At 36.7% G+C, this 144,179-nt stretch overlaps 8 protein-coding genes and 2 long non-coding RNA genes across 11 annotated transcripts; 8 read left to right on the top strand and 2 right to left on the bottom strand.

The window, feature by feature from the left end:
- Nucleotides 1–23,801: 23,801 nt before the first annotated feature.
- On the top strand, nt 23,802–29,379 carry LOC102234792 (toll-like receptor 13). The gene is made up of 4 exons (XM_014471183.2): nt 23,802–23,889; nt 24,545–27,101; nt 28,330–28,447; nt 28,683–29,379. Exons 2-4 carry the CDS (start codon nt 24,593–24,595, stop codon nt 28,912–28,914), a joined length of 2,859 nt encoding a protein of 952 aa, XP_014326669.1. The 5' UTR covers nt 23,802–23,889; nt 24,545–24,592; the 3' UTR covers nt 28,915–29,379.
- A 5,248-nt stretch (nt 29,380–34,627) lies between these two features.
- On the top strand, nt 34,628–40,253 carry LOC106699579 (toll-like receptor 13). Its single transcript, XM_014471184.2, has 4 exons — nt 34,628–34,659; nt 35,819–38,335; nt 39,016–39,133; nt 39,404–40,253. The coding sequence occupies exons 2-4, from the start codon at nt 35,854–35,856 to the stop codon at nt 39,627–39,629; spliced, it is 2,826 nt and encodes a 941-aa protein (XP_014326670.1). The 5' UTR covers nt 34,628–34,659; nt 35,819–35,853; the 3' UTR covers nt 39,630–40,253.
- Nucleotides 40,254–42,013: 1,760 nt separating this feature from the next.
- LOC111610643 lies at nt 42,014–47,476 on the bottom strand. Its single transcript, XM_023345393.1, has 2 exons — nt 45,181–47,476; nt 42,014–42,322 (listed from the first exon to the last, which is right to left on the bottom strand). Exons 1-2 carry the CDS (start codon nt 47,027–47,029, stop codon nt 42,183–42,185), a joined length of 1,989 nt encoding a protein of 662 aa, XP_023201161.1. The 5' UTR covers nt 47,030–47,476; the 3' UTR covers nt 42,014–42,182.
- Nucleotides 47,477–47,987: 511 nt separating this feature from the next.
- On the top strand, nt 47,988–49,787 carry LOC102235058 (toll-like receptor 13). The gene is made up of 4 exons (XM_014471185.1): nt 47,988–47,998; nt 48,083–48,432; nt 49,183–49,300; nt 49,565–49,787. Exons 1-4 carry the CDS (start codon nt 47,988–47,990, stop codon nt 49,785–49,787), a joined length of 702 nt encoding a protein of 233 aa, XP_014326671.1.
- A 1,456-nt stretch (nt 49,788–51,243) lies between these two features.
- LOC102235321 lies at nt 51,244–65,423 on the top strand. The gene is made up of 8 exons (XM_014471197.2): nt 51,244–51,300; nt 52,550–55,093; nt 55,619–55,736; nt 56,657–56,893; nt 58,926–58,975; nt 59,743–62,190; nt 63,405–63,522; nt 64,329–65,423. Exons 2-8 carry the CDS (start codon nt 52,609–52,611, stop codon nt 64,567–64,569), a joined length of 5,697 nt encoding a protein of 1,898 aa, XP_014326683.2. The 5' UTR covers nt 51,244–51,300; nt 52,550–52,608; the 3' UTR covers nt 64,570–65,423.
- Nucleotides 65,424–66,842: 1,419 nt separating this feature from the next.
- LOC102235829 (toll-like receptor 13) lies at nt 66,843–73,336 on the top strand. The gene is made up of 5 exons (XM_023344549.1): nt 66,843–66,882; nt 67,191–67,253; nt 68,079–70,590; nt 71,819–71,936; nt 72,930–73,336. The coding sequence occupies exons 3-5, from the start codon at nt 68,124–68,126 to the stop codon at nt 73,153–73,155; spliced, it is 2,811 nt and encodes a 936-aa protein (XP_023200317.1). The 5' UTR covers nt 66,843–66,882; nt 67,191–67,253; nt 68,079–68,123; the 3' UTR covers nt 73,156–73,336.
- A 2,972-nt stretch (nt 73,337–76,308) lies between these two features.
- Nucleotides 76,309–82,643, top strand: LOC102236083 (toll-like receptor 13). The gene is made up of 4 exons (XM_023345302.1): nt 76,309–78,736; nt 79,829–79,946; nt 80,390–80,638; nt 81,328–82,643. Exons 1-3 carry the CDS (start codon nt 76,309–76,311, stop codon nt 80,622–80,624), a joined length of 2,781 nt encoding a protein of 926 aa, XP_023201070.1. The 3' UTR covers nt 80,625–80,638; nt 81,328–82,643.
- An 8,367-nt stretch (nt 82,644–91,010) lies between these two features.
- On the top strand, nt 91,011–121,990 carry LOC102228728 (cortexin-3-like). Of its 2 annotated transcripts, XM_023344573.1 has the most exons (3): nt 91,011–91,583; nt 117,448–117,494; nt 121,288–121,990. In XM_023344573.1, exon 3 carries the CDS (start codon nt 121,382–121,384, stop codon nt 121,634–121,636), a length of 255 nt encoding a protein of 84 aa, XP_023200341.1. In that variant the 5' UTR covers nt 91,011–91,583; nt 117,448–117,494; nt 121,288–121,381; the 3' UTR covers nt 121,637–121,990. The 2 variants fall into 2 exon arrangements, with proteins under 2 accessions (XP_023200341.1, XP_005805531.1); XM_005805474.3 differs by lacking the exon at nt 117,448–117,494.
- LOC111610410 lies at nt 109,970–120,051 on the bottom strand. Its single transcript, XR_002753650.1, has 3 exons — nt 119,935–120,051; nt 118,101–118,128; nt 109,970–110,536 (listed from the first exon to the last, which is right to left on the bottom strand). It is a non-coding gene; the product is annotated as an uncharacterized LOC111610410 (long non-coding RNA).
- A 281-nt stretch (nt 121,991–122,271) lies between the features above and the next one.
- On the top strand, nt 122,272–128,052 carry LOC111610397. Its single transcript, XR_002753644.1, has 3 exons — nt 122,272–123,553; nt 125,123–125,305; nt 125,923–128,052. It is a non-coding gene; the product is annotated as an uncharacterized LOC111610397 (long non-coding RNA).
- The last annotated feature ends 16,127 nt before the right edge of the window (nt 128,053–144,179 follow it).

Genomic DNA, 144,179 nt, shown 5'->3' with positions numbered 1-144,179 from the left:
GATATTTAAAATGTCTTCCAGTTCCAGTGTTAAATGTTTTTTAGAATTTAAAGTTTATTGATCTTTGAGATTGTACTCTTGCATTATTATCCCATTACCAAAATGGTCTCAAAACAATATTTTTGTTTATCGCAATAATTACTGGGACAATTAATGACCTTGCAAAGTTTGTTATTGTGACAGGCCTATGCAGATATGTTCATAACTGCAAGCTGTGATTAAATAAGATTTGGTTTAAGATTTTGATTTTCTCTCCTTAACTTGTTTGCCCTAGTCGCTTTACCCCTTCACCATTTGATAACGTTACCATTTAAGTCAAACTGTAACAGATATTTCAGAAATCAAAATGGGAAAGAAGTGTCTTCTTTAGGACACTTCACTGTTTTTCTTAAGCATAATTCCAAATTATTTGCAAAAATCTTCCTGTCCGCTATTTGTAGCGTTTGTAGTCCCTATCCTCTGAAAAAAGTTAGTTTTTTATGGAAATGAAACTGACAATTAGTCAAAATAGTCATTTTTGAAAAAGTTTACCTGTTTAAGTTATGATTTTATTTTAACAAATGGAATGGAAGCTCTCCTTTCCATTACCCTAATCTGTAGTTCCTTTCATTGATTCTCTAACAGATGCAAGTCAAGTCTCTCCAGAATGTTACTATTACTTCCAGTCATAAGAAATAAATCTGTAAAATAAAATAAAAAAATATTTAAACATAAATCAGCTAGGGGAATAAATATTTTTGTATACACATGTAGGGCTGAAGCTTTTAGACATATATGAAGGACAGATGATTATTTAAATAACCATAATCCAACTTTTTAGTACATTTTAAAGCCTGACTGTTTGATTGAATTTCCTGGAAATTGTTGATACTCCATAGTGAATAAAACATGCAGCAAAGCAGCGACTCTCTTATCGAACTCTAACGTATCGTATTGAAGGCTTCGTGCTGGAGCAGCAGTTCTGTCTGTGTGGAGTTTGCATGTTTTCTGTTTGCCTCTGGGTGCTTTCTCTGCTGCCACTCTGCAGCCAACATGCTGCTCTCTCAGTACAAGAGAAATCAGTAAACAAGATGTCAAACACCAGGTAATAGACATGCATGCATTTTTGACTTTTGTTTGCATTTGTCCAACTGAGATATCATTTTTTTTAAATCCCCATCTGGGCAGACTGGTTTGGTAAATGCTTTAGAGACCCAAGACAGACAGAACTGCTGTGTTAATTGGACGTAGACGTTTCTTTAATTAGGACGAATCCTTGATATAAGAGCACAGTGCATCAGTCAGACACTGACAAATAAAAGAACTCAGATCCAAGTTTATGTATTATTCCATAAGCCCTCCAGTGTTTCAGATGCCAGCTCTGAACTAGGATGGGCTGGAGGTCCCCTGGGTTTGACATCCTGTCACTCTCATTTACAGAAGCGCTGCAGATCTTTAATTGGCGCTGGAGTCCTTCATGGAGCCGCACTGGGCCTTCAGCACTTCAAGGAGACGTTAATGAGCCTTTTATCTCACTCCGCACTCGTTTCATCTTCACTCTGTTGGTGGTCAAATGCTATAGATACAAGAGCAGCCTCTGTTTTCTCCAGCTTGTTTTTATTTCAACATCAATGCTCAATCTGTCTCTTTTCATTCTTTGATTTAGTTCTGGTTGCTGATTGATCGTCTTGTTTTTTATTGAAACTCTGGAGAGGACAGATGGAGCAGCTTCAGACTCATGGACGACAACCAGCTGAAATAAAGTGTCACTTCAATGACGAGGCCTACGGGTAAAAACAGATGCCAATTTATTTAGAGCAAGAACCCCAATGACGAGCAGAATAACTGAGGACTTGTTGTCTTTCATGGCTCTCAGTTTTGAGAATAATTTTTCTTATTTTCAAATGTATTCAGTAATTTAAATTGTGTAGACTACAATTGTCATATCATAAATGATATCTCCCTTGTTGCGTCTCCTTTTACAAATGACTTCTTAACTTTTTTAAAACATCAGCCTGCAAAATGTAGTTTTAATCTTTACTTTCTTTATCACCATCTGTTTTTAAAGGTGGCCTTTATGCCTCCTTGAACAAGTTAGGATGGATTTATGGTCAATAAAAAACGTGTTCACTACATTTTTTGACACAAAATCATTCTTATTGAGATTTTATTCTGCTCAGTTCTGCCTATTTTGAGCTCCTTTGAAAGTTAGTCGTTCTTGGCCCTCTTGTCACTTTAAATCCAAATAAGCTGCTGCAGACTGATGTGAAATTATACACCCATAGATCTTTGAAAAGCAGAAGTAGAGCTTCCCGCACAATCAACAAGAATCTAACAGGTGATTTCCTTATGGTAAGTCAACAACAAAACACTTGTCTTTTCCTGCAGCCATTGTACAGCACATACAGCGGTAAAACCAGCTGACCAAACGTTCTGGAACTCCAATTGGGTTGCTAGCTGATGGGCTGGGCTTTGCTGGGGTTGCTAGATAATGGATTGAGCTTCTCTGGGGTTGCTTGCTGAGGGTCAGTTCCTGCTGAACAATTTCTCTACAGATGAAACATTTAAATAAATGATAGTAATGTAAATCCTGAATTAAACTTAATTTGACAACTTTTTTGCTAGGATAGCACATAATTATGAGTAACTAATCTGGTAAATGTGAAGGTGAAGTTTGCATCTTGGGCATAATCAGTTTTTTCTCTTTTTAAGTATTGTTACATAATACAGAAGAAGAATTTATAGGTGTACATTGGCAAGGAGTTGATAATTATTCTGATGCTGTATGTCCAGTTGTTATTTACAATTGTCATTGTTACTATTATTAATATCCGTAGATTTTCTTGTCTTGGTATGAAAGTTACTTTGTAATCATTTTGTCTATGTAATGCAATTTATTTTTTGGCTCTTTAGCACATTATATTGAACAGGCAGATGAAAATTATAACATGGTTTTAATTACAAGTTTTTCGATAAGTAGTGCGTCGGTAAGTAATAAATTTCATTAATTTGAGATAAGGGTTAGGATTAAATAAGTTTTTCTCACTCCTTTTCAAACAGAAAAGCACTGGTATGCTAATTACTCTGTTCTTGGTTATGTATGCACAAGCGTTTTCTGTTCTACTGGTTGCTTGTTTTCTTGTTTTTAAAAAATAGTTTCAAATATATAAATCAAATCAAATAATGATACCTTATTGATCAGCTCACAATGAAAACGTCTCAATGATCTGTCTGAAAATGCATTAATAATTAAATTGTGTTTTACATATACACATTAATTGCAACCATTTCTTCATCCTCTCCTCCTGTACTGATTTCCTTTTTGTGATATTCTCGTTCATTTTCTTGTAAATAGTTTCTCATGGCCTCCATCCTTATTCTGTTCTGCTGACTGGAAGCTATTTCAAGTTCAAAGTCAAGGACACGGAGCGGAGGGGATCATGCGATGAGCGGAGGGGCTTCTGGACAGTTTAAACCTCCCAGGGTGAAAGGGAAAGAGAAGAGGAAGGAAAAGCTGCCACACAGTGGGACGCCAACACACAGGAGAAGATGATGGTATTTGAAAATCACACATAATGTCAGGTTCCTATTGTTCAAAATGGAAGCATTTTAGACACTGATGCTGCTGTAGATTGAAGCTCAGCAATAAAAACTATATTTACCTCCTGAACTTCGTTGGTGGTGAATTGAGATTGCAGGTAAACAAACTTTCCAGAGATTGAGGGTTGAGGGCCGGCTGTCAACATAAATCCTCATTTACATGTTTATAAAATTACATATTTTTGTGGAATCCTTAAGTTTACTGACAGGTGTTACAGAAAAACACCTGCAGTCTCTGGCCTGTCCTGTTTACGGCTGCAGATCATCTGCAGTCAGCAGATTTTAGTGCATCAAACCCCAGGCAGTAGAAACGATGTGGGAGGTGTGTGTGGTTGGGGTGGGGGGCGGGAATGTGGTTCCAGTCCCGTTTCCAAACGTGGCAGAAGGACGTAGCACCAGTAACTCAGACATGTGAGCAAATATGTCAGAAACAGCAAGAGGGCCTTAAGTAAGCAGCAGTAAAATCACACTTCCTCTGAGCAAACAGGAAAAAAGTTTCAGAATTTGAATTTAATTTGAACTGAATCCTAACTTGTTGCTCCTGTTTAAGCAGCACAGATAGTCTTTGCAGGTAGTATGAAAAGTACCATTTTACAATAGCTGAAATTCTTTCAAATGAATTTAATTTTGTCCATATGTCAAAAATATAAGGTTAAATTTGTTGTGAGGCTGTACACACTGGGCATGCCTTGAGATTTTCTTTGAAGTGAAAAAATAAAAAATTGTTATTGGATTTTTTTTTATCTAACTTTCCTTATTATAAACAAAATTCTGGAGAGAAAAAAAGGTGTTTTGGGTCAAAACATCTTGTTCGTAGCCAACGTCTGTGTGAGTCTGTGGGGGTGGATGCGTGTTCGTCCTGAACCTAAATCTTATTGGTCTGTTTACTTTTGTGGGCAGCTTGATGCTCTTTCTATAAGCCAAATGTGACTATGCAGTGAAGCTAGTTAAAAATTAATAAGCGGAGTTTGATCCCTCCCGTAGTTCTAACAATGGTAGGGTGAACCATACCTGAGCTTTTTACCATGTGTGCGGTTCTGGCGGGGTCACCGGTTTATTTATTTTTTCACAAGCTGAAGAGCTGACAGGTCACCCGGTTGGCCGACCGTGACATCTACCACGCTATTCCTAGCAGGGACTGCAGGAGGGTTAAACAGTTAAATTTAGTTGAAACTTTGCTAAAAGAGTAGAAATCTAGCAAACATTGTTCCTTCACCTTCTCCTCTAGAAGTCTGGCACATCATCTGAACCTGGACATCTCCATCCTCCATCATTGGGTCGCACAGGTAGACTTTGCCTTTCTGTCTTTATTATTTACCATAATTTTTAAAAGAAAAAATATAAATAAAAAGCAGATGTGGCTCTTGTGGGTCAGGTGCAGTTATAGAATTGTGCCTACCCTCCAATAACATCCTGCAGGCACCTCTGGTTGTGAGTGTATTTAGATGTTTTCAATAGATATTAATGTTTTTTGGTGGTTATAGACAGCAAAACAAAAGAATCATCTAGGAATAAGTAATACAATGTAAATCAGTCAACTACATGGCTGCATCTCAATGCATTTTTCACCTCTAAACATTGAGATAATGGCTTGATAAAGTTTAAACAAAAACGCCAGAATGTAGAAAAAAGACGATTGAAGTGACTTTGAACATGACATGGTTCTCTGTGCCAGATGGACCCGTCTAAATATTTCAGAAACTGTTCATCTTCAGGGATTCAGGCAAAAATTAATTATGCAGTAAAAAACTGTTGTGTTAACAATCTAAGTGATTTTCCCAAATTTTTAATTTAGTTTGCTGCTGGGCAAAAACGGGAGAAAAACAAAGCTTTGATAAATCAACATGCAAAAACAAGCACAGAAGTCATTTTCCATCAAAACAGACCATCAAAGAGATGAAATGGCTCATTGATGCACAAATACAAACAAATTTGTATCAGTTGGAAGATTTTAAATATGCAAGAGTTTAAAATTAATCAGAAAAGTAGCAGTGTTGTATAAAATCATCAAATAATGTGAATTTCTTATATATTTGCTGTAGAGCAAGCAGAATGTTTTTATCCAACATCCGCCTCCAATGACGTCGAACATCTGCAAATGGTCTAATGCTGCGTATTTTCTCTCCTTTTCTTTTCTTTCAGTTTTCTCAGAGGCTCAGGATTTCACACTGAGTTAAGCTGAAAGGGATTTCCGCTATTTACTCAAAGAGCGTTTTGCTGAAGGTTTGACAGCTACAAAAAAACATTATTTCAGACCATGAACTTTCTAAGATGTTCTTGTAGCAGCCCTCAGTTATTGCTCGTTTTGCTGCTGCCGAACGGTTTTGACGTCTTAACAGAAACTCCAGGCAGGGACACAAACGGCTTCAAACGCTGAAGAACCGAGTTAATTTGGTAGCAGAATCAGACGGGTTTCTACCACTTTCAGACCAACTATCTTTGTGTCTCAGTATCTTTTCCATCAGCAAGAAAAGCAGTTTATTGCAACAGAAATCGGGGCAGTTTAAGGTTGTTATCAGTACGTTTTAGGGCCCCTTAAACCGGAGCTGTAGTGTTGATTTGTAGTGTTGAATGGAAATGCATTCCGAGGTTCATCAAGGACACAGTGTGTTTCCCATTAAAAGTCATACATTGTTTTAGGGATGCATGAAACTCCCATAGTGACATCATGGCGGTTCATTATCATGCGAGCAGCATCAAGGTTGTGCATGCTGCGTGAAGGAACCAACTAGCAGCAACAACTGCGGATCCAGGGGTGGCCCAATGTGGATTAGTTATCAGAGAATATAAAGCAGGACTAGCTTAACGTCAATGCTCCAACCCAACTGGGCTCAGATTGTTGGCCTTGCTTTCCGCTTTGGGACGTCTCACTGCTGCAACAAGAATGACCTCAACAAGCAGCTGAAATAAAAAAATATCTACACACAAACAGTGCCAAGAAGTGATGCTTGTTTGTTGGTGGTGGAGAATCGGCAACTCCAATCAATTAAAAACAGAAGCACCGTCTTTCTATGAAACCACAAAGCAATTTAGAAGAAAAGCCAAAAACCTTCAGAGCCTCAAAATAATGAGGTAACGATGCACCTGGTTGAAAGTATTTAGGAAAAAGACCTCAAATATGGCATTATCTAAGAGTAATTACTGCATGAGTTTTTAATGTTAAGCATTAGAAATCATAGATTCATAAAAGAAAAGGTTCAGAAACATGTCCGCTAACAAACTTTCAATTTAAAGACAAAATAAGAATATTGTTGTCTAAGCTAAATGTATTACCTTCAATAACACACAATAACTCAGTTTGTACTATTATTCCTTTACATTTGTTGGGTCTGTTTGTGTTTTTCTGGTCTCCTTCCATATTTTCATTTGATTTCATTTTAGTCATTCTCCTAATTGTTCTTTGTTGACTTCCAGTCTCCTGTTTTCCCATTTGTTCTTTTTTTTATCTAATTTCCTGCTCATTTAGGATTGTTTTTCCCATCTTAATTCGCCTTTAAAAGGATCTTCTTGTGTAATTGGAAGACCAATGTACACTGATGTGAAATTAGGGCCATTGTAGAGATAGAAAAACGGGGAGTAAATTTCCACCAAAAAAGAATAAAATAGTTTTAAAAGTTGCTAATTTTCAACTTTTCAAACAAAAATGTTCTTTTTCAATCTTTTTCAAATTTCAATCTATAATGGCCCCAATGTGCCGCCTGAATAGACGTGATGCTGCAGGTGAAGTTGTGTAGAAAAACTGTACAGCTGCAAACATCTGCTGTTGCTTTTTGCATACTGGTTTTCTATTAAATGCTTCAGTTTGTGAGTGATTGGTGAAGTATGAAAATGTTAAAGTTGGTGAAATATTTTTATAAAAATATCATCTGTTGCTCTCATTGAGTAAAAATTGCATTAGCTGTAACGAAAGTTTCTGTTTTCTCTTAATTTAAAGCTGTGCTCTTCTGCCTTTGTTCTGCTTGTAACTTTAAGCTCCAACATCAATTTCACTCTGTATTTCCATGAATTTAATGAGTTCAGGGAGTCTTTGTGTCTCAGTTTCAGCCTCCCAGCTCAGCGATCACCTGCTTAGGATCAATAAAAAGGTCTATTTGCTTTTACTGAGGACTTCCTGCTCTCCATCTTTTACAGATCCTCTCCTGCTCTCCGCTCTGATTTTTTTTGTGCAGCTGTCTGCAGGATTTTATTGGATTATTCAGTAGCAGAAGGCTCCTTCCCTCTCTCACTCCTTTTCTCTCTTTCTCTCTCCAGTAAAGTCTAAAAACCCAGGCTGCTGTCACCTCATTCGCAGCTTTTGGGCTAACGCTGCAAAAAGAAGTCTGAAAAATGTGTTGCACGAACCAAAACAGGACAAAATAGTTGCACTTAGAAAGTAGTGTTATTCTAGTTGGTTAATCTGATGCTTTCTTGTGTGATTTTTCTTTCACACCCACAAAGTCAAATCTCAGTTATTTGCAGTCCCATTTCTTTCGAGAGTTTCTCCACTCCTCGTTCAGGTGAGGACAAGCAGCGGCAAGACTCTTAAAAATCATTTTCTCCAGGAACTAATCAGCGCCATTCAGATTCCCGAGCACACCTCCACATTTCCATCCTGCGTCTCATAAAGGATTTGTGATTAGCCGCTGCTGTTGCTGAAGAATGAGGCTCAGGTGTGCAGAGACGAACCCAAAGCCTTTAATCTTCACCTCTGATGAAGCTGCAGGAATCTGGATTGAGGACGCTGATGGATCACAGCTCCATACATATTCATGACCAAATTACTGATGTTTCAACATGTTACTGCCATAGCAATGTTTGAACAAACCACTGGAAAGCGAAGATCAATTGCAACAAAGAATGTTAATTTAAAAGTAAGCGGCGCACAATGATCCACAGTTGGCAACAGATCAGCAGAAAAAATGTGTTGAGGTATGAAGGATGAATTTAAAACATCTGCTAGCTGATTGGATTTTGATGGAAGAGTTACGAGAAGAATGGAGGAGGGCAGCAAAAATGGAGTCTGCAGACTGGGACCTTCGATGAAGGAAAGAGAATAAAAGAGATTTAAAGAACAGACACCTGACTGGTGGAGAGGGACACACCTGGTGGAAAAAGCAGATGATTTTTCAACTAAATGTAGACCCAAAGCTTTAGCATATAGACTGTATGACTGGATTTATCCTTTGATAAAACCACCCAGTATATTAATTTACGTTTCTGATGTGTAAACATAATTCTGCTCAGCTGCATCACAGTGAAACATGTCATGTTGCTGTTGATGTATCAACTTTCCATACCTCTCAGGTTCTGCACAGCAGAACCATACTCCATGTTTGGTTCTGGTTATGCTGAACCAGAACCAAACATGGAGAAGCAGCATTCAGCTTCTATGCACCACAGTTCTGGAAAAAACTTCCAGGAAACTACAAAACAGCCAAAACCCTGACTTCCTTTAAATCTGGACTAAACCCCGACTGTTAAGAGTCGCTCTTTGAGCCACAATAAATGGAACATTGACCAACAGATCTGATGTGTATTTATGATTGTGATGACGGCATTTGATAAAATGCTTGTTGAGTGCGTTTAATTTTGTGTTTTTAAGATGTAAAGCACTTTGAACTGCCATGTTGCTGAAACATAAACAAACTCGATTGAATGATAAACTACAGTAACGAGAACAACAGAAGTGAATGTTCTTTAAGTCTAGTCTAAAATCCGACTGTTTAGCGTCGCTTTTTAAACCATAATAAATGGAATATTGACCAACAAATTTTCACGTGTATTGGTGATTTAATTGATAACATGTTTTAAAATGTAACGTCTGTTCGTGGTTTCACAATTGTTGACTGTATGATGTGTTTATGGTGTTTTCTTGTTTTATGGTGTAAAGCACTTTGTTTCTGAAATGTGATGTACAAATAAAGTTGATAGATTTATGTGTAACATTTTTGAATAAGAAGTAGAAGAATAAACACGATGCTTCCTTACTATGCGAGACCTATGCTTCTGTGGAAAAGTATTTCCTGTTTCTGCATTTTTCAGTCCCGGATTTCGTTAAATCCAGGAACAGCAGCTGAAACAGAGAAGTCCATACTTTTTTCTCCTCAGAAAGTAAGACCAGCACTTCCAGGGAAATGAGATCAATCCATCTGAAAAGGGTTAAAAAGTCATTTATGAAGCTATGGGACACCAACGACCAACTGGGAACCATTAATGGAGAAACATGGAGAACCTTCCCAGGAGAAAATGAAACATGTGGGAAACCGGAGGGTTTAAGTCCAGTTAGATCTGGATGAAACTGTCACAGCATTTTAGCAAAATAAAAACAGAATACAGACAAACATATTATTGCTAATGAGATGACTTTACTTCCTTCTTGAGGAGCTAAACAACCTTCCACCACCAGGTGGCGCTCTTCAGCTCAAGTGTACTATAGGTAAAGGAATAAGGCGGCTTTCTAAAGCACAACGTATTTACTTCAAAATGAATAAAACAAATAAATGTACATTTTGTACTTAAATCTGACTGAGTTGCTGTAATCTGGACTATAATCTGGCTGTTCCTGTTTGAAAACCACGAGTTAATCAATCCTGTCTGTAAGATTATGAAATTTTTCCACCAAAATGGAAAAACCTCATTAATGGTTATTACAAATCACCAAGTGTGGCTCAACCTGTTATTACGCTTCCAGGGAAATTCCTTTTTTACATTAGCTCAAGTTGGTTTGGACATTTTTTGTACTTAATTAAATAATCTGAATCTCAGATTATCTATGATTTACATTAAAAATTGTTTTATAATCTGCAACATTTGTTACCCAAATAAAAAGGGAGAAAGACAGAACATTTCAGTGAGCAACACTTCTTTAAAAACAATTAAATTAGTTAATAAGTATTATACTCCAACAAATCTTACTACAGTAGATGTTGATGGTAATTAATGTTTTATAGTTTTTACCTACAAAAACAAAACTATCAAACTACAACTACTTTTTTTACTACTACAAAATCAGGGATGCTCATAAAACCCAAACAGCATAAAATTGATAATAAAGGGGGCACTGACTTCAAATATAACTATGAAATATTTACACTTTACATGCTGCAAATTCAGCCTACATGAGTATTTAAAAAAACTATAATTGGTTCAAATCAAACATTTATTTAAATTTAAGCTGTTAAGTTTTCAAATCACGTTGGACGACGAGTGTGACTGAAGAGAAAAATCACATGAGCCAAAATCCCTGTAAGGTCATCGTTGTTTTTCTGCTCACCTCATTGAAATTAACCTGCTGGACGACCTCCCAAAAGTTGCAGATTTCTGCTTCTTGAATAGGTCATGAAGATTTTACTGCAGATGGCCTCATAAATCTGAAGGAAAGAGCAGAAGATCCAGTGACCCCATACATCACAGAAAGGTCGGCGGCTTGACGCAGAGGAAGCAATCTGTCTTTCTGGGAGGAGGAGCCGAAAATCTACAGAGGTGTTTGGAGAATCCCAACAGAAACGCCCAGAAAATAAAAGAGGTGCATCGGTATGGAGGAGGAGGGAGCGACGACCTTTATTGACAAAGGTTAGTGTAGGTACAAAGCAGCCGCAGCAGGAAAGTCAAAGGTCTTCAAAAGTTTCAAAAAGATCCACATAAGTTTTAATAAAACGACTGATGGGGTGGGGGGAAAGTAATGCTACAGTTTTTTTTATAATTATAACTATGTGATAACAACAGAATTAGAGGGATTATCAGTCGACGTCGACAGCCAGAAGGCAGGCTAGAATACATTATTCTAACTATTTACAGTTAATAAAATAATTTACAACTCTCCACCAGCGAAGATCACTTCTCCTCGCCTGACGCAGCTTTGCGGCGTCTGCAGTGAGGTTTTATTCTTTAGTACAACTCCGAACCTCGCACTGATCCCGTTCAAACCCGCTGCAGTTTTGATTCCTGATGGGCTAGCTTATCACCTACCGTGATGGATGCCGGTGCATCCGCAGCTACCGGTTTGTTTTCCTGCTAACTGTGACCAAAATAGGAAGAAATTATTCTATTTCATCCGTCCTTTGCACCAAAATATGAATAAAATTTTTAATGAAAGCTTTTTAAAAATGTTTGAAAGATATTCCAGTGCCCTTGTTCACAATGGATATATTGTGTTATTTAGAGAGACTTGACATTTCTCGCTGAGCGCTGATGATCTTACCGTGAACAAATTGCTTCAGTATCGCTAGTAGTAATGTCCAACGTTTGGGTCATTTATCGACTCACCTGACTCTAATGCTCATGAGTCTCATGAGTCCCATCTCATTCACTAATGCCAATTTGGCAGAATAACTTATTTTATCACGCTACGATAAACAGTTGTAGTAGCCGACAACATGCTAGCTAATGCTGAAACAGCAAGATAAATGCGGGTAACCATGGTAACCGGTGAGTTGCACGTGCATTCGCGGCGTTAAACAAATAATCCCTCTAGACAAAAGGCCTGAGGGCAGGAAGTCAAAGCCTGGAACTAGACTGTTCAGAATTGCTAACAGTATTAGCAACGCCTAGAAACACAGTCTGAACTGGGAAACCAACCAGCTTAAATTAACTGGTTTAAACTGGTTTGACCGGTTAACTGGTCAGCTGGATTTTCAGTAAATAAAATCCAGCCAGAAAATATGATGAACAACAAGCATGTGGCTGAGTTGCAACTTTCCAAGAGACATTTGGTGAGATTATATGCATCTATTTATGTAGTTCTAGATCATGCCAATAGTTGGGGTGAAAAACTACACAACCTGTGTTTAGTTCGCAATTATTTTCCATCTACAAGATGTTAGATTCGAACTGGAAGCACACAGAAAGAAACAAGAAGGACACAAGTTAAAAATAATAATAAACTCTTGTCCTGTTTGTGTTTTCAGTATCTTGAGAAATATGCACCAGCTCTATTTGTTCAAGCTAGTTGAGTTTTTAAAAAAGTACTGATAGATAGGATAGCATACACTGTTAAAGAGAAGAAGAAAGAAAGACCAAAGCTAAATCAATGGATCAAACTATTGGAAAAACTGATGTATAGCAAAGGGAAGATATTCGGTTAGCCTTCCTACATCTTATCACAGATGACATGTAAACTTTATTTTTGTGCGGACGCAGTGAGCACTGAGTTTTTGAAGGGATTGTCAAGTATGTCTTTTATTTTTATATGTTTTTGGTATAACAAGAAAATTCTAATAAAAACATTTTTGAATAAAAGAAGACGTAATATTCAGTGAGCCATGCTGTGATGTGTGGAGGAGGAAGATCATTTTTTTTGAATAACTTTGCATTTATAAGTGCACATATGAATATCTCAGCTGCAGCCAATCGGTCACTTTTTATAGGAAAATGTTCTTTTGTTTAAATTGAAGTCTCTGGTTTATAATTATGCCACTGAATTCATGCATAGTAATCATTTTCTTTTAGCTGCAATTTATTTGCCACTATTCCTTTAGGTTAATCATGACCGCTTTAATTAAAGACGGAAGGAAAAAGGAAAAAAGGTTATGGAGATTTTTTAATTTTAAATATTAATCAGCAGGAAGTTAAGCCTAAATTACCAGCTTTGGATTCAGCATTAATTGTCAGTTTTCAGATAAAATATAAACTAGCAGCTTGACTACTGATTAAAGAAATTAAGAATTTGTTTGAAGGCCCATAATGTTCAGCTTTGAACCTAAAAAACAAGAGAGTTTCTGCCAAAAGATGCAATAAAAACATAAATGAAATAAAATTAACCAAAAAGTTTCATATCTGTAGTTAGCTGTAGCTCCGTTTTTTTCCCGGTTTGTCAAAATATCTGTGATCATTCTTAGATGGCTTTCAAGTATTTCTTTTCATCTTAAAATGAATGTTTAGCTGCAGCACCAACATCAGAGATGTTACTTCATGCAGCCACTATGAACAGATCCAGAACAAAACATCAGAGAAAAACTAACAAAAGAACTGGAAGAGCAGCTCTCATTGTTAACCATGTGCACAGATTTATGTAAACTGTATTCCCTGATGGCCACGGCGCCTTCTGCCAAGATAACCCACCCTACCAAAACCAAACTGACTTTAGAGCCACAACGAGTCTCTGATTTCCTTAGATCTTGTAGCTAAATATTTGTGGGATGTGTTGGACCAACTCCAACCATGCAGGTCACACGTCACGACTTACAGGAATATCTGCTGCGAATGCAAATGTCTTGGTGCAAAACACAATAGGACTCTTTGATTGTCCACACCACAGGGGTTTGGGGTTGTTTTTGGAGAAAATGGGGGAAATTATTCAATGGACATTAATAATGTCCATTATTAATGTACACAAAACAATTGTGCAATTGTGCAATTGTGAAACGCAATTAAGATGTGAATAAGTTTGTTGATGCAATGACATTTAAAAAAAAGATCTTTCTACCACTTCCTGTCTTCTTTGTCTTTTACGCCAGTAACATCTGGTTGTTGATCACATGACTCGTGATGCAGACAAAGTAAAGAAAAGAAGAAAAAAAACATGTTTTTTTTCCCAAAACTGGGGTTTCTAATAAGCAAATTTATTCTCATAACTCCAGTTTGTATGGTCAATAGAGCAGAGCTGGTCTTACGTAACCGGTCATAATGTCATCATCATTATGGGAGGCTTTAATTATGGGAGGCTTTATCAACCTAATTTTGAACATGTGTCCAGTCACTTTCCACCTTAAAATTATAAAATCCTGCACTTGGTTTTTCTGTCATTCCACAAATTATTTTTGTTTTCTTAGCTTTAATAAAAATCATTTAATTAAAGCTAACGGATCAAAGTTTTTAATTCATAACACAAAAGCATCACGTTTCCCCAAACGTCTCACCTCATTTTCCTACTTCAACATTTCTTGTTTTCAGTCAGATGCTGTGGTTTGTTTTATTGGACAGTCTGAGTGCAGTTATTTTGACTTGCTAAACGATGTTTATTTTATTTTTGTTCCTGCTGTAACAGAAGTGAGCACAATGCGTCCAACATGTTTGTGTTTTTGGAAGAAATGTTACTCCCAGCAGTTTGTCCACTGCAGACAGAAAATCTCCCAATTCGTTTTCAAGCTTCCCTGCTGCTGCTTCTAAAATACCAATCTAATTGGTTTCCATTTTCAAAACCTTTTAGACTGTAAAAGTACTGTTTTGTCACTTTGTGGTTTCTTTTTGACATCTTTACAATCATTTCTTGCTTCTTTCAGTGATCCAACATACTTCCAACCGAGCAGCTCAGTGCTTCACGACGCCCGAGCCTCAGAAAATCCCAACCAACTCTTTCTGCTCCGTCCTTTGTGAGAGCCTAATGCTTTCTGAAGACCAGTAAGAAAAGGAGAACCTTAAAATCTTGTGGGAATGGATCAAACAGTTTGCAGACGGCTCTGGAAGGAGACCGCATGCCCATTGGCTACCCCCGCCGAATTTTTGGGGCACGAATAAAGGAAACGTTTTTTCCTCTGAGAGCCACATAGATGCTTGTTGTGAATTGAGTCGCACCAGTTAGTCTTTTCTGTATGATGCAACGAGACGCTAGGTTTACTTTTATCATTAAATCCTTCATAAACACAAACCTGTGTAGGTATTTGATGGTTTTACTTCTGTGTAGCCGTTTGAAGAGATAATATCAATGTCAGGATTACAATCAGCTTTTAATTTGGTTTTCAAAAAAGTGAAAGTAGAGAAAGTCCAGAGGAGGCTACAGCACCCAAAAATTATATTCAAGAAAGAGTAGCACATATTTTTACTCAAATAAAAGCAAAAAATAGCCGTCCAAGAAATGACTCGGGTAAGAGTAACAAACTGTGTCTGTGTCTGGTGAATATTTGATTAAAACATGTTTGTTTTTCATTCAGAACTTTTACTCAAGTAAGTGCAGAAATACTTCACAATAAAATTACTAAAGCAAAAGTTAAAAGTACAGCATAGTAAAATATTCTTAAAAGTCTGGTTTTCCAAAAAGTGACTTAAGTAAATGTAGCTACACTGGAACCGAGTTGACTAGTGGAAAAACATGGAACAGACGTGGAAACTAGAAAAACAGGTAAGATGACCTGAGGCTAAAAGCAGCTAGAACCAAAAAGAGAAACAGGCCTGAGAATAATTTAAAAATATAAATATACAACAAATATTCCACTAAGAAACAAAACATAAAGAAATAAACTAATGTTGGTTTTCTTCCATGCATCTTTCTGCATGTAGTTTACAAATTTTGACGGATTTTTGATAACTTTTCTATTTCTGAAAAATCAAATTTGAGCTTTTTCTGGATTTTCAGAGAAAGTTCAGATTTGCAAAGCTATTCGTCCTGTTGTCAACAAAATCTCCCACCAGAGGTCCTCCATGTTTTGTTAGCTTTGCAGCTGTGCCTTTGTCTTCCTTCTGATATTGTTTTTACTCTAAACCATGAATCCTTTTCCTCCCACTTCACAGTTTCTGCATGAGCTACATTGTGTTGGTTTAACACATAAAGTCCCAGAAGAATAAACTGAAGTTTGTGCGATCGCTGTGCAACAAACTGTGAAAACTTCAGGGAATGTGTATACCTTCAGTGCAGGACGAATATGTGGGCTGAGCTCGGCCTGCCTGAACTGAGCGGTCGTCTCAAACACTTGAGGAGAGGAGAGCGAGTCCCGCATCGTCTCTGAGGTCCTCCGTCTGCTCCGGCCTCTGCTGTCCATCATGATTAATGCTGAAATCAAAGGGGACCAGAATCAAAGGCAGAAACAAGATGAATAAGAAATGAAAGCACAGGCCAGGAGGATGAAAACAGAAAATGAGGCATGATACATGCAGGAAGTGAAGTGGAAACAGAGACTCTTTTTCTGCGAGAGAGAGTTGGACCAGTTCTGCTATTCAGCCTGGAACCAGTGAAGAGAATAATACTGATGATTAAGTTTCAGTTTGGAAACCTTACGCCCGACGTTCCCTTGGTTACCAGCAGAAAACAACAACGGGAAATATTCACCTGTTCATTCTCTTGAGTTGGGCTCAAGTGGAGCTGGGGTGTTCTGTTATGTGCTGTGTTTAGTAGGGGGGGGGAAGAAGAGAGACAAGGGGGCGAAAACAGGAATGGGGAATGGTTAGAGTGAGGTTCTGGAGGGGGGAATGGTTAGAGTGAGGTTCTGGAGGGGGGATGGTTAGAGTGAGGTTCTGGAGGGGGGAATGGTTAGAGTGAGGTTCTGGAGGGGGGATGGTTAGAGTGAGGTTCTGGAGGGGGGATGGTTAGAGTGAGGTTCTGGAGGGGGGAATGGTTAGAGTGAGGTTCTGGAGGGGGGATGGTTAGAGTGAGGTTCTGGAGGGGGAATGGTTAGAGTGAGGTTCTGGAGGGGGGGATGGTTAGAGTGAGGTTCTGGAGGGGGGAATGGTTAGAGTGAGGTTCTGGAGGGGGGAATGGTTAGAGTGAGGTTCTGGAGGGGGGATGGTTAGAGTGAGGTTCTGGAGGGGGGAATGGATAGGGTTAGAGTAAAGTGTAGGTGAAGGGTTATAGTGGTTCTGTGTGGCAAGGGAGGTTTTCGGGGAGGGGTGGATTAGGATTACGGCTACATGAGGGAAATGGTAAGGGTGAGGGAAAGGTGGGTGGAGGTAAAAGATAGTTTGTAGCAGGGGTACAGTATAGGGGGGGGGGAGTTATGACAATTATAAAGGCCCCTGACAAACAGGGGGCCCTCCACAATTTATTTATTTTTTTTTATCATAGAAATTTAAAAAAAAAATTAAATTTTGTTAATCTGATTAACAAAATTAATCAGATTGTATTTTTGTATTTTTTAGCAGTAAAAATATGATGTTCCCACACTGAAAGAAAAAAGTTGTTCAATTTACTTGATTTTATTGTGTACATCCGTCCCACACAATGCAAATAAGTAGAACAGACACATTTTCAGTTTCAAATCAACATAATTTATTTACATAAGACTACTTGAAATTACAAACATTTTATCTGTTACCATAATGTAAATATATTATGTATTATCAATAACTTTTTTTATGTCTTAGCAACAATATTGTAATGAATAACACCAGCTTATTTTTAATTGCCAGTATTACTCAATGGAATTGTGTTATGTAAAGACGATGCTCTCATGTTAATGGAACATGTTACAGCTTTAAATTCTACTTAATTTTTTCAAGTTATCTACCTTTCTAATGTAAAAAAATGAAATCAAAAGAAACTGATCTTTGACAAGAAAGGCAAAGAATGCAAGCGCTGCTGAACAATTAAGTTTTATTTAAATGAACATTCCTAAATCACACCATTTTGTATTATTTTACATTTAAGACACATAACATTTTTAAATTGAGTCTTACCTGAAATGCAATTTTTATGAACAAACATGTTTAACAAGATGTTTAACAATATTTTTGAACATGTATGACATTAAAGCTGCAGTATGTAACTTTTATAGAAAAATGTTTATTACATATTTGTCAATATCATGTCAGTGGAAGACAGAGCTGGATTTTTTTCCCCACAGATCATATGTCTCTTGCTTTACTGTAATGACTAAGGAAAGCTTAAACAAATGGTTTTAAAGAACGTAATTTTTATAAGTTACATACTGCAGATTTAAAGGTTAATCTGGAACATATTTTTTCAAAAGATATACAAGATTATGTAGAAAAGTATGTCAGATTTCAATAACACTTTATTTGACGGGGTGCACATAAGACTGACATGACATAATATGTAAAATAAATTTGTTATCAAAATTACATTTGGCAGCATGTACATGTTACATGTTTAAAAAAGTTGATTAAAATCTAACTTGCTAGAAGTACTAGTAAATAAAATGTTAAAATTCGATGTTTTGCTCAAACATTACTTGTAAGATAGTTTTATCTTATTCCAAGTGCACAGAGATATTTGCACTATATAGACTAGACAAAAATATTTGGTAGGATTTTGTGTTTTTTTCATCGTATAAAATATAAAAAGACAGAAGAAACGCGTTTCAGGAACAGATCTGATTTCTCCTTTTTCTAAATTCAAAATGAAAATAATGTATATTCTAAGAATACAAAAAGAAAACGGTATCAATCAGGCTATAAGTGGAGTCAGTGATGTATTGAGCCAGTAGATTATGTATGAAATGTTGGTGAGGAAAAAAGCCTGTAACCCAATCAGCTTCTCTCTGGTTTCTGTGCAGCACTCATGAATTTGCGCTGCAAGAGTCGAAGAGGATTTGAGTAAAATGGTTTTATTAGTGTCAGCAGGCTGGCAGCAGACTGCTGACAAGGTGAGGATGTTGAAATGTGCTCCTCATTGATAACTGATAACCAGGGACACACAAGAAATGTGGGCCAAGACGGAAGATGACTCCATGACAGAGCGAAGGGGGAGAGCAGATCCTGCTCTATTTCTGAGGGAGATTATGAGGAAGAGGTCTGAAAAAAGGAGATTAAGGCCAAAGAAGATTTAATGTTGAGAGAATATCTGTCTGGGTAGACTGATATGCACCCAAAGTTCAATTAAATTCCGTTCGGATCAGAGGAGGATGACTCCATCCTTGGCCTAACCTTGAGCAGAAGGCGGCCTGTGTGGCCGCAGCGTCCTGCTGCTTTACTGCATGTAAATGGAAAACGGACAAATCGTGTATTTCCAACATGAAGTGAATGTTTCACCAGGGTGGTTAATCTTTTAATCCTTCAAGTCTTTGCTGTTTAATGAATCTGGGACACCTTACAATCAAACTGAACGCCTTAGTGTTTAATAAATTTAAAGTATTTCAGAAATTATCAAATCTGTGATTCAGTTATTGGAGAAAGAACCTTAAAAAACTAAATGTATTATTTCTGCTGAACAGACGCTGCAAATTAACAATGTTTATAATAATGGATTTTGTTAAACATATGCCAGATGTTATAAAACTGTTTTCTTATTGTTGTTTGGGATGTCTTTAAACTATGTATATACACATATAAACATATCTCTGTAGATTGGAAAGTTAGCATAATATCATGGAAAAGTTTTTTTAATTCAAAATCTGGAAGTAGTTTTGTTGTTACACTATTACGTATGCTAACTACCAAATGTTTAAGGTTCAAGGAAATAATTAGAAGTATTTGCATTTTGTGTTGGTGGATCATCATCAAGTTATAAACTCAGACTAAAAATTAAAATAAAATAAATATGAACTCCAAAACGTATGAAACCCTTCAAAACCTTTAAACGTACAATGTTCAATTCGTACGGAAGAACATTAGGGCCATTTAAAAAAGTACGAAATAATTCTGATTTTAATCTCAATTTTTTTTTATCTCAGAAGATTAAAGTCAAATTCTGAGAAAAAAAAATCTGAATTTTAAACTTTTTTTAAAGATTTTTTTTTAAATTTATGGGCAAAGAAAACCCGCTGATGGATTGTGCTCTGGTTGCCATGCGTTCCTGTGAGTAAAACTAAAGTTGTTGAAGCTAATTTTAGATTTTTCTGCAGCTTTAGACATCAGAGAGAACAAATTATTGCTTTAATTTAACAAGATCATTTAAGAAATGCTATACAATATTTGGGGGGGGGAAGACATTTGCCGCATGTCTTCCCCCCTCTCCTTCCCCGTTTCCTGTCAGCCTACAGTCATATAAGGGACACTAGAGCCCACAAAAAGACCCCGTGGAGGGGTAAAAAAAAAAAAAAGTTTCCATTCCATTCAAACATATTCTACTGCTTTGGATTAAATTCATTTAATCCCTTTAAATCAAAACTCTCTTCAGTGTTTACCAACTTCTCATAAAAGTGTGACAGAACCGCGGTTAAACACTTCAGTTCGATTAAAGTGAAACTGAAACAATAAATGCTAAAGGTTGCATATCGAACTGCACACCAGCATTATGGAGCAAATATTCAGCAGTTGCTACTGATAATGCTGTTTATTATGTCTCTAAGGTGTTTTCTCCACCACCTGTTCTGACTGCCGGTGCTGCACTGATCAACCCATGATGATGTAAAGTTCTGCCTCCTGGTGCTTCTTAAACACGCAGCAGTTCGTAAAAAGACTTCGGTAAACTTCACTGGTCTCCCTGTGAACCAAACTGAAGACAAATCAGACGATTCCTTCAGAATCCAAACTTTATAATTTGGCCAGTGTCAGTATTTAAGGGGAGGTATTAGGTAAAAATTTACTTTTTTGAGGGTTATGTTATGTCTGGTTTGTTGATTCGAGTCCTTTGAGAAGTTATGAAGGAACTAAAATACCAAATGTTCATAAACAAATTCAACTTGAAGCCTTGTTTTTATAGAAAGCAAATTCTTGCCTATTGTCAGCATGTAAAAACAGTCTTTTATTGCTCAGAAGTGTTGCGTGTCCATGGAAACTTTCACAAAGACCTGAAAACCCTTTTATACTTCAAGCGGCTCTTAAATATCTTAAGCGATGTGATTCTGCTGCGGTGAAGGACCCTCCATTCTTTGTTTTGCATTTCAAGCATTTTGTGGCAGGTCAAGGACGCTACAGCTCGAATATCTGTGGCTCCGTCATCACAGAATCAACCATTTGTTTACAGTCATTCAGGGTCTTCACTTTAAAACATTCTTCCTGTTTTGCTGCTTATAAAATTGGCAATTTTCTGAAGAGTTTTTTGTTTGAGTGAAAAACAAGATAATCAGACAAAGTACTAAAAAAAGGCAATTGTCATCAGAAATCAGCAGACTTTGAAGTGGATGTTTCATGGTAAAATACCTCTATGGTAGTCTTTGTCAAACTGTGGTCCCCTGGTGGTCCGTGGGCGCCCACTAGTGGCCCGCTAGGAACTACATGTAAACAACCATTTATTTGCCGTGATGTTAGCTACTGTTAACTTAGCAAAGCATTGTGTTTAAAAATAATAACAGACAAATGGCTTAAGACTAAAAACAAAGCCTGAAGATACTGGTGGAAAGTTGCATAACTTTTGTTTTTGAACATGATTAAGATACGCAGCATGCCACATGCATGCAGAGCTAGGTCTGCTGTGAGCAGTACTGCACCCCACGCTGACTAACTGCATCTTAACACCTAAAATAAAACTATGTCAGGCCAAAAGAACATGTTTTGTTTTTGTCAACGCAACTCATGTTTTAATTTTATTATGCTTCTAAAGCATTATTAGTTCACAAAACACTTGTAGTGAATAACTTTTTTTGATCTCCATGTGTTTTCTATTGTGGAATGAAATAATTATTCACGTCGTTATTACTTTTACTAACCAGTTTATTCATCCAATTATTACATTTTATCATATGTGTCTTACTTATTAAAGTTGAAGTTGTTCTCCTGTTCAGAGCTGCACCTGCCTCTTCCTGTTACAGGAAATCTTGTTTGACAGGAAGCCCCAATCATAAGGCTGCAGTTTGCTGCTAAACCAATCTGAGGTGTCAAAGCATTTCTCCCCAGAGACTGATTTTGAGACAGGCACCTGGCTGCTGACAAAGAAATAGTATTCACACCCCTGTGGCTTAAGCTATTGAACTTATTTGTGCCGACTACTCTGTACAAGGGTGATTTGTGGTTAGTACAATGTCATGATGTCCCGCCTAAAATGTTTGTTTGACCGAAACTTCACCTACTGCCTCTTTCTTCTGAGAGGGTGTTGATTTTTTAGCTTCCAGGAATTGTCTTGCTCCACCTATGGAACGATGTGAATAAAGTCTGACATTCTGTGTGATGTAATCAAAGTTCCTCTGACAGTGCTACTGATCAGTGCTCTCTCCGCTTGAAGGCGCAATAAAGCTGTTTTTTGTTCTCTAACTTTGACTCTTGGTTTTCCAGAAATTCCCAGATTCCACACTATCATTTGAAAGCTCAGAATCCATACCTTCAGAATCTGTAAGTTACTCAAAATGCCCTGAGTTATGCATGATTTTATTGTGGCCTGACACATTTACAAAACAGCACCACCCTTCGCATTAGGAGGAACAATGAGTTAAGACACTAATGTTTTCATTTCAGGTTGTACATATTGAGAGGGCAATTTCATGTTAGGTCGCCCGTGAGTGGATGTCAGTTAACCTATTGACCTCTTCGGATGTTTAGTTTTAAAAGAGTTAACATTATGTACCGCTGCTGAAGCTGTTTTGAACATTAGAACAAATTGTATTCAACATTCCAAAAACAGAACTTCCTCCATGTCTACTTTCACACCGTGTTTGCTGAACCTAAATCACAACTTTATATATAATTTCTTGTTATAAATATAAATGCTTTTAACATCTCCAAGTCAGTTTTGACCCTTTTACTTCCCCATCTGTTAAACCTCGGATAAGAAACTTAATAATATATTCAGACTTAGAGTGTAGCTGCAGAAGGTTTCACGCCCAGAAATTACAATGCAACAAGCAGAGGAATGTAAGAGGTTCCTCAAGGCTCCATTCTTGGGACAATTTTCTTTAATATGTACAAATCCACCAGTCATAAATTACAGAGTTTGAAGCTTTCTTTGTTTCTTCCTCCTTTTGATTTTTTGCACCATTTTTTGTAAAGTCTCCTATCAAAACTTCACATCATTTCTTGTCAGTAGTACAAATGTATTAATACCAGTAGTGAAAGAGGAGGCAGCATTTTGTTTTATGCTTCTTAGTTTTGCGACAAACTCCCTGAAAACCTGAGAAATGCAAAAACTGAAAAGCTAAAAATCTATTGGGCAGAATGAAAACATTACCGTTAACCACAACTTTCCACAGATGTTGAATATATTTCAAATATCTCTTAATAATTTGTTTTAAATTGATCCTTTATAGTTTCTTTAAATAGAATGCTTAAATGTTACCTTTTTATATGTATTTTTCTTTTTTTCTTTTGCTTTTTAAAGTACTTTACAAATCGCACCCTACAAATAAAATTGCATTGACTTGTCACAAGTTTTGTTTCTAAGATGATGATGCTGTCAGGAAGTCATAATTATCACCCTGGACCGATAGCTATAATTAAACAAGAGTGCCTTTGTGCATGTTTATTATATTTAAACTCCACCCATTTTCAAGATGCTTAAATTTGCCTTTCCAATTATTTACTAGCTCCGATTTCAGATTACTGTTATTATCACGTTTAATATAACATGCACAGTAAAAATGCTAATTATTTAAAGAGCCAAAGAGCTAAAATGAATATTTGTAATTTTATCGAATAAAAATGGTCTCCATTTCCAGGCAGTACATCAGTCAGTGGGGTTTTGAATTACTGGAAGTTGTAGTGTAACTACGGTGCTTCCTTTTGTCCTCTGAGTATTTAAAGCTGTGAATATGAACCTAACAGTTTGTCTCTCTTGGGGTTTAAAAAGGGAACTGAAACACAGTTCACTGTTCAGACCCAAAAGGCGAACCAAGAACTGCTCATCATAGACGGCAAGTATGAGAAATTAATATTTAACAAACGATACATTCTTTTGTTTACGCATCAATATGGGATATATGTGTGTATGTATATATAGATATATATATTGATATATATCTACAGTATATATACTGTATATGCAAAATAATGTCAGATCATGAACTACACATGCTTGTTTTTTAAGCAAAGAAGGAAAACAAGTTTCTAACTTGTAGGAGAAGTTGCTCTCTACCAAAAACTCTTGACAGAGAAATGTAAAGAGGGGGTGAGCCTGTCTGTGTGTGACCAGTTGTATATGGGAATCCTTTTCTAAAACATTGCATTTCTAGTTTTGTGATTGCTTTCCATCTATTAGTGTCCTTTTTTTCAAAATTTTCCTCACTGTTGGTTTTGTACCAATTTTCTCTCTGTAGTTGATTTATCCATTTAAGTAAATAATAAATTTGTAGGTTATAGAGTGACGAAATATGTTGTGATCCACCATATTAGACAACCATGACTAAATTTGTCCCCTTCCTCAATATGAATGTTTTATGTGTTTATTTTTTTCAGAGACATCAGATTAATTAAACTCAAAAAGAATCCCTCAAATAGATTTTCCTAATACTTTTTAAACCATGTAAAAACCCTGACTAACTATTGTTGGTGTGTGTATCTATTTCTTTTGCAGAATACCACTTATGAAAAGCAATAACAGGCTCACAATCACCATAAAAGCATGACTGCTGCAGGAAGTTTCCATTCACATCCGATTCTGCACCTTCTTTTTCTTCTGCTTTATATTAACCCTTTGTTGGCTTTTTTGCTGAAAAGTTGCACTATTCTCTATCAGAAGATTCCCTGTGATGATGTTTTTTTGGACTGTGCATCCAGGGAACTTGTGGTTATTCCTAATGACATTCCCAAAGATTCTGCCGTCGTAAAACTCAACAGCAACCAGCTGAAGAAGATTAACATAGATGATTTTTGCAATTTGTCAAAGCTGAAAATTCTGGATCTGGGAGACAATCAAATTTCTGATGTGGACGATGGTTCTTTTAAGGATTTAGTTACTCTAAAAACACTTAAATTAACCCAGAATACCCTCACCACCCTGACTAATAACATATTTCAGGGTCTGTCCAACCTTACTGTGCTCGACCTGAGTAACAACAACATTCACTTCATTCAGCCCTTCGCTTTCAAAGACTTAACAAACCTACAAAATCTGGATTTAGGTCGCAATAAGATCCAACAAGTTAGTGACATTCAACAGATCTTCCAGCTACCGCAAATACAGATGGTTAACCTTACACACAATCTGTTCTCCTCCTTCGAGACCAAACACTTGCTTCACAATTTTACCTCAAATCTAGAAGAGCTAATTATTTCCTCACCTAACATGAAAACTTTCAGCATCTCAACACCAATATTTCCAAATCTCACAAAATTAGATCTTGCTGTGTCTAGAAATTGTACCTTCCTGAACTGGGACATACCTGACAAAACTTTACTCAGGAACATAACACATTTATACACCAGTCAACCTTGTCTTTCCTTCAAAAGTTTTCAAAAAGTCCTGCGAAGTCTTGACTCACTGAATCACCTGAGACTAAATAACATGGACAGATTCATTAAGAAGGAGCTTCTATCTACAGTTTGCATAATACCAACGTTGAGGAAACTGGATTTATTTTACAACTATCTGAATAATTTGACGTTAAAGCTTGCACTTTGCTCCCAGCTCACAGAGCTTGACCTCGGAGAAACACACATAAAAGAACTATCAAAAGGTTCAATAAAGTCGATGACGATTCTACAAACGCTGAGTGTGAGAGCCAATCAGCTGTCAGAAGTGCCGTATGACATAAGGAACCTTCCCACGCTTAGAATCCTAAATATCGAACTTAATCAAATCACCAAACTGAGCTGTAACAATTTTGTAAATACCACCCACCTTACAGAGCTTTACCTGCAGAATAACTACATTACCAAGCTGAAAAGGTGCGTGTTTGGAAACCTGATAAACCTGAAGATTTTAAATCTGAGCAAAAATAACCTGCGAAAACTTGAAAATGTATTTAAATTAACCCTTCATAGGCTTGAGGTCTTGAATATAAGTGACAACAAAGTGACGGACTTAGAAACGGGTGTTTTTCAAGGTTTACAATCTATAAAACATTTAAATGTGGCATCAAGGTCTATTGAAAGAGTGAAACTTGCAACATTTAAAGGAATAAACAATGTCCAAGCCCTTACTGTGTCACTTACACACAGGTATGAACCAGATTTCAGAGGATTAAAGCGCTTAGAAAATTTAACAATCTACCTAGAGAGGGTCCCCTTGTTAAGAACTGATGAGTTAATGAATTACGGCACTTTTTCAAAGACTGTGCTAAAGTCTTTGAAAAGCATCGCTGTCATCTGCACACACAATCACCAAGATTTTCCTCTGAATGTACCCATTTCATTGCTCCAGTCTATGAAACATCTGGAGGATTTTACAGCTGAAAATGTCTATGTAAATGCTCCATTTGCAGACATTTTTCAGTTCAACCCACAACTCAAGAGTGTGACATTTCTAAAGACTGATTTGTCCAATTTGGATCCAAATCTCTTTCAAAAAATCCCAAACCTGCAGGCTCTTGATCTCTCTAACTGTAAGATCAAGGCTTTGGATTTTATGGTGCAGGCAAATCTTTCTGCTCTCAGATATCTGAAACTGGCTGAGAATGAAATCAGTGTTATTAACGAAACAGTCTTCCACTCTCTCCCCTTCCTAACGTACCTGGACCTGAGCAAGAACCCGTTCACCTGCGACTGTTCAAACGCAGGTTTTATCCTATGGGCAAAGTATCAAAAGCAAACACAAGTGGCAAACACCCATCAGTATATCTGCTTCTTTCCTGCGGACAAACGAGGAAGCTTGCTGTTTGACTACGACACCCTGTCCTGTTGGGACGATTCCAGCTTCTTCTGCTTCGTTTCCAGCTCTTGTCTGGTTGTTCTAACTCTAATTACATCTTTTGTCTATAACTTCCTGAGGTGGCAACTAGGCTACACCTTCCACCTCTTCCGAGCCTTTCTCTACGACAGCAGGAAAAGGAAAGAGGGAGAAGATTATCAGTTTGACGCCTTTGTGTCCTATAATGTCCATGATGAGGGCTGGGTTTACAGAGAGATGCTTCCGATGTTGGAGGAGAAACAGGGCTGGAAACTCTGTCTGCACCACAGAGACTTCCAACCAGGTAAACGCTGGATGGTCTTATGACAAGAATGCTCAATAGTATGAGAAACTGGTTGGATGGAAGACTCCAGTTCCATTTACTGATATTTATTAACACCGTAGAACTAAAGTGCACAAAATAAACACAGGCTGGTACATTAGTAAAGAAAATCACAACAGGGTATTAGGGCTATTGAAGGTAGAGAAAAAAAAAGACTAGTAAATTTCCACAAAAAAAATAAAAAAATCTGAAATTTTTTAATTAATTTCAGAAATTTTCTAAAAAAAAATTTTTTTAAACTCTGAAATTTCTGAATTTCAAAAGCCAAAAATGTGCTAGAAGAACATAGAAATTTCATGATTAATCTCAGAAGTTTCCTAGAAAATTTTGGGAAATTTCTGAATTTCTAAGGTTGAAAATGTGGTAGAAGAATCTAGAAGTGTTGAGATTAATCTAAAAAATTTTCTTTAAAAAAAAACTTTAAAATTTCTGAATTTCAAAAGTTGAAAATTTGCTAGAAAAATCTAGAAATTTTTAGATTAATCTCAGAAGTTGTCTAGAAAATCTTGGGAAATTTCTGAATTTTTAAAGTTGAAAATGAGCTAAAAGAATCTAGAGATGTTGAGATTAATCTCCAAAATTTTCTAGAAAAATGTAAATTGCAAAATTTCAAAAGTCAAACATTTTTGACTTTTGAAACTCAAAGATTTCCAAGGTGTTTTCTGGCAAGAATTTATTCCTTTTTCTACTATCTACAATGGCCATAATTCACCAAAGTATTATGGCGTATTATTATCTTAGTATATTTTATACTAAGATAAAATATCTTAGTATATAGAATTCTAGAATTATATAGTACTGAAGATAACAAAATCTTCAATACCCATGTTGTTTAGACAAAAGTGTCTTGAGAGTAGCATGCAAATAGCTTTACTATAAAGCAAGGAATACCAGCATAAAAACAACTGGATTAGTAGCAAGTGTTTGTATTCTTCCTCTGCGGAGCAAAACAAAAACTATTCCTGGTTTTATCATGTCAAAATAAAAGCACACATATCAAAATAAGATAACAGAACAGAGACAATTACAACTGGTCTCAAGGCAACTCTAATGGGAGTTCAGTCTATAAACATGGAAAATTCTTCAGTGAATAAAACACTTTGGGATTAATTATGTGTTGGAGTTCATGTTCACCCTTTTCAAGTTTGTAGAATAAGATACTGATAAAACACACCTATCGTATTCACAGGTAAGCCCATCATAGAGAACATCACTGATGCCATCTATGGAAGCAGGAAAACCATCTGTGTGATCAGCCGCAGCTACCTGCAGAGCGAGTGGTGCTCCAGAGAGATCCAGATGGCCAGGTGGGGCTGAACTTTTTTATTATGTTGATTTTTTTTTTTTTTAATGGAAAACCTTTTATTGATCCTTCATCAATGATGCTGAAATAGTCACTATGCTCTTTCATCTGACTAGTTTCTTGGATCAAACTCATTCTCAACCAAATATGATGGTTTGATGCTGTTAACATTTTTTTAAAGTTTTTATTTGCTTTTGACTACTCTTAGCTTAGTTTTTTAAATTATTATTATTTTGCAGCTTTCGTCTGTTTGACGAGAAGAAGGATGTGCTGATTCTGCTGTTTTTGGAGGAGATCTCCGCTCATCATCTTTCTCCATATTACCGTATGAGGAAGATGCTGAAGAAGCGCACCTACCTGAGCTGGTCTGCACAGCATCCAGGAGTTTTCTGGCAGAACGTCCAGAGAGCTCTGCAGGCAGGAGACGCTCCTGAAAACTCAGACATGCTGACGGGACCAACAGGACGCTGAGAAAAGTCACAGAATTGTAAAAACATTACCTTTGTAGATGCAAAACTTGTTTTACAATACTCATCCATTGATGCACAAAATTACAACATGGGCTACATTCAAATAGCAGGGAAAAGTGACCCAAATCTGCTTTGTTTTCCCACATGTGACCTACAGTATATCTGAATGTTTCACTGCAGTCTTAACACGAATCCTTACCAAGTAACTTTGGTCTAATTAGTGAAAATATCTTAGTACACTTGAAATTAAATTAACTTACAACTAACTTTTCAGCAAGGTACAGCAGCTTGTTTTAAGTCAAGAGTGCAGAAAAAGTACAAGTTCTATTGGCAGCTCATTTTACTTGTAACAAGACATTTTTGCCATGTTATAAGTGAAATAATCTGCTGGAACTAGTACTTTTTCAACAATATTAAGAATTTATCGACTTAAAACCAGCTCATATATCTTGCTGAAAAGTTATTTATAAGTTAGTTTTGTCTTATTTTATTTGTAATAATTTATTTGCACCAGAAACTAGACCAAAAATACTTGGTAGGATTTTGTGTTTTTTTTAGTGCACAGCAGGTTTTGATGCTCAATTCTGATTTATTACTTAATTTTTTTTTTTTCCTGTGTGATCATTCATACTACAAATTAAACCCGACCGCAGTGAGACTTCTGTACAACCTGCAGATGCGGAACAGGAATATAGACTTCACTGTTTATGGATCAATTTTAAAGTTTATTCAGCAGTATCCTCACAAGATGAAAGAAGATGGTACAAAGAAAGCATAAATAATAGAAATGGCTTTTTGTGGAGCATTGACTGGAACCTCTGTAGAGAAGTCTGTTTAGCTGCGTAGTCAAAGCACAGAGTGGAGGGATTGTGAGATGATGCATTTCCCCAATAAGACTTCTCTCATGAGTTCATAACTTTTAGTCACTGTTTTTGTCCAGTTTTATCGCATCTGGCTTTTTCTGTTACAGAATTATGACGATGTCTCACGTTAATGACATAAAAGTCGACTAAAATGACCGTTCAGACTGCAGACACTTTGAAAACCATCGTATGCAAATTAGTTATACATGTGGAAGTGGCACAGATCTGATTTTTTGGGTGAAAAGATCTGAATCGGGCTGTTCAGACTGCTGTGAAGAAGTTGGATGTAAGTTGCGTATGTAGCCTTTCTGGCTCATTGGCTCCCATTGATGAATAAACGGCGCCATCCATTATGGCTTTTATAAACACTGCTATGTGATGTCAAAGTTCTTCTTCTGCACACGCAGTTATCATTTATAACTGAAAATTGGGAAAAACAAAAATTAAATCAATTACCACCTAATTGTGAAATTATTTTATCTAGTTTCTTTTCAGTTATTTAAAAGCTTAAACCAACTATAAAAAATGTAAAAATTGAAAGTGAATTTCCATGTTTTGATGTTAAAGAGAGAGTGCTACAAAGAGAATGTGCGGCCTTTTTCTGCATCTGAAATCAGCCTTTCCCTGCTCACTCGAGTGTTGTCTGTGGAGTGACTGTGGAAACTTTCACACAGAGCTGAAGATCTTTTTTTTATTCTCAAGCAGCAGCACTTATATATTTCAAGTGGCGCAGTCCTGATGAATTCAAGGATCCTCTATTCTTCCAGTTTTGCATTTCTAGCAACTTTTCAAGTTGTTTACAAGTGAGTGACATAAGGACTCTTCACAGAGATCTCAACATATTCTGGCTCCCTCATCTAAAAATTGAATTTTTTCTTATAGGTTTAAAAAGCTAACACATTGGTGTACAACCAAAAACATAAAGCTTTAATGTTGGCATTTGAAGGACTATTGGTTCTCTAGAGGATTGCTGGAAGTCAGTTAAGCTAGCGAGACATTTTTTAACACAACCTGCCTACTTCTCATTTCATGCTTTCCTTTAAGATGACAACAAGCACTATTTAAAGACCATTGACAAAAGCCCATATCATGAGCCTAAACCGGACATGCACTGGTCTCAAAAAACATAGTTTGTCCAAAGGGGTTGACTTCATGAGCTGATATCTATGACTCGACTACTGCTTTGGAATTCATTGAAGGTGCGCCTTATAATGTGGTGCGCCTAATAGTGCGGAAAATACGGTACTTAAATGTTAACTGAAATTTTAAAGAACATTAAAAACATAAAACACAAATATCACATAAACAAAGCAGTATAAAGTATATACGAATAATACATTCACAACAAAATGTAAATAATTGTGAACTAAAAGTAACTTTAAAAAATGTTTTAACTCATTGTCCATTTTCAGCAGCTCACAGTACCAAGAATAAAAATGAGGTCAGAAAAAGTGTTGATTAATCTTAATGTTGAGTCACAATAAATAATCTTGAGAAAAATAAATAAATGCTCTCACAAAACATGCATGTTTATGTTTTGTAAATGCAAAGCATAAATAATTTATATTTGCATAAATGGTGCTTCATTTATGCAAAACAGGTTGCTGAATGGAAAGGTCTAGTACTGAAGGTCTTCAAGATTATAACTATGTTATGAATATAATGAAAACAGTGATATCTGTTATTATTACTCTCTCGTTAAATAGCTATTTTCTGTTCTCCAAATATGCATAAATGGAAAAACACCAGTTATTTCCCTTAAGAATGATGCACTGGTTCTCACCGTTTTAGGAACAGGGGCCTTATTGTTCCTCTTGTTTGCTTCCTGCCACAGCTGGGTGACACAGCTGAGTGGAGCAGAGAAAGCAGAACCAAACATGAAGTTTATATCTGTCAAATGTCACGTTTTACTCTTTTTACTCATTGTTTCAATTTAAACATTTTGCACTTGACAGATTTAAAAGTGCTTTACCAGTTGCCATTTTATTAGCTTAATTTTAAGGCAAACAATTAAGCTCAAGTAATTATTAATTACACATTATAATAAAGTAAGTAACACCACTTTTAAATCATTGTTGGTGGTACAAGTGAGTCTTAGCATCACAGTTTTATACATGTTTGGAAACAGTAAAAACAGCAACAGCAAAATGGACTGGTTTCTTTTTACTGGTTTGGAAGAGAAAATTAAAAACAAATAATCTGAATCTGCTGCTAAAAAGTAAATTGAAAATACTGAAAATGAAATATTGGCCTACAGACCCAAGAAAAATATTAAATTATCAGGCTACAGTTACTTCATTTATTGTGAGAAGATAAAATAAACTAAAATAGTAAACAATATGTAGTAACGTTTTAAATATGTTTTTTGTTCATTCTTTTTTTACTTCACTCTTTTGGTTCTTTAGGTATTGATTTAGTCACTTATTTTACATTCATCGATTCTTTACTTTTTATCAGTCGCTTTGAAGTAGAGGCTTTAACTTATCATAAAATTTTATTACTAATTTTTTTGTTATGGTCTATGATTTTAGTTAAGTTGACTGTACCTTGCCTTTTTTTCTTTTCTTTTTTTAAAAGATTTAGTTTCGCTTCACTGGTGTTCCTGAAATGCTCATGCTTTATGCTCCATTAGCCTCATTCCTTTTCTTTTTATAAAACCACTCTCTTTTTCATGTATTTCTCTAGTGCTCGCTGAGTTCTGTAACTGAGAACCGGAACCAGGTCTTTATTTTGGTGGTTAGATAAATTCCATTATCATGTTGCACCATCCAGTTCTTCTTTAGATTTTTTTTTATCCGACATGTTCCTCAATAACCTTTTGATAAACATCGTGGATTCTATGATGGTGAGCTAGCTAGGTCCTGCAGCAGCAAAGATGATCCACAAAATAAAAACTAATACTGTCGTCTCCATGTTTCAAAGTTTGCATGAGGTTTTTGTTCCCCCAGAATAAATTTGATCCATGCCAAACAGGTCCAGGAGAAATGATGAAACGGGAAGCAGCATGTTCTAGGTTGATGCCGCCTTGCTTCATTGTGTCTTTAATTTCAAATTTGTATTCAAAAATATATTTCAATTCACATTTCTGTTATACATAAATAAAATATTATGTTTATATGTTTAAAATAAATTTCTATTCTCCTTATAATTACCTTTTAAAACACAATCTATTTCTATATGCCTGTTCTTTATCTTTAAACATATTACCTGAAAATAGTGCTTTCATTTGGATGAATCTGTAGCTTTCCACACAATGGACTTTACCAAGCTCCGCCCACAACCGACCTACAAAATCCCAAGTGGCCACAAGTCTCACAAACAAAGCCTCCCAAGTTGTTTCTATGTAAACATGGCGTCTTCCACTTCGACTGATTCTCTGCCGTGTATTTCTGACTGAATTAGTGCATCATTTCTACCGGATTTTCACACTATATCAGCTACTACAATGGACAGAAGAACTAAGAAGTTCATGTCATCTTTTTAGGATGAGATCAAGGTGTTTGAGTCACGCGATGCCTCCAACATTGTGCACCTCACAGCAAAATGCTTTCGCTTGATGAGGAAAACGGCAGATCCACACACCCTCTACATCAATATAGCTGGATTCCCTTCCCACTGAAACATATTTTAACCAAATATTCACCAGATCCAGAGATACCTGCAGTTTTTGCACAAGTTTCAAAAGTCTTTTTTGTTTTTGAAAGAAATTGATTTGGAAAATTTTTCTTTTGCGTTATTTTTTGTTACTTATATGAATTATTGTCATTTACGTCTTTAAATACAAAAAAATTCCACTTAACTTTATATTTTTGCTCCTTATCTAGAGTATGTAATTTTAAAATAGTAAATGATTGACAATTTGATCAGATACTCAGTTCTTGAGTAGACTTTTTACCAAATATTTTACTTTTACTCGTGAATTTCTTTGGATGGCAACTTTTTACTTTTACTTGAGTAAAAAATATGTTGAAGTAGTGCCGCTCTTACTTGGGTACAATTTTGGAGTACTCTGCCAATCCCTGGTCTTTCTCACTCCTAGCACACTTCCCCACCATGAAAAAGAGATGGAGTGCCAACGTTAAAAAAAAAAAGTTAATGTAATTGAATTAAGTGTGTCAAACTTACTTTATTTACATTTCTTTAACATACCAACTTAATAAATTGACTTGGATTTATTATTTAATTTAATGTGTGAATAATTAAATCCATGCAATTAAAAACACAGAAATTGTGTTTTAATGATTAAAAGCTTCCAACATATCTTTTGTCCAATTTTTGTGCTTGATTATATTACTTCCTCACAGCAGTACCACAGGTTTACCTCCTCTGGCCACACTTTTTACTCTATTTTTATTCTGTTATATTGCCACACCCCTCTTTCACTTCAGTAAACTTTTTTTGTGAAAGGACAACAGTGCATCTGAAAGAAGGAACTAAATTGACACACAATAAGGAAAAGGTCAAAATCCAGATGGGGATTGTTTTGTGCATGTTACCACTAAAGGAAATTAACAACCTCACCTCAACTTATCCTGAAGACATTTTAAATATCTGTAGTTTGACATCTAATAATGTACAGCATGATAAATCCTTCCAAATATTAGAATTTTAAAAGAAATCTGCATTATTCGTAAAATCATCTATATTTAAATCTATATTTAATTCTTAATGACAAATCATTTAAATTAAATATAACAACATGGCTTGATGCTATTTGGACACATTCAGTGTTTAAAGCATTTTAATGAAGTCAAAATGTATCACATGCCTGTGTTTTCTTTTTTAATTTAAGGAAGTCTCAAGTGAGATATTGAACAGCCCTTTCAGTCCTCATTTCTCTATTTTAGGTCTAGAGATTGAACATGAACATCTGAGGACAATCAGTGAGTATCAATTACATTTATTAATCTCTGACTAACTGATAAATATGAAAAAAGTTTAACTTTAAATGTTTTCATGAAAATAAAACATTTATCTTTTAATGAAATTCAAGTTTGCCGTTTAGATATGTGCAGGATCATTGTATCATTGTGTACTCTGAACAATGAAAGATATTTACTGTTAGTAGGAAAACTCTTCGACAATGAGATCATCAGATATTTATTTTGGACATATGTGTCACAAAATGTTTAAACATGCCTATTAAAGTCATAAAATTGCCCATAAAATTTGATAAACATTTTTTTAACCTCCAGGCTTTGCTAACTTCTGTAAATGATTATACTATACAAGCTTCACGATGTTAAAAAACAGGAAAACATATTCACATTTCTAAATTTAAAGTTAAATAAAATTTCTCTAGGTTAATTCCAGTCTTTCACATCAGCCCTGTTTAATCCGCTTCTATTAAAGTTTAGTTCTTTGCCTATAAAGTCCAGTTCTTAGGCAAATTTATCATGATAAATTTCATTTTGACAAATGGTTCTCATGATAAAATCCAATTAATGATGTCTTTTGAAAAAAATCATATCGTTTGTATTGTCAGGATTATTATTTTTGTTTTGTTTTTTTACCATTTTGTTGGCATTAATAAATAAATACATTATAAAAATGTGATAAAATGGCTTTTAAAAAAGGAAAAAAAGAGAAAGTCTAGTTTATTAGATTGCGCAATCAAACTTTGATGCGGACAAAAAACAAACAAACTCTGGCCCGCCTAAAAATCTAAATCTCAAAGGCATATGGACACAAGTGGGTCTGAGACCGCTCCAAAAGCAGGAAAAACACTGTAGCGCAGGGCATTATGGGTAAATACAACCAAGTCAAACATAGAGGGAGAAATGACTGTTGGTCTTTTACCAAAGATAAAATATAAATCCTACAACCTCTAAAATCTGACGCTATTCTGTTGTTGTTTAAATTTTGTAAAAGAGGAAGTTGCGTTCAGTGTCTTCTACACAGGTTTACATGTTGTTTCCTTCAGTGTCTTGTGGAGCAGCGCCACCACAGGCAAGGAGGGGAGCAGATTTTTCAATTACTTTGGTTCGCTTTACTTAGTGCACTGTGAAAGAGAACCAATGTATTGCTTATTGTGCTTCACAGATGATCTCCATAACAAACTCATCAACTGAACAAGCATGGCTTTGCTTTCAAATTTCATCCTGAGACTTTTCTGTCTCTTTCTTCATATTAATCCATGTCTGACTTATTCACTGAAAAAATGTTCAATACTTTATGAGGACAACCCGTCCGCTGGTGTTTCTGTGGACTGTGCAAACAGGGACCTTGTTTCCATCCCTGATGACATTCCCAAAGAGGCTGTTTCTATTGAGCTCAGGGGCAACAACATTCAGACAATTAAAGATGATTTCTGTGGCATGTCTAGGCTGAGATACTTGGGGCTGAGAAAAAGTGGCATCACTTCTGTGGATGATGGATGTTTCAATGATTTGGTTTCATTGGAAACACTTATGATGAGAAACAACCACCTCTTCGCCCTGACTGCAAACATGTTCCAGGGTCTGTCTAATCTCACCACGCTTGATTTAAGCCATAGTGGTATTTGTTTCATTCATGGCGCCGCCTTTAGGTTCCTGATAAGCTTAAAAGTTTTGAACTTGGATTATAATACGTTAAAAAACACAGCCGACATTCAGCCCATCTTTCAGCTACCACAGATACAGACGCTCAGCCTTAGATGTAACAAACTGTCGTCCTTTGAGAGCAAAAACTTCCTGCTGAACAAATCCTCAAGTTTACAGCAGCTGTTTATTTCTGGTGGCTCCCTGAGAAAGTTCAGCATCACAACACCTATCTTCCCTTACCTTCAGGTGGTAGAACTTTCAACATGTTTACCAGTAACCAAACTAAAATGGGACATAGACAAAACGTTACTAGAGAACATAACGCAGTTTTATGTTGATGAGAATGCACTTTCCTTTAAAGGAGTGCAAAACGTCATGCAGAATCTCATCTCACTGAGACATTTGAAAGTAAATATGTTGGTCAGTTGGATAAAGAGAGGACTGTTATCTGCTGTCTGCAAAATTCAATCACTGAGGAGGCTGGATTTCTTCTACAACAATATGAACAACAAGACTTTGAAACTTGCACCTTGCTCTCAGCTCGCAGAGCTTTACCTCCAGGAAACTAATTTAAATGAACTGACGAATGGCTCAATACAATCAATGAAGATGCTGCAGGTCCTAAATATGAGTGACAACAAGCTCACTAGAGTTTCAAACGACATTAGGAGCCTCGCCTTCCTTAAGATCTTGCACTTGGATAACAATTTTATCTCAAAGTTGGACTGTGAGGATTTTGAGAACACAACCCGTCTCGTGGAGCTTAATCTGAACACAAACCAGATTCCAAGTCTGGAGAGATGCGTTTTAGAGCATCTTACTGATCTAAAGCATTTAGATCTGGGTTACAATAAGCTGAGAGCATTTGGAGACACATTTAAAGTCGCTCTGCATAAGCTTGAGTTCTTGGACATGAGTGAAAACGATATAGATATATTATCTTCAAATACTTTGGGGGGTTTACAGTCCCTAAAACATTTAAAGATGGCAAGTGATGATATAATGTTGATGGAAAATGAAACATTTCCTGAATTGAGGAACCTGGTGGACCTAAATGTCTCATTTCCAAATGGGTACAAACCTGAACTTCAAGGATTGCAGCGCTTGGAAAATCTTATCGTTTACTTTGGAAAAGGCTTTACTTTTAAAAATCTTTATCAAAACAAACATGGTGGCTTAAGCGATTTAAAATTGTTAAAATCTCTCACAGTGATCGGCTGCACAGACCTCACCTTTCATCTTAAGAACCTAAAGGAAATGCTTCAAGCTATGGGACATCTGGAAGCTTTCGAAGCTGTGGATGTGTTTGAGGAAGCTCCAGATGTAGATACATTTCAGTTCAACCCCCATCTCAGCAGCCTGACATTAACAAACACTAACATGTCCGATCTGAAACCTGAACTGTTTCGACCAATCCCAAACCTGCAGAGACTCGATCTTACCAACTCGATGCTGAGATCTATGGACTTTTTGCTGCAGGCCAACCTTTCTGCACTCAAATATCTGAAACTGACAGGCAATAAAATTATTATGATCAATGAGGCTGTTTGGGAAGCTCTCCCGTCTCTAACCTACTTAGACCTGAGCTACAACCTGTTCACCTGTGAATGCTCAAATGCAGGTTTCATCCAGTGGGTGAAGACCAACAAGCAGACACAGATAGTAGATGCTCATCGATATGAATGTTCCTTTCCTGTCAGCAAAGAAGGAACCTTGCTACTAGATTTCCACACACAGCCCTGCTTTAACGACGCCAGCTTTCTCTGCTTCATTTCCACCACTTGTTTAGTAGTTCTAGTTCTCTTTACATCCTTGATTTACCACTTCCTACGGCAGCATCTAGTCTATGCATTCTACCTCTTCCTGGCCTTTCTCTACGACAGCAAAAGGAAGAAGAAGAACGATGGTCATCAGTTTGACGCCTTTGTGTCCTATAACGTCTGTGATGAGGGCTGGGTTTACAGAGAGATGCTTCCAGTGTTGGAGGGACAGCAAGGATGGAGACTCTGTCTGCACCACAGAGACTTCCAACCAGGTAAAATCAGCTCTTCTTCAGTTTGTGTTACAAACCTCCGAGATGTAATGCAGAAGATTTAAACCTGGAGTATGTATGATACTGTAACATAAGATAAATAATCTGAAAAAAATCTGTGCTAACTACTCAAATACAAAGCTTGGTCAGAACAACCAATCAGAGCCAGGAGGAGGGTCTCAGTGCTGTCAATCACCCATGTATATGCACTGCTAACATAAAATAAGTTCAGACAAGAAAATAATTTATTGATCCTCAAAAGGGGGAAATTTGTTTGCCCCAGCATAGCACACAACAATAAAAAAATTAAAATAATAATAAAAATATATAGATAGTATTGTATGATGTATGCACAAGCTAATATGCTGTCAGAAAATGTAGTATGTGTTCATTCTATGTAAAGATAACTCTTTTTAAAGCCCATTGTACTCCACTATACGAAAACAAAAAACATTTGTTATCTGTCTCATGTTATACTCTCACCACACAATGACAGTTTTAACAAATAAGTAAATTTTCATTTAAAAAATGCTTTAATTTAAAATAAAACTGACATGTTTCTTACAGTTGGGTAGCTTGAAAACATTTAAATTAATATTTAAATCACTACTTAAACAAACAGCCCTTTTTAGGCGCGTGTCTCTTCAAAGGAAGGCTGGTTTACTGCAGTTTCGTGTCCGCAGGTAAACCCATCATAGAGAACATCACTGACGCCATTTACGGCAGCAGGAAAACCATCTGTGTGATCAGCCGCAGCTACCTGCAGAGCGAGTGGTGCTCAAACGAGTTTCAAATGGCCAGGTGAGGATAAGTGTCTAGATATTATTCAGACAGGTAGAGAAAAAAAATAAGCATTGCATTTTGGGTCATATTTCTGGAACGGTTGCCATGTTATAACTTCTGAGCAAAGTTTTTGTTTACAAAAAGAACGAGGTGAACTTTAAAATATCTGTAGCATGTATTTTGTTTGCAGGTCTTACATTATAAGAAAGCATAAAAGCTGAATCAAGTTCTCCGTTGAGTGAATAACTTAATTGTCTTCGGGGTTTTTTTTTGTCTGATTTCTTGCAGCTTTCGCCTGTTTGATGAGAAGAAGGATGTTCTGATTCTGCTCTTTCTGGAGGAGATTCCTGCTCATCACCTGTCTCCATTTTACCGCATGAGGAAGCTGGTGAAGAAACGCACCTACCTGAGCTGGCCTCAGGCTGCACAACATCCGGGAGTTTTCTGGCAGAACGTCCAGAGAGCTCTGCAGGCAGGGGGCGCTGTCGCTGAACCGGTACCGGCAGGACACTGAAAGAAGCAGCAAAATGGAAGCTTATTGTGAAAGTTTGCAGCATAAAATCAAGAAAAGAGGAAAGTCACTTTGCTTGGGGAGGCTTTGTATGAAAAAGCCACAAGTTAAAATTAATATTCAAGTAAAAAAAACTTTCTGATTTAATCTAAACTCCAACTGGGAAATGGCAAGTTTTACTTAAATCTACTTTGTCTTTCTGATAAAGAATCTTCAGACTATCATTAATTTAACACAGAATACTTAGTTTAATGTCACTGCACACTCGTAAAATATTAAATTTGTAGTTATTCAAAACTATTTTCACCCGGATCTATCAGTTAATTATAAGAATCCTTTTTCTTTATCACAATACCTTTAAGAGCTTTGTCAGTATGTTAATGTTTTACTTACATTAAGTTTCAGAAATGATGTGTTTTTCAATAAAGGTAATTTTGATTGTGTACGGTAGAAATAAAGGTAGACAGATTATTGTCTGCTACTAGATAAACAGCCTTTAGTACATTTTAATAAATGATTTGGGTCACGGATATTTATGAAGTAATTCACATAAACCACAGACAATAAAGTACGCTTCTGTAAAAAGTCATTTTTATTAAACAAAATTCATTTTGAAAGGAATGCTGTTAAATTTAAATAAAATTATAATGCATAAAAAATATTAATTTGTCTTTTCTTACTTGTTCCTGAAGGTTCAACAGCGCCCTCTAGTGTCTGGTTTATTTACTGCAATGTAAATATGTGAACAGTTCACTCGACATTTTCAGGGAAATTAAATAGAGAATGTGAATTATTTCTACTGTCCGCCTGTTACTTTCATTTTAAAGGCCACAATCAGATATTTTTAATTGTTTTATAGCTTTTTATATATTATCTGATGTGGGATTTCAAAATAGGGAGGTTTGTCCCCAAAACGTTGTAAGACAACAAATCACCCATTTTCAAAGCTCCAGATGTCTCCTTTTGTGTAAAGTTTATTTTGGACTAAGATGGGTAAATATGTGCATTTCATCTTTATTACTTTTTATACAAACCCGATAGGTAGGAAGTTTGAATTTTTACCTCATTCATGTGAAGAGGAACAAATACAATAAACAGAAAACCGCAGGGAAAACAATGAAGTTCACAGGATTTGCATTTTAATGTTTTAAATTCAAAACACTTTTCTGACAGTCCTGACAGATGTCTAAGAGAAATCCTGATCGCTGAGAAAAGAAGAGAAAATTAACTCTGTTACACAACAATATGTGTGAAACAAAATGTGACCCTTCTGTTTTATTTACAGTGTAAGGAGATAAACATTTTCCAAACTTTAGAAATTTAAAGTCATGGAAGAAGCCCAGACTGTCACACTTGTCACAACTAATAAAAGGTTTATTTATTTAGCTAATTTGTGGTTAAACTTTGCAATATTTACACTCATGGAGAAGCGGTATGAAGTACTGCCACCTGCAGGTAGGAGCTAGCATCAGTCAAACCAGACATTTTCCAAATTTTTCATAGAAAATGCAGTGAACTGACAGTAATCCATCAGTGCGAAAGAAAAATGTAAATATCTGTGGATTTATGTAAATTTTCATGTTTGTGGAATCACAAAAACTGGAGGATTTGGCAGTAAGAAGATAAAAACTTCTCTAATATTAAGGCACAGAACTGTTGGGGCCACATAAGATGCTGCGTTGGGCCAGATTTGGCCCCAGGCCTCGAGTTTGACATCCAGGACGGGTACTGAACAGAACCTGGGTTCACTCTTTAAACAGATGTGTTAATATCAACACAAATTGTGTCAAAAACCACATTAATGTGCATACATAACAACACATTTTCTTTACTAATAATTCAAGAGTTATTGTGTTAAAAATTATTTAACACAATAACTGTTTCTTACACAGTCATTGTTAAATAATTTTAATACATCAGTTGTGTTAAACTGTTAGCACTCTAAATGTGTGGAATTTAACACAAACTGTGGTAATTTAGCTGAAAATATTTAACCAAATATAACATTTATTGTGTTATTCTGATGTCATAAGGTTGATGCAAAGCATCTTTTACAAGTTTTTTAACAGATACTGAATTATTTTTTTCTTTGTGTTAAAATATTGGTGAAACTCCATCTGAAGCTCTAACATGTTGCTTCTCCTTCTAATATGAAGAAATAAATGACAGGCAAACGCCGGCAGGACAGAAAAAACAATGAATAATACTCTTTAATCTTCAAAGTGGTTCCTGATTTTACCAGTCAGATGAACGCATTGATCACAGCTCTTCCCTCGCTGACGTTCCAGATACACTGCAGTGCTTTGTTTGGGTTATTTGGTGGGTATTAAATAAAGGAAAGCACTTTTAACCAAATGTGATGGTCATTGTCAATTTCAGGTGTTACGACCCGGCTCGTGAGCCGCAACAAAAAGCCAGAGAGGCACGGCCCTCAATAAAAGAATACAGTCTTTATTGTACAATCCAAGCAAATAAACAGGACCAGCATCGACAAGCGGGTGCCCCTCCCCCCCGTGTGGTCGGTGTCATTGCTCCACGGATAAGCCCTCTGTAGAATCAAGCTGGGTGGAGAAGCCGGCTCAGCTCCAAGCCAGATTCAGCTCCTGTCCTCTCTTCTCCACGCGCTGAAGCAGGCTGCTTATATCCCGAGGACGCGCTGGGCCTGGCAAATCCTGGTCCCGCCCCTTCTGCTCCGCCTCAGGACAAAACACAATAACTGACGGACGTCACACCCCCACCCACAAAACATGGGTTCCCACAAGGGAATCCCAAGTAAAAAAAAAATAATAATAATAATAATAATAATAAATAAATAAATAAATAAATAAAAATCATCCAGATCTAAGATGCATTGTCGTTTACAATACAGGGGCACGAGAAAGCGCATCAGCAACTACATTATCTCGTCCTTTTATGTACCGTATATCCAAAGAAAAAGACTGCAAAAAGAGCAACCAACGAACCAAACGTTGATTAGGACATTTTAACGTCGTCAAAAATGTAAGCGGATTATGATCCGTATATACAACAATAGGAGCACCACCCCCCAAGTAAACATCAAAGTGCTGCAAAGCCAGGATTAAAGCAAGTGTCTCCTTTTCGATCACAGAGTAATTTAATTGATGTTTGTTAAATTTTTTTGAAAAATAACTGACTGGCTTGCAATTTCCCTGGTCATCTATTTGTGTCAAAACTGCACCTGCACCCACATAACTGGCATCCACATGGAGCTGAAAAGGAACACTCAAGCGTGGGGCAGCCAAAACCGGAGCACAACAGAGAAGCTGCTTTACCTGCTCAAACGCATGCTGACAAGAAGGAGACCAGTCAAACTTGGCATCCTTAGAAAGCAAGTTGGTTAACGGGGCTACTACCGAAGAAAAGTTTTTACAGAAACAACGATAATAACTGACCAGACCAAGAAAACGCATGAGATCCTTTTTTGTAACAGGAACAGGAAAGTTCTGTACTGCTTGCACCTTGGCTGCGACTGGGCGCACTTGACCCTGCCCAACTACATGGCCGAGGTATGTCACGGTTGCTTTCGCAAACTCACACTTAGCAAGATTAATTGTAAGTCCTGCCACCGACAAGCGAGTAAACAAGTCGTGAATGCGCTCCATGTGTTGTTCCCAAGTATCAGAATAAATCACTACGTCATCTAAATACACCGCGCAACCTGGCATATCTCCCACCACATAATTCATTAATCGTTGAAAAGTAGCGGGTGCATTCCGAAGTCCAAACGGCATAACTGTGTATGAATACAACCCAGAAGGAGTAACAAACGCAGCTAACTCCTGCGCACGTTTTGTCAGAGGAACTTGCCAGTACCCTTTAAGCAAGTCAAACCTGCTAACGAATTTAGCCGAACCAACTTGATCCACACAATCATCCATTCTAGGAAGTGGAAATGAATCGGGCTTTGTGACAGCATTTAATTTTCTATAGTCTGAACAAAAACGGAAGGTATTATCCGGTTTAGGAACCAAAATGCAGGGAGATGCCCAACTAGACGAAGATGGCTCAGCTATCCCATTATCCAACATATATTTCACTTCTGCATCAAGACATTTTCGTTTCTCCATGTTTACCCGATAAAAATGTTGTTTTATGGGACTCGCCTGACCCACATCAATATCATGTTCCAACCAAGTTGTACGCCCAGGAGTATCAGAAAACAAACCCGGGAAGCTATAAATCAGCTCACTCAACTGTTTTGAATGATGTTCAGAAAGATGTGATAATAACACATCCAATTTCTGCAGCGACTCCGAGTTGGAAAGACGCCCGTGCGTCATGGCGCTGTCCAAGGTACCAGTCTCCTCGTTAGAACAAGTGGCCATACAAACCTCATTAACCGCACAAACTGGGTGTATGTCCTCGGGAGATTTTCTTACCTGATCTCGCGCATAGTATGGTTTTAGCAAATTCACGTGGCACAACTGCGTGGTTTTTCTGCGCTCAGGCGTTGCAATGAGGTAGTTCTGATCAGAGAGCCGCTTTAACACTGTATACGGGCCGGAAAACTTCGCTTGAAAAGGAGATGAAATAATGGGACACAGTGCCAAAACCTGATCCCCGGGCAAAAACGAGCGTTCCACTGCTCGACGATCAAACAAAGATTTCATTTTATGTTGGCTAACAGACAATTTTTCTTTAGCCAAATTCCGCGCTGCATACAGTCTATGCCTAAAGCCGTTCACATAGTCAATGAGATTTTGGGGTGGTTCTGGTTCTTTCCACTCCGCTGCCACAGCTGCTAAGGGACCCTTAACGGTGTGTCCAAACACCAACTCATTTGGGCTAAAGCCTATGCTCTCCTGAGTAACCTCCCGAGCAGCCAACATCAACCATGGCAACCCATCCTCCCAATCCTTCCCCAGTTCTATACAATAAGCACGGAGCAATGACTTTAAAGTTTGATGAAAACGCTCCAACGCTCCTTGACTTTCTGCATGGTAAGCCGTAGATCTGTTGTGTTTAACACGTAGCTGTTTTAGTACCTGGCCAAAAAGACGTGAAGAGAAATTTGTACCTTGATCCGACTGAATAGTCTGTGGAATGCCAAATACAGAGATGAACTGAGAAAGAGCACGCACCACAGATTTTGCTGTTATCGTGCGTAACGGGTAAGCCGCCGGATATCGAGTACTTTGGCACATAACAGTTAACAAATAGCAAGCCCCAGATCGCGACCTTGGCAAGGGACCCACACAATCAATGATTAGGTGCTCAAACGGTTCTGTTGCAACAGGGATGGGTAATAAAGGAGTGGGTTTCAAAGGTTGGTTAGGCTTTGCAGTTAGCTGACAGACATGACATGTCCTAACATAGGAGGAAATATCCCTCTTCAAACGAGGCCAAAAAAAATGTCTAAGGACTCGGTCATATGTTTTTTTTACACCAGCATGTCCAGAATCATCATGTGCTACTTTCAACAGTGCCTCACGATATTTAGAGGGAACTACCACTTGAAACACCGCATGTTCCACAGAACCAAAATATGGCACCCATCTTCTCATTAGTACAGAGTTTCGAAGAAAATACGCACCTTCGTGGTCTGACACAGCCCCCTCCGGACGAACCTGTTGAAATAATTCTTTTAATGAGGAATCTGCACGTTGGTCAGTTATCAAATCAGTACTAGTGACAGGAAATGGAAAATCAGCAAGAGGCAAAAAGGACTTGTAGTCTTTATTTTCCTCTTGTGCGTCCTTGTCACCGTTCACTTGAGAGCGCGACATAGCTCGAGTCACAGCACAAGCAGTGAAAACGTTCGACAATTCACGCTCATTCTCCTCTTGTCGATCCAAGTTTTGAGACTCCGGCTCACTGCCGACTGCGGGTGTGGGTGATTCATCTGTCCACATACTGGAACCCGCTAGATCATTACCCAAAATGACCGAGACCCCGTCAATAGGTAACGCAGGTCGCACCGCCAACAAAGCCTCTCCACAAAAAAGCTGGCACTCCAAAAACACCCTGTGGAGAGGAACCAACAAAATATTCAAACCCATATCCCTCACCGGAATACAGTTGTCCGTCTCTGTGTGCTCAGGGAGAGGCAATACATCCGCCTGAATAAAAGAATTAAACGCACCAGTGTCTCTAAGTACTTTCACAGGTATTTTCTTTTCACCTTTTTCCAATGATACATAACCATCTCTTATAAATGGTAAATATGATTCCACAGACTCCACGAGCGGCGATTCCTTTCGTTTCTCTACACCTGTAAACACAGGTGCCGCTAAACCCGCCCCCTCTGGTCTAGACTGAAATGTTGGAGTTCTAGACTTAAATAGATGGCAATCCGCCTTCCAATGACCACGCTTATGGCAGTAGTTACAACGATCATTACTGTCAAAAGAACCAGGAGGTTTAACTTCCACCTTACGCAAACCAGCAGGACGGCGAGAACTATCGCTTCGCCCAATGTCCCCCCTGAAACCACTTGCTGCCGGAAACTGGGATTTATGGGTCAAAACGTAATCATCCGCGAGCGCCGCGGCTGCAGCTGCCGTCTGAGCTTTCTGTTCACAAATATAAGTAGCAACCACCTCAGGAACTGAGTTTTTAAGTTGTTCCAAAACAACAAGTTCACCTAGCTGCTCAAAGGTTTTAACTTCTGCTGCCGCGCACCACCGCATAAAATGCATTTTAATATCTCTGGCAAATTCCAGGTAACTCTGCTCAGAGTTTTTTCTGCAACTCCGAAACCTCTGCCTATATGCCTCAGGCACCAACTCATAAGTTTTTAAAACAGCAGCTTTCACCTTAGCATAGTCATGGCAATCAGAGTCAGACAACGCAGAAAAAACTTCTTGAGCACGCCCCACAAGCACACACTGCAACAACAGCACACGTGCAGAATCAGACCAGCTGCGCGCCTCAGCCACACGCTCAAAAATGACGAAAAAAGAATCTGGATCAAGTTCATTAAATTTAGGCAATAAACGTAAATTCCCAATGACATCAAACTCCATATCAACTGCCTCAGAAGCGACGGAAGAAGAACGAGAGACTCCAGACGCAACACTCTGTTTAGCCAAATCTAACCGTGTCCGTTCGATCTCCAACCTAGTGTGCTCTGCTTCCAGTTGTACTTTCATTTTGAACTTATCGTGTTCAAACTGTAACAACAGCAATTCCCTATGCTGCTCAAATGTTAAACCAGGAGGTAAAACAGTGGGTTTAGCTGTAATCTGACCAACTGAGCTGTGCAAAATGTCCTTCTCAACTAAATTTGCGACCAAAATGGACTTCACATTCTCTTTAGACCGTCGGCCATCAATTTCCACACCGTAATGTTTTCCAATCTCGAATAATTGCTCTTTTGAGCAACCTTCCAAAAACTCCTCTGAGGGAGAATCAAAAAATTCAGAGAGAGAAGTCATGATCATTTATAACAAAACGCAAACAGTAACCAGGGAAAAGTGCCAAGTCGTGTACCCAAAAGGCAGACTGAGAAACCCCACTATTCTTACCTATATACAAAAACTTACCTAACAGCTGATCCCTAGTCTTCACGCTTTTCGGCGGCGGGTTGTTACGCACCTTAAACCAGCGGGCCAGAAAGGAAATCTATACAGATTCCCTGCCTAGAATCCCACGGACGTGCTCCCGAGATAACTGTAAACAGTTAACACTAACCACCTAGAAGCGACACTACCAAGACAACGATCAGATGAAGCCCAAAGGAGCCACACCTCTACCGCCTATCAGGGGACCAAAGCTGCAAACAGGTGTACACGATGAACACTCACCCACTGATTACAGAGGAAGAAAAAAATAAAAATAAACGAAACGCCACACCCGGAGAAAACAAACAAACAAAACAAACCACGCCATCCAACAACCACAAAAAAAAAAATAAATAAATAAAAATCCAGAAACCAAATCTTAACCAAAAACAACAAATTATCCAAACGCAACCAGGTTCAACTAACGACGAGCCCCCATTTTGTTACGACCCGGCTCGTGAGCCGCAACAAAAAGCCAGAGAGGCACGGCCCTCAATAAAAGAATACAGTCTTTATTGTACAATCCAAGCAAATAAACAGGACCAGCATCGACAAGCGGGTGCCCCTCCCCCCCGTGTGGTCGGTGTCATTGCTCCACGGATAAGCCCTCTGTAGAATCAAGCTGGGTGGAGAAGCCGGCTCAGCTCCAAGCCAGATTCAGCTCCTGTCCTCTCTTCTCCACGCGCTGAAGCAGGCTGCTTATATCCCGAGGACGCGCTGGGCCTGGCAAATCCTGGTCCCGCCCCTTCTGCTCCGCCTCAGGACAAAACACAATAACTGACGGACGTCACACAGGTATAAAACAGGAAACGTATCCAAGATCAACCTGACATGAAAGATGAACATCGGGTCATAAACTGTGAGTATCAGAGCCATTTATGCATCTTTTATTTAATATAACATTCACTTTTTGAATGACCGCATTAATTTTAGTGTAACGCCGGTGCACAAGCAGGGAACCTTGTTGCTAGACTTTGATATCCAGTCCTGTTGGGACGAAGGCAACTTTTTCTTCTTCGTTTCCAGCTCTAGTTTGGTTGTTCTCACTCCCCTCACATCCTTCGTCTACCACTTCCTGAAGTGGCATCTCATCTACATGTTGCACCTCTTCCTGGCATTTCTCTATAACAGCAGGAAAGGGAAGAAGGCAGACTCCCATCAGTTTGACGCCTTTGTGTCCTATAACTCCCAAGATGAGGATTGGGTTTACCGCGAAATGCTTCCTGTACTGGAGGAAGAGCAAGGATGGAGACTCTGTCTGGATCACAGAGACTTCCAACCAGGTAAAGAATGGATTTTACTCGGTTACTCTTTGTGTCTGTCTATATTTCAACATATTTTACTCAAGTTAAAGTAAAAAGTTGCCATCCAAGAAATTATTCAAGTAACAGTAAAAAGTTAACTGGGAAAAAAATCTACTCAAGTACTGAGTAACTGATCAAATTATCAATCATTTAAAATTTCTGGATTTTCTACCCACTGAATGAAAAACAAAAATTTTTACCTCTATATTCACCAGACACAGACACAAACCTGCAGTTTTTGTTAAAGTTTCATAAGTTTCTTATTGAAAGAAACTGATTTGAAAAAATTGTACTTTGCCTGATTTGGTTATTTTTTGCTAACTATATGAATTATTGTCATTTTGGTCCTTAAAATATCAAAATTTCCACAGAACTTTATATTTTTTTCCAGCTGATGGTGTAAATCTGAAATACTAAATGATTGATAATTTGATCAGTCACTCAGTACTTCAGTAGACAATTTACCAAATACTTTTTTACTCTTACTTCAGTAATTTCTTGGAAGGCTACTCTTTACTTTTACTTGAGTAATAATATGCTGAAGAAGTGCTACTCCTACTTGAGTACAACTTTTGGGTACTCTGCCCACCTCTGCTCATAGTTTAATTGTACCTGTAATATTAAAGCAAAACCTTTTGCTGCTCTCTTAATGTCATGTTACCTGGTGAAGTTTCTTAAAGACATGGCTGATACACCAAATATGTTGCACCACATATGTGGTATCCACAGGTAAACCCATCATAGAGAACATCACTGATGCCATCTATGGCAGCAGGAAAACCATCTGTGTGATCAGCCGCAGCTACCTGCAGAGCGAATGGTGCTCCAGAGAGATCCAGATGGCCAGGTATCTCCATTTAATGAGAAAATAAGAATATGGATGCTTCATAAAACAATTTCAACCTTTCCAACTACCAATTGCAGAATCAGAAACTCCCAGAGGTACTAATGGTAAAACACGCAAAACCTTATTTGACCTCACTGATTAAAAAATGAGAACATTAGTTCAAGATTTACATTTTTTGTTATGACAGACAACAAGCGAGGATTTTGTGAGTTGAATAGGAATTTCTGCATAGATCTAATTCCTTTTTCACCTGACCTCTTGCAGTTTCCGCCTGTTTGATGAGAAGAAAGACGTGCTGATTCTGTTGTTTTTGAAGGACATCCCTCCTCAGCATCTGTCTCCTTACCACCGCATGAGAAAGCTGCTGAAGAAATGCACCTACTTAAGCTGGTCTAAGGCTGAAAAACATGCAGGAGTTTTCTGGCAAAACGTCCGGAAAGCTCTGCAGACAAAGAACGATACCCCTGAAAACCCAGGAAAATCCTAACTGGACCAACACAATGCTGAGAGAAGTGAAAGAGTGTAATCCCATTGACAGGCTCCCACTAAAGATTTCTGAACAGGGAAATCCTAAACAGCATAATTACTGTATTGACCCTTTGCAACTACATCACTTAATCATTCCCGGCGCCATGATGGACGTCGGAAGTGAGGGACGGGAGTACTGGGCAAAGCGACTGAAATTGTTTTCCAAAGTAGTTTTTGCCAGTTTATTCATGGTTTCTTCTTGTTCGAGTCAAACTAATTTGTCTGTGTACGTAACACACCTGGTTGGGGCTCACAGACGGCACATTTACAAAAGTTGCAAACAGCTAGCTTAGAAACCGACCCATACCTCCTCCCTCCTGACGTGTTGATCAAATTACCGACTTTGCCTGAATTCACGCCACATGATTTACGTCACCGTGTCATAAACAGCGTTTCTCCTCACACCGGAGGAGCCTTTAAAACGTAAAGACGACGAGATGCTAACCAGTTTTTCTCCATACATGCTAGGCTACATGACGGTGTGGCATTGTCTCCATGGTTACCAATGGTTAGACACGTACCTTCTCCATAACGCGATATTTGATATCTTTCTAATTACACTTACTTTTAAAGTATATGAACGTTAATCTTCTTACCTTGTAAAAAGTGTTCGCTGCAAATCCGCCATTGCACCGAGGGCTGCCAGTCATTGTGATTAACGGCTGCTATCCATCGCCACCGCCATCTTTGCTCATTAAAAGTTATACAATAAGATGACAAGATTAGTTTCTATCCTTGTCTGATTATGCTGCCGACCGCGCAGCATCCTATCACCATTTTTAAAGTGAAATCAACTAAATAAAAGCGATTTTTGGTTACCGGCTGCCTGTTGCTTTACAGGCTTTAAATTAGAGCAACGGTTGTTTCCGTCCATCATGGCGGAGTGGGCGGAGTTCTGAAGAGCGTGACGTCACGGGCAAAAGGTCAATAACTTTAAACTCGCAGCCTGTAAGCACGGAACTATTTATGTTATAAGACTGCATAAGTCAAGCTTTATGTTCAATGTTCAGTCCAACATCTGGAATTATGAAGAGTACAAGATAAATGCAAACACAAATAGTATTAAAAATATCTGTTTATCCAAAGTACAATTTAATTTAGGATGTTATTAAATATGTATCGGTAGCTGAAGGAGGCTTGAATTGGTGTATCTTACCTGCGTAAAACCACTACACATGTAAGAACCTCACTGGTGTTAGGGTATACCCTGATGTATGTAAATGTTTTGTCTGCGCAACAATTAAACAATTATTTCTTAATGTATTTAAAAGAATCTCAGTGAAGACAACACAACAGTGAAACAGTGATCACACCAGTGGTCAGGGTTGTATCTTCCTGTTTTCCATATTCAGTAACTGAACATCAGAAGTGGCAGTGAGTCTGTAGGTGTTGGCTTGTGTCTTTCAAAGAAATAAGGAGGAAGTCTAACAACGCAAACATTTGATGCTTCGCTTGACACAAGCAGCTTCACTGTGAGTATCAGAAACTTCACTGATTCAATCAGTCACTGGAAATTCCTACATTTAAGGAATATTTTGTTAATTAAAAGTTGCTCCTATTCTGTGAGAAAGAACACTTTATGTGTAACTGTTTCTAAGCTAATGCAGGAAAAAATAGTGATTACATAAAGATGCTGCAAGTTAAATAATGTCTATTCTTAACAAACTAAAACATAAGTATTCCAGTTTAGTTTTTGCAAGAAATTACAATCTTGGATACATTTTTGACTGTTATTTAGGTAGATGCTGTGAATCTGTTTGCTTAGTTTGTTTTTGTGCTCATTTTTTTTGTCCAGCTGTAGTTGTTTTATCCCATTTTCAACAAAAACATCTTAAAGTGTTGTTCAAAGTTTCTGTCACTTATGCCAAAATTGTCATGTTTATGAATGGAGCTCGTAAAATGATTAAAAAAAAACACATAATTTAAAACACAAAATGTTTTGGTGATATGCATTTTTATCAGCTTGACTACAAACGTTTAGAAGAAACTAAGTATATTTTCATGGAAAGATGATCTATATATCATTGTTGAACATAAATGTAGAATTTAAATAATAAAAGAAAAGCACTGATTAAAAAAATATGCAGTGTCAATGTTGGTTTATTTTCTTGGTAAAGAAACATTTCTTATTGTTGGCAGAAGGAAAGAAAGACGAATCACTCTTTCTTCAAAAACATTCAGCAAAATTACCGAATGACTACACCCAGTTCTGCTTTCAGTAAAAGTTTAAAAATGTATGTGGTGCAGTTTGCTCAGGACCTCCTCTAACCTTGCAAACATATTGCTATTATTTTTTAAATCTTGTAAACCACAGGGCAGCAAAGAGTGACAAATGTAAATCAGATTTTTTTTTAAAAAGAACCAAAACAGTCATTCATTCGTTTTTCTTTTGGACATTGCTTCAATTATGTGTTTTATCTCTCCCCAGATTTGTTTCTTAGCCAGCCTAACAGTTCAGTAGGTATTTTCTGTGACTTTGTTGCTTAGTTTTCTGCCTTAATAATCTACTAGTTCAACTGAATTTTGCACAGGAGGAACAAATTATTGAAACATCTCAAGGATTCAGTAGAAACCAGATGCATCATAGTTAAGGATGGGAATATCTTTGTCAAATATGTTCAAATGTTTCACTTTTTTTTGTCTGAAAACGTGATATTTTCCAGAAGAAAGCTTTGTCATTAACTAAGGAAGTTGCACTAAGTGTTTTTTCTCTGTTTTCAGGTTTTCTGCAGACAACCATCATGGAACAACACTGACAAAAATCCTGACCTAAAGCAAGCATGGCTGCAAGAGGGTGTGTGCTTTCACATTTCACACTCAAGCTTCTCTGCCTCTTGCTTCAGATCAACTTTTCGCTGCCTTACTCATTGAAAAACTGCACAATACCTCATGAGGAAAGTTCCTCTGCTGAAGTTTCGCTGGACTGTGCAAACAGGAAGCTTGTGACTATCCCTGACGACATCCTGAAAGATGCTGTTTCAGTAAAACTTGGACACAATTTCATTCAGAGAGTTCGCCAAAGAGATTTTTGTGGTATGTCTAAGATGAAAATTCTGGATCTTGAGTACAATCAAGTCGTTCAGGTGGATGATGGCTCTTTCACCGATCTGGTGTCACTGAAAGCTCTCTACATGAGTAAAAACCAACTTACCAACCTGACGAGCAACGTCTTTCAGGGCCTGTCCAGCCTCACCGTGCTCGACCTGTCTCAGAACCAAATCCAGTTCATCCATGAATCAGCGTTTCGGGTTCTGACCAGCTTAGAAACTGTGAACTTCCAGGAAAATATGCTCCAACGAATTGTTGACATTCAGCCCATCCTACAACTACCACAAATTCACACCATCGACCTTATTCACAATCTATTCTACTTTTTTGAAACAAAAGATCTCCATCTGAATTTTTCTTCAGGTCTTAAAGAGTTGTCTGTTTATAGTCCTAACCTCATAAAATTTGGTATCACAACACCAGTTTTTCCTCATCTCCATAAATTAGAGCTTTCTATGTCTTTGGAAAATACTTCACGATGGGATTTACCAGACAAACCACTGCTAAAGAATGTGACACATCTGTGTTTTGAAAGGCTTCCACTTTCCAATGAGGAGATTCAAAAAGCCCTGCAGACTTTTGACTCAGTTTATCACCTACGTCTAAATTTTATATACATCCGGATTAGGGATGGACTGTTAGCCATTGCCTGCAAAATACCAACATTGAGAAAGTTGGATTTGTCTATAATCGATTTCAGTAATTATACTCTTGAACTTGCACAATGCTCTCAGCTCACATATCTTGATCTGTCCATTTGTCTAATAAGTGAACTTCCACAAGGATCAATGGACTCAATGAGGCAAATGAGGTTTTTTAACGTGAGCTACAACAAGCTAAAAAAGATCCCGCATGACATCAGGAGCCTCTCCTCCCTTGAGATCTTGATTATGAATGATAATATCATTTCCAACTTAGGCTGTGAGGATTTTGTGAACACCACACATCTTACAGAACTACACCTAAATGGTAACAGGATTGCCAAGCTGCAGAGATGCGTCCTGGAAAGTCTTACTAACCTAAAGCTTTTAAATTTGAGCGACAATTTGCTCGTGACGTTCAAAGCCTCCACCAAAGTTGGCCTACAGAAGCTTGAGATCTTGGATTTAAGTCAAAACTTTATAAAACATCTTAATAATTATGATTTCCGAGGCTTACGGTCCTTGAAACATTTGAATGTGACATCGTACTTTTTAGAAAATCTAAAATATTATACATTTTTGGGACTAAAAAGCCTAAAATCGTTTTCTGGATCATTTCCACTATATTTAGTAAATTTGAGAACTTTGCCACAGTTGGAAAAGATTCAACTCAACTTCAATTACAATGGACCTTTCAGAACTCCTTGTTCAAAAACCTATGAAGACTCCATCAGGATAAAATCATTAAAAAGTGTCTCGATGGCTCACCAGGGTCTGCTCTACTACCTGACAAAAAGAGTCCTTCACAACCTGAAACATCTGGAATATTTTAAAGCTGAGAATATTTATTTGAGTGCTCCATACTCAGACACGTTTCAGTTCAATCAGAAGCTGAGAAGTCTGATATTTACGAAGACGGATTTGTCAGAGTTGCAACCTGAACTGTTTCTTCCAATCCCAAACCTGGAGAGTCTCGATCTCTCCGAGTCTCAGCTGAAGTCTTTGGATTTCCTGGTACACGCTAATCTTTCTGCTCTCAGATATCTGAAACTGACCGGCAACGAGTTGAATGTGATTAACAAGACAGTTTTCCAGTCTCTACCCTCTCTAACGTTCTTGGACCTGGACAAAAATCCATTCACCTGTGAATGCTCAAACGCAGATTTCATCCAGTGGGCAAAGAGCAACACGCAGACCCAGGTGGTAAACGCTCATCAGTACGTATGCTCCTTTCCTGTGTCCAGACGGGGGAGCTTGTTGCTGGACTTTAATGTCCAGCCCTGTTTGGATGATGGCGGGTTTCTCTGCTTCGTTTCCAGCTCTTGTCTGGTTGTTCTAACTCTCCTCTCATCCTTCGTCTACCACTTCCTGAGGTGGCATCTCACCTACACCTTCCACCTCCTCCTGGCCTTTCTCTACGAGAGCAGGAAGGGGAGGAAAAGAGACCTTCACCAGTTTGATGCCTTTGTGTCGTATAACGTCCATGATGAGGGCTGGGTTTACAGAGAGATGCTTCCTGTGTTGGAGGGTCAGCAGGGCTGGAGACTCTGTCTGCACCACAGAGACTTTCAGCCAGGTGACCTCTGGTTTTATCTGAGCTATTTTAATCATGTTTCAGATCAAATCAAGAGAAGACGTTTTACATATATAGTTTTTCCCCGATGGTTTTCTTGAGAAGAATTAATTTCCTGATAGTTTTTCCAAGATAGCGAGTTACTTTCCTGAAAAAGATTTTCTGCATAATCTTTTTCCCAATAGTTAATTTACCATTTTAAACATATTTTATTCCCATGTATTTCTGGAGATAAGTTAATTTACTGTTTTCCACATTTTTTTCCAATATTTCTTTTATTTTTAAACAATGAGTTAATTTCTCGTTTTGCATATATATTTTATTCCGACTGTTTTCTCAAAATAAGTTAATTTCTTCATGTTTTTTTTAATAACGGGAAGATTAAGCCTGAATGACTCATTTAATCAGCATAATAACATCAATAGTTTTATCATTATCTGTGTTTTGTTAGACCAACTATTTCATTGTTTATTTTTGAATCAGATTTTAAACTGTTGCTGTTTTTATCATAACCCTCTCATATCGCAGGTAAACCCATCATAGAGAACATCACTGATGCCATCTATGGCAGCAGGAAAACCATCTGTGTCATCAGCCGCAGCTACCTGCAGAGCGAGTGGTGCTCCAGAGAGATCCAGATGGCCAGGTGGGGGCGCTGTCTTTAAACAGTCAATCTCAAGAATAAAGCTCTTAAATATAAACATATCAGCTGCTTAGACTCTGTTTTATTGACCAAAGTTAAACTGTAAAGCAACATTTTATCTATTATATCCATTTTATTATTCAGAATGTTTATTATGTGAAGCCTATGAATTTTCTACCTATAGGGGGCGATGTCTCTCCATAAATCATTTTATCTTTTAACAAAATATACGTTTTTACTCTATATAAGTCATTATCACTGACAGATAAGTGTAATAAAATTACTTCTCAGGAACATGTGCAACTTCACTCTTCAAAATAGGAAACACGAGAGAACATGTCATTCATTTAAATTAATAATATTAATACAAGTTTAAAATAACTGGAGCTGGGACAGGAAACGCTAGACGAAGATGTTAAAGAACGTAAAAGGTTTCATGTGTGGTAATCCTATATTAACAAACTGATTAATTTGTCTTAGTGGACAGAACACAAACAATGCCAAAAATGTAGCACGAGTTCTCTGATGCTCAAAAACAAACACAAGAAGAAAAATTTGTTGGTGTTTCCCCTTATTCTGTCCAGACATAAAAACATATAGAAAACATAACTTGCTCACAGTTTAGCTAAATGTGTTCGTCCTGCTCTCACATGAATGCATAAGGGCCGCATGCTGCTCAGTATATAAATAGATTGATAAAATAAGGTGTTGCAATATTTAATATTATGTTGCATATCAGAAATACTGATTAGTTTGCATTTGAAATCCTTTCAGATATACTTTACTTAGGATTTATGTCTTAGATCAAATGTTTCGATATCTTTCAATATCTTGAATTAGGCGATATTTCTTGGAAAGTGTTCTGCAACTGTAAATCAGTGTTTGATAACTGTACAATTTTTCTTTTGCCTGATTTCTTGCAGCTTTCGCCTATTTGATGAGAAGAAGGATGTTCTGATTCTGCTGTTCCTGGAGGAGATTCCTGCTCGTCATCTGTCTCCATATTACCGCATGAGGAAGCTGGTGAAGAAACGCACCTACCTGAGCTGGCCTCAGGCTGCACAACATCCGGGAGTTTTCTGGCAGAACGTGCAGAGAGCTCTGCAGACAGGGGGCGCTGTCGCTGAAAACACGGACCTGCTGGCCGGACCGGCAGGACGATGAGGCGTCACAGATCTCTAAGAAACAAAAGATAATCGAGGAAAACATGTAAATCTTGATCTGTAAAACCATCACACTTATTTCTTTTTATAATAATTTCAATGCTTAAAAAAACTGAACATCGTATTTCTTTTAAAATACGATTAAAAATCACAACGCTAAACATGCCAACAGTTTATCAGTGAGTTGCATTCATTCACGAACTCCTCTGGATGAAACAAAAGTATAAACAGAAATATCAGAAGAAAACTGATGTGTTTTCTATTATTTATTTTATTTTTTAGTGATGTGAATCTTTACTATAAAACATTTGAGCTGCACTTAGTTGTGTCTTTTACTCTTTGAGGCAAATAAATTTTGCCAGTTTTAGATTTTGAACCTAAATGTAACTTTGCGAAAGACAAACCTACAGCAGTAAGTTGTGTTAGCTTTTTATTACTTTTGTAAAACCTCAAAAAGTTGAATAAACTAGAGATTTTAAGTTAACACTTTAAAAAACTGAGAGAAGAAAATGACAGTAGGAGCTATTTCCCAGAATGCTTAGCAGCATTTTTTTTGTATCCTGAGATGGTAGTGCGTTACATTGATCTGACTCTTGTTTTATTAAGAGTCAGCAGCATGAACATGCAGCAAATGTTCATTTTAATGTCCTGTTCACACTAAATGTTTCTGAGCTGAATTCATTTGGGATATTTTACAAAACTCATTTTCAGATCAGAAATGTTGTTCATGCCACTTAAAACAAGAATTTTAATTATTCAAAATAAAATAAGCATTTATCTTATAGTATAAAAGGCTCTGATATTTTTTGTATTCTAACTCAGTTGAACCTGTTCAGCCTTCGTAGGTTTACCTTAAATCCCATTGTTTGTAACTGCATTTCGGCTGCATCTGTTATTGCTTTCCATTGAGTTATTGCGGCAGATATAGTCATTAAGGGCATGCGCTGCCAGCTGCCGCCATTGTGTAGTGATTTTATCTGGCCACATGATGGCGCCAAAGTGCCTCTTATGCTAAACTGAGCCGACGGGCTGTCTGTGTTCGTGTTTTCACCGAGGCTGCGCCTAATGATGTAACCTTTACGTAAATTGAGTTATTTGTGTATGTTGTGGATTTACATGCAAATGTGGATGGTTGAGTTTATTTCTCATTAGATATTTTTGTTTGAGTTTGTATTAGTTGAACCTCTATTCCTGTAATATGTTAGCCTAATGGCAATTTATTTGTTATTACAGACTGCTGGCAACACTGAGCATCAAGACAAATAAACCAGCTCACATCTGAAGTTAAAGTTTTGATCTCATGTCCTCCTTCCTGTATCCTGACCGATACACCATCCTGTTTGCTGCAAATAACTGAGAACCTAACCTAATTAACGCTTAACTTTATATTGTGAGTAGAAATAATAGAGAAATGTGGTTCTTTAATTGGGTGAGAGCAGGTTTTTTTCTTGCATGTTGTGAAATAATTATTTGGCTTAAATTGCAGCATTAAGTTTAAACTCATAATTTAAGATTAATGAGTTATCAGAAATAATTTAAAAAAACAATAAGAAACAGTCGTTTCTTGTTACATCAACTTCATAAACTTTAATTTCTGAGTTAAAACCAAAGCAATTTTCTTGTTGACTTGAATTGAATTTTCAAGACAACAGGTGGACTTTCATTTTCCAGTTAAACCACCTCCAGTATGTTTTACAGTGTTGCTGAATGACTGTTTGGTCATGCAGGCGTTTTACTTGTCTACTTTCCTATGTCCACTAGGTGTCACTGTCGTACAGCTTCTCATCAGGCTAATGGACGGTTAACGTGTGTTCATCACACACTTAAACATTATTACTCCTATTTAAATTTATAAGAGCGCATCATCAAACTGCTTTAATGGCAGAATATAATGTCTCTACTTCTTATTAACTAAATTTATCAAACATTTGATGCATTAAAATGAAACTAAAGTACTAAAATGCTGTTAGAGGAAATCATTGAACAGTACATGTAGGAAGAGTGTAGCTTCCTTTCTGTTGGTGTTAAGAAGTGAAGCAACTCCTCGGTTCAGACATTTACAGCTTTGGGCATCAAACTGTGAGTACAAAAATGTGTTCTTGTCCTAATTTTATCCAACATTGAAGCATCTAATTTTGGTTTTCGTTTGGTGTATCAAAAGCTGTTTGGATATGGCAGGCTAGATTTTTAGGAAGCGATGGCTTTATCTCAGCAATTTCCACAACAATAAACCGATCAGTTGGAATAAACAGTCAACACCCATGAAATGTCGACTGAACCTCTCAGGTGAAATGTGAAAGGTCATTAACTGAACCTGTTTAGTCCCAGTTTATTTCCTGCAAAATAAGTGCATTCATGTCGACCCTTGGACCTCCTTAATGTGTAATATTTATGCACTGTTACATTAATAATGCATAAATTACATTACATTTTATGTTGGTTATGCTATAATTGTTGCCATGCTTACATTTACTCGTTTTTGATACATGCAGGGATAAAATTCTCACTATGCATCAGTAGAAGATTCTTTAAAGAATACATATACAAGATATTTTAGTTTTATTTGTTTTTGTATTTTACTGACTTCCTCTTATACAGACATTCACTTTCTGTGTAAAGACAGGAAGTAAAGAGGTTTAGTTATGTGACCATTCATACCTACATTAAATTGATATTGCTTATAGAGTATACAACCTATTTTGTTTTATAACTTCAATTATCAGCCAAAAAACACTTTTAGACCTTCAACAAGTTACAAAAAATGTCTGACACCAATTGTTGCCAATGGGATTAAATGGGTAATCCTAACCAAAGTGTTATTCTTCCACTACATTTTTCTTTTGCAGGTGATTATCTTCAAATAATAATCATGGCCTCTGTAAATACTTTATCTTTATACTTTATTCTTAATCTTTTCTTTCTGCTGCTTCCTGTTAACCCTTTGCTGGCGTTTTCATTGAAAAACTGTACAATACTTTACAAGGAGAACGTCTCTGCTGATGTTTCTGTGGACTGTACAAACATGAACTTTGTGACTGTCCCTGATTACATCCCTAAAAATACTGTGTCAATACAACTTGGACACAATCAACTCTTAAATATTAATATAAAAGACTTTTGCGGCATGTCAAAGCTGAAAAATCTGAATTTAACAGTGAATAAAATTGCTTACGTTGAACAAGGGTCATTTATCGACTTGGTTTTATTGGAGACACTTGATATGGGAAATAACAAACTTACCAGTCTGACAGCCAACATGTTTAAAGGCCTGTCCAACCTCACATTTCTGGTCCTCAGCAAAAACAAGATCCAGCATATTCATGAATCTGCCTTCCAGTGTTTGACCAGCTTGCAAACTCTTGATATTGCCTCTATTCCACTTACGAAAGTTGCAGAAATTCTACCAGTCTTCCATCTCCCACATTTACTTGCACTTAACTTAAAATACATCGGATTTACTACTTTTGACACCAAAGATCTCCCTTTGAATCTCTCCTTGAGTCTTGAAGTGTTGGAAATTTTTAGTTCTAACTTGAAAATCTTGAGCATCATAGGGCCAATTTCCCCTTACCTCCAGACAATAGACTTCTTACTCACAGATAGTGTAAAACAAGTGTTACTTGACAAAAGCTTACTAAAGAACATAACTAACTTGGATGTTGCCGCAACATCGGATTCCTTTGAAGGAATCCACGAAGTTCTGGGAAGTCTTGAAAGACTGGGAGATATAACGTTTGAATATGTGGATACTTGGTTTCCAAATGGTCTGCTACCTGCAGTCTGCAAGGTACAAACACTCAGGAAGCTTACTATTTCCCGAAGCCATTTTGATAATTTTACTACTGACCTTGCATTGTGCTCCCAGCTCAGAGAACTTAACCTGGAAGATACTTTCATGCATAAACTGTCAAAAGGTTCATTGCAATCAATGAAACAACTGCGATTCTTAAATCTGGGTTACAACATGCTCACCGAAGTTCCAGATGACATAAGGAGCCTCTCTACTCTTGAGATCCTGATTATGGGTGAAAATGACATCTCTGGGTTGAAATGCGATGATTTTTCCAAAACCACACGTCTGAAAGAACTTTACCTGAACGCAAACCGCATAACCAAACTGGAAAGGTGTATTACTGAAAACCTCGTCAATCTAAAGGTTTTGGATATGAGTAACAATCTGCTGAAGACATTCGGAGACTCTTTCAAAGTTTCCCTGCAGAAACTTGAGGCCTTAGATATCAGCCGCAACCCCATAAAGTATCTGGACACAGATGTTTTTCAACATATGAAGGCTCTCAAAGAACTGAAGGTGGAAACCTATCATTTTGTAGACGTACCTTATTTCAGTGGCTTAGAGAACATTGAAAATGTAACAATCTACGTACATACAGACAGTACTTTCCAAAGTCTGCAATCAAACAATGATAAACCCTTTAGTGATGTTAAGACAATGAAGCAGCTAACTTTAATCGGAAGCAGCAATACCCAATGGATGCCCTTCCGTACAATTAGGGAAATGCTCAGAGCTTATGGAGATTTGGGAACTGTTACGGTTTTGAATATCTATATAAATTACTACGAAGTGGAAACATTTGAGCTGAACCTCCAGCTAAAAAGTCTGACATTATCATTGACGGATTTGTCCTCCATAGGCTCTAAATTCTTCCTACCACTTCCAAACCTGCAGAACCTGGATCTCTCAAACTCTAAACTCAGATCTTTGGACTTTCTGGTCCAGGCCAACCTTTCTGCTCTCAGATATTTGAACCTAACTGACAATGAGATCAATGTTATTAGCGAGACAGTCTTCCAGTCTCTACCCTCTCTGAGATTCTTGGATCTAGACAACAACCCGTTCTCATGTGAATGCTCCAACGCAGGCTTCATCCACTGGGTAGTGACCAACCCCCAAACCCAGGTGGTAAACGCTCATCAGTATAAATGTTTCTTTCCTGTGGACAAACAAGAAGGCTTGTTACTAGAATTTGATGTTCAGTCATGTCGAGACGATGGCAGGTTTCTATACTTCATTTCCAGCTCTTTTCTGGTTGCTCTGACTCTCCTCTCATCCTTCATCTACCGCTTCCTGAGGTGGCATCTCACCTACACCTTCCACCTCTTCCGAGCCTTTCTCTACGACAGCAGGAAGGGGAGAAAAAAAGACCCACATCGGTTTGATGCCTTTGTGTCCTATAACGTCCATGATGAGGACTGGGTTTACAGAGAGATGCTTCCAGTGTTGGAGGGACAGCAGGGCTGGAGACTCTGTCTGCACCATAGAGACTTCCAGCCAGGTAACCTCTTTATTTACCCTTTGCACGTGACGTCACACTCTCCATAACTACGCCCCTCCACCATGACGGACGTCAAAACAACCAATGTGGTCCTGTAAAGCCAGTCTAAAAACAGACATCTGTAACCTAATATTGCTTCTATTTAGTTGATTTCATACTAAAAATGGTCATAGGATGCTGCACGGTCGGCTGCACAAACAAATAGGGATAGAAACCAAACTTGTCATTTTATTGTTTAACCATTAATGAGGAAAGAAGGGGCAGCGATCAATAGCAGCCATTAACAGTGACTGGCAGCCCTTGGTGTAATCACGGATTTGCAGCGAACACTTTTTACAAGGTAAGAATAGTAATATTCATCTACTTTATAAGTAGATGAAAGATATCAAATATGGCATTATGGAGAAGGTAGGCGTCTAACCATTGGTAACTATGGAGACAATGCCACACCGTCATGCAGCCTAGCATGTATGGAAAAATTGGTTAGCATCTCATCTTTTATCTGTTTTTAAGGCTACTCCGGTGTGAGGATAAATGTTGTTTATGATAGTGATATAAATCATGTGGTGTGAATTCAGACAAAGCCGGTAATTTGATCAACACGTCAGGAGGTATGGGTCGGTTTCTAAGCTAGCTGTTTCCAACTTTTGTCAATATCGCCATCTTTGAGCTCCAACCAGGAGTGTTACGTTCACAGACAAATTAGTTTGACTCAAACAAGAAGATGCCATGAATAAACTGGCAAAAACAATTTTGGAAAACAAAGTTGACGGATTTGTCTGAATTGAACAGTCGCTCTGTTCAATTCTCCCAGCCCTCACTTCAGACGTCCATCATGACCCTCCATGCGTTTGTCGAGTATCAATGATGTTCAGGTCGGATGAACACAACCTGATTCCTCCATGGAAAAGTCTGTGAAAAGATCAGATGCCTATTGGATATCCAAGTGGCCTGGGTCGCATTAGAAGAAATCCGATCTGTGTTGTTCAGACTGTCATGAAAAGATCAGATACAGGTCGCCATAAGGCAATAAGTTGGAATTGGGTCACTTCAAGCTGCAATGAGAATGCAGCCTTAAGTGACAAATATCTTGTATAAAAGTTACATACTGCAGCTTTAAACACAACCATTTTCTCATTTACATTTTGGTATTTTTTTCCATTTCCTGCCATGAAAAACTCCAATCAAATAGCAACTAATGCATCTGTAAACAGGTAAACCCATCATAGAGAACATCACTGATGCCATCTACGGCAGCAGGAAAACCATCTGTGTGATCAGCCGCAGCTACCTGCAGAGCGAGTGGTGCTCCAGAGAGATCCAGATGGCCAGGTGGGGGCGCTATCTTTCCGAATAATGAAAGTATAACAATTCTGTCTTCAAGAAAAGATTATAGAATTTTTGAGAAAAAACGTGGAAAAAAACTCATTTCATGCAGTTATTTATGGATTATCTCAAATTGTAAATGTCTGCAAAGGATAGGTAAAGACAAAAACATGCTGTGCACCGTTGCACATGCAGGCCGTTTTTGCGTGATTACATTTCTACAGCTGCAGTTCACTGGCGACACTTGGAAAACCTGAAATGTGTTTTTTGAGAAAACTTTCAGCCAAATTATTATCATTTTAGCTTGAATTTAAATTTATCTTTGTTTCCACTACTGCCACCTGCTGACACAGTGTAGGTATTACAGTACTTTTCATTGTTATTGGGCCAGATGAAATAATAGTCTACTGAAGGAGGGAGCAAATTAGCAATGTTCCTCGTCACAGACACAAACTAATGAAGTGTGATACTATTCAAATCAAATTTTATTTTATTTTTATACCACATTTCAGCAACAAGGCAATTCAAAGTTCTTTACATCATAAAGAGACACTAAAAAAATCAACAATTTTGTTGATTACATTTTTACATTTACTTTTTTACAGCACATTTTCCCAAATGCTGTCCAACATCAAAATGTTGGTTAGTGTTTCATTCATAACATTTCAAAAGCAACTCTAAACAGTCAGATTCTTAGTCTAGACTTAAAGGCACTCAGTGTTTCAGCTGTTTTACAATTTTATGGAAGTTTGTTCAAGAACACTGAATGGTCTGGAAGGTAGATTTTTACGTTTTAATTTTTTGTTTTGCAGCTTTCGCCTGTTTGATGAGAAGAAGGACGTTCTGATTCTGCTGTTTTTAGAAAACATTCCTGCTCGTCATCTGTCTCCATATTACCGCATGAGGAAGCTGGTGAAGAAACGCACCTACCTGAGCTGGCCTCAGGCTGCACAACATCCGGGAGTTTTCTGGCAGAACGTGCAGAGAGCTCTGCAGACAGGGGGCGCTCTCACTGAAAACACGGACCTGCTGACCGGACCGGCAGGAATTTGAGAAATGTACAATGGCTGTTAATGTAACTTAAACATTAAGAATAAAAAAAAAGTACAAATCAAATTATACAATCATGTTACACATCATGTCATCATAATATTTAAAAGCAAAAATGGAGAATAGCTGAAATTAATTCTTCGTACCGCAAATAAAAGTTAGATTAGAGCATGAATTAATGTACAGATTGGCTGTAAACAGTGGGTTGAGCATTGTTTTATGTTTATGGCATCATTATTTTTCCTTTTTCCAGATTGAATCAGTCATTTCTTGCTATTGTTAACCTAATTTTTGGGTTTACATCAGGTTTGTGGTGTATCTTCATTTCTTCTAATATATTGTGACCATTTCCGCTTGCAGTGAAAGAATGAATGCTTACATCACATGTGCCAAACTCAAGGCCCAGGGGCCAAATCCGGCTCGCCATAGCTTTTTGTGTGGCCCTTCAGACTCTAAATTGACACTTAATTAGAACAGTCAAGATAACAGTGTGCTTAAATATGACTTTATCAATCAATTTAACACAGTTTTTCTTTGTGTATTGCCAAATTGCATCAATTAGGTCCTCCAATGTCTTGTGAGTTATCGTAAAAATTCACAAAAAATAAACAAATCCCTGCACTTTTTCACGGTAATGCATAATTGTGAGTATATTGCAAATTTTCCAGAAAATTTGTGAAAACATTGCATCTCAGTGACGGTTTACTCCCACCTGCAAGTGGCAGTATTTCTGACTTCCACTGAATATCTGCCTCACTTAAAGTTACAATGCATAGCGACACGGCAAGTAGTGTTATTATCATACGTAAGTGCAAATATTTATAAATTATTAACACAAACACTTTTTTATTGCAAAAAAAAATCACAAAATCCTTGAATGATTGAAAAGATGTTCAATATTATGTAATTTGAAGAACGTATTTATATTTTAACAGTTTAACTTGTTTCATCAATACATTCTGGGACAACTGGCCCTTTAAGAACATTCATGATCCTGACTTTTTGACCCTCTGGTTTACATAATTATTACTTAAAGCTTCTGATGACAGTTTTAATGTTTTTGCATTAACTATTTTTATATTTTTGACTTGTATTTAGTACAATTTTCCATAAATTTTCTAATAGGAAACAAAACAATAAATAAAAAAGCAATGAAAAGGTTAGTGGTCTTTGCATAAATATATGTGGTAACTTAAGTTTTATTTACAGATTCATTCTTCCTCCTTTTATATAAGGAACTGAGTAAAAATAAGTAAGAATGAAAATTCTGTCTACAGCACCATTTTTAGCAACGACTTCTTGAAAAACTTTACTTTGCTGTGTGGTGTTTGTTGCCCAGTACTCATTCTTCTGTTGATTATACTTTTAAGTCTGAGATAAATGTAAATAAATGACATAAATTTAAAACAAATATCTTTGAAAATGACAAGACTGAAAAATTTGTCCTGTAATATCAAAGGATTGTTTTAGAAAATGAATTTTGGTGAATTTCTGGGAAGTACCAGGCGTGAAATTTCCTCTCTACTAAATTTTCTAGTCAACTATTCAGTGGTTTTAGTTGCGTTTCCATTACAAATGTGCGCAAAACGTTGACAATATTCTGCTAACGTCAAAAAATATATAAAATCAAACAAATATCAAAAAATCCCCAGTTTGAAGCAGAAAATTACATTTATTTCAGGCTGCACTAAGGCGCCGGTCATGTTGCAGCAGTTGAATCCAAATGTAAACTGAAAAAGAGGCTGAAGGTAGCAGTTAGTTATTTTAACCAAAAAGATAATAAACTTACAAATTTATAGAGACGGACGGCATAGGGTTGCAAGTAGAAGCAAACGCTAACGGGGAGAAGGGAAAACATAAATCTAACCATAAAAAAGGAGAATTAAACACTAGAAATAAATAATAAACAACTAAGAACAAACTGAAATAATCAAAGAAATATACAGAAAAATATCAAATGATCAAAGGGTTGTTTTTATGAACGCAGAAAACCATAAAAACCCATGAACCTGACAGTGCCACTTTGTTAGCAACACCTCTATACTATATTCTACATTTGTTTTTATGTTAACTTTGTTAAAATGTCGTCCAAATATTCACACTGATAACTAAACATAGATTCAACTTGAAATACTGTCCACAGTGAGTTGGCCTTCAGTTGAGGGTTTCAGCGAAAGAAAAGAAGTTAAACAGAGTGAGCATACGACAAGACTTGTAGCTTCCTGTTTGTGTATTTAAAGAACCGAGACATGACACAAATCTCCAAAAGAAGAACCTCCAGTGCCAGATCAGAATAATGCAACGCAGACATCAAATGTGAGTAGCAGAAACAGTTACTCTTCTTTTCATTATCAACAACAATAATGGCCATTTAGATGCTAAACTAAAGTTCTTTCAGATGAGGTTGTCGTTCTTGTTAAGAGAATATACCTAAGCTGGAAACGACATTAAGTAAAAACGAACAACAAAAATAAAAAATAGTTACATTTTGAACAATTTTCAGCAACAGAAATAGTGAAAAAGATCCTCTTAAGAGTTGAAAGAGGTTATTGTTGTTGATAAATGGTTGGAGATAAACCAACCATTTATCTCTTGATAATTTTTGTTCACCATGTTGTTTACAGTTAAGATGACGAGTCTGGCATGGAGCAGCTTTTCCTCTAATCCTCAGCATTTCAGTATATTCTGTAAGTTTATATGGCTAACACTATTTTCATAAATACAGACATTCTGGTGCTCTGGGGGTCTTCTGATTTGTTCAAGTAACTTTAGCAATTTTTATAGTTCGCATGATTTTTATGATGTTATTAATACATTTAACGTCTCTGAACACGGTGCTGGATCACAAAACTGCTCAAATTATGTGTCACTATTTTGGGGATTTTTCACCAGTTCTATATTTTGTCTTTCACATAAATGTGTAAAGATTATGAAATTATGTGTAGCTTTTTAACAATTTTATATTTTGGATGGAGTTCCTTCAGGATGTGGTAGTTTCCTATCCCTATTTATTTTCTGTTTCATGAGTTTTATTCACTTTTCAAAAATAAATGTGATGTTTTGTGCTAATAATGAGCCAGGTAAATCTGGACTAATTCATAATTTTGTATTTATTATGAAATATTGCTACGGTTACTTGAGTAAAATTTCTGGATTCTCTGCCCACTTGTTTTAGCTAAACAAGTAAATTTAATCAGAAATTCACCAGACAGAAACACGGCTGCAGATTTTGTTAAAGTTTCAGAAGTTTTATAGTTTTTTTTGCCTGATACTGTTATTTTTTGTTACTGATATGACTTATTGTCTTTTTCATCCTTAAAATACCAAAATTTCCATAGAACTTCATATTTTGGTCTGGATGATAGGGTAATGATTGATATTTTGATCAGTTACTCAGTACTTGAGTAGACTTTTTACCAAATATTTGTTTTACTTTTACTGAGTAAAAATATGTTGAAGTAGTGCTACTCTACCTTTCTCTGATCTTACATTTGTGTATCTTTTGCATGCAGGTAATTATTCTTGAATGACATTGTCAACTACCTCAAACTAAAGAAATGGCCACTGCTAGACATCCGTCTTCATGCTTCGTTCTGGGGATTCTCCTTCTTGTTGTTTATTTCAATCTTTCACTTCCTTACGTGCTGAAAAAATGCACAATACGTTACCAGGAGAATCCCTCTGCTCATATGGCTTTGGACTGTGCAAACAGGAAAATCGAAAAAATCCCCAAAGACATCCCCACAGATGCAGTTTCACTGAACCTGAACAACAACTGGATGCAGAAAATTAATGAAGGAGATTTTTCTGGCATGTCAAAGTTGAGAACTCTGGATTTAACATCAAATCAAATTGCTCATGTTGATCAAGGGTCTTTTATTGATCTGATGTTTCTACAAACTCTCTGCATGGGAAATAACAAACTTAATGTCCTGACAAGCAACATGTTTCAGGGTCTGCACAACCTTACTGTTCTTTTACTCAACAACAACGGTATTCAGGTCATTCATACAAGAGCTTTCCAGTTCCTCACTAGCTTACAAACTCTAGATTTAGGAAACAACAGGCTTCGACAGATCACCGACATTCAGCCTGTCCTACAGTTACCTCAAATCACGATGCTTGGACTTAAATGCAATGGGTTTTCTTCCTTTGAGACCAAAGACCTGCTGCTGAATCAGACGTCAAATCTTAAAGAGTTGGATATTTCCGGTGATTCCCTGACAATTTTCAGCATCTCTACACCCGTCTTTCCTTACCTCCAGAAAATAGAGATCTCCATGTGTTTTTGTTATAAAGACCTGCAATGGGAAATCCCTGACAAAGAGTTACTGAGGAACATATCGTTTTTATATCTCGGGAGGTCTATTCTTTCTTTCGAAGGGATCACAAAAGTCCTGGAGAGTCTTGACTCTTTAAGCCATCTAAGTCTAGAAGCCCTGAAGATGCATCTTTACGAAGGATTATTATCTACAATTTGCAAAATACCAACACTGAGGAGGCTGGATTTGTTTAACAGTCATATCAACAATTTGCCTATTAAACTTGAAGTCTGTTCTCAACTCACAGAGCTTGACATGAGAAAAAGTGATGTAGACGAACTGCCTGAAGGGTCACTGGGGTCAATGAAGCATCTCAGATCACTAAACGTTTGTGACAATCAGCTAACCCAAGTTCCACATGATGCGAGAAGTTTCAGCTCCCTTGAGATCTTTAATCTGAATTACAATTACATATTAGAGTTGACCTGTGAGGACTTTGTGAACACAACACAACTGAGAGAGCTTTACCTGAAGAGAAATCGCATTAGCCAAGTGGATTACTGTGTTTTTCTAAACCTTGAAAACCTAAAGCTTTTGGATCTGAGTTCTAATCAACTGATGACATTTGAAAACAACATTTTTTTGCCAAAGCTTGAAATTTTAAACATAAACCACAATGAAATAGCTTTCCTAAAGATGCTTGATTTTCTTGGTTTCCAATCCCTGAAACAGTTGGATCTAGGAACAGTTTTCTTTGATGGGATGACACAAAGATCATTTCATAAAGTCAATAAACTGGACAATATTATTTCATCTCGAGACAAAATATGGAAATTAAAACTCTTGGAAAATCTAACAGTAGAATTGAACCCTCAAAACCAAAATCTTCAAACAAACTATTCTAGAGATATCATGGTCTTTAAATCAATGAAAAGATACACAGTAATCTGCAACATTTTTTGCTTTCCATATCAATTAGCAGATATACTCTCGTCTATGAGATATTTGGAGAATTTTACAGCTGTCAAAATCTTTATTGGAGCTCCTCCTTTAGGCATGTTTTGGTCCAATCCCTATCTCAAGAGTGTGACTTTCACAGAGACTGATTTTTCAGACGTGGGTCCAGAACTCTTCCTTCTGATCCCAAACCTGCACAGTCTTGAGCTTTCCAAATGCAACATCAGCTCTTTGGATTTTCTGGTGAAGGCCAACCTTTCAGCACTCAGATACCTGAAACTGACCGACAATGAACTTGATATGATTAATGACACTGTGTTCAAGTCTTTCCCCTCTCTAACGTACTTGGACCTGGACAACAACCCCTTCACCTGTAACTGCTCAAATGCAGGCTTTATCCAATGGGTGAAGGACAACAAGAAGACACAGGTGGTAAATGCTCATCAATATAAATGTTCCACACCTGTGGATAAACGAGAAAGTTTGTTACTGGAATTTGACGTTCATTTGTGCTGGGATGATGGCAGATTTTTCTACTTCATTTCCAGCTCTTGTCTGGTTGTTCTGACTCTTCTCACATCGTTCATCTATAACTTCCTGTGGTGGCATCTCACCTACACCTTCCACCTCTTCCTAGCCTATTTCTATGACAATCAGAGAAGGAGAAAGGAAGTCCTTCATCGGTTTGACGCCTTTGTGTCCTACAACGTCCATGATGAGGGCTGGGTTTACAGGGAAATGCTCCCAGTGTTGGAGGGACAGCAGGGCTGGAGACTCTGTCTGCACCACAGAGACTTCCAACCAGGTAAATAAAGTCTTTTAACTTTTTATTTTCATGACGATACTGTTGAATGACTGACGTGGTGCTGCAATAGACTGGCGACCTGTCCAGGGTGTACCCTGCGTCTCGCACGAAACGTTCGTTGGAGATAGGCACCAGCACCCCTCCCAACGCCACTAGGGACAAGGGTGTTAGAAAATGGATGGATGGATAGATGGACGGACGGACAGACGGACGTGGTAGATTGAGAAATTTTGGTGAAATTTTTATAGTAACTTTCTTTAATCTGGACATTTTATGAAAAAAATCACATGCTGCATATTTTTTCTACTTCCACTTTTATCTCTACTGCTTTTAAAAACCACCCAGCTTGGTTTCAGCTGTAACTTAATGTTTTGTAATGTGTGGAAAATTACCCGTTTCAAAACTCTTCGGAATGTAACGTCAGAAACCAGCAGGCACTGGACTAGTGACCCCAGAGAAGTCCACCCCGTTACCTAGCAACCTCAGGGAAAGCCCACCCCGTCACCTAGCAACGCAATCTGAGTTCCAATCATGTGCTGTACTATATCTCCCGGAAAAGACAAGTGAAATGTTTTGTTTTATTTTCCTTGCTCACCATTCAGAAAGCATTTGATGGATTCTTGTTTTTTGTGCAGGTGACTTTTCTTCTGCTTTTCAAAGATGTACGGTTGTATAACTGCACATCTGTTCGCAGCCATTTTTAATTATGGCTTTAAGATCGAAAACTGCTGCTAGGTGGTCACAAATTTACTCGTAAACTTCAGCCAATAAGTGAAGGAAAGTTTTGCACCAGAAAACGTTTTTGTTTCAGTTTAATAGCGCCCTTTAGAAAATAAAATTATTTCTTTCTTTTTTATCTAAGTTAACATTCTTGGTGGTTGTTGTGATATTTTCCTCGCTAAGCAAAAATAATTTAAAAAAACAAACAATGACTACAGTATATATTAAGCATAAATCTTTCAACAGGTAATTTAACTTATATGCCGGTAATGTCATAAATTCATTACATTATCAGTGAAAGGTTCTAATGACAATAACATCAAAAAATAATCCATTAATTGTTTTTACTTGTCAATTTGAGTTGTTTATAGTTTTTTGTTTGTTTGCTGAATTAAAAAATAAGTTTAGCAATTCTCTTTGTGTTTGTTAATATCCTGTTGTTTTGTTTTTTTTACTTTAATCAGAAATGATAAAACATACACTTAATGCACCACATGTGTGTCCGCAGGTAAACCCATCATAGAGAACATCACTGATGCCATATATGGCAGCAGGAAAACCATCTGTGTCATCAGCCGCAGCTACCTGCAGAGCGAGTGGTGCTCCAGAGAGATACAGATGGCCAGGTGGGGGCGCTGTCTCTTTTTATAAACAACAAAAATAAAACTTTATGGAGTTTTATATACATCACCAACTAAATAAATCCAGCTTTTCAAATTGTAATGTGAGAACTTAATAGAAGAGGATAGAAGATGCTTTTAACATATATGAAATAATTTGTGGGCATCTTGGTGAAAAACCTTTCAAAATTAAAAACAATGCATTTTTTACTTACAGAATTATATGCTCTAAATCAGTCCAAAGTTTTGTTCCTGGACCCAAGACTGGCTAATTTAAACAACTCGTGGGCCACGAAAATCATTAAATTAAAAATGAAAAAAATTGTTTGTGATTTTCCTTCTTTAGTTTCACCTGCTCAATAATAAGCAACATTTTAATGAAAACTATAAACCCTTAAAGATCCAAAACATTAAAACGGCTTTGGACTGTTGCCTTTATTAAAAGAAAAACACAATTTCAAAATATTTGGAGTCATCAGTTGATTTCTGGTTTGTCGGCCAAATTTTTACAATTCTTGACTTTTAGTCGGGGGGCTGATCGAAATCCTTTCAAGGACCACAAATGGCCCCTGCTCTAAGTGATTCTATCTCTTTATTGTGACAATCAGGGTTTACAGCTCAGGAAAATTAAATATATAATAAATATACATAGATACTGAGATTTATTGAAGTGGAGCATCTCATCAATGATTGATGTGGAATACATGCTTTGTAATTTAGTTTTTTCTTAAGGCCTTTTTTTTGGCAAAACTGTTATAGCAAAAACGTGTCAAATTTGTAATAATTTTTGCATTAGTTTTTCATCAAATTAGCAATAATTCATAATCAGACATTGTCACTTAATACAGGAACAACTCTTGTTCACATTTAGGCAATAATATTGCCCTTTAAGATTAAAAGTGCACTAATTAAGCTGAATGGATTAAAGCTAGCTTTAGAACTAATCAATATTCACAAATATTGACAAATGATATCTCTCTTTCACCTGACTTCTTTTAGCTTTCGCCTGTTTGATGAGAAGAAGGATGTGTTGGTCCTGTTGTTTTTAGAAAACATTCCTTCTCGTCATCTGTCTCCATTTTACCGCATGAGGAAGCTGGTGAAGAAACGCACCTACCTGAGCTGGCCTCAGGCTGCACAACATCCAGAAGTTTTCTGGCAGAACGTCCAGAGAGCTCTGCAGACAGGGGGCGCTCTCACTGAAAACGTGGACCCGCTGACCTGAGAAAATGTAAAGAGTTGTGAGATCACAGTTGAAATTAACCATTCATTAACTCTATTTCAAGGTGTTAAAGGGGCAATGCGATGCAAAATGAATTTTTCGTGCTTCACACCATTTTATGTAATCAAAAACAAACCTGGAGTTTTGTCTTGATTCTTTTATGCATGCGTAAGAAATCCTTTAATCTCCATGGCAACCATTCAGTCGTGCAAAACGCCTGGGTGGACCTAGCTCCGCCCTCAGGGTGCAGCTCCTCCTTGGAGCTTCTCGCGACTCTCCCACTCGGCTCCTTCATGCTTCTTTTTGTTAATTCACTAATTAGTGCACACAGAACAAACATTGGTGTGTGCAAAATAACTGGATAAGAGAACGAATAACAGCAACAAAAATAAACAAAACAAAAAGGACTTATGCATTAAGATGGATACAGCTCCTTCAGACTAGCCAGCAGCTTTCTGACTGGTCTAATGGAGAAACAGTATCGCTGATGGTTTGGCATAAATGTAAATAAATGTCCAACCCACAAGACTATCCTTCAAACACACATTCATGCAACTCCCATAGCATTACTTAGTTAAGAAAAAGCTTGCGAGACAAAGTTGTTAGATTTGCAAATAAAGGTTTTTCTTCATGTGTGATTATGAAGCATAACTTTGCACTGCCATCGTGAAAAACCTGCAGGCTCTGTCTTCCAATGTGCAACAAGTTGCTGCTCATTAAGCAGCATACTGTAGTTCCGTTTTTTCAGATGCAAAGAGTAGTTGAGTTTTGCCGTCAGAGGAACTGAAAGCTGTTACTTGTCGCCTCTTTTATGACTCAGTTTCTTGCAGACAGAATTAGACTGCAATGCATCTGTGCAAACTGGAGGTCACACATCTCATCAGCTTTCTGCGATGTTCTGCTTTCTGATTGTGAGGAGGATTTCTACTGAAGTTAAACCCATTAAATTTAAGAGACAAAAGCAGCTCAGACTCAACCTGCCGCTACACATGGAAAAAATGGCAGTTTTTTTTCTCATGCAAACACTGTAAATCTTTGAAACTTTAGAGCACTATTGTGTTGACATGTGAAAGAACAACATATAATGCAACTCTAAGCAAAATTTTTAAATTATTTTATTTTCTGTGCCATCTGTTCAGTTATATCTAGTGTTTTTTTTTCAATGTCTTGTTCCCATTATGTAATTTTAGCCTTTGTCTTATTTTACTACTTTATTCTTTTGTTTAAAATAAAATATTAAATTTTCTGTTTTCAACCTGCAGGAATTTGTTCCTGAAGTTTGTTCTCTTTCTGTATAAAAGTGTGAAAATGACCAACAAATGGTTTATTATACAAATAATATCATGTTGTACTCATGTTATATCCTACATAATCATGGGGAAGACTGTTGAGTTCTTATTGGTAAACTACAGAAACTAGAGAAGTTGGTTGGTGACAAATTGCTGTATTCAAGAATATTATTGGAAAGTTTGGTGCAGGAAAAGAGTCTATAGTAGAAAAAGGAGAATGTTAACCTTGTACCTAAGTACAAGGTTAACATTCTCCTTTCTGCACACTGTTCCATGTATGGACATACTTTTCGATAGCACTTTTTTTTTTAAGAAAAAAAAAATAAAAGTGGCACATCCACTTTTATAAGTGCGCATCCACTTTTATAAGTGGATGTGTGAAAACAATTGTTTTCACACATCGTCTCTCTTAAAGTGACTGACAGTATGAAAGAAGAGCTTCAGTTCGGTCAGATCTACACAAGCTGCTGCGGATCAAACGTGAGTACTGGAAACACTGTATATTACTGTATATTACTATACTATTATTATTTACAAAACTAATTCTAACTATGACACATTCAATTTACTTAAAAGTTGGATTGTGTTTTTTAATCTAAAATAATAACACATTTTGATTTGTTTAGATGCCTTTTTGGAAAATTTGGAAGAATTTATGATTTCTGTGGATCAGATACCAGATAAAAAACTCAACGGCAAGTTTAGGAGAAATTCCAAAACACCGTTAACTTTCTAAGAAATAGTGTCTTTAGGGTTGTTGTTTTTTTGTTTGTTTCTCTCGGCCGGAGGCGTCATCAGCTTTTGACACAGTTACTGTTCACCCATGGAGACAGACAGCCGCTATAACTGGATTTCCAGCAGTTCTTCTTGTTACTGCTCATAATTATAAGTAATTCCAAAGAATGATTTTGAATATTTTAGTCAACTCTGTGTTAAACTGAATAGGTTAAGTAGTACAGCACAAGACAATGCTATCTACCACTGTTTTTGTTGTTAATTGCCTATGAAAGTGTAGACAAAAATGCTGCACCTATGCGTTCTTCGTACGTGCAGAATACGTCACACCTCCACAGGACGTATTGCTGAAAAGTCCCGCTCTGACACCTGGTTTTAAAAAATACTACAACCAGAGAATTGCCAGAAACATGTAAATGGGCAGCAGGATCACAACAACAATGTTACATTCCTAAAGGTTTTAAAGTGTGAAAGCTAGACCTGGCAAATTTTGAAAAATTCCACCAAAGTGGGTGGAGACAAAAAACATGGCGGAGTATGATGATGGATGGGGATGGTGGGGGGTCAAGATGAAAGAAGCACTGTCCTCATCTTACAGAGGTGGATGGAGTACCCAAAATTTATACTCAAGTAAGAGCAGTACTACTTCAACATATTTTTACTCAAGTAAAAATAAAAAGTAGCCTTCCAAGAAATTACTAAAGTAAGAGTAAAGAAGTATTTGGATAAAAAGTCTACCCAAGTGCTGAGTAACTGATCAAATTACCAATCACTTAATATTTAAAAATTACATAATCAGAAGGACAAAAATATAAAGTGAAGTGGAAATTTTGGTATTTTAAGGACGGAAATTTAAATAATTTATAATTCATAAATTATAAATTATGAGCAATATTTCACCTAAACTGAGGCAGTTTAGGTGAAATATTGCAAAACTAAAAAACAAAATCACATCATGAAAATGTGAAAATATACATTTACAACCTTAACCTATTTAGACGATTGATTTGGGGGTTAGTTACACCTTTTAATAAGTTTAATGTTCAAAGTACAACTTTACAGCTACAAAGAAATTATGAATTTGTGTAAATGTCTTTGCAGGTGATCACCGTTGAATGATAAACTTGCAGTTATGGCCACCAAAGGAAATTTGTCTTCACTCTTGATTCTGAGACTTTTCCTTCTTCTGCTTCACTTTAACCCTTCTCTGCTTTATTTTCTAAAGAACTGCACTATACTTTATCAGGAGAATCCATCTGCTGATGTCTATGTGGATTGCAAAGAGAGGAAACTTTTAGCTATTCCTGATGACATCCCTAAAGATGCAGTTTCATTAGAATTTGGTAAAAATGAGCTTCTAAAACTTAAACAACATCATTTCCATGGTTTGTTCAAACTGAGGATTCTTGAAATAAGATCAAATAAAATTGCTTCTGCAGAAAATGGATCATTTCTTGATTTGGCTCTCTTAAATACACTCAACATGGGATGGAACAAACTTACCAATATAACAGCCGATATGTTTCAAGGACTATCTAATCTTACCCAGCTTGAACTCAGTTTTAATAGGATCCAGTTTATTCATAAAACCGCATTCAATTTCCTTGTCAGCTTGCAAACTGTAGAGTTGAGTGGAAATAAAATCCAACAAATCACTGAAATCCAACCCATCCTCCAGCTACCACAGATACAGAAACTTAAACTGTTAGATAACTCATTGTCTTCTTTTGAGACGAAAGACCTGCAGCTTAATTTCTCATCAAGTCTTAAAGAGTTGCATGTCTCTGGGGATAACATGCAAATGTTTAGCATCACAACTCCAATTCTTCCTCACCTCCAACTTATAGAACTTTTACGCTCAATCCAGTCTTCTAAAATAATATGGTACATATCGGACAAACATTTTCTGAGAAACATAACACATTTATATCTTGGTTGGAGAGTACTTCTCTTTAAAAATATCAAGACATTAATGAAGAGTCTCAACTCTCTATCGTACCTGAGCCTAGACGCAACAAGCAGGTGGATAGAGAGAGGACTTTTGTCTACAGTTTGTAACATACCAACACTGAGGAGTCTGGATTTGACGTGCAGTGACCTTCGAAATTTAACTTTTGAACTTGCATCATGCTCTCAGCTCTTAGAGCTTGATTTGTCTTTCGGTCAAATGGCTGAACTGCGAAAAGGTTCTATACAATCAATCAACCGACTACAGTCGCTGAATGTGACCAACAACAAACTCACCATAGTTCCACATGATATAAGAAACCTTGCCTTCCTTGAGGTCTTAAATATGCAAAACAACACAATCCTCACATTGACCTGTGAGGATTTTGTGAACACAACAAGTCTTAGAGAGCTATACCTCAATGGCAATCGTATAACTGATATCAAAAGTTGTGTGATTGAAAAACTTCCTAATCTTATGGTTTTGGATTTGAGCTATAATCTATTAATGACATTTGGAGACTCCTTTGATATTCCCCTACATAAGCTTGAGGTCTTGGATGTAATCCAGAACCCCATAAAAATGCTAGACGTAAACAAATTTCAACAACTACAGTCTCTAAAAATGTTAAATGTGGAAACACAGCTTTTAAATAATTTACCGGTCTGCAATGACTTACAGCTCTTGGACCATCTTACAGTATATTTACGCCCTCGAGAAAGCTTTAAAACCTCTGTTTCAAACTATTCTGAAATACACATTAACGCACACTCACTGAAAAGTCTCACATTGATTGCCAAAGACCAACCCACTGACTTTGATACAGTAAAAAAGTTTCTTATGACTCTTACACCTGCCGAAACGTTTACAGCTACAAACATCTATGGAGACCCTCCTGATGGAAGAACATTTAAGTTTACTCCTCAGCTGAAGAGTCTAACTTTAACAAAAACTGATCTTTTGATTGTAAAACATAAAATGTTCCTACCAATCCCACACTTGCAGACTATGGATCTTTCTGAGTCTGAGATCAAGTCATTGGATTTTCTGATGCTGGCCAACCTTACAGCACTACGGTATCTGAAACTGACAGACAGTGACATCTCTGTAGTCAATGAGACTGTCTTCCAGTACCTTCCATCTCTAACATATTTGGATCTGAGAAATAACCCATTTACCTGTGAGTGCTTAAATGCAGGTTTTATCCAGTGGGTAAAGAGCAACAAGCAAACACAGGTATTCAATGGTCATCAGTATGAATGTTCCTTTCCTGTGTCTAAACGTGGTACCTTCTTACTAGACTTTGACGTCAAGACCTGTTGGGAAGATGGCAGCTTTCTTTACTTCATTTCCAGCACTTGTCTGGTTGTTCTGACTCTCCTCACATCCTTCGTCTATAACTTCCTGAGGTGGCATCTCAAATACACCTTCCACCTCTTCCGGGCCTTTCTGTATGACAGCAGGAAGAGAAAGACCATGAACCCTCATCAGTTTGACGCCTTTGTGTCCTATAACGTCCATGATGAGGGCTGGGTTTACAGGAAAATGCTCCCAGTGTTGGAGGGACAGCAGGGCTGGAGACTCTGTCTGCACCACAGAGACTTCCAGCCAGGTAAATAAAGTCTTTTAACTTTTTATTTTTTGACAATACTGTTGAATGACTGACGTGTAGAAAACTGAGAAATGTTGGTGACTTTGTAAACTTTCAAAAACATGAATGTTCTATAATGGGGACATATTATGAAAAATTCACATTTTTCTACTTCTATTTGTATTTCTACTGCTTTTAAAAACCTCTCAGCAGGGTTTTGGCAGTAAGTTAATGTTTTTTAGTGTGTGGAAAATTACCCGTTTCAAAACTCTTCGGAATGTAATGTCAGAAATCAGCAGGCACTGGCCTTCACCTAGTGACCCCAGAGAACTCCACCTGTTACCTAGCAACCTCAGCAAAGCCCAGCTCATCTCCTAGCAACGCAATCTGAGTTCCGATCATATGCTGTATTATGTCTGCTGGAAAAGACAAGTGAAGTGTTGTTTGGTTTTGTTTTACTAACTATCCAGAAAGCATTTAATTGTTTCTTGTTGGATGTGCAGGTGACTCTTCTTCTGCTTTTAAATTTAAAAATATTTGGATTTAAAGTGACAAGATGCCCTAAAAAAGCTGAAAAGATCTCAAAATAAGCTGAACTGAAGACTAATTTCTTATTAATTAGGAATGATTTTGTGCAAAAAATGTAATGAACATGTTTTGTATAGCCGACAGTCTTATCCTAGTTGAAGGAAGAATAATAGGTCACATTTAATAAAACTTCCTAAAATAACTGGAATGTCAGAATGTATCTGAGAATGAAGAGTAACCCATTATTAAATGCTAATTTATTTGCTTTGTTTCAAGTATCAACCATTGGTGGTATTTTATATGGGAGGCCATCCGGGGCGGTATTACAATTTGGAGGCAGAACAACCCTTTAAAAATAAAACTGAATTACTGATCTGACAAATTATACGATGATTTCATACATGTGTAATTTAAGGGAAGTTGGCACCCCCAATGAGAAGAGTAGGTGGCCACGAGAATAAATTTGATAAAGCTACATTTTTACAAACTGCATTTTTACAGACAGAAGTTGAACTGGAGGCTTTACTGTTATGTAGGCAAAGTCTTTTTAAGATACAGCTGAAAATACATATGTTGTATCCACAGGTAAACCCATCATAGAGAACATCACTGATGCCATTTACGGCAGCAGGAAAACCATCTGTGTGATCAGCCGCAGCTACCTGCAGAGCGAATGGTGCTCCAGAGAGATACAGATGGCCAGGTGGGGGCGCTATTCTTGAACTTTATGCTTTTTAAATGGAGAAATTAAATGTATGTCAATGTATTCTTCATAAAGATTTATGTTTACAACATATATGCATTGTTTGAGGTTGGAGGGTGGAAATGTGATTCTTCTTTGACAAGAGCTAAACTAACATCTGTACTTTTTGCTGTTAGCTTTGTAGTTTTAGTAGATTCTCAAGGTTTTGGTTGCTTAAATTTAGGGTTATCATGCAAGTTCATCATACAGTACAACAAGCACCACTAATGATTGCTTCCCGTGTTATTTCACCAAGAAGTGTCTTTTTACCCAAAATTAATATAACATTAGTGGTTATTTGCAACAGATATGATAAAATCAGGTCTGTGCAGTTACACTTACCGTTACACATTTATGAACAGCGTCAGGAAAATATCTGATAAGTTTTCTTTGCCATCTTGCAGCTTTCGTCTATTTGACGAACAGAAGGATGTTTTAATTCTGCTGTTTTTGGAGGAGATTCCTGCTCGTCATCTGTCTCCATATTACCGCATGAGGAAGCTGGTGAAGAAACGCACCTACCTGAGCTGGCCTCAGGCTGCACAACATCCGGGAGTTTTCTGGCAGAACGTCCAGAGAGCTCTGCAGGCAGGGGACTCAGAAAACACGGACCTGCTGACTGGACCGGCAGGATGCTGAGAGAGAGCTGCACGGTGAGAACACAGAAGAACAATTATCAAATCTTTTCTGTTAAACTATGTAACTTTTGAAACTGTTAGAATGTCTTGACATAAAATCTGTGAAAAAATTCAAGCTCCTCTGCCTTCTCCCAGTACTAACTAGAAACAACCAATCAGAGCCAGTGGGAGGGACTTGTCGCTGTCAATCATGCTCACCCCAAACCCCTTTTGCTCTCTGCTCCAATACAACTTCTCCCTGTCAGTAGAGCCTGTTGTGAATCCTAAGGCTAGTTAGCATGTCGACGGATGAACGTATTGTTGTAACGGTGAGTTGCTTCTTTTCCATTAGCATATTTAGCAGTGAGTTCACAAGGGTGATTGGCAGCGCTAAGACACTCCTCCTGGCCCTGATTGGTTGTTTTTGACCAGGTGCAGTTAATTTTTTCAGGCAACTCAGTGAGAAGGTGGAGGAGTGCAATGTTTTTACTAATTATCTGTCTCATAACAAACTGTCATGGTGACAGTTTCAACAAATATGTAAAAAACATATTTTTTATAAAACTTATGTACTACAGGTTTAATGTATTTTTAAGATGTGGACCTTCAGTGAAGATTTATCTGGTCCAAATCTATGGCTTCAAAAATGTTCCTCTAAATATAATGTACAAAAAAATATCAACACCTATTAATTCATCCTCTTTATTTTGCTCCTCTGACTTCAGGCTTCAAGCTGCTCCTCCAATCCAGCCATGAGAACTACACGGTGACAGACGCTAGAAGAAGTAAAGTCCTTCCAGCAAGTTCTTGATCTATTCAGAGGAATATTCCTTGATCATCACTCAATGGAGACTCAATGAATCCCACTTTTTACCTCTCCTGAAGATACACCAATAAGTGTATTGGTGTTTGCTAAACAGTCTTGTAACCTTTGGCATGTTATTACCTCCTTATCAGTTTTTCCTTAAAGGAGAGGACGGTATTATGTAAAATGGACTTTTTTTATCTTTACATCATGCTATAATGATATTTTGTATACATGCCAGGATGTTGTTTTGATTCTTTCATGCACGTTTGAGAAATCCTTTAAACTCCAGCAGCCACCATGTGAGGCACGTGATCTCACAAAGCTCCGCCCATTTCCACAAAGCTCCGCCCATTTCCACAAAGATCTGCCCATTTCCACAAAGCTGTGCACATTTCCAAAATGTTCCTTCATTCCCTTTCTTAGTTCCTCCAGACTAGTGGCAGCAGCAACTAGCAAACAATTGTAAACAGGATAATGGAGTAGCATTGTTGTAAAGATGTGCTGAAGGTGGCATCCTGGAAAAAGTAGGAGCTTCTTAGAGACAGAGGCCAATTTCAAGGCATCAATTAGCAAAGTCAATTTTCTGTTAAGCATATTTATGACAACTGAAGGTAACATATTTACTTTATTGTGGTGTAAAATGGTCCCATTTGCATTATAAGATTTTTTTTCTGATCTGGGCAAAGATGAGTCCATTATTGCTATGCTATTTGTGTTATTCTGAGAAAAACAGAAAACAATCAGTGTTGCTGATCTTGTGACTCTCAGTTTCTCATAGACGTTTAAGAACGCTAAAGTAAAGAAGACGCAGCAAACAAACAGGAAGTGGCTGCACATCAGGAGGCAAAAGTCAGATTTTACACACCAAAGAGTGAAGGCCATTCCAGTTTGTCACATAAATATTGTCACACCTACCTCGTCAACCTCATGTTGCCTTTTTTAATGAAAGATGGATTCCTATTTCAGAAATAGGTGTTGCAAGTCCTGCTTCTGTTTTTAGATGTTTGCATTCTGTGAAACTTGAGACATAAAGAGATCATCTGTAACCCGATAACAGTTGCTTACTCTAAAGGCAATAACCGTTTTTCTTATACATTATCCTACTACATCTTGTGGTTTTTAAAACTTATTCTGTAAATATTGGTTTCTTTTTAGTTTTATTGGTCTCATGTTTTCAAGCACCTCAGAAGACCTTAGTGCTACTTATATTTTAATTGCCTTATTTGCATCATATCTTCAGTGAAAATAGTTTGTTCTGTGTTTTAATAATTAAACTTCCTTTCATTTTTAGTATTAATTTGATAATACATTAAATATAAAATATTGGATTCTGACTCTTTTCTTTCATGTGTTTTGTACTTCTGTATGAAATAACAGATAAATTATTTGATTTGTTCCAGATGAAACACAGAGAATCATATTCACATAATATACAGTAATTAAGTGCAAAATGAAAAACAAAATGGCTTTTAAAAATAAAAAAAGTTATTTTGTAGACTTGTTATCAAAAAAGGTCTTAGTTAAGTTAGCTAAGTAAACTTTTTTTCCTTCAAAGCTTTGTTTTAGATTTAACTATTTTTCTATCTATAAATCTACTATAAAAAATAAATGTGATTATCCCAGCAGGTTCCACGGGATTTGTTTTGGTCTCTGCTTATACCAGGATGCTCTCATTATGTAAATTTAATCAAGATGAAAATTAGACGTAATTACTTTAAACTGATGTCACGAGAGTTTGGATGAACACAAAAGTGACCAGCAGAGGGCGCTGGAGTTCACAGAGCGGTACTGAAATAATATTTCACAATGTTTGATGTTTGAAATATTCAGCAAAGGTTTTGTTGAATGGACACAATTTTAAAATCATATATTTGAAAGAGAGGACTGAGTCTGTCAATGATGCATTAGTTAACTTATCAAGGAACTGAAACAACACAAATACAATATAAATAAAAAATATTGAATTAAATAATCATTTTAGGCTTATTTGACATTTCTTAAAACTATTAATGCTCAAAGTTCAACATTTAAACATTTAATTCACACTCAAACACTAACTGATCATATATTCTGATTTAATATTCTAAATCAGAATATTTAATATTTTAAAATTAAATATAATTAATTTAAAATTAATTATAATTTCTTTTAATTTAGGGTTTATTTATTCTGCTTGTGTCTGGGCATACAGCATATAAAGTTAATACATCACAACTTTAAATGCTCAAACATTTAAAGCTATGCAAATTCTGTTATCTTAAAGACTAAGATAAAATAAATTATATATTTATATACATAAATAAAACAAATTCAACAAATTAAACACTTTTTTTTAACTTTTTTTTTACTATGAGACTTGTGAATCTAATACTTAAAATGGGTATTAGTTTTAACAAAATAAAGTACTTCCATTAACAATATGAGGTATTTATATACTGCTCAAAAAAATAAAGGGAACACTTAAACAACACAATATAACTCCAAGTAAATCAAACTTCTGTGAAATCAAACTGTCCACTTAGGAAGCAACACTGATTGACAATCAATTTCACCTGCTGTTGTGCAAATGGAACTTTGTACAGAACAAAGTATTCAATGAGAATATTTCTTTCATTCAGATCTAGGATGTGTTATTTGAGTGTTCCCTTTATTTTTTTGAGCAGTGTATATTCACTTGATCGCCAAATAGCACAAAAGACAGAAATGAACATTAGAACAACAAACCATGTGAACAAACAATAAGTTTCACTTAATGTAAATAAAAGCTACATCCTGAATCTTTAAGAACCACCTCTAGAGACCAAACTATAAATACTGCATGATGCTCATATATGATCCTTATTTCCTAATTTCCACTCCTTATGGGAGATATTTCTGTTTATCCTAAGCTGAGGAGGTTCTGCATCTGAGATGTTTATCTGAAATCCTTGTTGTTGGTAACCGGTTGGTGAAAAGGGTTTCTTTTACTCTCCGTGTTGCGTTTGGGGCAAAAGAGGCATGCCATTTGCCGTATGGCGAACAGGAGGGGTGTCAGGTCTGGTGCTGGCAGGACGCAGGCCTTTGGGAAGAAGCATGCAGGGATGGAAACAAGGCAGGTGGAGAACAGTGAGCTACTTTAGGCTCATGAACTACAGAGGCTTTGATTCCCTTTAATGCCTGGAAAATGCAGGACATTATTCATTTTAACAGCTTGGCGGACCTTGAGGACACCCAGAAAGATAATGAAGACTTTGTGAAGAGACTGAACCGGCGGTGCCTCCCAGGCCTTTAAACAAATGTATCGTTTATAAGATCCACACAACGTTCAGGAAGTGTTTACGTTTGGTTTAAAGCTCTTTACAGCACAGAAATGGCACGCTTAAAAGACTGAAAGACTTTTTATTGGCTGACCCCAGCTGCCCCTTGCACAGAGGACCACAGCAGGTCTTATTGGGAGCAATGCACCAGAAAAAAACCTTGTTTCACTGATTTTAAGTTTTATCTTTGACCTCTAAAGGGAAGGGCATTAGGTAGAATTGTCTTTTTGCGCTTTATTTCATGTTATAATATTGTTTCATCATCAAAAGTATACCTACTTCTTAGGAGTGGCGATATGAACTTAAAATTTTATCACAATATTTTGTGGTAAAAGTGACAATAATAACTATTTATTACTTCTTTTTTAGGTAGCTGTATGCCTGTGACTGTGTAGTGCAGCAACTGTATCAACATAAACACAAATATTGCTTTAAAAAATAATCCTATTTGTAATCTTTTACTTTTTAGGATACCAGTCACATAAAGAAGTGTGATTTGTGTCACTTAACTGCACACACTATGTTTTCACATTTATTGATGCTTTTATTGAGTGGAGAAAATAGTAAAAATAACAATCCTGACAATAAGGACGGTTTTAAATGCCATTAATTAGAATTTATCATGACACAAATAAATCAAATGTATCATAATAAATGATAAATGACACGATATATACCCAACCCTACAGCTTTACTGCAAAAACACATTACCAAGTATTTTTGGTGTCATTTCTAGTTTAAATATCTTAGTACATTTGAAATAAGGCAAAAGTAACTTGCAATTAATTTTTCAGCAAAATAGAGGAGCTTGTTTTAAGTAAATAATTCCTTAATATTGATGAAAAAGTGCTAGTTTTATTAGTAGATTATTTCACTTATAACATGGAAAAAATGTTTTTCCATAAGTGAAATAATCTACCAGTGAAATTAATATGTTTTTTTTTTCCAATAGTCAAGAAATATTGACTTAACACAAACTCTATTTATTGCTGAAAAGTTACCTGTTAGTTGTCTTATTTGAAGTGTACTACACTAGAAACTAGACCAAAAATACTTGGTAAGATTTAGAGTTTTTGAAGTGTAGTTATAAACCAAAATAAAATGTTAAATGTTGCACCACATTCAACAAAAGCCCCTGGTTAAAGAGACCAAGGCCACAGCACTGTACTGATCAGTCCTCCATTGTTCAAACAGAAAGGACATCTAACATCAGTCATTTTCTGCTTCTTTTAATTCAGAGTATTTTATAAAAAAAATAATTAACCCTCTAACCTAAGATATGACAGCATGAAACTCAAAGCTTTCCTAAGATTTCAGCTTTAAAGCTGCAGCAAATTGGTTTTTGCAACTTTTGATCTAACATAATATAAGACAAACTACTTTTTTTTTTATCTCAATTGTTTTCTTCATTCTGCAGAAGGTTTTGTTCCTAGCAGCAAAACAACTCAGCGAGCTCGAAAGCAGCCGTGTTTTTCTCCCCCTCTGCGCATCGAACCGCTGGCAGTGAAAAATCACATGATTTGGTGCTTCTCGTTCTCATTTCAGAGGTACACTGAAGGTAACATTAGTCTTGTCAGATGTGCACTTTTCCTTCTGGATGAGTTGAATTTGCAGAGAAATGTCACCGTTTTAACAGCTTCTGTCAGCCGGAGGGACGATGTCAAGCTGTGATTAGTGCATTAGAGAAAGGCCACAAGTAGTAACATCTATTCTGATTCATGCTTTGATTTTTTTTTACTTTACCAGGTTACAACAGGGTTTTATTATAACAATATTATAGATGTGAAGTTTGTCCAAATTTGTTTATTTATTTTTTGAATTTATTCTTGTTTAGTCAAGAACTTGATTCGTCGGACATTTATTGGTGTTTTAAGTTCTGTTGCGCTGCTCTTGGCAGTTGGTGGTTACCGTAGCAACCAGTAACTGACAGCTCCTCCCCCTTTTATTCAGTTGCTGTTTATAACCGTGGTATTAGAATCAGCTCCGTGTTTTCTTTACAAGTATTATATTTTAACGTATGTTTTAGACAAACTGAATAATGTACAGTGTTTCATGAGTAATTTTGCTTTGTTTATGTTTTTAACTGTTATTATTTATGTTGCACATTCCAGCTATTTTAAATTTTTACGAATTTTAACTGCTATTAACTGCTGTCCACTGTTGAACATTACAAATGTTTCAGTTATCACCATAGCCTTTTAGCAACATTTTTACCAGCGTTGCACTGAGAAGTGGCTTATATAATGAGCTCATCAGATGCTCAGTTCCAAGAGATGTTTGCTAATTGCTGCTGGCTACTCTGAAGGAGCTGAGTGGGAGAGTGATAAGGGAGGAGAGTTCTGTAATGCAGAAGCTCTGAGGAGGAGCTACATCTCGACGGCACAGCTAAGTCTACCCTGGGATTTTTTACAGCTGAATGGTTGCCATGGAGATTAAAGGATTTCTCAAAGATGCGTGAAAGAATCAAAGCAACACTCCAAGTATGTTTTTAATGAGGGAATAACATTATATCGTGAAAAGATTATATTACATAATACTGCCCCTTTAAGCACACAACTATTACCTTAATGGATATTTTTATGTGGCCCTAATAAAACCATATGGCGGGCTGGATTTGGCCCCTGGGCCTTGAATTTGACACGTGGTGTAGAATAAGAGCTTCTTATGACCAGACTGAATAGTTGGTTAATTTAATATATTCTGACCACAGTCAAGTCCTTCTACGTGAACACAAGCTAAAATAAAGTACCTAGACAAGCCTTCCACTAGTAATGATAAACTCAAGCATCTTCTATAAGAGTCCAGCCATAAATTGAATCATCAAAATCAAGACTGCTTTTTCTGTGACTTTATACCTGAAATACACAGACAGAGGTGATAATTAGCACTCATGCGGCATCTGAGCTGTGACATTTTTTTCCTGCGTGGTGTTGTTGTAGATGCTGTTGTGACGCCTCCATCAAACATTTTAAATTACTGGCCTGTAATGACACAGCTGTCTGTCAGTGCAGCTGTAGTTTCAAGTGAGCATGTTTGGGATAATTTTAGGTTTGCACTGATTGCAGTCACATGTCGCCTCTTTGCTTTTAGACAAACACGATCTGAACACAAATAGTGTGTTCATACACTCGCTCAGAGATGATACACTGATAATGAAAACTTATATATAATCAGATTTAACATTATGAGAGTTTTTATTTGGAAATGCATTCAATACAGAGTTCTTCCACTAGAGGGAGCTCACCAGTCCATGTTTAAGCTGTAGAGCAGTTAATAACTTAAGAAAAATGTTCCACCACTGAAAAACCACACAATGTTAGCAAGTATTTTTGGCCTAATTTCTGGTATAAATATCTTAGTAAACTTGAAACAAGACAAAACAAGCATCGTGATTTGTTTTATGTAAATAATTTCTTAATATTGATTTTAAATAGTTCTAGTTTCACAAACAGATTATTTCACTTATGGCGAGGCATTTTTCCTGTGTTATAAGCGAAATAATCTGCCAGTGGAACCAATACATTTAATCAATATTAAGAATTTAAAACAAGCTCCGACATAACTTACATTTTTGGTTTCAGCTCAAACTGGCGCGGTTCGTCGTGGGTCCCCACGCGATGTCCCTGCCTCAGTCGTCGTGTTGATCCTCGCTTGTTGTTTCAAGTGTCAAACATTTCTTCTTCTTGAGTTTTATTGGCGAAAAACATTAGGTCGACATTTTTGTCAAACATCATTTTCCCGAATGTACTTGAAATATTCAAGCCAAGCTGTTTCCGGACCGTAGCGCAATGGGAGCGTCACGCAATTGTGACGTCATCGTTACGCATCTTGGTTTTTTTTTCGATATTATGATTTTTAAAAATGTATTTTGTGTACTTTGATTATGGTTTACTTGAGTTAGATGTAAACGTTTGTTTATTGTTGTTTTTTGTGTGTTTGTTTGTTTTTCGTCTTCTTGTGGACGGACCCTGTGACGATTTGAGTTTAGACTCCTCCAGTAGGTGGCGGTAGTACTGCTTTACGGGTTTTTTTTTTTTTCCAACCCCCAATAAAAATCAAGAAGAAGAAGAGTTTCGACTCCCAACCTGTTGCACTGAGTGTGATGGACTTCTGAGCTGCTATGGAGGTACTGCTACCTTTTTGTTGCTGTTTGTTTTGTTTTTTTAAACCTGCCTACCTACAATGGGCTTCTTTTTTCACCTGATTATGAGCACGATAAACAGTATATAAGTGAACTACGACATTAGCAGACAAGTTTTGTCCACGTCGTAACAGCCCCGCCTCATGAAACAAAAAATACTTGGTATAAGATCTTGTATTTTTGCAATGTGAGGATTTTTTATTATCCTGAAAGATAAAATCTAAAATGTGTTGCTGTCTGTGGCAATTCTATAATTTCTTCAACTATTTTTCTGTGATTTGGGTGGATTTCTAGCTAACTATTATTTTACACAAGTTCCTTTTAACACCAATTACTGGGGAAAACACTGAAAATAACACACAATAGATGATTTTACCATGAAGTCGAGCAACCTCCTGTTGGGTGTCTTTTGTTTTGGAGTCTTGGTGTCGCATCTTTGCTTTTTGCCACTGACGGTCTGAAAGCTCCTTAAAGCTTTTTTTTTCCTTTTAAAATTTTTTATCAATCACTTGGCGAATAAAAAATAAACATTGCAGATATAAAAAAAAGCATAGATCTACAAAATAACCAGATAAAAAACTTAATAATAGCAACAAAATAAAACAAAAAATCAACAACAAAACAAAAACAAAATTCATTAAAAATGTTTTAATATATGTGGATTAGGAAATACCTTTTTCCCCTTTAATATTAGCAGTTATTTTCTGATTTGCATTATTATTTTCCTTTTTTTAGACATTCCTTGATTGATATAGGGTCACAGATATTTTGGGTAGAAGTGGAAAAGAGAGGGAGATAAACAGATAGATAAATAATCTTCTTAAAGCTATTACCTCCGGAGTGCATTGGATTTGTTCACAGCCGAGTGCGAAGTGACTTTGTTAAGAATCAGCCCGTCTAACTCAGAAACCAGAGATCTGAACCAGAAAAGCGGAGGAGTTCAAGTGTCTCTGTGTCTTAAGTGATGGCAGGAGTCAGACAGAGCAGGAGATAAATAGAAAAAATCAGAGACTCATCGGTCATAATGATGCTGTTACTGCGGTCTGTTATGGTGAAAAAGCGAAACCAGTAAAGCTTGATGTCATCCTCTCCAGCAGAACCGTTCAAGCTGACAATGTGGAGGGTCACAAACACCTGATATTTCTTTAATTAAAAATTCAAAAGAAAACTCGTGATTTTCTTTTGTTATTGTTATTTTCCCTGAAATAAATTAAACCTGCATTATTTTGTAGACATTAAGAAAGCAACCTAGCACCTCCCGACCCCACTAGGGACAAGGGTGCGGATGGATGGATGGATGGATGGATGGATGAGAAGGCAACCTGATTGTTGACAAAATGGGATTTCTAAATAATATCATTTTGAAAATGCACAAGTTTGCACTTATTTTGTACAATCTGACATTCATCTCGGTCATTGTGTGCGCAGACAATACACTGCACTACAAAAACATAAAATCAAGTCACAAGTATTTTTTGTTTTGTATAAAGCCTGACATACCGTCTGAAATGTTGCTAAAAATAGCAGGAAACTCCCCGAGTTGGTAACAGAGGGCTGATTATTGTTGCAAACATGCAGACATGACCTGATCGATCAGTCAAACATCTCTTTCGGGAGAGGAGCAGAGGAGAGTGGTTGATTTTTAGACTTTTCCTGAGATAGATAAGATCCGGGGATAAAATCGGCTTCACATGTGAGTATTGGCCCATCACCGATCTCCCAGATTTAAGGAAATCGGCACCAATAAATCAGATGGCCGATAAGTCGGTGCACCGCTAATATTTTAATATGTAATAACTGTGCAGTACTGTCTGCTTTATTTTTGTACAGTATAATATTATTGCTATTATTGTTAATCTTATTTTTTTATTTATATTGTTTTAACAATTTAAGAACTTTGTGTTTTTATACCTGATGATGCTGTCACACCTGAATTGACAATAAACGCCGTTATTTATTCTATTGTTTTATAAAAAAAGATGTTGTTTGATATTGTGGAGAAAGAAGAAAATCTGATTTTCTTCTTTCTGCAGAAAATTAACACTGCAGCAGCCCATCAGATGGTTGACTAAACAGAGTTTAATAAAGAGAAAAGTGACTAAGTGCGCATTAAATTTTCTTATTTTACGAAGTTTTATAAGAATTTGACACTAACAATTCAAAACAGAATTAAACTAAATATTCAAAAATATTTTTCTCTCTTCTCGCTCTTCCACAAAGTCTTATGACCTGTAAACTTCCCAATAATCATTCCCAGTATCCCTCCATCCTTCCATAGGCCTCCCAGCATCTCCATCATCACCTTCGTCTCCCAATGAGCTCAGGTCCATCGCTATAGCAACTGGTTGCCACGGGCGACGAGACACAGCCAGCGCCAGCGAGCATCTTCCCCTCAGTTGTTGTCGAAAGGCAGGCGGAGAAGAGAGAAAGGCGAGGCGCCAGCAGAGCGGCGGGGAGAGACACTGAAGAGCTTTCTGTCTTGTCAAAGTAAAACCCGCCAAATGTTCAGGAAGATGTAAAAACAACAAGCGGATCAAGTCGCCCGGATTGCTCTACCTCTGCTTCCGTCTCCGGAGAAGCTGCGAGAAGATGGTAACAACTTGTTCACACAGGAAAGTGTCGCTTCAGCTCTCGGCATCGTCGGAGTTCAGGTGGTGACCCCGACGCCAAAAAAGACAAAAAACCAGCGGCACCGGCACTCGACGCCGCCGCCGCCGCCGCCGCTGTCTCTGCAGGGTGAGTCCCAACTTACCTTTGTGTCACTTTGGGGAGGGTTATTTTATTTTATTTTGACGTGGTTTGTGCCTGTTGACCGGCATGTGGGTCCAGAATGTGAGGGTTCGGTGTGGTGCAGGGAGGTGAGCCGTGTCATGGACCCTTTCTGTGCCAGTCTGGTGTGATGGCGTCTCCCAGCCGGTAAACACCCAGAAAACTGTGGCCAAAAACTGCCTCTGTCACTGCAAGACGTTTGGTAAAATCACACCCAACATTTACATGGAAATGTTTGTTCAGAAGATTTTTTTATTTTTCCTCAGCAAAGAAAATAAATGCAAAAACTGAGTTTGATTAAATAAACATAAATTAGACCTTTGCAGGGTTGTGAAGCGGCTTAAATGATTAATTTTAATTAGTTATCACCTTAACTAGTCATCATCAAGTTATTATTAATTACTAACATAGTCACAAAAATCAATGATTCCAACATCCATGTCACTTTCCATCAAATATCGCAGTTATTCATTAGTGTATAAAATTGAGGCGTTATTGAAAAAACACATTCACCCAGACAGAGATGCTTGTCGTGAAGCAATTTGTTGGGAGAAATAAGAGATGAAATGTGTGTGAGCTCAGTAATGAGCTGCCGTATCATCCACAGGTTGTTGCTGCTCTTTGTGAAACGTTTTCAGTTTCAATTATCTGAATTTGTTCCTGTTTTTTTGGGGTTTTTTCTTGGTTTGTCAGAGTAATTGAACATCCTATTTACGATGTACGTTTTCAGTGTGTGTTTATTCCTTAATTACTTTGATAAACTGAAGTTAAGATCTGGTAGAGATCTGTTTACAATTCTGGTAGAGAAACTCAGCATCAAAAATTATGTTTTTTCTGGGTGGAATGATTAGACAACTACAAAAAAAACTAAATTTAGTGGAGAAAAAATTAATTTTTTTTTTCAAAATATTTATGTTTGTTGACTTAATGAAAGAAACACTCAGGTTTGCTGTATTTATTCTAACAAAATAGGAAATCAAGTTGGTGGTCAACATCAGTCCAGCAGCTTCTGCCCCACGGTTACCGACGGCAACTGGAAAAAAAAGGGGGAGGAGCTGTCAGTTACTGGTTACTACGGTAACCACCAACTGTCAAGAGCAGCGTAACAGAACTTAATACACCAATAAATGTCCGAAGAAACAACATATTGACCAAAGAAAATAAATTTGAAGAATGACTTAACACATTTTGACATGTCACGTCTATAATATTGTTAAAATAAAAACCCTGTTATGAAATGATTGTATCAGAATTAGTGAACCCAACCTATAAACTGCAACATGGTGCTGTAAAAAGTATTTGCCTCCTCATATTACTTCTGTTCTTATGTTTTGTCAAGCTTGAAGGTTTCAGATTACTATCAGACAATGCTAACTTGAGTAAATGCTAAATGCATTTTTTAGATGATTTTTTGATTTAGGAACAGAAAAAAATAGTCCACACCAGATTTAGTACAAAAACGTTCTGATATCAGAACTGTAGAATCAAGCAAATAGAGCCTATTTAACAACATGAAGTTCTCAAGACATAAAGTCACATTTCTCAAAAAAACATTTTCTTAATGCCCAAAACTTTGGGAAAAAATTTTGATTGCTGACAAAAGAAAAGCTGAACCTTTTGGATGGTGCCCATTATGATGTTGCATTTGAATTAAAACAGAAAAATGTGGTAGTGGCATTGTGACAATATAAACTCAAACACACTTAGATTATTTAACAGGACAACAACTTGAAGCCACTTCAAGTCCACCTCTGAAATACTAAATAAACCTAAAAAAAATAAAGGTTTCAGTGTGATGTAGTCAAAATCCAGACTTCAATTTGCTTAATATGCTAAAGAATAAACTTTAACCAATTGCTTGAAAACCATTGGATAAGTCTAAATTTACAAGTTTGCAGTGTTCAAGTTGCTAATTATTGCAAAGGTTTGACGGCGCTTATTGTCTTGAAGTGTGGCGGAACCACAGGTGGACCAGATGAAGTCTTTAAAACTACATTTTATTATTTATTAAATTTAGTTTGAGCTGAAAACATTTAGGGTGCAGTAGGTGAAATAATTTTTGTTCACATTACAACTTCACACAAAGTTGCAATGAACATAACATTTTCAGCAGGTGTTAGTAAGAACCAAAGTAATCCATACAAAGAAAGAAACCAATGTGAATGTGACACAGGGAAAAAGTATGGAACATGCTTACAGATTATTATTTGTATAAAAGCCTTTGTTGGTAATGGCAGTTTCATGATGTCTTTTGTATGAATAAACTAGTAATTTTGGCCCATTTTCCCACACAAAGAGTCTTTAAATGTTTTTATGCATGGATTACTGGGGCTGTTACCAACATCTGGTGAAAATTTGATGTCAATAGCATCTTTAGAAATATGATTACTGTGAAAAATTGTGACGTTTTCAAATCTGTGAAAGGTAAATATGATTCAATAATACAGCTGCATATTGAGTGTTTGAATGTGTCCATGAGGATGAAGATGGATGTATGGATGGATGTATGGATGGATGGATGGATGGATGGATGGATGGATGGATGGATGGATGGATGGATGGATGGATGGATGGATGGAAAGAAAGAAAGAAATTAAAATTCAACTGAATATTACCGGAACCAATAACTTGTTCTGTAATTCCCATGCTGGCCTAATGGTGGCAGGATTGAGCAATTATTTTAAACCCCACAAATTGATACTGATTTATTTTAGCTTTTTTCGCAATAGCACGACCAAGCTGTGGCTTATTTGTTTAACACGTGGAAACTTAAGAATTAAGAAATTTATGTATTTTTACCTGCTAAATTGAACTGGTAGTTATACACCTTCAAGAAGCTTTATTAGCAATGAAAAATGTTTTTTAGTTCCCATTCAGATGCAAAAATAATTTAGAGGGCGAATTTAATCAGGAGTAGCTGGAGGAAATTATGGTGAGGTTGATTGTAATTTTGCCTCCTTTGTATTCTTTGAAGTTTGCAAATTTTGTAAATGGAGCAACTAAAAAATATAGTGTTTTACCAAGTTGCAATTTGAAATGTAGACCCTTCAGAGCATTGAAATTTCTTCTAGCATGTTCTTTTTAGAATGTTAAAAAGAGCTGCAATTGATTTCTAGAGTTATTGGCTTTCAGCTGCAGTGACCCTCAGCTTTCACAGAGCCTCCTATGCCCAGAATAAAAAGTGCTTTTTCTAAAGAACTCCAACAAAAGAGATGGAGATGCCTTGTCTGTTCATTCACACTTCAGTGCACAACAGTGGACCAGCTTTGTTCAATAACTGGGCTGCAGAAACCTTAAACTTGCTTCTGTGATAACTATGCAGACTGATTCGGCCGTGTTTCTCTTCAGCTTTCTCTAAGACGTGCATCTGCTTTAATTTGATCTCAGTCCAAATTAAACTGGAATTTAGTAGAAATTACAACAGGTGTTTGAAGCATTGTATTTTTAACAAGAGTTATCAGAAAATTTAACCTTTTGTGCATTATTGCTTTTTCTGCGTACCTTGAATGCTCCAGCTGCATACTGTATTAAATATTTGGTCTTTTAAGACAAAAAGAATATCTGAGGGATATAATTTGGGAACAAGCTGAATTAGGGGAATAAGAATGTAAGATAAATTTTGTCTTTTTGTCTTTAAATTTTCTCTAGATAAAACCTAGAGAAGAAAATCCACTGAAAAGTGAGTTGAATACATTTATTTGCAGTAAAAAAAAACACTTCAAAGTGGAAGTATTATGTATTTTCCAGGCACATGGTGCCACTTTATAGCACAATCAAGTAACTATGTTAACTTCAGTTGTTATAAAAATGACATATCTGTCAAATATTGACTTTGTAATTTAACTCCTTGAAAATGGGGCTCTATCTCTTTAAAAACTCCTGCTCTTTCTGAAACTCCGCTTTCAAGAAGTAAACATCATTCCTCTATTAATGATTTAACGTTTTTACTGAGAAGTATTTCCTACAATGAGCTCAGCAGATGTGCAGTTCCATCTGGTGTTTGCTAATTGCTGCTGGCTAGTCTGTAGGAGTTAGGAAACTTGGAAGCAGCAGCTCTGAGGAGGAGCTGGGCCTTGAAGGCGGAGCTAAGTCCACCCAGGCATTTTTACAGCTGAATGGTTGCCATGGAGATTAAAGGATTTCTTAGACATGCATGAAAGAATTAAGGCAACAGCGTAGGTATGTTTTTGATGAGAAATTAACATTATAACATGATGTAAAGATTTTACATAACTCTGGCCCTTTAAGCAGAAAGTTTTCGATCTGTTTTTGTATTTAGTCAGTATGAATCGGCATGTTCTGATTTTTCTTTCCTGCCTCTGAATATTTCTAACTCCCAGAGCTGAGTTAGTAACAGGAGCGTTTCTGGTGTTCAAGAAGCTTCCTCTGCAACATTTTAAGGTATTTTTTTTTACACCACCCGAGGTGAAAGCGTTAAAAACACACCAAGTGAAAATGCAGTGACGCCAAAGCTGTTGACATCCAGATACGGCCCCAGAGTGGACGGCGTGCGGTCAATACGAACCTGAATCCCAGACAGAACAGATGATTGAATATGGAGAAGAAAACAGATTAGCTGTCAGATCTTTTGTATCCAGACTCAACCTCTCGCATCTCACTTTATATTTAGATTTTTGTTATGTTCATCTTTGTGTTTGTCTTGTCCATATTTGCTGACTCACAGAGGGAGAGCTAGACATCTGGGAATCAAGAGGAAGACAGAAATAGCATCTCAAAGCGAGAAACACAAAGGTTTGAATTTAATTAGAGAACGACAGACCACAAATATAGAGACATTAATGATCTCAAAGATACAGAAATAGACCTTAGAGAAGGAAAAGATAAAATGCACTAAGAAAAGAGTAGGAAACAAACTAGCAAAAATCAGTTTATGCTAAATTTGCCTCCTAAGTTTTTATTGTGGGAGTCTGTTGGGTGTTGCCATGAAGAGTGATCTCCTATTAAATTAAATTGCTGTAGTGATTATTGAGCTACCTTCAATAATGTCGCCTTTTATTAATCAATCACTTTCACAATCTAACAAAATTAATCTGAAGGATGCATCCAACCTTTCCAATCTTTGTTAAGATGAATCATTCTTTATTTATGTTAGGATTTTAATTCATTTTGATTCCTTAAAAATGACACTGTAAGAAACAAATGGATAATAATCAAAGGATTTAAGAACTACACCTTATTAATCGTCTCTCTAATGTTCTCTACTGACTAGAATAAGCAAATATATGTATAAAAACAGACAAAAAATATGCTTTTGTCTGAAAAACTGCTCCTATGGTGATGGTTTGTCACAATAAAAGTCTCCAACAATACACAAAAAGAGATTTGGCACTTGCTGTTTTATGGGGGAAAAACATAACTGAGCAGGTCTGACAATGTGCTTTCACTGTGCTTTTTAATGCACTTCAAATGTATTTTTAAAAGGTTGAGCAGTCATTTCTGGACTGTTTGAATCATATTCTGTGCGTAGCTGTTCCCGGAAGAGGAGTTAACATGAGGGACTGATTAGCCAATCAGAGAAGGACTTGGGGTTACATAAGAAAGCCAATAAAAATGGATTCAGCATTTTTCAGATTGTGAGAAATCTACTGTACTTATTTAAGGCAAGTACACATTCAAGATTTGACACAATGAACAATCAATATTAAAAATTTCACTTGATTAAAAATAATTCTGTTCAAAGTTTCTAAATGAACAATCAAAGCCAGGTCACATCCTTGTTGCATTTTGGAGATATCGGCCGCTATCTGCAGGAATAAGAAGTAGTTTGGACTTTTTTCTATAAGGATTTCTTTTTAAGAAACTTGAAGAAAAGCAGTTCTTTCTGGTAAAAGTCCAAACCTGACACAGACAGGTTTCGCTTTTGTCATGATCTGTTGGACCTTGAGTTTAGTTTGCTCGTTTTGAATGTTTGGTTCCATCTTGTGTTACATTTATTTCTGTTTTCTTGATTTCTAGTGTTAGTTTTTCCCTTTCCGTTGTTTTAGATCTGCTCATTTACTTGCCTGTGTTGCATCAGGTAATCAAGTCCCTTGTTTTTTTATACTCATCATGTCATGTCAGATCCTCCTATTGTTCTCACTGTGGTTTTCTGTCATTTCCTGTTCCTTAAATTGTTATTTTCATCATTTCATCTAATGTAGAAAAAAACACAATTTTGCAATTGCAGTAAGAAACACAATTAAAATCACATGTGAATAAGTTTGTTCAGACAAGTCAATAAAAAATATCATCCTCCAACCACTTCCTGTCAGGTTCTTTGTCGTTTCCGCCAGTAGAAACATCCGGTGATTGGTCACGAGTCCAGATTCAACAAAAATGTTGCGAAATACAACAAAAACTCACCTCATCCTAGTGCAAAATTTCAAAATTAGCATGCTTCCATAAAGCAAATTTATTTTCATAATTCCAATTTGCACCATTATAAAGTCGGTGGAAAAGCAGCTATAATGCCAAACTATTAATTTAACTTTATGTGACATCTTTGATCTGATTGAGTCAGCTGTGAAAGGTTGGTTAAAAACAAAGAGATGGTAGAAAATGTTCTTACTTTGTCCATGATGGATTCCTCCAGGGAAACGCATGCTGTCATTACTGCTTTTTATTAAGACTTTCACTGGCAAGGATATTGCTCCTAGTAAAACTTCACACAAATCAACCATTAATTAAAGCATCGAGATGTGAAAAAAACAGATACCACACGAAAAATGATGCAACTGAAGCATCAGGTTTCCATCTTTACAGATCTTCCTTTTTCCAATGGTACAGTTCCAGTTTTGTGTTAAATAATTACAAACATTTCTAACTTAATGAAGCACTATGTCCCAAAATAAAATTTTTGTTTTTAAAGTTGCTTGCATGAAAAACCACAGAAATCTGGATTCTATTTATATTCTAAATGTTTATTATTCTTCAGCTCCAAGCAATAAAAAGGCTTGACTATGTTGCATTTCTATCAGTCTCTGGTGATTTAAATCCCCACACAACACCAGAAATATTTCTGTTTGTGTGTGAAGTCATTCAAGTTAAAAATCCCTGATTTAAAAAATAAATGTTTCTTCCTCCCGGTTCCTATAATGTGTGTAAGTGAGACTTTATGAACATATAAGGCAAAATGTTCAAAAAGGAAACAGAAACCGCTTGCAGGGGTAAAGAGTCAGAAGACTGGCAAAATTATTTCAAAAGAGGGAAGAGGCTAAAAACTCAAAATATCTGCAAAATGACCAGAGAAGAAACGTAAACCACAAAAATCTAAATTAAGTGAAAGAGTGCATAGGTTTAACAGAAGGAAAGAAAAGGATGATTTAACTGAAAAAAGCAGTAAAAACCTTCATGAAAGTGTCCATAAATGTAGATATAAAGCAAATACAGAAACTAAAAACATCAGGAACATGTGAGAGACGTATGGAGAAGACGACACGATGTTTGCATCTCAGGCCGTTGAAAAGGGGCGACGATCGTCCAACTGGAACATCAGGATGTCTGAGAGCATCGCTCTCTTTTCTCTCTACGTCTCGCTTCGTTGGTTTTGTCACATTCAACGCTTTTTCTGCAGATTTACTGTTGACTAGACTGAAAGTTGTTCAGTGAAAACGATCGCATGTTTGTCCCACATGAATCTATTCTAGACCAAAAAATGACTTAAAATGAATTCAATTTTATAATTTTAAGGGTTTTAATTGTGATTTTACCTAGATGTTAAACATTCAAATTTTTTATATATGTGAATTTTGGAGATTTGATTGGTAAAAATTTGAGCTCTTTGCTACTCCATGGTGTATGGAACACTATTGGGGACAATAACAAAAACAAATTGACTTTAGTTTCAAAATTCTTACTTTCTTCGGACATTTGAATTTCTACAAGAAGGAATAAATAGTTATGTAATTATTTTTATATATATATACTAACAACATAATTGACATACAACTAAGAATGTTTGGATTTTCATAGAATCAGAAGAATAAAGTCAGAATTCACAATTTTAAAAGTCAAAATTCTGAGAGAAATGTCCCAGAATGCGGAATTTTGGGTAAATAGTCTGATTTTTTTAGTTGCACTAATTGTCTTCCGTATGTGTGAGCTGTGAAGGGTTTTTATATTTCTATCTGGAAATCTACTATAAAACATTTTTTGTTGCCATTTATTTGTTTTGCTTATTTTTGTGGTTCTCAGTTGTCCACTTCCTGTTAAAAACAATGTTAAAATCAGGAGAAATTGGGCACATTGATGAAATATTTCCAATGTGCTAAAGGAAACATTCTATAATAGTTGTTCTCCAATATTTTAGAAATCTTTCCAGACCAAAACAAAATTAGTGAATTAAGGTGAATTTTGTTTTCCACTTGTTTAAATTCATATCAGTTGATAAAGTAACTTTGGATTTCCTCTTGTTTTTAGCGATTTAGCTTTTTAGTGAAACTTTCTGAGGCAGAAAACAGAAGACTTTGTATTCTAATAGTACATGAAGTTTTCCACTAACATGCAAAGACCTTGTCTGGGGTTTATGACGTTCCGAATCTTTTCTTTCTTTGCTTTTTGATGAGGCAATATGATTTGTAGCGTCCAGGATTTTAATCAGAAACACTGTAATACCCACTCCCTTCCAGCAGATGGCAGTAATATGTGCATAAATGATCAGATTTCAAAGGAACAAGATGCTCAACATGGCTAAAGCTGTGCTAAGCAATCCTCCTCTAACAACTGCAGGGTATGTTAAACCTCCAAACAAAGTTACTATTCATTTCTAATATTATGTAGTTATCTTTTTTTAAATATTCTACAGATATCTTGTCCATAAAAACTGAAATTTGTAAGATATTATGCTTCAAAAAGTGTTCAAAAACCTTTGTTTTCCTGAACAACAAAAAATGTGTTGAAGGTGAGACTTAAAATCTATTCTGATACAGTTGGATTAATCTGGACGGGGCCTTCGTTACGCACAGACTCTTGCTCGTTCAAGGTGTCGATTGTGTGTCGGGTTTGGCAGTCGGGGGTCATTTTTCTTTCTTTTTCTTTCAGTCGAGACGTCGGCGATGTGTGCAGACGCAGCGGGGGAGCCTGCTGTCACCACTGATTGTTTATGCCGGAAAATCACAACCAAACCTGAAACAGAGCAAGAGACAAACGGCGTAAAAAAAAAAAAAAACACGGATGGACAGATGGAGGGATGAAGAGAGGCATTGACACCAAAACACTTCCTGCCATCAGATAAATAGATTTTATCAACAGTGAGATGAGACGCAGAGAAAGTAATTACAGCAGTGAAGTAAAGCGAGATGAAGTGTGGAGAGACAGAAAACGAGTCCAAAGCGTCAGCCTTAGAAAGTGAGAGCAGAAAACATTCAACACCCTGCTGTCACTTTCACACTCCGAATATCTTCATGAACAGTGGGAGACAACGAAGTAGCAAAGCAAAAAAGTGAATAAATAAGATCAGAAGTGCTGTCATCAAGCCTTAATGTTGAACACATGTTTCTGGCATAAAAAAACGCTGACGGTAATAGATTGTTCTCATGATTCTCACAATAAGAATCATCTGGACGGCGGCCATGTTTGCTCTGACTCCAGCCTTTTTCTGTCCACTATTAGCTCAGCAATCATCCTCCTGCGTCTGGACGCAGCTGGGCGCCGCTCCCTCTGCGCCGGCTGCTAAATTGAAAAGCGGAGAGCAGAAAAACGTCCTAATGTTTGGCCCGCTGTCTGTCTTCCTCTCCCTGCTCCCGCGCTTCCTGTGGGCAGCGTTGGTCTCTTGCTTGTCCCTGTCCGGCTTACCTGCTGGGACGACTTATTGACAAGCTGTCAGGCGTCACTGTGGCAACAATCACTTCCTCTAGTTAGAAACACATCCAGTGGTGGAGCTGAAGCTCTTCAGACACTAAGGAGCAGCGGAAATCGATGCGGCCGCTGATTAATGCGCTGTTTAATTACATTTTATTAAAGCAGTGCAACCAGGACACTGGATCCTATGTTACCTTGGAGAAGTATTCAGTTACCAACAAGATTTTTACATTTTGTCGCCTTACAAGCACAAAATTCAGCTTATTGGAAATAATTCTACAAAAAAAACATTTTACTTTCTGTTACTGCGACAGAGTATTAGGGCCACGCCAAGAAAGAAATACCAGAAATAAGTCATAATATTATAATAATAAATTTGTATGAGTTGTAATTCAATTAAACAATACTTTATTGATCCTAAGGGGAAATTAAGTGTTAAAAGTTTTCCTATTTTCCATCTCTAATCGACGCTCCAAATGTTTTCTTTTTTAAAAGATGATCAGATTTGTAGCATCCAGGATTTTAATCAGAAACACTGTAATACCCACTCCCTTCCAGCAGGTGGCAGTAATATGTGCCTTAAAGTTCAAACTTCAAAAGAACAAGATAATCAGCATGGATAACGCTGTGGTAGTAATTCTCCTTTAACCTCCAAACAAAGGAACGGCTCTAATTTCACATTTAGTATTATGTAGTAATCAGTGCAGAGCCTCACCTGCCTCCCGATATTATTATTTAAATAATAATATCATTATTTAATTGATCATTTAAATAATGATGATAAAATCATTTATATTGCTATTATCACCCTGTAGCTTGTACTATAAAGTACCTATTTTTTATTTAGCTTAACCAATTGATTATTTTTTCTTCAAAATCGCCAGTGAGACAGGAGAGAGCTGAGCCTCACCTGGGATTGATCAGCCTCACCTGGGATTGATCAGCCTCACCTGGGATTGATCAGCCTCACCTGGGATTGATCAACCTCACCTGGGATTGATCAACCTCACCTGGGATTGATCAACCTCTGGCTAACTGCACTGGCTGCTATTCTGCGGGAGTATGTTCCTCCCGTCTGTCCGTCGCCAATAAAATGGATAAAAAACATTTAATATATGAACTGATTTTCCATAATTTAGCTTATCTATATAATGTACAGTGTTTTTTGTCACCAACTGTGTGTGTAACGTGTTTTGTGTGCTGAGGAGCGATCAGAAACGGCAGAGAATAGATTCGAGGTGAGGCAGGCAGTTCTCTTGCCTCATGGCAGGGGGCGCTCATGATCCCAGACATTGTGACTCCACAACTGCAGAGTAAGAGACAGTAACAGCGAGCTAGCCATGGAGCTAGCCATACAGTGGCTATAGCTAGCCATATCGTGCAGCGATATATTTAGTTTTCTCCTCTTACCTCAGGAATCACTTATCAATAATCGTAAAATAAACATTAAAACCATACCACTGCAACAGACTGAATGTTCTGCTTTTTGTGTGGGAAATATCTGAGTGGGGTTTTATTGTGCCGTTGTCAGTTGCTATGGCAACGAGCCTGCGCATAACTGCGCTGGTACACAGAGCGAGAAAGACGTGGTTTTGAGTTGTACTTTAACGGTGTTTCCCTTTGCTGTGGAGCACAGCACGAAATTAATAATAACTTAATTTCCAAGTTTCATTGAGTTAACAGAGTTATTCTACGGCGGCAGCGCGCCTGTGCATGACATGTAGAAGAATAGTCTTTTTGCCCTGCAGCTTTGTCCGCATGCGCAAAATTTCCTTATGTAAACAATAACATGCAGGGGGTCGATATTCGTAAATCTGATTATGATTAAGTCAGTGCCTCACCAGCTTTGAAACTCACCGGTAGTAATCTTTATCAATAATCTACAGATGTATTGTCCATATAAACTGTTTTTATATTATGCTTCAGAAAGTGTTAAAAAACTTTTGTTTTCCTAAACAACAAAACGTATGTAGAGGGGAGACGTTAAGGCTGCAGACAATCTACTTTGATACAGTTGGATTAATCTGGAAATGTTAACATTTCCATGTTTATTTGGATGGACATTTCAGCAAAAATGCAAAGTCCCACTAAACCTTTGTTATTGAAAAACATTTTAACCTCACATAATGAGCCTATGTTTTTCAACAGGTGATATTTTTCTACGCGTTGAAGTTACCAAAAACAAAACAATTGGAAAACATTTTTTAGAAAAAAGCAGGCCGTGTAAAAAAACAGGAAACTTTTGGAAATTGGTAGTAAAATGTAAATAAATTAGGTTTACTTACAGAGTAACTGCACTAATTCTATTTCCAAATTTGTACTTTATGGAAGTTGAATCTATTGTTGGATACTATGACTCATATTTTCTGTAAATAAGTATGCTTGGAAACCTCAAGTCTCCAAATTCATGCGTTTAGCAGTAAAAATACCTTCATGTAACATTTTAGCACAAACTACTCCCACCATCACAGCAGCATTTTATAAAGTCAGTCAGACAAAAGTGGACAACAGACGACCAAATGTCATTTTAAATTGTCCCCATGGGAATCTTTCCTCTTACGGCTATCGCCGCACTTTTAAATAAACTTTCAATCCATCAGTTAAGTTTATTTTGGACATTAGTCATTTAATCCTGGAGAGGTTCTTCAGGCGACAGAAGGCCGGCTTTGTAACTGTCTTTATGTGGCTCTGAAGGTTCAGGTCTGAGTCCTGATCGCTGGTTTCTGTTGTAATGACTGAAGCTGTGTGCTGACTCCATCATGTGTGTGATATCAATCAGCTACCCAGTGTTACCAGCAACATTCCAGCACCAGCTGCTGGGATTAATGGACCAAATGCTGCAGAAATAGATCCAGGCTTTCTTGGAAGGAAAAAAAAATTCTATTTGGAAGCAGAAGGGAACAATTTAAACTTTAAATTTAAACAATTTACACTAATTTAAAACATATATATGTAAAGTAAAAAGCATACATTTCCCCCCTTAATGAGGAGAATCCATTTAGAATTTATAATTGTGGGTAACACGTTATTTGAAGGGTGTGCATAATATGACACCGTCGTAAACATAGCCTGTTACGAACACAAAGGAGTCTTCATAAATGTTTACGACTGTTATCATGAAGCATCATTCAGTAAATAACGACACTCTTAACTAGGGCTGTAATGATTCCTTGAATAATTCGAGTACCTCGATTATTAAAATTCCTCGAGGAAAATGTACCTGCCCTTCATTAAATTATGTTTTATTATTTAATGCATCGCGTTCCGACTGAGTCGTTATTGGCGTTGGGCGGCGCTCTCACTTCCCCTCTGAGTTGTTGCTAAGTGCTAGCAGCATGACGTCCGGTCCGGAGGGAATTCATTAATTGAGGTAACACTTTATTTGACGGGTTGTGAATAAGATTGCCATGACACCGTCAAAAACATGAGTAAGTCTTCATAAATATTTATGACTGTTGTCATAAAGTGTCATTCGGTAAATCATGACACTTTTAATACAAAGTTGACATTATTCAAAATGTCTTTGTTATGACAACTTGATATTAACCAAGAAATCATGATCTGACATAAATTTGTTATAAAAGTATTACTGATTAAACTTTAGCTTTAATAACATAAAGCTACATCATTTTAAAAGTTTAACAGCTCCACTTTTAATGCAAATTTGCATAAATATTTATGAAGACTCCTTTGAGTTAAGTCATATTTATGACCAGTTCAAATACAGTGTTACCCATTTGTGTTTGTGGAAGTTTTTGTTTTTTAATGTCTGATAAAACCTGTTGCTCTTTCTCACTAAGAGGGCCATTATTGCTTTTGCTGTTTCTTTCTGTCGCCATGGTTATAATCTATGAGAGCCCATTGTGGCAATCATGAAAAAACACTGAGAGGAGGTAAAATGGCCTGAGAGGCACATTTTTATTTTTTTATTTTTTTGTCTGTTAATCTAAAACTGCAGCTTTCAGGGTCGCCTGGTTCTCCGGCTCTAAACCGTAAAGACAGAAACATGGATATTGTGAGTCGTGTAGCTAGAGTGGCGTTGTTGTGTTTGACATTTAACTGACATGCAGAGGTACTTTCCCCTTGTCTTTAAATAATCCCCTTCCTGCAGGCTGATAGTCGGGTGGATCTTATTTCCCCCCCAAATCTCTGAATATAAATAGTTGAATGTCCCACAAGATGAGTCATTCACACACACACACACACACACACACACACACACCTATAAAGATACGCTTGTCAGTAATAAGAAAATGGTGGCAGTCAATAGCAATTGTTATGTAATGGTGATGATGATGGAGCGTTGTTTCATCACAAACACAGTTTGGTCCGCTCTGCACCGATAAGGCGGCGCTGAGCTACAATCTGGTTAACAGATGACAGGTGTGTGGGGGTGTTTATGCGTGTGTGTGTGTGTGTGTGTGTGTGTGTGTGTGTGTGTGTGTGTGTGTGTGTGTGTGTGTGTGTGTGTGTGTGTGTGTGTGTGTGTGTGTGTGTGTGTGTGTGTGCCAACATGAATTTCAGGCCCTGTGTGTCTTTTCTACGAGTTGGAGTTTCAAGTTATATTATGCAGAGTTGGGTAGTTGCATCTACTTGAGTAATTTTTCTGAAAAAAACTTTACTTTTAGGAGTAATTTTAATACTCTATACTTTTACTTTTAATTGAGTAATTTTATTATAAAGTATTTCTACTATTACTTGAGTAAAATTTCTGTATTTTCTAACCACCAAATGAGAAATAAACATGTTTTAACCAAAGAGTCACTAGACACACCCTTCAGTTTTTGTTCATAAGTTTATATTGAAAGAAACTGAATTTTTTTTTATTTTCCCCAATTTTGCTATTTTTTGTTTCTTTTCTGAATTATTCATTTTGGTCTTTAAAATACCAAAATTTCCACTTCACAGTATATTTTGGTGCGTCTGAATACGTGATTTTTAAATATTAAATCAGCACTTGAGTAGATTTCTTCCCAAATATTTTTTTTTACTTTTTAGTTTTACTTGAAGTAGTGCTATTCTTACTTTACTATAATTTTTGGGTACTGGCCCACCTATATCATCATTCGTTATTAGAAAACAAAAGATCTCTTTATAAGGAGAGGTAAATGTCTTTTTTCTGACATTTCTAAGTACTGTGCAGTGAAAAGGTATTTCCACTCTTACAGATTTATTCTTCTTTTGATCAAAATCATACAAATATACCCTGATTAAAAAATAAATACAGTTTTCAAATGATTTTATTCATGAAGAACAAAAAGCAATCTGAAATATCTGGGATTTATGCTTGAAAAACTTATTAGATTAAAATAGATTGAACTTTTGTAATCCTTCAGGAAGCTTCTTCTGGGAAATTTGGCTTCCAGCAGCAGAATATCAACAGAAACAACTAAACATTATATATATATGAAAAAGACAAAAATATAATAAAAAATATATAAAAGGAACTGAATTAGAACAAGATAGGAGGTATGGAAAAGTAAATAGCAGCACCTTCACTCATCACTCATTATAATAAATTATTGAACAACAATGATATGGATGATGTTTCTGCCAATTAGCATATTATTAGAAATTATTCCGTATTATTTGCAATCTGCTCCCTGCGGTCTAAATTACATCTGCTTGCTGATCCTCTTCTTTGTGCTGCATTTTAATAAGGTTAATTTTGCAACATGGTTTCTCCCATTAACTATTTTTTCATTTTGTTGTCAAAAAATGCTAAATTATTTCAAAATGTTAATTCAACAATCACCTCATTTAAAAGATTTTTAATTGCAAAGCACTTTCTGGGCAGAGCTGACGATACGAGCGTCGGGTAACGAAAACAATTTAAATCATTTTTGTGATGAATGGATGGATGGATGTATGGATGGATGGATGGATGGATGGATTGTAAAAAAGAAAGCTTGACGTCACAGGACTGCACAGAACTATACAAAATTTCTTCCAAAAAGCTCAGAAAGTTTGAAAATAATCTCTTAAATTGCATCCTCAAATTTGAGCAAACGGTCACAGATTATTGGATATTCTCATTTTCCTGGAATTTCTGTTTAATCTGAAAAGCTTTAATCTTAATAGTTATATAGACCTATGTCATTTTCTATTATTTCTTTCTGCAATTGCAATTTTCATGGAAGTGAACCAAAATATTCCAAATAATGCATGTCTAATATTAACAACTTGATAATTCCATATTAGTTACCAAATGTACAAGATTTTTTTAATAACGCAGTGGGTGTCACTGCTAATACTAGCAGTAATCACCGATGGTGATGCATGCGAAGCAGCGTATAGTCACTATAAGTCCTTTAGCTTCATTCCTTCGCCTGGTGAAGAATCGCTCTGGTTACAGTAACACTTAGCCGCACAAAAAAACACCTTGCTGGGATTTAACAGCCATTTGTCAGAAGCAGCTGGCAACAAATCCGACTTTTCCCGACGGAGGGGAACAAAGTTCAAGTGTTGACTCGCACAGAGTCTGCTGACAAATCGCAGCCTGGGCTAATCCACAGCACACTCACACACACATTTCTGTTTCGTACGCCTATTAACCCATGACATTGCTTGGTGACATATTCGGTGCTAAGCAGTCTCATGCTAATGGGAAAAATGAAGTCATTGTTAATCTGTGTGTTTGAAATTTTGCATGCATAAAAATAAATTAGGGAGGTTAATGCAAAGGGATTGTTGTGGAGTGATTTACTCACCTTTTTAGTAATTCAAATTGCTTCACATTGACTTACTTAGGAGTGATGTTCAAAACAATTAAGGTTGAAGTGTTTTCTGTGTATATTTCAGTTGTTTTTTTAATGAATTAAAGATTAATATGGGCTTAAGGCTTAGGCTGCAGCAGTGCATGTAAATAAAAGCTTATTTGCTGCCTTTGGCTTCAGGGCTAATGTACAAGTGTTCCTAGAAGAGTAAATGTTGTTTGTTTTATGTAACTAGAGTTGTAAATATTCACAACTCAGCAGTGTGAACCGTACCTCACAGAACATCAGGGATAAAGTTGGAGAAGTTTAAAGAGGATCGATTATGCTAAATTTGTACTTTGTTTTTTTTTCTATTGCTTCTAAAAACAACCCAAGTGCTCAAAAATAAAAACAGTCAGCTGGTTTTTGGCAGTGAGTCAATGTTTCCGGTTTTCAAACCCTTCGGCATGTAACGTCACAAATCACCTAGCTGAGCCCAGTTCGTTACCTAGCAACCCAAGTTGAGCTCCAGCATGTTTGGTCAGCTGGTTTTACTGCTGTATCTCTGTACAGTGGCTGCTGGAAAAGACAAGAGTTTTGTTGTTAACTTACCATCCACAAACCACATGCTGCATTCTCGTTGGTTGTACAGGAGGCTCAACTTCTGTTTTTCTAAGACATACAATTGCATAATTGTGCATCTGTTTGCAGCCATTTTCACATGCAAGTGTAAACATTGAGTAGAGGGGGGGCATGTCCAGCAGCAGCTTATTTGAATTCAAAGTGACATCTCATTCTGAAACGAGACCAACCTAGAAATAGAATATAAGAATGATTTTGTGCAAAAAATGTAATGAATATGCTTTGTATAGCTCATAAATCTTTTCTAACCTGTTCAAGGAAACATAATCGGTCACCTTTGACGTGACATGATAAGTAGAGCGGACCGTTCACATTAGCACACACCTGTCATACAACCACCTGCTGAATGTCTTCACGGCTCTACCTGGTTCCTACTTCCTCTGTTTTGCTTTCAGGAAGCAGTCACACCTTTCTACGGGCAGCCACCTCCATGAACAACAATGTCAACATTTGACAAACGTGTTATTATGGTAGTTATTTAGTGAACCACCGTACAAATGGGTATAATTCCCTGAAACATCGGATAAACGTTCCTCAAAAGTATTCATGTCGGATCGTGGAAGCGGACGAGTTGAAGTGAAATATCCACATTTCTGCATAAAACATGGCAACAAACGTCTGACCAATCAGACTTCACTCTCTTAAAATAGTTTGACCTCGAATCAACTTTTTGTATGTAATGTATCCTGATAATTGTCCAGACTGCTGCTTTGTTGACAATAGTTTGTTAAAAACAATAAATATATATTTAGAAAAAAAAGTTAGCAGCATTAATCCTAAAGCAAAAACAATAAACATTACTTCCGCTACAGCTAAAGCTAAAACGCTATATCAACATAGAAAACTAATGCTAACATACTAAAGTGCTAAATTCAATCATTTAGCAGGTATTCGTTTAAAATACCTTTAAAATATGGTAAGTGTTGTATTTTTGTATTTTCATGTTAGTGTTGTTTACCTCCTTCATTTGTTTGTTTTAGACTTCCCATCTGATCAATAAAGATTCTTTAAATAGTAAAATAGTTTAACCTGGACCTGGTGTCGAGTTTGGCAGGCGAACAAAATCAAGCAATTCTGCTCACACATCTACATCGTTATCTGCATTTTTATTGGCTATTTACGATGGCAAATTTGCTTAACGGAAACCCACATATACATATATAAAAAACTATTTTCAAATCAACAACCGGATGTTGCTACTGGTGGAAAAGACGAAAACAGGAAGTAGCTGGAGGTTCATGTTTCTTTAATGACTTATTGCATGAAGAAACTTATTCACGTGGGATTTTATCGGCCTTTCTCATTACCGCAATTGTGAACATGTGTGAGAATATAGAGAAAGTTTTGTAACGGAAAAGCAGCTAATGAGAACCGATTTTGTCACTTAGTATGAAGTTGCTGTACAGCCATTGTGTCGAAGTCCTTATGTTCTGCATGTTACCTAATAATTGTTTCCTGGTTGTCATCTGGCTCTGTTTCTTTCTGTATTTCCGATTCTACAGGCTGGGAACCTCAACTGTGTCCTGATTTACATGATTGCGTCTTTGACTTTCAGAAAGTGTCTCTTGTCCAGGCGCCGCTGACGGGCAGACGGCTGCTTCTTATCCGGGAAGACAGACACGTCTGTGTGCGTTTCATAGCTGCTCGCTCCTCATGTCAGGCTTTAACAGTGCAGTCAGAGGGAATATGTGTAGGTTCTCTGATGCAGCAGGAGGTCCACGCAGAGTCCCGCAGCACTTTCTCTCTGTGTGAGCTGTGATGTTGCAGTGGTTGTTCAGTTTCTGCCTGCAGGAAAAGTCAGGGGGTTGTTGTCATTCAAGGCTGCAGCATCACATGCTGAGAAGGCTGTACTGTGCCTTTAAATAGCCCAGAGTGTACAGTAGCTAAAGAGACAAACATAAAAATATACTCAAAGGAAAGAAAGCGAAACTCAGCTGGTAAACACAGGTTGTGGAATCAATGTTTATTTTAATATTTCAGTTTTTGAGCAATGTAATATTAATGGTGCCTGAACTAAGTAGGTGTTACAGTGATGAATGTATTTCCTCCAAATATTAATATTGTATTTCACAGCAGCTGCTTTGCATTAAATATAACAGAGAGATTGTCACAATTACAGTGGCGCCAGTGGAGACATTGCTAACTCTACGGAAGACAGTTAGGGACGAAAACACATAATTCTGACTTCCTTCTCAGAATTATTTTTCCATCCATCCATCCATTTTCTTACACCCTTGTCCCTAGTGGGGTCGGGAGGTGCTGGTGCTTATCTCCAGCTACGTTCTGGGCGAGAGGCGGGGTCATACGGTGGCCGACAGGTGCAAATGCGCAGCAAAAGAGAAAACATGCAAACAAAAAAGAAGACACCCCCGAATGAAATGCAGCAAATAAAAAGAGAGACGCAAACACCCCCGAATGAAATGCAGCAAATAAAAAGAGAGACGCAAACACCCCCGAATGAAATGCAGCAAATAAAAAGAGAGACGCAAACACCCCCGAATGAAATGCAGCAAATAAAAAGTGTTGAAAACGGAAGTGCTCCAGACCACTAGGGGGAGTCAAAGAAAATAGTATTCATTTCTATGGGACCAGATGCAAGATTCTTCTTCTTCTTCTTCTTCTTGGTATTTATTGGCGGTTGGCAACAAACTTACAGTAGCATTACCGCCACTTACCAGTATGGAGTGTGGTTCGAGATGGTCTATAAACTTTCACTTTCTACCTTTTCCCTCCATTAACTCCTGATTAAACATACCCCCACACATACACACCTGCTTATATTATCCAACTTGCTTATAGCTTTATATACCCCTCTTTGATATTCTTTACACACTCACACCCAACTTGCTCTACTCATATCCTATGAAATAGCTTTGTTTTTTAAGATACCGAATAATTATTTGAATATGTCTACTCCCGAAATCTCTCCTCAAAAATTCTATTAAATTAAACCTTTCTTTAATACCTACACACTCTCTCAGCATGCATCTTCTCTCTTCTTCATACTTACAACACTCTAAAATAACATGCTCTATTGTTTCAGACTTCTCACAATAATCACACTTTCCAGATGCAAGATTCAGAGAGATACCTTTACTTTCTTTCAAATTTCTTTCTCTGAATCTTGCATCTGGTCCCATAGAAATGAATACTATTTTCTTTGACTCCCCCTAGTGGTCTGGAGCACTTCCGTTTTCAACACTTTTTATTTGCTGCATTTCATTCGGGGGTGTTTGCGTCTCACTTTTTATTTGCTGCATTTCATTCGGGGGTGTTTGCGTCTCTCTTTTTATTTGCTGCATTTCATTCGGGGGTGTTTGCGTCTCTCTTTTTATTTGCTGCATTTCATTCGGGGGTGTTTGCGTCTCTCTTTTTATTTGCTGCATTTCATTCGGGGGTGTTTGCGTCTCTCTTTTTATTTGCTGCATTTCATTCGGGGGTGTCTTCTTTTTTGTTTGCATGTTTTCTCTTTTGCTGCGCATTTGCACCTGTCGGCCACCGTAGGGTCAACCTGGACAGGTCGCCAGTCTGTCGCAGGGCAACGCAGAGACACACAACCATACACACACACACACTCACACCTAGGGAGAATTTAGAGAGACCAATTAACCTGACAGTCATGTTTTTGGACTGTGGGAGGAAGCCGGAGAACCCGGAGAGAACCCAGCATGCACAGGGAGAACATGCAGAAAGACCTCGGGCCGGGAATCAAACCCAGGACCTTCTTGCTGCAAGGCAACAGTGCTAGAATTATTTTTCTTTAAGATTTTTTTCCCGTAAGAATCTGAGTTTTCTCTGAGAATTTGTACCTTTTTTTCTCAGAATTCTGATAAAAACCTGTCTGGATAGTTTTATTGGCCATAATCCTCTTCTGTATTAAGTTTTTCTCAGATTTCTGTCGGATCGACTAGTAAAAAAGCCTGGGGTCACACCGTGTGTTGTTCAGAAAACATTTGCACAATAAACACCGACCTTTTGTCATGTTTTCACTATTTTGTGAGCTGTTGTTATTAATAATTAACTTTAGTAAAACAGTTAATTTCATGTCAATTCATAAATCATCTGTATGTCCAACTGTGTGCTTTGTCAACCTGAATCTCACTCCAACTGCAGGGTTTTCCTGTCTAATGAAAAATCAACCAGTCAGAACAAAAAACTCTTTATTGTGTTATATTTAATTTATTTCTGTCCCTGACTTTTTTTTGCTTCTAATTCAGTCACTTTATGTGTGAGGATGGTGGGGAAGACTGATTGTGAGGTTAACACACAGGGTGTTTTGATTATAATTTTTAAGAGAAACAAAAAAGAAATGTAAAAAAACGTTTGAAATGTGTGTAAAGAAAAAAGTTTTGAAAAAACTTGAAAGCTCGGAAAAGACACCAGCAGTATGATGCACACACTCTGTGAATAAATACACACCATTTAATATAGCAAGGAGGGAAAAGTAAAAGAGAAATCAGGCTTACGAACATCTTAAACGATCTCAGAGGAAAACAATCAGAAATTTACCATATGTAACATTTATCCTTAATTCACAAAAAATGAGAAAAAATCCTGCTTCTTACTTCATTTATCTATTTATTTTCTACAAACCTGCATGGCAAGATAAAGAAAGTGGAGTAAAAATTACCAAAATGTCATTAATGTGTTATTATAAAGAAGGCTTTGTGTATTCTTTTGCAAAATGTGAAATATTTTCAGTGCTTTATATTCTAACATTCAGTTTTGTTCTCTACAAAATTCTACAAATTACATTTTTGTACGTATATAGATAATTAGTTCAAAAACCATCAAAAATGCTGTTTTGGCATCACAAATAAATAGTCTCTACACTAGAGCGTGTCGCACTTTGGTGTGTGGGTGTGTGTGTGTGTGTGCGTTGGTGTGTGTGTGTGTATGCAGAACAGACATCTGAATGTGTGTGTGTGAGGGTAAGAAATGAATTGTTAATTGCATGAATAAAACTCCATCATCTCTGTGCCGTCAAATCCAAACTGGAGGCTCAGTGAAACTACATCATCTTCTAATTGAATTCTGTCTTGCATGAAAGCCGGACAAACACACACACACAGACGCACACACACACACACACACTGTAGAAACAGCGGAGCAGTAAATTGATTGAATGAATAATCCAAAGTTTTATTCATTGTTCTTCCTCCTGTCTCGGCTTCCTGAAATGAAAAATTAAACTTCTGCAAGTTGATTCATTAAATTTACAACATCTGAAACTAGTGACAGCTGGTTTGTTAAAAGAATTCGATAATAACTAGACGGGTGCGGCCATTGCAGGTTTACAGATTTATCAATAACATAGAGATTGTAAAGATTAGCACGTCACTTTACAGCTCAGTTTAGTGTTTTCTTTTTTCTAAACACTTTTGAGCTCCAGCGCTCTCCGTCTCTTTAAGAGATTAAAGAAAACGTGTTGGTGTTCCTCGGTTCTGCAGACAGATGAACCGGTCAGTCGGTCCAGTCGATAGTGACAACTTCATCACAAGCTGATTTTATAGAAAGCTTTGTTCTATCTAAGCTTTGTGCTTTCCGTCTCTCAGATTAACACCTCAGATTTAGTTTAAATCTTTGTGCAGACTAAGAGCTAGCCGGCAGGTGTGGTCCTAACCTGTTTGGTGCCTTGGGCCAACAACGGCCCCCATTGCAAACACACTCTATTTCTTTTAATATTTCATTTAAAAACATGAAAGAAAGTAGAACACTGCTAAAACACACACATAACAAGACACAAACACTCTTTAAAGTTAAAGATATATATATAAAAAATAATAAATACACTGCAAAAACACAAATTCTTTTTGCTGCGTATTTTTGGTCTAGTTTCTACTGCAAATATCTGTAACTTTTTAGCCAGATATAAAGGCTTGTCTTAAGTAAATAATTCCTTAATATTGATGAAAAAGTTCTTGTTCCACTGGCAAGGTGCACTGTGCCGTTACCTAGCAACCCCAGCCCGTTACCTAGCAACCCAGTTCTAGTTCCAGATTATTGAGGTTACATTCTCGAGGTTTTTGAAACGGCTCATTTTACAGACACAAGAAAACATTAACTTTCCTTTTTTAAGTGCTTCTGTTGTTTTTAGAAGCAGTTTTGACCCAAATGGATCATCTTCAAATACTGTGTTAAACTTTAATATCATATTTATTCTTATATTGGTAGTTGCTTTATGCCAGTGTTTCCCAACCCTGGTCCTGAAGGCTCACTGTCCTACATGTTTTAGAGGTTCCCCTGCTTTAATGTGCCTGATTGAACTGATTGCAGTTCAACAAATGCCTGTTAATCAGTGATCAATTGAAATCAGCTGGACTGAAGCAAGGAAATACCTAAAACATGCAGGGCAGTGAGCCTGGAGGACCAGGGCTGGGAAACACTGTTTAATACAACTGTGAGAAAATAATTTGTTTTCTGGGACTTATAAAGCATCTGTTTGTCTGTCGAATGCAAACTGTGACAGTGAGGAAACAAACAAACAGAGCAACGTCTCGTACAGTCGACAGTATTTTATTTTCAACTCTGAATTTTGTGCCTTCCACTATATATTCTTCTCTCATCTTGTGTTTTAAGAAAGAAAGTTTCTTCTCTCTCTTTGTGATGGTAAACTCAAGTTTATTGGTTTTCTATATCTGTTTATAAGACTGCATTGCTTGAAGCTTAGGCATCTTTCTTTTCTCCAGATTCAGTGAACAGAAGTTTGTTTCCTGCTTTATTTGTGTGGAAGTGATGAACGTGAGCCGAGGCCAAATGGCATATTTTGAGTTTTATGTGATTATACATTGCTCTGCAATCCCATTTTAAAAAGAAAAGTTAAGATACAGTTTAAGGATGTGGAGAGGTAAGGGTTTTTGTTGTATTTAGGTCACTAATCTTTTCCTATTAAACATAATTGTTTCAGTATGTTGATGAAACAATCCTGAACACTTTGAAATACCTTCAAATTAAAATCATACCTGTAATGATGAATTGAATTAATGTAAGAAACAAGAATCTTGTTCAGGTTAAGAATCTGCTCAGAGCTCCTGCAGAAGCTGGTTTCCCACACAGACTGACGTCCTTCGTCTCCCACTCCTCCGCTCCCACTCCCACTCCCACACAGTTTTTACAGTGAAAAGCTGCAGGAGGCTTGAGCTGCCTTGACGTGCACTGAATATCTTCAACCAATGATATTATAAACTGTAGAAACAAATATGAATCAGTCAGAAATGGTTCAGTGATTTCTCTTTGAGACATTTTGTTTACAAGTGGATTATTACTCCAATCAGTTGCTATGGTTTTAATAATTAAACAGTTATTGACTCCTAATTCATGACATTATTTAGTAAATTATATTAAAATAATGCTGTCATCTTCTGCTTTGCATTGTGAACAGACTGTTTGAAAACATACCAATTGTTGCTCTAGTCTTGCGCTAATTTTTCCTAATTCCAAATTCCTCAATTAAATTAGTTTTTTAAATAAACATATTCACACTGAACTGTGATATAACTGCGTCAGTTTGTTATTTACAGGCCATTTCACAGTTTTAGTTTTTGTTATGCTTTTTATGTCACTCACCAACTATTACTAGCTTAATCAGTTTGAAGTATTTTAACTGGACGTTGAGGTATTTTTGGGTAGAAGTTGGTTGTTTTTATTCTGTGTATATGTGTAAAAAAATTTTTTTTATCCAGTACGACCATAAATCCTTGATAGATTAAGATCTAAAAATGTATTTAATATTTTAAACAACCAGCTCACAGTTACTATTTTTTGACCTCATGATGATTTAAATTTTCCTGTTGAAAGTTTTGTAACTTTTACTTTAAAGCTGCAGTATGTAACTTTAAATTTTTATTTTTTTACATGTTTGTTCAGTTTGGTATAAGACAGATAATCTGTGAACATATTCCTCTGCTTTCTCCAAGTGCTAATTAGAAACAACCAGTCAGAGCCAAGAGGCGGTTCTTAGCGCTGTCAATCATGCAATCACGCTTCTACACCCCCTTTTCTCTGCAGCTAGCAGAGGCTGGCATGAATGCTAAGGCTAGTTAGCATAGCCACCGCTCATGATAAACGGTTTTTTCTGTAACGGTAAATTGTTTTCAGTGAGTACACGAGGTTTGTTGACAGCGCTAAGACCCTCCTCCTGGCTCTGATTGGCTGTTTTAGGTCGGGAGCGATTCATTTCTTCAGACGGCAATAGTAGGAGACCGAGAAGATTGATCTTTTCACAGATTATCTGTCTCATAACAAGCTGTCACGACATGGTGACGTTTTTCAGAAATATGCCACATAAGAACAGAAACATATTTTTTATGAAAGTAAATGTAAGTTTTGTTGAGTTAGCAGCATCCAGAAACCAAGTTAAACCAGGCAAGCTGAGCAAACTGACCTTGACGTATAAAATCAGCGGATTGACCCTTTAACTTTCCCGTTAGCACAACTTGCCCGTCATGTCACGGCAGAACCGCAGCAGAACCGCAGCCTCAGGATCACTTTGACACAGATTGAAGAAGAACAGCGAGCTCAGCCCGGTTCTGAACTTCTCCCAGAACTTTTCTACATTTCTTTGATTTTACGCAGATGGTTCTTCAAAGGCTCCGGGCTTCGCTTGGCTGCGATGAGTCTTTACGGTTAGAGTGACACTTCTGAGGTCAGCATGATTTGTTCCATCAAATCTAATTACTTTTTTTTTTTTTTTTCAGCTTTCATGCATTTTCTGAGGCAGCAGCTGCAGCCTGGAGGGATTCTGGTACTTTATATCCTCCAATGTGTGTGTGGATGTGTGTGTGTGTGTGTGTGTTTAACCTCCACTATGATAAATCAGCATAAAACAGCACAGAGTGTAAATAACCACATGATGTGATAAACATCAGTTTTAAGGGATTAACTCCACTCTGATGCATTGGAGCTGTCTTTCAAGGGTTTCTCCTTTGTTTTGTTCTTGAACAAGTTGGGAAACTTGAAGGTGAACGGAATGAAAATGAGGAACGAGAGAAAAACCGGCAGTGAAATATTAACGAGGATGGCAGGAGGGAGTTTGAATACACAGACTCAGCAAATCCTTCACAGACGTTCTGCGCTTGTCTTGTTCAAACTAATCAAGTTTAGCGTTACGTGACGCATGTAAAGTGATATTTCATGACATTTTATATTAAAAACTCCATGTGGTAATTTTTGCAGAGGTTTAGGTTCACCTTTCAGGACATGTTGGACAATGAGTCCAAACAGAAAAATCTAGAAAATGCATTTATTTCTTTTACTTACCAGACACAAACTTGAGTTTCAAGAGAACAAAATCCCCTGTAATCCAACTGTCTGTGCATGTAAACAGCTTAATGTTCATTTAATTTCTCACCTTCTGATTTTGGAGCTCCAAACCGAGCCTGAAAAAGAGATGACAAAATTTAAAGCCAATTGAATTTGGCTTTAATCTCCATGTGGGAAGGAAATAAAAAGCTTCTTGCCAAAACGATGTGTTTAAAACTAACGACACCCACAATCCCACCCACAAGCTGCTGGGAAGAGAACAACAGCGTGAGGGAAAAAATAAGTTTGAAAGACACAGACTTAAAGACACAGCCTGGCTTTCTGAGAACACTGAAAGCACTCCATGCTGCTGCAGAAATTACCCATTATGCTCAAAGCAGGAAAAGAGGACAAAGGTTGGCTCCACTTAACAGAACCTGCTGAAGCAGGTGGGTGCAAATCTGCACACCAAACCAATTTATTTAGAAAAAATCACCACAAACACAACCTGAAACCAACAATCCACCACCCAGTTAAATTAAACTGGGACCAGAGCTACCAAAGCACCAAAAACCTGTTCATGGGTCGTAATATTTTAGTCTGAGGAAGCGAAGAAACCACCATATTTATCAGGAGCCTCAGAATGAGATACTTAGGATCAGGAATTAACTTGGAAAAATTAAGGATCTCAAGAACTGAAACCTTCAGTTTATTAAAAAATAAATTAGTCTTTAAAGCTGCAGTAACTTTTATTGAAAGAATAAATATTTTTTACATATTTGATAAAACTGTCACTCTGTCATGGTAGTACGGTACGAGACGGACAATCTGTAAAAAAATCAATTGGAGCACTTTAGGAGAGTCCTAGCGCTGTAAATCATGTTTGTATACGTGCTGCTTACACCCTCCCTCTTGCTCTCTGCTATGCTACAGCTTTTCCTTGATAGCCAGGAATGCTAAGGCTAATTAGCATGGCCACTGGTGACGGTGGATAAACAGATTATCGTCTGTCGCCTCATATTTCAGCTTAAGTTGGAAAATCTGAATGTTTTGTATGTTAATAAATTGTTTTGTTTTGTTTTTTTGTTTTTGCCTAATTTTATGTTTGTTTTGTTACGAAATTAAGGCTTTTGTACTGAAAGACAAAAACAAATGAACAAAAGACTGAGAAAAAAAAATCTACCAATCAGATTCATGACAGAAACAGAGCCAGCCTGTCCTCAGTGCAGGTAAATATAATGCCTCAGCTTCTTCTTCATGAGTATTTGAAGAAGTTTAGACAAGCCGCCATGTTGCCAATCAAAACAAAGTTCTGACCAGGGCGGAGCCACTGAGAGTGAGAGCTAAGCACCAAAAGTGAAAAAAGTGGGAGTCGACTCTTTTGATTCACTTTTGAGCATGACCACATTAAACTGCGCGTACACAAGCCTGATTGACAGCGCTAAGACACTCCAACCAGCTCTGATTGGTTGTTTTTGACTGGGATTTTTCAAAAACAGCTATGGTAGCACGAGAGGCAGTGGAGGAGATTTATTTTTTCACAAGTTATCTGCCTCATAACACACTGACAAGAGACGGTGACAGTTACAACTTTTTCTTTTTATAAAAGTTACAGACTGCAGCTTTAATATGCTCAGTGAGAATGATTTTATGAAGTCAAACTGTGAAAATGAAAGCAAAAAGACAAAACTGTTGTTTTTTGAGACACAGAAATATTAGCATAAATTATTCAGAGGCCTTCTAAAGCCAGCCTCAGTGGTCTGGGGAATTCTGCTGTTTTTCTTCACGTCTGCCAGAAAGAAGAGTTTGGATTTTCTTTTTGCTCTGATCAGTTTCTAGCTCCTGATTTCAGTTTCTTTATCTGAATTTCAGTTTTTTTCCCGTCTGATGGCGTATTCCCTCTACCTCAGATCCTCTACCTGCACCGTTCCTCATAAACTCACCTGGTGTCGCTGCTTTATCCTCCCGGTTCCTCGTTCAGCGGTTTTTAAAATCCTCTCTTTCTGGCTGCACAGCCTTGTTTTCCTGCAGGCGTCTAACTTCATGTTGCATGTTTTCTGTCGGCCGACTCGCTGCTTTGGCAGCGCCTCAGGTTTTGTTTTTGTGACATGAAGTTCATTAGTATTCTGCACTGACCTCCTGCTTGTTCAGTCCTGCATTTAGTTCCTGCGCTGACTTCTCACTTCAACAAAAAAAAAATCAATTTACATGTAAATGGGGTGTATTTTTCTTTCGTACTTTTTATCTTTTCTCTGTGTGCTGAGGAAAACCATTTTCTTTGTTGCTTTGAGACATTTTGTGTAATTGTGATTGCAGACATTTGCATTATTATCGCTGTGTCAACATCATGTATGACAGATTTACAGGTTGTGAAATTGAAAGAAGTTAAATGAAATGTGTTTAATATCAAAAATACTCAAATATTTCCACATGGAAATAAATCTTTGATTTATTCTCATTTAATTTATACTTTTTTTCATTGTCGTCTCTTAAGGATATATAAGTAATGTTTTTATTGGTTGCTTTTATTGCTCAATCATTGTTTTTCAGGCTTGTAGATTATTTTAATGTCATAAGTCAGTAAATATGTTTTTTAAAAAAGGAACCATAAATAAATTTAGCAAAACACGGCAAACGTCAAAATAACACGATGGCATTCTGAGACAAAAACAGCAACATTAAAGGCTTCAGTTACACTTTTAGACAGAAACTGTGTTCCATAAAACAACAAATCTGGATGTTTTCAAGTTAATTGGATTTTATGAGCCGGTTCTGATGCACATGGATGTGAATAAAAAAACATTGCAATTGCTAAATTGTGTTTTATTGTTATTAGTGAATGTGTGACGTTTTTTGCACATTTGTAATGGAGACGCTGTTTATGTCAGCTGAATAACTTTGGTTAATAATCTGTGTAGAAACATAGCAGTAGTGAATGGAAGCAGCATAAAGTCTCACTTTCTAAGCATTATCAGTTGCAGTAGGTTTCCTCACAGTATGACATTTGGCCTGTAAAAATACACTTCAAATAAATACTGCAACATTTAGTGGCTGAATTGATTCCAAATACTCACAATTGATCATTGATTTGGCTCAGACACCAAGGAAAAAAAGCTTAATTTTTTTTAAATTGAGTAATACACAAACTTTCTGCACTTCTCTTACTCAAGAAACTTTATGCTCACAAATTAACAATCTATATTGTGATCTTTTTCTGTTTAAAACAGTTTATATCCAGTGTTTCTCAAATTTGTACAAATTTACAGTAAAAGTAGCGTATTGGTTTTTTTTTGCAGAAATCTCCGATTTGACTCCTCTGCTGTAAAGATGGTTTTCAGTGGACAGATGAGGATGATCCCGAACTGAACCAATCAGAACCATCGTCTGAACATGGCGGACGACCTCTACAGCAGCACCTTCTCAGCCTCTGAATCAGACTTCCCCTCCTCCTCTTCCTCTTCCTCCGCCTCCTTCCTCACGCTCGAGCAAAGGGCGGCTTTCGTCTTCGTCCTCATCCTCTTCATTTTCCTCGGCCTACTGATCGTCCGCTGCTTCCGGATCCTTTTGGACCCGTACCGCAGCATGCCGTCGTCTACCTGGACGGACTACATGGAGAAGGACACGTTTGATTACCGGATTTCCTGACAGGCAGCCTGAGAGGCAGCAACCCTGACAACTCAACGCGTAAACTGAGGCAACGATCACATTGACCAATCATGGCACCAACACTAATGCACATTTTCTTAATTCTGTTTGTTCTACAAATCAACCAGAGCAGAATTTAATTAACTATTAGTAAAAGAAATCACAATCACCTGAATAAGCTTTGGGTAAAAAAAAAAATTTAAAAATCACACTGCAAAAACACAAAATCCTATCAAGTAATTTTGGTCTAATAAGACAAATCTAACTTGACAGTAAGTTTTTCAAGATATAGAAGCTTGTTTTAAGTAAATAATGTAAGTTAAATAATCTGTCAATAGAACAATATTGATATAGAAAGTTCCACTGGCAGATTTCACTTGTAACAAGGGAAAAATATCTTGTTATAAAGTGAAAAAATCTGCCTGTGGAACTAGAACTGGTTACTAGGAGTCGGGCTGAGCTTGGCTGGGGTTGCTAGGTAACGGCTCTAGTTCTCCTTGCCAATGGAACTAGAATTTTTTCATCAATATCAAGGAATTATTTACTTATTTATTTAAAACAAACCTCTATATCTTTCTAAAAAGTTACTTGTCAGTTAGTTTTGTCTTATTTCAAGTTTGCTAAGATATTTGTATTAGCAACTAGACAAAAAACAAAAACAGAAAATATTTTGATTTTCTGTTTTTGCATTTCAATCAATTAATCAATCCAGTTTATTTCGACTTCAGAGGTTTTGATGTGGATCTGAAACCTTTTATATTTACCCGGACTTTTAAACTAACAAAGAGAAAAGTGCATTTTGTGTTCTTGCTGCTTTACTTGTGATCGTCGTCTCACCCAGCAGGCGTCACACCTGAGCAGAAACGCACCAACTAACAACGGCAGAGGTGGGCAGAGTATCCAGAAATTACACTCAAGTAAAACTATTTGGTAAAAAGTTTACTCAAGTACTGAGTAACTGATCAAATTATCAGTTATTTAATATTTAAAAATTACCTCATCAGTGGGTAGAGAACCCAGAAGTTTTACTCAAATAAGAGTAGAAATACTTCATAATAAAATTACTCAAGTAAAAGTAAAAACTTAAATTTTTTTTCAAAAAGGTTATTCAAGTAAATGTAACTGAGTAAATGTAATTAGTTACCACCCAACTCTGCCTAAATGCAGTCAGTTTTGTTGAACAAATGTCAAAGAAATCCTATTTTCTTGCTGTGAAAGAAGCGAGAAAATATTTCTGAAATTGTTGCTTTCAGAAAGATTCGATTTGCATCATGTTTGGCAAAACCTGCAACCCCTCTGATGAGCGTGACGCGCTGCGAATCGACGTCCAATCTGGTTTCTGCTCAGATGTGGTGAAGGTTGCAGAAATCCCCGAGCTCTGCGGCTCTCCAGCATCTCTGCCGGAGTCGGCAGCGATGCGGCGAATGTTGGAGAGGTGATTTCATGAACCGCCTGCTGGGCAACATGCTAGGGTTGCTGTCTCTCATGGGAGAAGAACTTGTTTTTGTTGCTTTATATTTATTTTCAGAACTTATTAAGAGACTTTAAAGACTTGTTCAAACATTTTGTGAAGCTCACCTGGACGGTGAGACGTTTATTTTTGGTTTTTTTAGCAGTGTATGTAGAGGAGGATGCAGAGGAGGCTCAGGAGAGACGGAGGACAGACTGAACAAAGCTGTGTTGAATCGGTTTGACTGCAGAGATGAGACGAGCCGGCTTCCAGCGGCTCTCTGCCAGTTGCTTAGTAACTGGTGTTTTCAGCTAAAGTCTACAGTCAAAATGTCCAAATTAAAGAGGACCTGAAGGAACAAGTGACCAACGCAAACACATTCCTCCCAGCGGCACATTTTGTCGGTTTGCTACAGAAAGGGACGTCAGCGGCAGCATGGCGTCTCGCTGCTTTACTGACATCAACAGGTGAGTCTGAGAAACGGCCTCCAAATGTCAAACACTAAGATGAGCATGCAAAAGAAATGACTTTGATTTAGGCTTTTTGTTGTCCCTCAAGATGTCACTGAAATTAGGAGAAAAGATAAACACACCACCACCCAAAGCAACAGTACAACTCAGGGCTGGAACTGAGGGCCCGCGGGCCAAACACGGCCCGCCGTAAAGGTTTATGGGGCCCAGAGAGTGATGTAAATAAAACCTTGAAAATAACCGTTGTATGAGTAAATAATATCTTATCAATCAAATGAAAGCAGTTCTCACTGAAGAGTATTAGGGCCACAAAAAGGAAAAAATCTGATTTTTTTTCTGAAAATTCTGACAAAAAGTCAGAATTGTGACTTTAATTTAGTCTTCTAAGAGCAATAGAATTCTGGAATAAATTCTAAGAAAAAAATTCAAAATTCTGGGGAAAAAAAATCAAAATTTAGAAATTTGACATTTGATCTGAGAAGATTAAAGCCAGAATTTCTTCTTTTCTTCTCCAGTGGCCATAATCTTATTCTGTAGTTTTCATATATATACTGCTAAAGATTATATTTGGTAAAAAGTCTACTTAAGTACTGAGTATCTCATCAAATTATTAATCATTTAATATTTAAAAATTATCAGACAGACCAAAATATAAAGTTAAGTGGAAATTTGGGGATTTGTGAACAATAATTCATATAAGTAGCAAAAAACAACAAAATCCAAAATCAGTATCTTTTTATACAAAAATTATTAAACTTTAATAAAAACCTCAGGTGTGTATCTGACTGGTGAATTTTTTGGTTAAAACATATTTATTCTTATTCAGTGGGTAGAAAATCTAGATATTTTACTCAAGTAAGAGTAAAAAGTACAGAGTAGTGTAAATACTCCTAAAAATTAATTTTTCAAAATAGTTACTCAAGTAAGTTTAATTGAGAAAATGTAACTTGTTGCTACCCAACTCTGTCTATTCCCAGCTAACCAGGAACACTGCAAAAACACAAAATCCTACCAAGTGTTTTGGCCCAGTTTCTAGTGCAAATATCTTATTACACTTGAAATAAACTAATTTCCACGTAACTTTTCAGCAAGATGTAAAAACTTGTTTTCAGTAAATAATTCCTTAATATTGATGAAGAAGTGCTTGTTCTGTTGGCAGATAAATTAATTTATAACATGGGAAAAATGTCCTGTTATAAGTTAAATAACCTGCCAGTGGAACTAATAATAAAGTTATTTACCCAAAACAAGCTCCCATAACTTGCTGAAAAGTTACTGTTAAGTTTGTCTTATTTCAAGTTTGCTAAGATATTTGCACCAGAAACTAAACACAAATACGTGGTAAGATTTTGTGTTTTTGCAGTGAATGACTTTCTAAAACCCCCAACTATTATCTGAAACTAAATTAACGCCAGGAACAGAAAACAGATCGTTAAATGCAGATTTTGCATTCCCCAGACCAGCTTTTCCTTCGGTTTCCTGCGTCTTTCGTGTATATTAGAATTCCAAGACGCATTTGCAGGCGCAGCAGAGCGGCAGTGATGTGTATCTGTTTCTGTCTTGCAGCGGGGCCCCCCTCAGGCGACCTGCACACACTCTGCCGTAATGGGCCTCCTCATGGTTGGAGGTCTCCTGTCAAATCTCGGAGCTGAAAACCCCCCCGGGAGAAGAGCGAGGGTTTGAAGTCGGAATAAAGATTCAGACGGGGGAGAGAAAGCAGCTCTCCTCTGGGCTTTTTCTCGCAGCCAGGTGTGAACGCTGGAAGGTGGCGCGGTTCGCTTCCTGAGTGGATGAAGACATCAAAGTTCAAACCTAAACACAATGGACAGATTTCTGTTTTATTCTCAAAGAACTCGGTTTAGATGGTTATTTTAGGCCTCTGGAGGACGGTCCAAAAAGAGAGGCGCTAAACCTCAAACTCACCGTAAAAACACTAAATCTTAGAGTATTTTTGATTTAGTTTCTGGTACAAAAAAATCTTGGGATATGACAAACTAACTTATAAGTAACTTTTTAGCAAGATATTTTAAGTAAATAATTCCTTAATATTGGTGAAAAAGTTCTAGTTCCAGTGGAAAGGAGAATTAAAGCCGTTACCTAGCAACCCCGGCCAAGCCCAGCTCGTCTCCTAGCAACCAGTTCTAGTTCCACTGGCAGAAGTGAAATAATCTACCACTGGAACTTTTTCACCGACATTAAGGAATCATTTACTTAAAATAATGTGTTGCTGAAAAGTTAGTTTTAAGTGAGTTTGTCTTATTTCACGTGTAATAAGATATTTTCACTAGAAACTGGACCAGGAATTCTTGGTAAGATTTTGAGCTTTTGCAGTGCTGAAACCAACTTTTAGCTTTTTGTCCTTGCAGATGGGCAGAGAGCCTGGAGCGATCTTCCTCCCTCCTCCTCCTGTTCCTCCTCCTCAGCAGGACCCAATCTTCTCTTCGCTTGGTAAATCTTTAGGTTTCTGAAGATCTCCGGAGGGGGCTTCGCTGCAAGGAAGGTGACCGAACCTTTACCTGAAAGGAACAAAAAACTGACAGAAAGTTTTACAGGATGGTTTTTGTTTTTTTAATTTCCTCTCTGAGGGAGAAGGAGACTTTTCTTCCTGTCCTTATCAGAGCCTCTGCTGATTGAGATCAGCATGATCAGGTGGAATCAAGGATATGAAATCTTATCAATTTGAATTACGACTGGATTTTATTGTGTTAAAAGTTGAAGAAGGATTTTTTGTATTATTATTATTATTATTATTAAGTTCTGGAGTGCCTCCCGTCAATCCCAGACGGAGATCTCCAGCGGATCAGAGATGGAGTATGAAACTATTCATTCATTTATTCATTCGTTTATCCACCCACCCTCCCATCAGGGTGTCTTCAGATTGAAGCTGTAACCATTGAACGGTTTGTTATTCACATTTTTCCATTTAATTACAGACGAAATCACCGTCTCTTCACTCTCATTAACTCAATGTCTCTGATTGCTGTTCAATGGCAGTTTGTGATTCATAATATTAGCTTCTCAGGCATGAATCAACTGCTGTGTTTAACAAAGTCTATATTTTATATCTTTATTTATGATTAAGATTTCATCTGTTTTAAATTATCTGCAAAAGTTTCAGATAAATTCTGTCTTATTTGCCTCACAGAAAACTTGATAGTGGGTATTAAAAGTCTGTACAACCATGTTGAAATTTCAGCTTTTTTGATGCAAACATAACTTTATTTTATCATCTGGGGGTGAAAAAAGACCTTTTAAATGGTGACAGGTGATACTCATTTTCTACTAACATGAGCTTTAAGGTGAAAATTAATTCTGAAAACAGGATTAAGAGAATTTCAGCATTTTCAGTTGTTATTTATTTATTCTTCCCCCTTCAAGATTTTAGTGTGTACCTAAAGTGAGATATTTAGGTAAGAGACTTTAATCTCAAAATTCTGATTTTAATCTCAATATTCTCAGTTTGTCTCTGGAATCTGACTTTTAATCTCAAAATTCTGATTTTAATCTCAGAATTCTCAGATTTAAAAACTCAATCTGGGATTAAACTCACAATTATCACTTTAAAATAATAAAAAATTCCCTTTTTTTTCTCATAATTATCACTCTAAACTCAGAAATCTGACATTTTTTCCAGAATCAGAGTTGTCCATGAGACAGACATGGTGTTAACACTGAAATCTACCAAATAAATTTGGCACAGCCTTTCAGTGCAGCTTTACAAATCTTTTGTTACATGATTATTTTCATTTGCTAACTGCACACACTTAAGAATGTTTGGCTATTTATTTGAATTTACACAAAATTAGAAATATGAGTTGAGCTCTTAGATAAAAGTCAAAATTTGGGACTTAAAGTAAAAAAATGTATTGATTTTTTTTTGTAGGTGGCACTAACCCTCTTCCATATAATCACACTAAATATGGATTTTTTTTTTAAACTAAAACAAAATGAAAACCTGCCATTTCAACATGAGTGTAGAGGTTTTTATACCCGCTCTTGTACAGCAGAAACATTTATTTTCCAAGTGTGATGACGCTCATAACCACTTCATATCCCGTCTTGTAAACACACTCACTCATAGAGAGGAAATGCTGCCCTGCACAAACTACCGCTGACTGTCCCAGCGTCTCACTGCCGAACTAAACCCGTTCCTCTCCTCCATTCCTCCGTCCTCACTGCCGATTTATACCTTTACTCACTTTATCTCTTCTCCTCTCCCTCCACTCTCATTGGATTTTTTTAATCTCCGCTGGCTTTGCCACCTTGACAGGTAAATACATTTGAGTTGCTAAAGCTCATAAAGGAGTAAAATGGTGATAAAGGAAGAAAATAATTCTCCAAGACGTCTCACTGTCTTATCTTTTCACTTGCTCTCGCGCCTGTCTCCCCTTGAAAGAGCTAAAACTCTCATTACTCCGCTGTCAGCTGCTGCAGAAACACAGAAAAAAAACCTGTGTAGGCTTTTCACTGCAAAAACACAAAACCTTAACAAGTATTTTTGGTCTAGTTTCTAGTGCAAATATCTTAGAAAACTTGAAATAAGGCAAACTAAATTAAAATTAACTTTTCAGCAAGTTGTATAGAGGCTTGTTTTAAGTAAATCATTCATTATTACTGAGGAAAAACAGTTTTTTTTTCTATTAGCAGGCAAATTATCTTATTTTGTGGGCAAAATGTCTTTTTATAAGTGATAAAATCTGCCAGTGGAACTGGAACCGGTTGCTAGGAGACGGGCTGGGTTTGGCTGGGGTTGCTAGGTAACGGCTTCAGTTCCCCTTAGCAATGAAACTAGCACTTTTTCACCAATATTTAAGTGCATTTTTACCGAGATATAGAAGCTTATTTTCAGTAAATAATTCCTTAATACTGATTTTAAGAAAGTAGTTCCATTTGCAGATTATTTAACTTATAACAAGACATTCTTCCCATGCTATAATTTATATGCCAGTAGAATAAGCACTTTTTCATCAATGTTAAGGGATTATTTACTTAAAACAAGCCTCTATATTTGGCTGAAGATTTACTTTTAAGCTAGTTTGTCTAATTTCAGGTTTTGTAAGTAATTTAAACTAGACCAAAATTACTAGGTAAGGTTTTGTGTTTTTGCAGTGTTACCTCAGTTGGACTAAGGTGCTTTAATGGACGGTTGCTTATTTTTAAACATTCAGAAAGACACACAGTGTGTTTAAATTGACATGGAGACAACTTTTTTATATTTTCTTTGAGATAAATTGTATTTTTTTTAGTTTTGGTCATCAGAGACTCAAAACAATCATTTATTTTTAAAACATCATTTAAATTGGTATTTAAAGTAAACCTGTAATAAAAGGCGTTGGCATAAAAAACTAAACTAAATATCAAGTAAAATACAGTCAGATGGTAACAGCTGAATTGAAAATGATCTGAAATAATCCTCAGATAAGTTAAAATGACAGTGGAGGGAGTCGATATGATCATTCAGGATGAGTCGTAATTTACTTTATTTATTTAACATTTGCAACATGAGATCATTAATTTGTTTTATGAAATGCTGAGAATAAATTATAACTTCTTTAGCCTCTCCAAGAGTTTAGGCAAAATGTTTAGATATTTAAAAAGAACCAATTTTTTTATAGTATTGTCAACATTTCTTTCAAAATTAAAGTGTCCAGAAAAGATGCATTTTTTACAACATTGACTGTTTTTAGTGGACATTGTCTGATGCTTGCACATCTATTTATGGAGACCTGGATTCTGTCCTTTTCTAAACTGCATTCTGCATATTAACAAAAAGAAATGTTTACAGCTCATAGCAAAAACATGGCGCTCAGTCCAACGTATCTACATGGAAATGTCTGCGCTCTGATTTCATAATGGAAGGATGTGGAGATGGAAAACATTTACCAAAGGAGATGTTGCTTTTAGGCTTCAACTGCATAAAATTAAAAAGACTTAATGAGAAAAATATATATCAGTAATAGAAATGGGTAAAAACTACAGAAAAGGATTAGAGCCGCTGGAAGAAATAGGATTTTGACCTTAAAGTCACAATTCTTAATCTCAGAAGTCGGATTTGTTTTCCTCAGAATTCTGATTTTAATTTCAGAAATCAAACTGTTCTTTATCTTTTACAGAATTTTGACTTTTATCTCAAAAGTCTTAATCTTACAATTTTGACTTACTTTCAGAATTCTGACTTGTTTTAAACAGAATTTTGACTTTTATCGAAATCTTGATTATAATCTAAAAATTCTGTCTTTTCTCCAAATTCTAACTTGTTTAATCAGAATTTTGACTTTAATTTCAGAAATGAGCTTTTCTTCTTTTTTTTCAGAATTCTGACTTTTCTCAAAATTCTTAATCTCTAAATTCTGACTTTTGACCTTAGATTAAAGCTAAAATTCTGAGAAAAAAGTAAAAAAAAATTTTTTTTTGGTAACACTTTATTTGACGGGTTGTGAATAAGACTGTCATGACGTCGTCATAAACATGATATAACACCTGTCATAAACATGAGTAAGTCTTCTTGAATATTTATGACTGTTGTCATAAAGTGTCAATCGGTAAATCATGACACTTTTAATACAAAGTTGACATTAACCAAGAAATCATGATCTGACATAAATTTGTTATAAAAGTATTGCTGATTAAACTTTAGCTTTAATAACATAAAGCTACATAATTTTTAACGTTTAATCAGCAATATTTTTATAACAGATTTATGTCAGATCATGATTTCTTGGTTAATGTCAAGTTGTCATAACGAAGACATTTTGAATAATGTCAACTTTGTATTAAAAGTGTCATGATTTACCGATTGACACTTTATGACAACAGTCATAAATATTCATGAAGACTTACTCATGTTTATGACAGGTGTTATATCATGTTTATGACAGGTGTTATATCATGTTTATGGCGTTGTCACGACAGTCTTATTCACAACCCGTCAAATAAAGTGTTACCCTTCTGTTTTTTAGTGGCTCTAATCTAAGCAGTTGATGTGAAAAGAAAATACATTTTCTTCATGTTTTTTCTGTTCAAGCTGCAGCTGTTCAACTTTTCTTGCAGAAGTCGAGTCTTCGGTAAAACTTTGTCTTTAAACCCTTTAATTCTGCCGTCTGCCTTTCAAACCATCCTCACCTTACTCTCCCTTTTTCACTATTGTTTTCTCCTCCTCCGCTTCTTCCCCTCCCTCCCTTTGCATCCTTCCGCTCCTTATCCTGCTCTTCCTCTTTGCCTTACACTAAGTCTGTTTACATAGGATTAGAAACTCAAGCAGTGCTCTTGCTGATGTTTTTTACCCTTTAAGGGAGTGGGGACAGGGAATCTGTCTCTGCTGAGTGTTTGTTTATAACGTGTGTGTGTTTGTGCTAAACTTCGGGCACGGCCGCAGCTCCGTAGGTGAATTTCACCCTCAGGCTGCTGGTTTACTCGAGCCGTCTTTACTTTCACACCGTACTTGAAGGAAAAATCCACCTGGAAACATGAGCAGAATAATTGGGTCCTGTTGAAAAAAGGCTTAGAGGTTGGAAGTGTCAGTCTGGGGGTTGGAGATGGAAACAAGTTCTACAAAGAAAAATAACTGCAAAGTTCATAAAAAAAATACATAAGGCAGACACGTCCAGATTTATGAGAGAAAAATGTATTGCAAAAAAGTCTGAATTTGGAAATACAAGCTAAGAAAATGTGCTTAAAATATGGCATGTTTCAATATTAAGTATCTTTCTTACAGGTAGATGGTTTGGTCCCCAAATTAAATATTCGTAAAAATGTTTTAAAAGAGTGTTTGTGGTTATTGTTTTGAATTGTACAGAAGCAGAAGGTTATCACCACTAAACTGTCATCTTGAAAAACAAATTAATTGTAAGACAGTAATTATCTCAGGGGGCCCTGCACATAAATTTCACAATCTGGTCACATTAAGCCAAAACTTTCACCATGTGATTTGTCTATGTTAGAGAGTAAAACTTTACAATCTAACTTTCAATCAACTTTATGGTTGCTTAGGACTGATTGATGAACAACCCTTGGAAATTATTACTTTTAGCTGCCAATAATAAATCAATATATTTGTGGCATGAGCGTTGCTCCTTAGAGACTACACTGATAACACAGGAACTTGCCCTCATGCTACACTATGCAAACGCTCAATCTGCACTGAGAAAAATACACTTACCTCGGTACGTTGAATGGGACATGAAATGGGAGCTGACCCTATTTTCTATGAATAATAAAAATATTACAGCCATCAGAAGAAATGTCACTAAAACGACAATACCTCTTTTTATTTTCAGTTTATTTGAAATGGGACTGACAAGGTCTCATCTTTATTGAACCTGTTATATTCAAAAGCATCAACACTTTCCTAAAAACTAACACCCTAAAAAGCACACATACTTTATATATGTAACAGTAGCTAAATTTGTTCTTGTTTGGACTTTTGTAAAACACATTTTAGACATTTTTTTTAGCATTGGTGACAAGATAGGTGCAGCGAATCTTGCATTTTACATTAGCCTTTATGGCACCAATAGGAAACAATATGACAACAGGTTAATAATTATTTTCCAAAATGGTTGCCTCAGCAGATTAAACAAGTCCTTACTGTATTGTTAAAGTTCTGCACTGATACAAGATTTTTCTAATTTACTTTAGCACTAGCTGTGCTCTAGTTAGCAGCACAGATAGATTACTGCTAGCTTGTAAACCACTACAAGTTCAGTTGTCAAATATCTAGTTTACTAAACAAGTGTACTAGCTAGTTTAAATCTAGCTTGTACTAGCTAGTTAGTGGTTTAACATTATCTTACAAGCTAATGGTTTACTAGTTTACACCAAGTTGGTGTAAACCACAACAAAGAAGTTGTGATGGTGGTTTACCTCTAGCTTGTAACGACTAGCTTGACCATTGGTAGCTAATGCTGAAGTGAGTTAGCATTAGCTACCAATGCTAATCCAAACTCACCAGGAATAATAAATAAAAATAATTAGTTTCAGCTTTTATTTTTGTGCTGCTACAGCTAGTAAACTTTATGTTGTTAATAAGGAAATGTGATGCTTGGGTAAAGTAACTGTCCACATCCTCCAGCCTTCACTTCCTGCGGCTGCTGGCGTGAAAAATAAATGTTGTTTTTAAGCCAGAAGAAAACAGCATTTTGTTTTTCAGAGGTCAGTAAGGTGTATTTTTCCTTTAAGTACCGCGTGTTGGGAATTAAACTGTGAAGTCTCCTGTTTTAAACGCGCTTTTTGATGACTAAATAATGAACTGTTCACTCTGGTCTTTTCGTGTGTTGTGGCTTTGGAAAGGTGTCACATGCAGTACAAGAACAAACTGGTATAACCTTTAGCTCGGTGTTTTCAGGGTTTTTTGTACCAGTTACACGTCCTGCTCTCTGCAGTGTTTCTCTATCTGGTGACAACTGTGAATTTCTCTTTGGAGTCGCAACGAAGAAAAAAATCAGAAAACAAATAATTGGTTAATTTCTTCTTGTTTTTTTTTTTTTTTTTCCAAGTTTACATTTTTGGTAATATCGTTAGAGTAGCTGCTTTACGGACACACAAGCTACTTTCTGCAAAACAGGAAATGTAATTGGTCTAAACACTGTTATGTTAAAATCAAGCAAATAAATGTCAGCCGCTAAGGATAAAAAATTGCAACTGTTTTTTTTTTTACAGAATTATTTAAAGCTCAAAGTCTCTTTAAAAATTGTGTTTTAAAGATAGCTTTAAAGATTACTTTTAAGCTTCTTTAAGAAAAACATAGTCTAAAGCTAATCTTTTACTGTTTAGCAAACATTTTCTATGAGGTTAAAAATACATTTTGCATAATAGCTGTTAAACATTACGTAAAATTATAACTAAATATGTTATTTTAATAAATTTTAATGGGCTTTCAGAGTAAAACACTCAAGTTTTTATGTTGCAGTTCTGAGCCTGCAGAAGATGAAAAACGTACTTTTTTTATGTTTTGTTTTTTCTGCGGTTTTGATTTATTTGCTTACATAACTGTGTGATGCGGTAATCTCTCAGCTGTTGCTTTAATCTGCTGTTTTTTACAGTGGCGGTGATGTGCAGACTGTGTGTCAGTGTGTGAACAGAGCTTCAGTGCAGTGGTTGCAAGTCGTCACGTTAAAACCCGAGGAGTAGATTTACTTCCCTGCCTTCTGTTTCTGTATGAGGCTGCACTTCTGTTTTGTAAAGAAATAAAAACTCCTGTTGGGTCTTAATTTGCTCCCAGTGATTTTTGTTCTTCTTAATCCCGAGGGGTACAAACGTTTTTCCAAGTGGGCCAAAATTGTGGACTCAAAAGTAGGATCGGGCCAAAAAGGGAACCTAAGATTGAGCAAATAAAGTAACCAGATATTTGTTGCAATCAAAAGCAATTTTTACGACAGTAATAAAGAAAATAAAAGGATGACATTTCTGCCAAAAACTCTGAACTTTTGTGATTAATCTCTGAAAAACTGACATTTTCTAAAAAAAAATTTGACATTTGAAATTAAGAAATTTTAAAGTTTATTGTGGAAGAATTCTGATATTAATCTAAACATTTAATTTATTTTTTTTAGCAAATTTCTGAGATTTTTTGCAGAACTTTACTACTTATTAATACTTTAAGTTTTCATGTTTGCTGGATTGACAGAAAGACGTTATGTTTTCAGTTTCTTTTAAATTTTTTAAATTTATTTTCAGTCATAAAAAGATTTGCTTTCTTTTAAAACGTTCGCTATATTTAGCCAAATTTAAGAAAGAATTGGACGCAGCTTTTCATAAGAAGTCTGTGGATAAACTTGGTTTAACCTTTTTATTAAAACTAAATAGTTTGTGTTGTACTTTGTATTTCCCTGTGCAGGAAAATCATGTTGGTAACAAAAAGTCTCCATCTGCATCTACGTGCCAAATTTGTATCATTTTTTAATTGCACTTGTGGGCCACATAAAATCAGCCCAAGGGCCACAAATGGCCCCTGAGCCGCTCTTTGGACACCCCAGTCTCAACCTTCAGTTCGAGGTATTTCTTTTCTGATGCTGTCTTAAATCTCCCTGCAAGTTGCACTTTATTAATATATATATTTTTTAGCTCTTGTGCATAAAAATCCAGAGACTTTCTGTTGAAATGAGAAATCTTGCTTTCAAAGATTTGAGTCGTATTTTTAAATTAAGCTGCTTCTCCGTGGATGTTATTAGTCTGTATTTCCATAATCTGCATGTGTGAGTCATACATGAAAGCTGACAGATGGTTGATGGGTGGAGACAAATTACAACATGCTGCTGCTAACGAAAAGGGGGATTTCAGCGTTTTGCTGGCTTATTGATCTGATTTGGGTTTTTGAACGAGCTATGAATTAAAAAAAAAAAAAAAAGGCAACAGGAAACCTTCATGAAGTGGCATCAAAACTTTTTACCTGCTGTGGTGGCGCAGGGGTTAAGCGCTACCCATATATATGGAGGCCTTAGTCCTCGATGGGGCCGTCGCAGGTTCGATTCCCAGCCTGGCGACCTTTGCCTTCTCTCATTGCCCATTTTCCTGTCAAAGAAAAGCCACTAGAGCCAACAAAACCTTTAAAAAGAACATTTTACCTGCTGGACCAGGCAGGGTTAAAAACTCATATTTAAAAAATAAACAGGTTTAGTGCAAACACGTTTTCTCTCTCTCTCTGTGCTGATGGATACAAAAAGTGTGGTTCCCATGGCAACCAGTACTGAAAATAGCGACATGACAACACCCTACATCGGTGACCTCACGCTTCGGGAAAAGTGATAAAATTTAAGTACTCACTCCAAATGATCAGGGAGGCTTGCAGGTTGTTTCCTGTTTTGCGTTGTTAACTTCATGGTTATCTGTAAGCTTTGTTAGTTTTATCTTTTTTATTCTCTTCGATGTTTTGTTTTTCTTCCTTTCTTACAAGCGAATGCTTTACTAGTTTACACCAAGTTGTTGTAAACCACACAATTTGTTTTTGTTTGCTTGTTTTCCTGCTGTAGTCATTTTTCACTTTTCTGCCTCAGGATTTATATTTACTGGGATTTACTGGAAAAAAGCGTCCGATCCTGGTCGCTATTTTTGCTTCTCTTCCGGTCAGATCTCTGTCTTCAATCAATCAATCAGCCAAGTTTTTGTATCGCACACATAGGCGTAAATCCCGGAGGGGTTAAGGGGGCCCGGATCCCCCCAATCTTGGAAAAGTCTAGAATTGTACCACCCCCAAAAAATATCATTAAAAAAAAAGTTTGCATTTAAACAAGATCCATATAAAAAGGCAAAATAAACAAATAATAAAATAAATCTGCCATTCATCTAAGAAAAAAAATAAGAATGAATTTTGAGGTCCCCCCCCCACCATTGTTAGAACAATGGTTCAGTCCAAGTTGTAGGAGGAGCAACAGAGGAGCTAGCTGTTAGCTGTAGCTCTGTAGCACACATAAAAACCCCTCCAGTAAGGAAATACTTAAAGCAAAATACATACAAACCTTTTATTTACTTTCACTGGTTAACAAGAAGAAACACATTAACAATAAAAATCAGACTGCAGTTTGTTATTTCATTACTTTGAATCATGATAAACAACCTTGTTACGCCTTGGAAATCAAAACTAGCAAAACTGGCTACATTGCTTTCATTGACTTAAGCTTTAGTCAAAGGTAGCAAATATCTCAACACATTTAGCCCTTAACTCTTTCGTCAATTAGAGTTTGAAACAGGAGGAGCTGAGAACAGACAGAAAAAAAGAAAGCTGCCTTTATTTCTCACCATCTTCAACATAGAGCCTTTTAAACCACAAAATAAAATCTGAATATTTTTCTATATAAACCCTGGTGCTTTAAGTGTTGCGTTTAAGTTATGATACTTCCCAGATATTAATTTCTATGTACTTGTTGGTTCTCAGCCATCCAGAAAATGGCAAAACTAAAAAAGGTTTAAAAATAAAGCAACTTAACAAGTTACAATTTTTATAGCCCATAACTTGTATTGGGAGCCATTTCAATAAATCAATGTTTATGAGGAAGTTTATTAAAACTTGTTTTTATTTAGAACGTTACATAAAGGTGCAGCAGAGGTTAGATCAGTCAGACTTAACAAAACTCTTACTGAATTTTAGTTTTACTTCTCAACAGTTTGCTTACTGAGAATAAAACACGTCTGATGTGCATTACTAGTCATTTTTGGTCCTGCAGCTGGAATGTGGTTTAAAAACTTTCTAAGCCACATTTTACTTTACATTTCAATGGAACTTTGCCGACTCCCCCAAAATTGCCCTTAAGAAATGTTTCTGTTTATTGTCCCCCCCAGAAATGAGATGGGATTTACGCACTTGGTCGCACATTTCAGAAACAAGGCAGTTCAAAGTGCTTCACATCATAAAAACACAAAAATGTCATAAAAGACATCACCCAGTGAACAGTTGAGAAAACCAGTAAACATTTTACCAGTTGCCACTGTTGCACATCTTGGCCAAGATTTACACCTGCAACAAATTAGTGGAACAAAATCCAAAACATGAGGAGTTGCAAAGGCAAAAACTGGCAAATATGGCTCACCAGAAACCCACAGACTGGTTTGAGTCGATTCGTCTTGGCTTCCCTTGATTATGGTGAGCAAGTGTTGCTCTTACCTTATCTAACACCTTTACAAACGCCTGTGAAGCGACAAAGCTGCCCGAGGGCAGAGCGTTTTAATGAAGGAGATGGAACTCCAGGAAAACCTGAGCAGGTTGCTGATCAGAGCAGTGGAGCGGGTCGGAGAGTTTGAACGTCTTCGGTTACGACAGGATTTAATTCATGAAGGTGGGATCTCTGCTCGGCATGCTCCACCGATGCTGATCGCTCCGGTAGGAAGACCAGAGTTTATGCTTCGCCTTGAGATGACACCCTTCCCATTTTCACAACATGGATCCAAAATACCTGAAGCTTACAAGAAGAAACCTAAATATGACATCCATTTGTTTACATCTGTTTAAAATGCCTCACTGGGTGTAAATGTTCAGAAAAAACACAAAATCTTATCAAGTATATTTGGCCTAGTCTGGTGGAAATATCTGAGTAAACTTGAAATAAAACTAAATTAACGTACAAATAACTTTTCGGCAAGAAACAGGAGCTTGTTTTAAGTCAATAACTCCTTAATATTAATGAAAAAGTTCTAGTTCCTCTGATATATTATTTAACTTATAACAAGACATTTTCCCCACATTATAAGTAAAATAATCCAATATTTTTTCATCAATTATAAGGATTTATTGACTCCAAAAAGCTCTAATGTAAGGCTGAAAAGCTACTTGTAAGTTAGTTTAATCTTATTTTATGCGTACTAGGATATTTGCACTATAAATAGAACAAGAATACTTAGTAAGATTTTGTCTTTGCAGTAAAAATACACACTTTAATGAGCAAGAAACGTTGTAACATTCACAAACGTGACATTTTCACAAAATCTTACCAACAATTTCTAATTTCTGGTGCAAATATCTTCATACACTTGAAATGAGACAAAACTAACTTACAAATAACTTTTCAGCATTATTACAAGGTTGTGTTTTAAATAAATAATTCCTTAATATTGATGGAAAACTACTTGATTATTTCATATATAATGGAAAATATGTCTGGTTATAAGTGAAAACAATGGAACTAGTAATTTTCTATCAATATTACAGAATAATTTATGTAAAATAAGCTCCTATCTCAGCTAAAAAGTCACTTCTAAGTTGGTTTAGTCTTGTTTCAAGTGTACTAAGATATTTGCAGTAGAAACCAGACCATAAATACTTGATGAGATTTTGAGTTTTTGCAGTGAACAAACCGATGATAATTATTAAAGTATATTCCATCTAAAAAAAGCTCAAAAACGGATATTATTCTAGCACAGAGGTAAATCTTCTGAAAATATCCCAGATCTTTGATTGATCTAGCATTCACTGCCGTCTAACTCATGTTTAATGCAGTCTTTCTCTTCTTTTCCTCCACCGACTTCGGCTGACTTTGACCTTTCCTGCTTTTAGTAAAGCCGAACCTCCTCCACGCTTAATTATGTAGAAAATAGCGCCTTTAAATGTCTAAAAGTAAAAAGCCATCACTTACTGCGTGCAGCCTGTCGTCCTGACTGAGTTAAGATCACACAGCGTGGGAGGATCAGAGAAGAAGTTTGTCTTTTGCACTGCGGACGTCCTTATTTAACGACGAGGAGGCTGATCAATACGACACGTAGCTTCAAATCACGGTGCTGCAATACAGTGTTTGGTATGGAGGCACTTTAGCCTCACAGCTGCTAATTAATTGATTTGATTTCTCTAATAAAACCCTTGGATAAAACAACCTTCAGTGAAAACAGGGAGGATAAAACTGGTTAAAACTAGTCGAATGGTCTCCAATAGCTATTTAGGTTATGTAATACAAATGTTGCCATGTAACCTCTGATTGGTCGGTCTTCAGTTGTCATGACGACAATAATAATGTGTTAACATTGTTTCCAAGTGAAGCCAAGTCAAGTTTTGACTTGACTTTACTTGACTTGGATGCCACAGCATCTAAACTGGACTTTAAACCTTCTGTCAGTACAACATTGTTTAAATTTAGTTTTTTTCGTAAATAGTTTGTGTTACATCGGACGAAACTTTCCAAACAACCTCTAACATCTCTTTTCCAGTCCACGGAACTCAGCTGCAGTCATTTTTATTTTTATGAAAATAAAAATACCAATCACCTCCGGTCTGTTCCCTGAAGCCTTGAAGACCAAGATGTTTCTGTGGGGGAAAATTAGATGTTCTCTTTGTTGGACAAATGTTTTTGCTTTGAAACATCTAGCTAAAACATCTCTGTCTTATTGGTAAACACTGACCTTAACTTATCTGCAGTGGTTTAGATGTAGTTCTTGGTGCTTTTGAACGGTTTGTTGTGGTCATTCCTGAGAATGTTCACCATTTTTCCATGTTTTCTCCATTTGTCAACATTTTATCTTACTGTAGATCATTACTCTGCTTCCTTGAGCAGGTTAGAATAAGTGGCTATATAACATTTGTTAATTAAATTTTTTGCCCCAAAATAATTGTTAGATAATGAGATTTCAATCTGATCAGTTCTGCCTTTTGAACTCCTTTCAGAATGAGCTGTTTTAGGGCCTCCTGTCACTTTAAATCCAAATAAGATTCTACTGGCCACGCCCTCAACGTTTACACTCTTACGTAAAAATGGCGGCAAACAGACGCACAGTTCTCCATCTTTGAAAATCGGACGTGTCTAGTAAGTCAATAACAAAACACTTTGTATTTTCCAGAGCTTGTAGCGGTAGAACCAGGGGACCAAACTTGATGGAACTCAGCTTGTGTTGCTAGGAGACGGACTCAGCTTTGCTGGGGTTGCTAGGTAACGGGCTGGGCTTCGCTGGATTTAGTAGGTAATATTTACTGCTAGCCGCCTCTTCGAAAATGACAGTAAAGCCATCCTCGATTTTCACGTGCGCCACGGCACCCTTACCAGCTCCTTTCAGAGTAAAAGCTCACATCCGGTTCATATTTGATTTACTGCAAGTAGATTTGCAGCGACTTCTTGTTTAGACTTTGTATTTATACAGTTGCAAAAAGAAATAATGTACCGGAAATAATTGGGGACATTAAGCAATGCTGGAAAACTCTGTTTCCAGTGACTCCTCTCACTTGGGTGGCAGAAGGACACCTCTAGAACAAAACCAGCAAACGTCAACCGGATCTGATGTTTAATTTCAAAATAAAAGCCCGGCAATTTAGGGGGTAAAAATAAAAGCGTCTTATTTTTACCCCCCTTTTTTTTAATTCCGAAAAAAAATAGGCTTTTATTTTCGGAATTAAGCATCACATGTGGTTTACATTTGCTGGTTTTGTTCTAGAGGTGTCCTTCTGCCACCCACAAGTGGGAGGAGTCAGTGGAAACAGAGTTTTTCAGCATTGCTTAATGTCCCTAATTATTCCCGATACATTATTTCTTTTTGCAACTGCACAAATGCAAAGTCTAAACATGAAGCCGCTGGAAATCTACTTGCAGTAGATCAAACATGAACCGGATGTGCGCTTTTATTGTGAAAACAGCACGTAAATGGGGGTACCGTAATGTCTTGATCTGTCGCGCATGTGAATATCGTCTGCGGGCGGCTTTTCGAAGAGGTGGCTAGCTTTACCGCAGTTAATATTTACACAGTGTCTAATGATTTGTGACGCTACAATCTGGAGTTTTATGAAACGGCTCATCTTCCAAAAAACATTAATCTAATGGCAAAAAACAGCAGGGAGGTTTTTTAAGCTGTTTTTAGAAGCAGTAGAAACCAAAAAGGAAATACAAAAACTTTATCTTTACGGCCTTTTAGTCAACTTCGTGTTATCAGAGGTTTTTATTTAGATGATGTCTTGATTCAATAAGCTTGGGAGTAGTAAATAACTATTTCTTTTATAAGTGAAATGATCATTTGAAAGCAGCTTTTCATATTTACCCAGGTTATATTTGTCTGACATAGAAATACATTTTCTACTGGATTTTAAAACACTGTCTCGGCTTATTTAAACGTCTATAATCCAGATCTAAATGCACACTGTGTTTCTCCTGATCATGACAAATGACTGCAGTTTGATTTATCCAGAGAGAGAGTTGGGACCAAATGCTTCACTCAGGTCTGTTTATGTCGTGAACCAGCAAAACTAATATACAAACCCTAAAGCTGCAGTTTTTAACTGCATAATCACCATCTTTTTATCGCAGCTGAACCAGTCTTTAAATGATTCAGACTGAGAAATGCACATAAACAATGAAACATTCACAGGAATACACTGTATTATTCAAAATCTGTTTGTTTTGTCGTTTGTATTTCTGTCTTGTTGTTGCTTTCTGAATGTCTTTACATTTACAAACAGCTTTGGTCTGCCATTCCTCCGCTTGTAGGAAAGTAAAGTAATGAATGCACGATCGTAAAAAATAAAAATACCAATCACCTTCGGTCTGTTCTCCGGATGCACCGCTTCCAGCTGTGTGGAAAAAAAATCTAACAGAATATGATGAGGTAATTTAACTCTAATAAAGTCGGTTTTATTCATCATCAACACAGCAGGAAATAAACCCTGTGATTCCAGGCTTTTTTCTGTCTCTCATTATTCTCACTGATTATTCTAATAAAAATATAAAATGTGATTGACACTAATCTTCCTGCAACAATGTTCACACTATTTATATTTTTATTTAACTCTTACTGGGAGAAAATTGCTCATTTCTTTCAGCTTTTATTTCATGATTGCTTCATTATTCTACGTGAGGATTTAAGCCTTTAAAGCTTCCATAGTAGATTAGTTTAACATTGGATTTATCCTTTTTTTTAGTTTTACATGGCTGTTTTTCCTGGTTATAAATACATACTTATATTCCTAATGCTGCCATTGAGCAACATGCATAATAAAACTGTTTCCTGCAAGCTAAGACATTTTTAAAAGTTTTACAGCGTTAAAAATGCTCTTCAAAATGTTTCATGATCCCCAGTGATTTCTTACTATTGGAAACTAATTCCTATCAGAATGAAAATATGGAAAACTGTTGTATCTAATTGCAGACCCTCAACAGCCAATGCCCTGCATATTTCAGATTATCTAAACTCCAAGACATGTCATTTAATGCCTTAGATAAACATTTTATTGGTGCTGTTGCAGCAATTTATTAGAAAGGATTAAAAAAACAAAGTTGAGCCCAAAAGAGTGGATTGGGGCGGCCAAAAAAAAAATTCTGAAAGTTAAAGTTCTGAAGAAAAAACAGTAACACGTCTAAGAAAATCTTAATTCCAAGGAAAAAAAATCTGAATTCTGAAATTAAAGTTAAAATTCTGAAAAAAGTAAGAAGTCTGAGAAATAAATCCTAATTCTGAGAAAAAAAGTCAGAATTCTGATATGTTAAAAAATTTGCGAAAGATTTAGAGTAAAAAAGTCATAATTTTGTGGGGAAAAGAACAAAATTTTTAGATTGAATTCAGAATTATGAGTAAAAACTCCAAATTTAATAATTATTAATATTGTTATTATTATTTTCCAATTTTTGCCTTAATCCTCTTCCGTACATTCAGGGTTTCCGTACATTCGGGGTTTCCGTACATGAGTTTATTTCTGATAGGAAATGCAACAGAAGGTGAAGAGAACATCTTTAATCTGCACTCTGGTTCTGGTTCTGGTTCTGATTAACGGAGTCAAACCCTCACTTCTGTCATTTACACCTTAGGCGGGTTTTGTTTTTTTGTCTCTTGTTTAAGTTTCAGGTCAAGTTAGTTGGTTGAACTCTGACTCCCCCTAGTGTTCATTAACTGCTACTGCAACCACTGTGAGGTTTGTTTTCATACTTTAGTCTCTGACTGGATTAGCCTGACATTAAACCATTTCTTAGCATTTTTAAGGTGACATGAAAAAAAACATTTAAATTATCTTTAAAATAGAACCAGGAAGTGTTTTAAATCTTTGTGTCTGAGTGACTTCTGGGTTATGTTAAAGATTATAAAGTCTCTCTTTATAATATCTGAGTCCTGTCTTTTCTGTTTATATTTTACACCTTAATTGGTTTTCACTCTTTATGATTTGTCCTTTTTAAATTTTTAAAAAATCTTTTTTATTAAAATAATAAAATTTCTCAACTTTCTGTTTAACTTAATTTAGATGTTTTGAGGGTCCGATAGATAATTATATGCTCTGTAACTGTGAGTCTTCATGGCACTCGGCGAATGTTGAGCTGTTTCAAATGTTTGATTTCTTGAAAAACAAACCAACAGGGGACTTGGCTAACCTATAGAGGAAAATTAATCCCATCACCAACTAATTTGGGTCTGAAGAATATATTTTTCTTTAATTAGAACATTGAAAAGGACATTTTTACAATTAATTTCAAACATGGCAACCACCTTGTTCATCTTGGGCTGTTTAGAGATTTAAAGGGGAAGCAGAACAGAAATGTAATAAAATATTATTCCCTTCTGTTTAATCATATTTTAAACCACAAATGGTTCTGGGCCGCACTTTGGACTCTCCTGGATATTTATCTCCATTTTACTCCTGGACTCCCTCAGATAAAAGTTGCGTTAGACCTTTGGCCATAAACTTGTTTTCTGAAACTTTGTTCCCTGTTGGCTAATAATGTACACAGAGTGGAGGGATTTTTTTTCTGTCAGGACAAATGATGAACACTTGCTTCTTAATATTTACTCAAAAAGTCACGTCTGTTGGAGTAAATAATGGTCTCATTATAAAAGTTGCCAAATCTCGCTGAATCATAAGCATTTTCTTGTGTCTGTACATTTTGCGTTGTGTCAGTGAAATATGGACGCAGAGTTTAAATGAATGAAACTACAATTTACGTCCCAATTCAATATGTTGCTACAGTTTTATCAGTACAGAATATTACTGATTAAATTTTATACAATCTAACCAGATTGTATAAAATTCAGATAGTATAATAAATCTGTACTGTATTATCAGTACAGAATATTCACACAAAGGTAAAAGTCTTTGGAAACATAATATATATTTTCCTTTCAAAACTTCCAAATGTTTGAAAAACGTTGAAAAATCCAGATGCTACAAAATCAGCAAATTTTGATCCTGTGTAATCTTAAAAATTTCTCTTCAGGCATCAACTTAAGAGAACATTAACCTTTTAAA

Source organism: Xiphophorus maculatus, chromosome 13 (genome assembly GCF_002775205.1).
Source record: "Xiphophorus maculatus strain JP 163 A chromosome 13, X_maculatus-5.0-male, whole genome shotgun sequence".
Taxonomy (NCBI): Eukaryota; Metazoa; Chordata; class Actinopteri; order Cyprinodontiformes; family Poeciliidae; genus Xiphophorus; species Xiphophorus maculatus.
Note: the sequence above shows the minus strand (reverse complement) of the source record. Positions and strands in the feature narration are given on the sequence as shown.

What these genes read in the sequence shown, in the direction of transcription:
- LOC111610643 (XM_023345393.1), bottom strand. Translation starts at nt 47,029, where the DNA reads ATGATCATGACTTCTCTCTCTGAATTTTTTGATTCTCCCTCAGAGGAG. An exon ending in GGCTGTGTCAGACCACGAAG is followed by an intron (nt 42,323 to 45,180) that starts GTGCGTATTTTC and finishes TTTTGTCCTGAG; the next exon opens with GCGGAGCAGAAGGGGCGGGA.
- LOC106699579 (XM_014471184.2), top strand. Translation starts at nt 35,854, where the DNA reads ATGGCTTTGCTTTCAAATTTCATCCTGAGACTTTTCTGTCTCTTTCTT. An exon ending in CCACAGAGACTTCCAACCAG is followed by an intron (nt 38,336 to 39,015) that starts GTAAAATCAGCT and finishes TCGTGTCCGCAG; the next exon opens with GTAAACCCATCATAGAGAAC. An exon ending in AACGAGTTTCAAATGGCCAG is followed by an intron (nt 39,134 to 39,403) that starts GTGAGGATAAGT and finishes GATTTCTTGCAG; the next exon opens with CTTTCGCCTGTTTGATGAGA.
- LOC102235321 (XM_014471197.2), top strand. Translation starts at nt 52,609, where the DNA reads ATGGCTGCAAGAGGGTGTGTGCTTTCACATTTCACACTCAAGCTTCTC. An exon ending in CTGGCCGGACCGGCAGGACG is followed by an intron (nt 56,894 to 58,925) that starts ATGAGGCGTCAC and finishes GTTGGTGTTAAG; the next exon opens with AAGTGAAGCAACTCCTCGGT. An exon ending in AGAGAGATCCAGATGGCCAG is followed by an intron (nt 63,523 to 64,328) that starts GTGGGGGCGCTA and finishes TTTGTTTTGCAG; the next exon opens with CTTTCGCCTGTTTGATGAGA.
- LOC102235058 (XM_014471185.1), top strand. An exon ending in TCACAGAGACTTCCAACCAG is followed by an intron (nt 48,433 to 49,182) that starts GTAAAGAATGGA and finishes TGGTATCCACAG; the next exon opens with GTAAACCCATCATAGAGAAC. An exon ending in AGAGAGATCCAGATGGCCAG is followed by an intron (nt 49,301 to 49,564) that starts GTATCTCCATTT and finishes GACCTCTTGCAG; the next exon opens with TTTCCGCCTGTTTGATGAGA.
- LOC102236083 (XM_023345302.1), top strand. Translation starts at nt 76,309, where the DNA reads ATGGCCACCAAAGGAAATTTGTCTTCACTCTTGATTCTGAGACTTTTC. An exon ending in CCACAGAGACTTCCAGCCAG is followed by an intron (nt 78,737 to 79,828) that starts GTAAATAAAGTC and finishes TTGTATCCACAG; the next exon opens with GTAAACCCATCATAGAGAAC. An exon ending in AGAGAGATACAGATGGCCAG is followed by an intron (nt 79,947 to 80,389) that starts GTGGGGGCGCTA and finishes GCCATCTTGCAG; the next exon opens with CTTTCGTCTATTTGACGAAC.
- LOC102234792 (XM_014471183.2), top strand. Translation starts at nt 24,593, where the DNA reads ATGACTGCTGCAGGAAGTTTCCATTCACATCCGATTCTGCACCTTCTT. An exon ending in CCACAGAGACTTCCAACCAG is followed by an intron (nt 27,102 to 28,329) that starts GTAAACGCTGGA and finishes TCGTATTCACAG; the next exon opens with GTAAGCCCATCATAGAGAAC. An exon ending in AGAGAGATCCAGATGGCCAG is followed by an intron (nt 28,448 to 28,682) that starts GTGGGGCTGAAC and finishes ATTATTTTGCAG; the next exon opens with CTTTCGTCTGTTTGACGAGA.
- LOC102228728 (XM_005805474.3), top strand. Translation starts at nt 121,382, where the DNA reads ATGGCGGACGACCTCTACAGCAGCACCTTCTCAGCCTCTGAATCAGAC.
- LOC102235829 (XM_023344549.1), top strand. Translation starts at nt 68,124, where the DNA reads ATGGCCACTGCTAGACATCCGTCTTCATGCTTCGTTCTGGGGATTCTC. An exon ending in CCACAGAGACTTCCAACCAG is followed by an intron (nt 70,591 to 71,818) that starts GTAAATAAAGTC and finishes GTGTGTCCGCAG; the next exon opens with GTAAACCCATCATAGAGAAC. An exon ending in AGAGAGATACAGATGGCCAG is followed by an intron (nt 71,937 to 72,929) that starts GTGGGGGCGCTG and finishes GACTTCTTTTAG; the next exon opens with CTTTCGCCTGTTTGATGAGA.